Raw genomic sequence first — 144,179 nt, 5'->3', positions numbered from 1 at the left:
CCTCTGCATGAATACAATTATACAAGTTGGTATTTCTAGGCCCAAAAATGTCTTTAATCTACCCCAAGATGCTATCCATATACTCATACACCTCCCCAATTATTGGTCGATTTGAATCTGCAAACTTTATCATGTAATAAATTGGCTTGGTGAATTGCAAAACATATTTAACATGTGCCTAACAGAGGTTGTCAAGAACAATATCCTTCACTACATTACAACCATCTCTCTTAGTTCTCATATCATCCCATGAATCGCATGTCACCATAGTGCTTAAAGCTTGTCTCACCTTCAATAACCGCCTAAAGGTGAGGTATGGCTTGCAAATTTAGTTTTTGCAATATTAAGTAGTTGCAACTTGGAGTAAGTGCCATAGAAGCAATTGACCCTTGTATGACTTGTGACAAATTTAATAGTTGGTTCCCTGTCTTACACAGTTGATTAATCCATACACGTTCTTTATAATTCACAAGATCAGGCATCAAAAGATTCAATGTGTGCAACAAGCACTCGGTCCAAAAGATGTGTGGTTGATGTCACTCAATGAATTTTCCTCCTCCCTTACAATTCGTTGTATTATCGACGATTACTTGAACCACATTATTAGGAACAACATCATTAATTGTTTTCAATAGGAGATATGTAATGTTTTGAGTAGATGTTGTGATGAAGAAGTCATGACTTGCAAGAAACACTGCACTTCTAGCAGAAACACCAAGAAAATGAAAACCAAAAAAGAAATGTTAAGTTAAAAGAACATCATTTTTCTCAAAGCTAGGGTGGCCAATAAAATGAGGAAGAAGAAGGAATGGGAAAGAGTAGGACAAGAGGGAAAAAAAAATAATAATAAATAAAATAAAATGAGGGAGTTGAGGTTTGCACTTACCTCTTCAGCTCTTGACAATATGAGGTAGATGGCAACCCTTTTTATCTCCTCCAAAGTCCTCCTTATTCACTCATCCAGGCGTTGAATTTGTAGCTATGGTCAGTCTTCATAATTAATATTTTAGCCCTTGATATATATAATGAAACTGTAAGACATGTTCTTCATGTCATTTTATTGATTAGCCCATGAAATGATTAATATAAGACATGTTCTTCATGTCGGTTTCAAAAGAGAAAATTTTGAATTTTGAATTTTTTGCTCCAAACTTGTCAAATCGGCCCTCCTTCAAGTCAAGTTGGCCCCAATGAAGAGACATACATTCAAGCTAGGAAAAATATTATATATCAAGCACTTGACCTTCTCCACAAAGCACCATTCAATCTCACACCCAACAAGATGTATTATGGGCATCTATGTGAAGAAGAAGAAGGACAAAGTAGGACGAAGAAAGAAAAAATCATCTCAAGCATCTCTCTCTCCCTTTGACTTCGCACGTGTGAATTTTTGGGCATATTTTGGTCAACAGGGCCAACTTCCGGGTAGTTTCTGGGAGGTTGAATTTCGACTTAGAAAGATCGGGGAAGGCCAAGTTTGTTGCGCAGAAGATTGACTTGAAAAGAGGGTTGTTTAACTAGGTTTGACGATAGCATTATTGGTCAATTTGACCATCATAGTTGACTAGCAGAATTAGGTGTATCTCTTGTTGAACTTAATATTTTCTCTAAGGAAAAGGTTGTTGGTTTTTCCCCCATGTGGTTTTTCCCAAGGTAAATCTTGTGTTGTCTTTGTGCGTTTTGATCACTACTATCCTTGTGCTTTTACAGTTGAATTTCTGAATTGTAATTGCTTAATGATACACTAGAAGTGCTAAAATAATTTCTACATAATTAGAAGTAATTATCGTTTTTTGAAATTAGTGCTTGCATCTATTGCACTTGAAAAATCAACACCAAACTCTTATTTTCTCTCTCTTCCAACCTCTCACAAATATTCTCTCAACATCATGCTCTCTCCTTTGGTATCTCTCCTCTCTTCTCCAAGCTCAAGTTGATGATGCAAGAATTAGGAAAATAGATGAAGAAGAGGCCTTTAACCTCATCCTCCCTCTCTCTAACTCATCCTTAACTCACCCTAGGCCCATCTAGACCTTGGTTGAGGCAAAAAAATAAAACAAAAAAATGGTGGTCCTTGGAACCATGTGTGTTCCTCCAGAACCGCCAAAGAATTGCACTAAAATTGTGGCAAGACCAGGCATAGATTTGTGGTCCCAACCTATGGAACCATGCATGAAATTGTCAAAGTTCCAAAAGACCAGGAAGCATGCAAGAATGTCGAAGCACAGTTCCAAATTTTGAAAGCATGGTTCTATTCGCGGTTTGGGCATGTATTCATACAGTTTGTGGTCCCAAGATCTCAAGTCTACTCCCGAAGCGTGCTCCGCTTAGAAGCGCTAGGGAGCGACCCCAAGAGAACGCTCCCTATTTTCTCACATTTGGGAGCGAATTTTGGGATCGCACTCCCTATTTTCTCTCGTTTGGGAGCGACTTTTGGGAGAGCGCTCCCAGCTAAAAAAATTGCTCCCTGGTTTCCAGGGAGCGATCACTCCTCATCACTCTGGGAGTGATCTTTAAAGGCGAGGAGTGATACGAGAGAAATCGCTCTCGCCTCATGAAAACTTATGCACAACCAAGGGAGAGTGATCCAGGAGGATCCTCAAATGTTGACATTTTCTGGTCAGCCTCAGATACAGCCAACAAAGAACTCACATTGAGTTTTTCTAATGCAAAGGGAATGAAGTTCATATGTCTTCATAAGCATGGAAAATATTCTTGTTGGTATTTGGGAAAAATGGCCATGTAAAATGATTAACATATGAGATAAGATTCTCATAATAATGTATATTTTTTTTAATTAAAAAGGGATTATTGGAGCAAATCCATGTGGGCTTGCAATCCTTAGTCTCAAGGAGAGTCCTATGGAGGAAGTTGAGATCCTTAAGGATGGTTGAGAAATTTGTTCCAACCAATTCCCTTGAGATATGCCAAGGTCCTAATCAAAGGGGATCTTGAGATATATGGTATCCATAAAAATCTTTAGGTGGTTTAGATGCAGAGCCTTTAAAAACCCTTCTTTGGAATCAAGAAGAGAAAAAGAGAGCTTGTAGAGAGTTTCTTCAAGGCTTATTGATTCAGGGATTTTGTAAAGGAGAATTAGATTGTAGGTCTACTTGTTTTTCCCTTTTTTCTTCAAGAATCAATAAAGCAGGTTCATGGGATTCATGAACCCGGAGAGGTAGCGAGGGAGGTTCTGGTGAACTTCGTTATCAAAATGTTTGTGTCATGTCTCTATCTTGATTGCTTATTATAGTTTGCATATGTTTTGTTTGTATGTCTTTAAGCAATGATGAGAATGAATATTGTAAGCCAATTTTACATTATGTTTTTAGTGGAGAATTGAGAGATGAATTGAATTGAAACCTAAATTAGTAGCTAAGGCACTAATTTCATATCAGGTGGTAATAAAGTCTCAAGATCAGAGGTTGTTTCTTTGGATTGTTAAAGGACAACCATGGGCAAAGGTTTGAAGCGGTGAGGTGGACCCAGATTGGTGGATCTGCGGCTAAGCACTTGTGAGGCAATCGTTGTCAGCAGCACCTTTGGTTGGTGGATATGCAGCTCGATTGGTGGATCTGTGTGGTCTTGTTGGATCATTGGTGGAGATTGCATGGTAGATGGTAGTGTTTTTGTGGCATTGTGGAATTTTTTCAATTAAAAAAAAAATCGCCTATGGTGCCTAGTCTGTCTTCGTGGTCTGCACGTTGCGTGGAAGCGTGTCGGTATCGCAAGTTTTATAAGGTGATCAAGGTTGGCTTGATGTATCGTTGTGAAATGCGCGTTGCGTGGAAGAAATGAACTACGTGTTGTGTACTGCCAGAACTGCATGTTGCATGGAAGTTGTTGATATATCCTCCTTCAAAACGTTTGAAGCAATGATCGTATAAAGTATATTGTGGTGATCTGATCCATTCAAGATTCTATTTTGGGTGGCCGAAATCACATCAAGATCGTATTTTGGGTGGCTCCAATCAATGATCTACCTAGATCTGCAATCTATTGTGCTCAGAAGATATTATATGGCTCGCTCTTCGATGCGAAAGAGGTATCGCTCAATTCGGTAAGTGGGTTTTGCGAATGCAGATCAGGCTTATTCCTCTAGAGATGCACCATCAAAAGGTCCATGGCAAGAATTTTCGAAATGGGTGTCTATCCTCCTGTAGAGGAATTATGTTTGGTCGATATGGAAAATCGGGGTTGGTGATGGGCCCCAGTATTGTATCAATAATGCTACAACTCCTGGGGCTTCCTATCTCTAATTTTATCAACCCGGTAGTTCGTACAAACTTGGAAGCGACGGTGCTGTATGCAAAAGTACTAGCTCTTGTCGCAGCTGTCACTTGGTCAGCTGGCACAAGTCCGCTAGGGCTCAAGCCAACTTCTATATGCTCTCAGAAGAAGCTTTCTAAATGATGGACGAAGGCTATCGCAGAGGAAATCAATCTACTTTGCAAAAATGAACTGAAAGCCAACCAAAACATGAAACCCTAGTAAACTCTAATCTGACTAGTTTGATCCCTATGATGCAATAGTGAGAGTGCAAATGTCTAAAAATGATGCCATTACTTCTAATGATGTGAAATGCATGAACTCAAAATACTTTCATTGAAAAGAACATTGTTTTTGTATTTTTGCTTAAGTGGATGGAGTGATGATGAATTTGTTTCTTATTAGGGTTTGGCTGTGCAGAGGTGGTGCGAAGGGAGAGAAAGCTTGGGAAAGGTCAGGAGGGCTAGGAGAGGTCCCAGAGGGTCCCTAGCATCAGTCCACAGAAGTCTACAACGTTCGGATGCTCGGAAACCAAGTTTGCAGGCTCCTACAGGAAGTCTGCAGGGGATCCTACAGGAAACTAAGGAATTCTACAGGAAGTCTGCTACCTTCTACAGGATGTGTTGTAAGTGGAAGTTTTGTGTGATGGTGAAATGATGGAGCGGTATGGGTGGATAGGTAAGGTGGGGATGGAGCTTGTGATGGCTCAGGGATAGAGGAATAAGATGGAGAGAGAGTGCACGGAGTTGGTTGGTGGATAGAAGGATGGCAGCAACGAAAGGTAAAAAAAAATGAAGCTACGTGGCAATGGATGAGTTGGAAGGTAAACGAGCTGAACAGAGGTCGAGTAGGTGGCTTGAGGAGAGGTTAAGAAGAAGAAGAACGAAGTGGAATGATACCGAGCAGTGTAAATAAAACAAATTGCTTATGTCTTGCACCAAAAACGAGAATTCATTAACCAGTGCTACCTGTGCTATTAAACCAATGAACAATGATGTAAATCATGAAGAAAAATCGTGCATGGAATTGTAATGAAGGAGTATGGCTCAAGAGAAAAATGCATGGAAGGATCCACGATTAAAACGACTGTGTTGCAGCTTGCATAAAAGTAGAAAAGACTGTGTTTTTTTTTGTGGTTGGTATAGACTGCACCCCAATCCCTAAACAGAGATGGCAGTGGAGGCACTAACAACCTTTTCTTGGAGCTCCAGTGAATTACAAACCTCCTATTCTGATCTAAGCAACTGAAAGTGATTTAACCATAAGCTAATCCTACTCAATCTTATTAAACAAATCAAATCAGCAGACTGTGTTCTTGAAATGCATATCAAAACAAGGAAACAAAGTGTTGGAAAGAAAGGTAAATAACACTACAAGAAGAGGAGATCTATTGCTCTCAGGTTGGGCCCTAACCTGAGAGCTATAGCTCCCTTAACAGCTCAGAATTAGATCCAAATCTGTTTGCCTTTATTCATAATCAGAAGTCTAATGTCATGCCAAAATTGGCTTACAAAAACAAACACCGAGCTGTGCTCAGAAATTACAAGATCAGTCCAAAAGTTCAAAAAAGCTCCTAACAAAGGCTACGGCCTTCATATTTATACAAAATGAAGATCAAGTTGGCTTCCTCCATTCGTGGAGATTGGTTGTCCAACTGAAAGTCAAACTGCTGTAAAACTGCTGATCCTGTAGAACGTGTTGGCTGCCTTTAAGCTCGGCGGGGAGAGCTGTTAGAGCTCAGAGTTAAGGTTAAAATCACGAGGAGGGTCATCAAGACTGTGGACAACCTCCCTATGAACCCGCAATGTCACCTTTGTTGTCTCCTTGTCTCCTTTTGCGTGGTCTTTTGCTCTCTTTAATGCCAAGAACCTGAAATCATCATGTATTAGCCACATAGATATAATGTCTGCCCCTCTTCCTGCAAACAACACAAATATACTAAGAAATGAATGCATAAGTGATAAAAGATGAATGGTTGAGCAAGGTAAGTAGGCCAATATGAGCCCAAATTGTACCAAAAATTGGGGCTCATCATCACCCACCAACTAAAATATTTGCTCATCCTTGAGCAATTTAGTCCAAATCTTCATCTTTCATTGCTTTTACTGCTTCCCTTACATCCCAAGGCTCTGTGGTAGTGTCCTCTTTGCTGATATGAAACCCTGCTTTCCTGTTCACCTCTTCCCATTGTTCACTGTCATCCTCCTCTGTATTGCCTTCAGTCAACCCTAGCAGTAGTGGTGGGCTGAGTTTAAGGCCAATCCAGCTGGCCTGGAGGCTTTGCATGGATTTCTTGTAAAGGTCTACCCTTGCCAAAGCTTCCCTCATCCGAATTGGGGTATGGTACTCTCGGATTTTCAAGCTGTGTGCCAAGGTATTCCATCTGCGTGTACATGCTTGGGCAGCACTTTCTCCTAACAATCTTTCCATGTCTTCAAAATGAGCTATGGCTTGGGCCTGTTGGTCCATAAATCTCAAGGAAGCTGTGGGATCAATAGCCAACTGTTGGTGGGCTGAGATGAGTGCAACCGGATCCTCTGGTTCTGCTCGAATGAACAGTGGCTCGCTTACTTCTCGGTTCATGACCGATTTTGCTTCAGCTGCTCTTTGATCCTCATGGTTTAACCATGAAGCGAACGCCATCAATTGCATATCACCCAAGGCAATATTGGGATCCCAGGAGACTTCATTAGGCAAAGCCAAATTGTGGAGGTAGAATTCTGCTAATTTGGCTTTGTCTTCTGACGAACTAGTACTGCATAATTCCGAAAATTGTTGTGGGTTTTGGATCTGAGAAATACCTCTTTGTGCCAAGGTATTTATTTGGAACTGCAGCCATTGATCTTTTAAGTACAATCCATAGGATTTTGCAGGTTGTCTGCATTGTATTGCCTCCATGGCCCAGCTGGCCATGCAGGCCAATTGTGCTTCCTTTTGCTGCAGTTGTTCTTTTAGAGCTTGCACTTCAATTTGTGCTTGCTGCTCTGCTTCCTGTAGAAGTGTCATTGGCTCTTCAAGAACGGTGGTCAGCTCCTTTTTGCCTTGTTGTTCTTTTGTGGTGTCTTTGGAGGATGTACCTGCCCCTGCCCTTAGTTCCTGTAGCTGCAATCTCAGCTTCTGATTTTCTTCCTGTAGGAGCACACGTTGGCAATTAGCCACATGTTTAGCCATGGTGAATTCACTCCTAACATCCTTGAGTTTCTCTTGTAAAGGGCCTATGTCCGCCACACCCTTTGACTTGGTGATCTGCATCCATGTGTGGGAACGGACTCTTTCTTCCTCTAATGCAAAAAATAAGGGTACAGTAAATTTCTGCGGTATGATTTTGCCCGCCTCTAAAAAGGTGTAGTAGGAACTCAGACTAGGCTGAGGGATGGGCTCTGGTATATGTACTTCTTCTGCCTCTTTAGGTGGCTCTACCTCACCCTCCCTCGGTGGTGATGAGGGTCCTTCTCCTTCCCTCTTCTCTGTTTCCTGTAGCCGGGCCAGAGTGTCCTGTAGAACATTTTCAGCTTCCTGTAGCCGAGTTTTTTCAGTCAACAGGTCTAACCTTTCTTGCCACGTATTTTTCTTTAGACTCCCTTTCTCGTAGGTGACTGTTATCCTTGAGGGGGACTTTTCCTTGGGAGAAGCAGGGGTATCTTCGATGACAATCGGGCTGCTGGACGGAGGCTGTGGCTTGCCCGTCTTTATCCTAACACTTCTTCGAGCTTTAAAGTATAGAGGGGTCTCCCTCTTCCTCTTTTCTTTTGGCTTAGGTGGCGTGCTGAGGCCAGCTAATACAGTTGTTGCCTCCCTTGCCAGAATATCCACCTTCTTCTCTTTGGGTTTCACCTTTTCGGGGTTTCCTGTAGAAGCCCCTGTTTTGGTAATTTTCGGGCTTCCTGTAGAAGACCCTTTTGCCAATTTCGGGCTTCCTGTAGAAGACCCTTTCTCTATTTTTGGGCTTCCTGTAGAAGCCTGTTTCTGCTTTCCTGTAGACACGGGTGTCACCACCTTTGCTTGCTTTGCTGCATGGGTTTTGCTTTTTGGTTTGGTTGCAGGTGCTGATGAGGTACTTGGGCTGATGTGGACCACCTCAGCTTTGTCCGTTCTGCTCTTCAACCTCTTTTATCTTGCTGACAAGATGGGTGTGCCACCTTTTTCTTTGTCATCCTTTTCCTCATGCTTCTTCTTTTGTTCTTTCTTCTGCACTGTGGTCAGGGTCTTCTGGCCTTTTTCTCTCTTTCCCTCGGCCACTGCTTCTTTTTCCTCACTACTGGAGGAACCCGTTTCTTCAATCAACATTTTTATGTCTCCATCTCTTGTCAAATTCCTGAATGATTCCCAGGAGAGGGGAACCTTATATGAATGAAGCGCATCCTCCACAAGAAGTTTGATAAACCCATGGTGGGCTACCTGATCTGGTATGCCTTCTTTTAACTTTGTGGCACACTCAATTAGGGACTGTAGCAGGAAATAAGGAATGCTCAGTTTCTGTTCTACAGGAAGATCAATCCAGTGCCTCAATTCAGTGAGCAACCGAAAGTGATATGCGTACACGATGCTAAAACGGCCTTCACAGGTTATATACTTCATGATTTGCAGGCTGACTTCATTCCATGGTGGCAGCAAGCTGGTTCTTCGCACCCCATTTTTGTCCTCCGAGAATTCCTCCTCAGGTGGAAAGAATTCTTTCTTGGCCTGCTGGCTCAACTTCCTTTCCTCCTTATCCCATGGCAAACCCATCGGAAGTTCAGTAATTCGACTGATATATTGCGGGGTGAGCTTGAGGCTTAGACCCCTGAAGTTCACTGTGGCCAGTGTCTTGGATTTCGGCTTCAGAGCCTGCAAAAATTCTTCTACCACTTCATCATCGTACCCCTGCAATTTGTCACAAAAAGATATCCATTGAACCCATGTGAAGAGCTCTACCACTTCCTGGTTTTCCCTTAACTTGGTTGAATCAGTGGGTTCTTGTCTTATAAACCCACCCGGCATGATAAAACGGCTTCCTTAACCAGAGGTGGTGATTGTGGAAGAAATTTTTGGTTTACTGAGACAGAGCGTAGAATGTCATGCACATAACCCACAAAACTTATCCCTGAGGAACTTAACACAGTTTAATTACTCGACATCCTGTAGAATGACAGTATAGGCACAGCAGACAACAATTTCACCGTTTTTCTATGACCAGACTGTGGATGACAATCCTGCCACCTTTAATAACCAGTGCATGAAGAGTTCAGGGTTACCTTTTTAATTGGCCACCTTTTTACGTGAGGCACCCGCTTTCCTGTAGAAAACTGCGTTCCTGTAGGATGACAGCGTTCCTGTAGAATGACAGCGTTCCTGTAGAATGCAGCGCGCGATTTTCGGGAGAGACTGCAGTCGGTCTGCGCCTTGGGTGTGCTTCTCAATCGTTCTGATAGCCAAAGGCTCGGCGTATCACACTGCAGAAGGATCAGGATAGCCGCTCGAGTTCAAAACGGTGGTTGATAAATGCATGAGTGCAATCTAGCCGATTAGATTTTGAATTCGGCGGAATCCGTGGCGCGGGGGTGAGCTGTCCCCGCCGGACCGTTGGGTGACGTCATCCCATCATTCAACTGCGCGTTCACTTGCTGCCGCATCAATTCCCGCAGATCTGCCGCCGCCCCTTCGGTTAAACTCGGTTTTTTCAATCGGATTGCTCTCACGTGCGTGCTGCTATTCTTTTTGTCATGGCCGCCACCCACACATCCACTAGACCATTAACTGGCCGACGTGGCCGGCCAAATGGCCATACGGCCGCTCAACCCATTCACCTTTACACTTAGCAATCAATCAAAGTAACATTCATGCAATCTGATGGAAGGAAGGGTCGAGACACTTACCTGCGTGGCTGCACATGACGTTTCGGTTCTTCGGACGCTGATGAGTCGATTTACCTGCTGCTGGCGAACTTACACAGGCCCGGAGGTCCATGTTCACGAGCTGTCGATGATGGATGGGATGCTTTAGTTTCATGCGCCCATGTTTCATTAAATATGGCCTGCGCTGTGAATGGTATCCACTCTAGCAGGCTTAACTGTTATAGGACTCTCGCGGGATGTCTTGGAACAGTTCTTCCTCCTTGGGTGCATGTTGCACGACGATGGATGGCCTCACGATCATGCTCCCGGAGCTTCTGGCTGACTGTGATGAATATGGTGTGAGATCTCTAGCGCTTTTTTCCATTTACAATTTGCTTTTTCTCGAGACTCATCGATCTGCTTTACTGGTGCAGGTAGCTTTGTTGCATGTCGACAAGGGTGGTGGAACAAGACAACAGCAATGTGCAAGGGTGACAACCGTGGCTTGCATGCGTCCAAACCAATCCTTAGCCGTTAGATCTCCTCATGAAATGAATTCTGGCCCGTTCTGAGCTTCTACAGGAATACAGCGCTTCCTGTAGAAAGGATGCGTTCCTGTAGAGAGTCTGCACCTTCCTGTAGAAGATCTGCATCTTCCTGTAGAAACTCTGCATTTTCCTGTAGAAAATCTGCGTCTTCCTGTAGAAGACTCAAGTTGTAATAAAATTGCACATACCTTGGAGAAAATGAGTATTCTTGGAGGAGGTGATGGTGAGGTGTCCTGACTGCATGATGAGGACCCTTGGCTTTGAGTTGAGAGGCTTCCTCTCCTCCATAGAACACCTGCATGCAATTTTACATAATGAATCTGTTGACCTTGTTTTTTTCTTGTGTTTTTTCTTCTTTTTCTTTTTTTTCTCTTTTTTTTTTTGAAAGATAACAGGGGCGCCTCATTAAGGTTTTCACCCTTGCCATCTGCCTTAAGCGCCTCAAAGAGGTTTTCACTCAAGGATCTTTTTCCAATCTCTTTTTTTTTTTTTTTTTTTTGAAAAGACAATAGGGGCGCCTCCATGAGGTTTTCACCCCTACCACCTGCCTTGGGCGCCTCAGAAAGGTTTTCACCCAAGGATCTTTATTATTATTATTTTTTATTTTTTTTAGATTCTTCAGGGTATGCCCAAAGCATAGGCAGAACCCTTCTCTATGACCAACACTGCCTTCTCCATAGTTTTGATGAACTCTTGTCTTGAGGGAGGCTTCCTTTAGATCTTCAATCGATGCCCATTGACAAGCATGGGGATGGCTTCCTCATCAATGGTCCGAATAAGAACAGATCCATTGTCATGACATTTTTCCACTGAATATGGCCCTAGCCATCTGGTTCTCGGCTTTCCCTTGAAATCTTTGTATCTTGAGTCATACAACAAAGCCCAATCTCCCGGCTGAAATTGCTTGTCATGGAGATGTTGGTCATGCCACACCTTTCTCTGAAGTTGAACCACTTCTGAGTGAAGGAGGGCCTGCATTCGGTGCTCATCCAGTGCATTCAGCTGCAATAGCCTTTCTTGTTGTGCATGGCTGAGATCTAGGTCCAGCTGAGCTGCCATCCTCAAAGTGTTGTATTCAAACTCAATGGACAGCAAAGCTTTCTTCCCATAGACCAGCTCATAAGGTGTGAAGCCGGTGGTGGTTTTCCAAGTGGTGTTGTAAGCCCATGTGGCTTCAACCAGGCGATCTGCCCAGTCCTTTCTGCTGCTGCTCACTACCTTAGTCAAGATCCCTTCTAATGCTCTATTGGTGACTTCCACCTGCCCATTTGCTTGAGGGTGATAGAGGGTGGAAGTCCTATGCTTGATCTTGTGATGAGCTAGTAGATCTTCAATCAGGTTGGAGGTGAACTGGCTCCCTTGATCAGTGACCAGCTCTCTTGGATAGCCAAACTTATAGAAGATGTTTTCTCTTAGGAACTCGGCCACCTTTTCTTCTGTTGCTGCTTTGATTGCTTTGGTCTCTGCCCACTTTGTCAGGTAGTCAGTGCACACAATGATGTAAGACCTTTGCCTTGAAGGGGGGTTGATTGGGCCCACAAAGTCCATACCCCACTTCTCAAATGGCTCAAGAGTCACCTGAGGTTGGAGAGGCATCTCATCCCTTTGGGTCGGTTTCCCCATTCTTTGGCATTGGTCACACTGGCTGACATATCTTCTGACATCTTGATGAAGTGTGGGCCAATAGTAGCCTGCTTGCAGGATCTTGAAGGCAGTTCTCTTTGCTGCAAAATGTCCTCCACAAGGCCCATCATGACAAGTGAGGAGGATATCAAAGACTTCCTCCTCCCTTACACAACGCCTTAAGATCTGATCGGGGCCAAGCTTGAACAGATTGCCCCCGATCCAAGTAAATGAGGCACTTTTTCTGATGATTCTGCTCTTCTCTTTTGAAGATAGGTGCGGAGGGAACTGTGCTGAAACAAGGTAGTTTGCTATATCAGGTAGAGGGAAATGGTCTTTCTTGGTAGCTTTGTTCAGTTCTCGGTAGTCCACATAGATTCTCCATTTCCCATTTTTCTTGGGAACCAACACCAGAGGGGACACCCATTCACTATCTGAGATGGGGTAGATGAATCCGGCATCCAACAGTTTTTGCAATTCTTCCTTGACAATGTCCTTAAGAGCTGGATTCATTCTCCTCTAGGGTTGCCTAACCGGCTTACAATCCTCTTTGATGTATATGTGATGGGTACAGACCGAAGGATGGACTCCTTTCATCTCCTTATAGCTCCAAGCAAAAGCATCTAGGTGACTGGCCAACAGGCTACACAGCTCCTTTTCCTGGGAAGGAGATAGGGAGGAGCTGATCTTCAACGTTCTCTCAGGGCCGAACTCCACATTCTTGACTCTGAGAGTGACAGGGTTGGTTGTACAAAGATCCACTAAGGTGCTAGCTTGGGCATCCTCCACCAATTTCTCTAAGGGTATTGCACTGGAAGGTGGATTCTGGATCAAGGTCTCAATCAAGTCATCCTCGGTTGGGGGGTCTCTTCTGGTGGTATCTAGGGTGCACAGAGGTGCTGAGTACACCTCGCCTTCCTCTCCTTCTTCTAACCAGAGTGGTAAGTCATGCTCGAAGGAGGGTTGGGCAGGAGGGTATAGGACTAGCTGTTTGGACATAGGACCATTTTTTATGGTCATATTTCCTGCACGGCAACTTAAGTAAGCATCTGCAGTGGCTAACCAAGGCCTTCCCAAAATGAGAGGATATCCAGTAAGATTTGCCTTGAGTTGCAGAACCAAGAAATCTGCAGGGTATTCCCAAGAGTCGATAGAGACCAGGACATCCTCCACAATCCCTTCGGGAGTCACAGTGGAGTGATCTGCTAATTGCAGTACTGTCGAGGTCTTCCTCAAGGAACCCTGAAGATTGAGTTTGAGCATGGTATCCCTGGTCATCACATTAATGGCAGCCCCCAGATCAATCAAGGTGTGAGGTATGATGGTGCCATTGATGTGGACATCTACTACAGGACTTCCAGGATCTAGGTACTTTGGGCAGATGACTTGTCCTAACATAAGGTCAGACAGTTGTCCTATGACATTGATGGTTGAAGCATCTTTCTTCCGTCTGCCTGGGTGTTTGAAACACTTTTTCTTAACCAGTTTGTTGTATATTGGCACATCCTTGATGGCTTGGAGAGGTGGTATTTTTACACACAACTGCTTGAGCTCACCCAGAAGCTCATCCTCCTCTGGGTTGGGTTGTGTGGTGGTTGTTAGTCTCTCAGGAAAGGGTGGAATAGCCTTTGGTTCACTTTCCTGTTTATCTTCCTCATCCTCTGGGGGAGGAGGTTGGCGATCTGGTAGAGTCTTCCCAGATCGAAGATTGATCTCCTGGATCTCCACTGCATAGGTAGGGCATGAGGTTTCCCAAGTGTACACCTGTTGGGCCTGTCTATTGTTGGGGTTCGGGTTCAGTTGAGCAGGCATTTGAGGTTGCCTTGGAGGAGCAGGAGGTAATGGCTGAGGTTGAACTGGTGGTGGAGGCAAAATGGCGGGAGGAGTATTGTACTGGGGCCTCCACCCCGACTGAGGTGCATTCCACTGAGGCTGTGGCTGGGCATGTGAATGATATGAATGAGAGGTAGGTTGAGTAGGGTACTGAGGTGGATAAGACCATGGAGGAGGCATGGACCAGGAAGGATGAGCAGGGGGACGCCAGGAAGGCATAGGAGTCGATTGGTTGGGGCTGTAATAAGCTTGAGGTGCCCCTTGCATCCCCTGCTGATAAGGTCTAGATCCTTGTGGCCTCCTTTGGTTGAGGTAATAGAGAGGTTCAGTGGGAGCTTCTGTCCCTTGGTACATGGCTTTAAACCCAGGTAAGGTTGGACACTGATTTGTGGGATGGTCCTCCTCACAAACGAAACATACTTCAACCGAATGCAATGGGCATTCGTTCTTAGGGTGTCTCCTTGTGCACCTAGGGCAGAAGACAGCCAAGGCTCTCTCAGCTTCTTCTTTCTTCTGCTGGATCCTGAATGTGTCCAGCTGCATGGCAATGGTCTGTCTCACCTCACTCTTGAGATCTTCTAATTGATTTGCAAGCTCATGTTTGGAGAAAGGGACACTGGTTGAGAGGAGGTTTCCTCTACCTCGTTTCTGAGCTGCCCTGGAGTGGTTTCTAAACACAGTCTTGATGTCCTCATAAGGCAGCTGGTAAATGTCCCCCCCAGCTAACATGTGAATGGTATCTAAGAGGTCTTCAGGGACTCCTCGGAGCAGGACCAACTTGAGGGATTCAGGGTCAAGTGTGCACCTGGCCCGCTTATAGCTAAGTTGGAACCTCTCCTCATAATCCTCTAAGGACTCATCATTTCCCATGGTCATCCGAAAGATTTCTCCCTTGGTTTCCTTAGACCTACAATAATCCATGTACTTGGTATTGAAAGCTTGCTGCATCTGAGCCCAAGTGGTGATACTATTCCCAGGTAAGCCCATGAACCAGCGTAATGCTGCATCCTTAAGAGTTGAAGGGAAGAGTTTCAGCTTTTGCTCATCTTCAGTATAGTCATAGGTTCTACAAAGGACAGCAAACTCAAACAGGAAGGTATCAGGATCTTCAGTAGTCAGTCCATGGAAGTGAGGTAAGGCGGAGGGGCTAATGTTCTTCATTTTCATCTCTCCATTGGTCTCTCGGATGGGGAAGGCACCTTCTATTCTCTCATCTTCTCTTCTATTGTCAGCCATAGCTTCAGATGGAGTGGTCTCTAACTCTTCCTCTACTATAGGATCTTTGTATATCTCGGGATGTTCACCTATAGGTTCTTCTGGGTCACTGTCACCAAAGAAGAGAGAAGGGTGACTCAGTGATGTGGTGGGGGTGTTGGGTAGGAATTTGCCTGATTTATCTCGGTTCCTACGAGGCATGAAATGGAAAAGACTTTCTTTTTTGATTGTTTTTGCTTTTTTCTTTGGTACCTGCAAAACTGAAACAGATTGATCTACAACCAACTATAAAGATGCAGAATTAAACTAAAAGCAGGAAAGAACTAATCTATTTTGCTCAAATGAAATTGCAGGAATGGAAATGCTAGTCTACGCTTGCAGAATTGAAACACTAGTCTACGCTTGCAGAAATGAAATGCTAATCTATGAAAGCAGGAAATGCTAATCTATGAAAGCAGGAAATACTAATCTATGAAAGCAGGAAATGCTAATCTATGAAAGCAGGAAATGCTAATCTATGAAAGCAGGAAAAGTCTATGCTACTTTTGCAGGATGGAAATGAAATAAACTACTTAGCAGAAGGCAAGAGTAAGAAAATAGAAGAAAAGCAACAATTACTAATACTCTGACGCTTCCCCGGCAACGGCGCCAAAAAGATGGTGGGCCCCAGTATTGTAGCAATAATGCTACAACTCCTGGGGCTTCCTATCTCTAATTTTATCAACCCGGTAGTTCGTACAAACTTGGAAGCGACGGTGCTGTATGCACAAGTACTAGCTCTTGTCGCAGCTGTCACTTGGTCAGCTGGCACAAGTCTGCTAGGGCTCAAGCCAACTTCTATATGCTCTCAGAAGAAGCTTTCTAAATGATGGACGAAGGCTATCACAGAGGAAATCAATCTACTTTGCAAAAATGAACTGAAAGCCAACCAAAACATGAAACCCTAGTAAACCCTAATCTCACTAGTTTGATCCCTATGATGCAATAGTGAGAGTGCAAATGTCTAAAAATGATGCCATTACTTCTAATGATGTGAAATGCATGAACTCAAACTACTTTCATTGAAAAGAACATTGTTTTTGTATTTTTGCTTAAGTGGATGGAGTGATGATGAATTTGTTTCTTATTAGGGTTTGGTTGTGCAGAGGTGGTGCGAAGGGAGAGAAAGCTTGGGAAAGGTCAGGAGGGCTAGGAGAGGTCCCAGAGGGTCCCTAGCATCAGTCCACAGAAGTCTACAACGTTCGGATGCTCGGCAACCAAGTTTGCAGGCTCCTACAGGAAGTCTGCAGGGGATCCTACAGGAAACTAAGGAATTCTACAGGAAGTCTGCTACCTTCTACAGGATGTGCTGTAAGTGGAAGTTTTGGGTGATGGTGAAGTGATGGAGCGGTATGGGTGGATAGGTAAGGTGGGGATGGAGCTTGTGATGGCTCAGGGACAGAGGAATAAGATGGAGAGAGAGTGCACGGAGTTGGTTGGTGGATAGAAGGATGGCAGCAACGAAAGGTAAAAAAAAATGAAGCTACGTGGCAATGGATGAGTTGGAAGGTAAACGAGCTGAACAGAGGTCGAGTAGGTGGCTTGAGGAGAGGTTAAGAAGAAGAAGAACGAAGTGGAATGATACTGAGCAGTGTAAATAAAACAAATTTCTTATGTCTTGCACCAAAAACGAGAATTCATTAACCAGTGCTACCTGTGCTATTAAACCAATGAACAACGATGTAAATCATGAAGAAAAATCGTGCATGGAATTGTAATGAAGGAGTATGGCTCAAGAGCAAAATGCATGGAAGGATCCACGATTAAAACGACTGTGTTGCAGCTTGCATAAAAGTAGAAAAGACTGCGTTTTTTTTTGTGGTTGGTATAGACTGCACCCCAATCCCTAAACAGAGATGGCAGTGGAGGCACTAACAACCTTTTCTTGGAGCTCCAGTGAATTACAAACCTCCTATTCTGATCTAAGCAACTGAAAGTGATTTAACCATAAGCTAATCCTACTCAATCTTATTAAAGAAATCAAATCAGCAGACTGTGTTCTTGAAATGCATATCAAAACAAGGAAACAAAGTGCTGGAAAGAAAGGTAAATAACACTACAAGAAGAGGAGATCTATTGCTCTCAGGTTGGGCCCTAACCTGAGAGCTATAGCTCCCTTAACAGCTCAGAATTAGATCCAAATCTGCTTGCCTTTATTCATAATCAGAAGTCTAATGTCATGCCAAAACTGGCTTACAAAAACAAACACCGAGCTGTGCTCAGAAATTACAAGATCAGTCCAAAAGTTCAAAAAAGCTCCTAACAAAGGCTACGGCCTTCATATTTATACAAAATGAAGATCAAACTGGCTTCCTCCATTCGTGGAGATTGGTTGTCCAACTGAAAGTCAAACTGCTGTAAAACTGCTGATCCTGTAGAACGTGTTGGCTGCCTTTAAGCTCGGTGGGGAGAGCTGTTAGAGCTCAGAGTTAAGGTGAAAATCACGAGGAGGGTCATCAAGACTGTGGACAACCTCCCTATGAACCCGCAATGTCACCTTTGTTGTCTCCTTGTCTCCTTTTGTGTGGTCTTTTGCTCTCTTTAATGCCAAGAACCTGAAATCATCATGTATTAGCCACATAGATATAATGTCTGCCCCTCTTCCTACAAACAACACGAATATACTAAGAAATGAATGCATAAGTGATAAAAGATGAATGGTTGAGCAAGGTAAGTAGGCCAATATGAGCCCAAATTGTACCAAAAATTGGGGCTCATAAGTTGGATCTAAGTAGCATGGTTAATTTTCCTACAGATCAGATATTTTTCCCAACAGATCTGAGGGTAACCAAGGATTGAATCCTGCCTATGAAGTTTTGTTGAAGAAATGAAGTTGCAGAAAGAGGGTTTGTTAAAATGGTTTGGTAAGCAATGGATTACATTCCTTCTCAAATGAAATTTTGCCTAGATTTGTTTGTGCAAACAAATTTAGCATACCCATGAAAAGGTAAGGTTCCTAATCTTGTGAATTTGACTCTAGAAAGTTAAACTAATGTATGGAGATTCAGTGAGAAATTTTCGACGTAACAAACCTTCGAGGCGTGATTAGTTGGTTCGACCTCGAAGTTCAATGGCAATGAAAATATTGATGTTCTCTGGCTTCACATTTTTATTGTGTAATTTTGTTGCCACCGTTGTGTCGGGTTCTTTTGCAGTGAAATCTCGATGGATCATGGATGAAGCTGTAGGAACGAGAGTAAATCTTCCCTGCATCAACTGGGTATCGCATTTGGAGCCCATGGTCATGGAGGCGCTGAACAGGCAACCATTGAAAAACATTACCTGAATACAAATTGCCCAAAAATGTCATGGAAACAACAAATGTAAGAGTTTCTTTACAAGTGGCAGTTATCCTTCCTTCAAGAAAATTCGGCATAGCGCAATTTGCATGACAGATATATCTGGGATCTCATTGCTATACTTGGGTGAAAATATGAAAACGTGGAAAGAGAGATCATAGCGTCGACAAGAAAAAGGGAAGGCGACGGTTTTGTCACATTTTTGAAGATTTCAAAGCATGTCAAGCTGGGAGGTTCTCCACGCAGAGGGATTTCACAAGCGTATTGTGTTGCCCAGTCGTTGATTCCGCTTTCCCATATGAAAGTTGTACACAATATGGAATCACTAGTTTTGATGATCGCCTTGTCAAAATATGGTCCACAGAAACTAGATTTTGTTGGTGTATTTGTCGTGGACATGAGGGTGACATTACGGATTTGGCAATGAGTGCAAACAATGCCTTAGTGGAATCAGCTTCAAATGAATGCATCATTTGAGTTTGGCATTTTCCAGATGGACTTCCGATATCTGTGTTGCGAGGCCATACTGGAGCTGTAACTGCCATTGCTTTTTGTTCTTGACCAGGTTGTGAGCACCATCTTTTATCGTCATCTGATGGTGGAACATGTCGGATCTGGGATGCTCGAGACTTCCATATCAATCCACGAGTCTATAATCCAAAGCGGGAAGAAAATATTGCAGGTGAAAACCTAATGGTGTGAAGGTAAATGATCCTGCTTAGTTTTCCTTGTCCCGCTAGGTAGATATGTAGGCATGTCCTTCATCGAGTGCGCGGCAATATCAATCTTACCTCGTGAAGATATTCGAGATGTATTTATTTTCCCAACTGCGGGTTCCTTGGCAAAGCTGCAAGCTGGAAGCATTGTTGGCAGTGCTCCTCTTCGAAGGCAGTTTCAAATACTGTACAGATATCCGTACTTGAAAGTTATCAATTTCGGGAGCAATATTCAAACATGGGGGAGTAAGGGCAACTGCTACTGCTGTGGAGAGCGCGACTCAAACTCATATCTCTCTGGTGCGCATCGGTACTCGCAGAAGCCTAGCATGATTTTGACAAACAAAATGTTGAATGTGTGGGCAGACTTACCACAAGCATGGGTGAAGTGTCCAAGGGTTGTCCATTGTTGAAAGAATGGAATATGGCAGTTGCAAAGAGGACGCTCTTCAAAGGAGATAGATAATGAGTGGAGGCCAACGCATCTTACAAGTCGACTCCATCTTGTATAACAAGAATATGTGCATGAACTGGCAGTGTAGTAATTTGGCCATCGTGTAGGAAATGTTGAAAGAAGTGAGGAACTCTTTCTCTTGTTGCAACGAGAGTAACATTACGATGAACAAATCTTACGTAGACCTCAGAAGACATGAGTGTCATCTTTTCAGAGAATATCATGAGAGTTTGGCAACGGCCATTAATGGTTGCAGGGGAGTGTTTCACTTGGCATGTCCAAATATCATTGATAAAGTTGATGATCCGAAGGCAGCACTCGTCGATCCAGTAGTTGAAGGCACTTTGAACGTGTTGAAGGCATCAAATGTAGCAAAGATGAAACATGTAGTGGTAACATCATCGATCTCCTACACGATTCCAAACCCAAGTCAAGTAGATAAGTTTAATTATGAGAGTCTGCAGTAAGAACCTTAATGAAAGTTTTAGTGTTTTATGGTACTCAGAGCACTAACCCCATTATTTGTACATGATAATATGATGGCAAGAAACAATAAAACATAAATTGTTTTAAATGGCCATCTAGGGGATTTATAGCCACTCTGAGGTGATGAGAGAGTGAGAGACATTATGCCTAAGTTTTTGTAATGGGTTTTGTAACCATCATTATGTAATCAATTTGAAAGAAGCAATTTGCCTAAATGAACTTGGCAATTCCATATAAACTTGTCGAAAGAGGATTTTATAAAATCTTGGCAATAAATTGCTTCATTATAATCTCGATAATTTCATCTACAGATGCAAGTAATGGTTTCATCGTTCAAGCTCCGAAGAACAGAGGTGAAGGAGACAAAGGAGATGTTTCAAAGACATTGCATATAGATGATTTGATGCTTTTGGAGACCAAAAGTTTTCTCCATGGGAGGTGTGATCCAGGAGGATCCTCAAATGTCGACATGTTCCGGCCAGCCACAAATATAGCCAACACAGTCCAGCCAACAAAGAACTCACATGGAGTTTTTCTAATGCAAAGGAAATGAAGTTCATATGTCTTCATAGGCTTGGAAAATATTCTTGTTGGTATTTGGGAAAAATGGCCATGTAAAATGATTAACATATGAGATAAGATTCTCATTATAATGTATTTTTTTAATTAAAAATGGATTATTGGAGCACAGCCATGTGGGCTTGCAATCCCTAGTCTCAAGGAGAGTCCTGTGGAGGAAGTTGAGATCCTTAAGGATGGTTGAGAGATTTGTTCCAACCAATTCCCTTGAGATATGCCAAGGTCCTAATCAAAGGGGATCTTGAGAGATATTGTCTCCATAAAAATATTTAGGTGGTTTAGATGGAGAGCCTTTAAAAACCCTTCTTGGGAATCAAGAAGAGAAAAAGAGAGCTTGTGGAGAGCTTCTTCAAGGCTTATTGATTCATGGATTTTGTAAAGGAGAAGTAGATTGTAGGTCTACTTATTTTTCCCTTTTTCTTCAAGAATCAATAAAGCAGTTTCATGAACCCGGATAGGTAGCCAGGGAGGTTCTGGTGAACTCCATTATCAAATTGTCTATGCCATATCTCTATCTTGATTGTTTATTATAGTTTGCATATGTTTTGTTTGTATGTCTTTAAGCAATAATGAGAATGAATATTGTGAGCCAATTTTCCATTATGTTTTTAGTGTTGAATTGAGAGATAAATTGAATTGAAATCTGAATTAGTAGCTAAGGCACTAATTTCATATCAGAGAGGGGCGACTTTTTGGAGGAAAATGGGAAGGGAAAAACAATAAAAGGCCTCCTCCCCTCCCTCTTTATCACCATTTCATTTGAGAGAAAGAGAGATTGAGATCATATCATGTATGAGAGGGAGATTGAGAGGGTTTGAACTTGAGGAGCTTATGGGAGATTGTTAGGGCTTGCAAGCTTGCGAGATTGAAAAGAGATTATTGGAGAGCCAAAGGGAGATTGTTGGAGCTAGCAAGCTTGGGAGATTGGAAGGAGATTGTTGGAGAGCCAAAGAGGTAGGGTCTAATCCCATTCTTTTTTTTCATGTAACATTTGTGTAAAAATATGTTGAATGTTCAATGAATCTAGAATCTAGATGTTCTTCTTCTCTTGTCCTACTCTTTCCCACTCCTTCCTCATTTTATTGCAAGCAATAATCTCAACCTTCAACAAACATGATGGGTATGTGGCTTAGTCTTATCTTGTTGATTCCATTTTATGATATAATGATGGTGTTGGGAAGTAGAAGAAGAAGTGATGAGGATGATGAAGAAGTGGGTATTAGTGTAGGATACCTTATAGATGTTGAGAAGTACCAAGAGGAAGAGGAGGAGGAGGATAATGGGAGTGAATATTATGGAAAGAAAACCAAGGTAGACCAAACACCCTTATGGAAATATGTCACAAGGCTTAGAGGAGGGAAAAGGGGTGGAACCACTAAATTTGTATGCCTCCATTGCAAATTTACTTATACAGGTTCATATACCCATGTTAGAAAGCATCTATGTGGGAAATGACATGGGATGGGAATAAACAAATAGGAATCAAAACCTATGCAAATGTGTCAACACAATAAAGAACCAAATATATAAGGGAAGAGGAGGAAGCACAATACCAATAAAAAAAATCAAAAGTTGAACATGACACCACTAGCACACATAGAGAAACTACGAGAACTCCATCAGCATCCACCCATGGTAGTGGATTTGCACCCATAGGCACAGACATCCCCTTAAGGTGTAAAACAATATCAAAACTCCTTGACAACAAGATTGTTGGGATGATGTGGATGCATTTGATTTCTCAGTTTCTCTATGCATGTAGCATACCGTTCAATGTTCTTCGCTCACCTTATTGGCACGAAATGATTTTCCCCATCAATGAGGCCCCTAAAGGATACAAGAGCCATGGGTATGACAAAGCTAGAACCATGGGACTTGACTAGGAAAAAGCCAAAATAAAAAATGCTTTGGGTAAATTCACATATTCTTTGAATGAATATGGGGTATCAATTGTATCAAATGGTTTGACAAACGTAAAAGGAAAGCCATTGATAAGTGTCATTGGTGTGTCTACTACTCGTGCAATCTACCTTTCATCTCATGACAACTCAATTCAATATCAGCAGCAACATTTTAAAACCATTAATTCAAACAATTGAAAGTATTGGGCCATACAATGTCATCCAAATCATTATTGATAATCCTTCTAATTGTAAGGTAACGGGAGCAATCATTGAGGATAGATACCCCATCATATTTTGGTCTAAGTATTTGGTTCACACAATGAACCTTTTGATGTATGACATTATTAAGCTAAAGAACCTCAATATAAATGCATTGGTTCATTGTACAAGAAAGGCAAGAAAAAGATGAGATTTATTACCAATCATAGCAATACCCATGGTCTTTTCCTTAGCCACTAAAGGTTGGAGCTATTGAATATTGCAAAGATTAGATTTGCTAGCTATTACAACACCTTCAAGTGCCTTTTGAAGGTAAGAGATGCATTGGCTAGCATGGTATCAAGCGAATCATGGAAGATATTAAAGGACAGGGTTGCAACCGCATATAAGAGGGAAGATTTTCAAGAGGTGGAGGACATCGTTCTTGATGGTCAGTTTTGGACAAGTGTAAAGAATGTTTTACAATTCACCAAGCCCATTTATAACGTGATTCATTTTCATGTCAGATGCGTCGGTGATTTGGAAGGCGTATGAGCAAATGGATAGCATGCTAGGGAAACTAAAAGATATTATTGAGCCAAAAGATCCCATCTTGTATGATCATATTCACAAACATGTGGTCAAAAGGTGGGATAATCTTAATGTTCCACTCCATGCCTTGGCATATGTCCTTACGCCAAAATACTACTCTCCATCTTGGTTGGCCAAACTTGCACCTGGGGTTGGGGTTAGGAGAAAACCCCATACAGATCCAGAGGTACAAAATGGGTATATGGTAGCATTAGACTTTGGAAAAAATGGCATTTAAAGTGCTTTCACAGGTGGTTAATACATCTTATGTAGAGAGGTGTTGGAGAACATATAGCTTCATCCACAATGTCAAAAGAAATTGTTTCAATGAAAAATGAGTAGAAAGTTCGGTTTATTCACACTACAACTTGAAGTTGTGGACACATTATAGTGAGCGAGCTCGATATGATAGAGCATATGTCGCTTGGGACAACAACCTAGAGGACAATTTGGAGAATGGAGCCTTACATTTGGAACAATTAGAAGCAGAACTTTTGAAAGATGAGGATGTAGTAGCAACAACATCAATAGCCATGCCACCCCCACCATCCACTAGCAATGTTCAAGTTGCACCAGCGTTTTCGCCACCTCCATCTGCAGCCTCACGTGGAGGTCATGTGCCTTCTGGTTTTGGACATGACCATCTGACTATGCGGGAGGAGATTCCCAATAAACCACGAGAAGAGAAATTAGGAATTCCTTGTGGCAAGAGGAAAATGTAGTAGATAATAGGTTTACTTGTCTTTTATAGTTTCTAGTACTTTTATAATTATTGATTCTTTCATGTTTTTATGGTATTTTTTGTAAACAATATATGACAATTTAAGTTTGAAGTTTGGAGTTGGCAATTATAACTCATTGGTAATGAATTATGAATATCATGCTTCGTAAAAGTTGAATCGTTTCATTTCATGTTTGATATTCTTTGTCAAAGTTTGATAATGGTTACAAGTACAACTTTAGTGATGACGTGTTATATATTGAATTTTGAAACCTTGAAACTTTAAGATTGATGAATCATGAGAATCGAGATGTTGTAACATGTAATTTGTGGACCTATGATTGATGAAGATTATAACTCCTAGATGATTGATGTTATATGGTTTAATCCATGTTTTTATGTTTTTTTATAACTAATTCATGGAAATGGTCATACGTTTGAATGACTTACTTAACGCAGTTGAATCCCAAAAATGATATCTAATTCATCATTTTACATGTTTTTGTTGACATATATGCATCAAAATATATAAAATTATATATTATATAAAAATTGCCCTAATTCGTTTCTAACCCGAAAGCTTCTAAAAATTGTCGCTCCCTGCTCCCACTTCCAATTCTGCTTCCCATTTCCAAGCATCCTTGGGTCAAATACCACTAAAGAGCAAAAGAAAGATTGTTGAGGTGATTGTGGCAACCCTTTTTCTTGTTGCCATAAGGTCCAATTCTTCCTAATGGGGCTTTGCACCAACCCTACTAGATTTTGCAACAACGGTAACTAAAATTTATTGTGCATATTTTGCATTGAGTGGTTGACATTACAAAATAGAAGGGAATCAAACAAGTTTTAACTTAGTATGGATTGTTGTCCAAGTGATTCAAGTATTCAAGAATTGCATTGATTTGGGAGTTCAAGTACTTGGGAATTTAGAGAATTGTTTTGATTAGAGAATTTAGGAATTCAACAAGTTCATGAATTCAGAATACTCGCCTTAAGAGGGTATGATACAGCTTGATGTAGTACCTATTGATTTTGAACTATGGAATGAAGCTCCTTAAGAATAATTTTTTGACTTTGTGTGTTTTTTGTCCCTTTGCATTGTAGCATTAAGAGGGAGTGTTGGAGTGTAATGCTCCAAAAGTATATATATTCTAATGTAAAAGTCAACATTCAAATAAGTGACTATTAAATGACAATTAGATAATATTAAATAAGGTAGTTACATTGTAATGGTATCACAACTACCTGGTCAATGACATAAAGGGGATTAGCACCATTGTTATGAATTGATTTCATTGTAATAAAAGTATATATTTTAGTGAGTCCATTTATTCATGTGAATCTTAAGTGAGTTTGTGTGACTAAGTTTGAAAAATATGGCCTTCCATAACTAAAAAATGAATGCATTGGTGATGTATGATCACCATCCACTCAAGTTATAAATATTTTGGGCCTTTTTCCTCAAGTAGAGTGTTCCATCAAGCATCCAACTTTATCCATATTAGCAAGGGTTCACCATTTATCCATTACAAATTAGTTAGTCTTCTGGACTACTTGTTATTTTTCGCTAAGCAGGCATTTTACGTAAGATTTATACACAATACGAAGCCAAAGCTATCAGGGAAAAAAAAAAGACACATGTTTATATCAAGAACAACAGTCGCATTTTCATGACCCGAGGATGACATTGTCACTCAAGGAATTATTAAGTACAAAATAATTCCACACATGCCCATCTTCATTGGTTATCATGTATTAGTTATGTGTAGCATTCTCTACGTGGGGACTCTTCCCTCGTAGAAGGAAACTTATGTAGATACATTTACATCAAACCCCAAAACAAAGAGAGTAATCACATTTTTTTTTGTCATCTGGACATTTTCATTTAACTTAAATGGGCAATGCCTCCTTGTGAAGAGCCCTTTCTAGTACATTTTATAACTATTGACTCTTTCATATTTTTTATGGTATTTTGTGTAAACAATATATGACAATTTAAGCTTGAAGTTTAGAGTTGCCAATTATAACTTATTGGCAATGATTTATGAATGTCATGCTTCGTGAAAGTTGAAACGTTTCATTTCATGTTTGATATTCTTTGTTATAGTTTGATAATGGTTACAAGTACGACTTTAGTGATGACATTTTATATAATTGAATTTTGAAACCTTGACACTTTAAGATTGATGAATCATGAGAATCGAGATATTGTAATGTGTAACTTGTGGACCTATGATTGATGAAGATTATAACTACTAGATGATTGATGTTATATGGTTTAATCTATGTTTTTATGCTTTTTATAACTAATTCATCATTCTACATGATTTTGTTGACATATATGCATCAAAATATATAAAATTATATATTATATAAAAATTGCTCATGATTCGCTCCTGACCCGGAAGCTTCTAAAAATTGTCGCTCTCTTCTCCCTCTTCCACTTCTGCCCAAGCATCCTTTGGTCAAATACCACTAAAGAGCAAAAGAAAGGTTGTTGAGGTGACAGTGGCAACCCTTTTTCTTGTCACTATAAGGCCAAATTCTTCCTAGTGGGCCTTTGCACCAACCCTGCTAGATTTTGCAACAACAATAACTAAAATTTATTGTGCATATTTTGCATTGAATGGTTGACATTCCAAAATAGAAGGGAATCAAACAAGGTTTAACTTAGTATGGATTGTTGTCCAAGTGATTCAGGTATTCAAGAATTGCATTAATTTGGGAGTTCAAGTACTTGGGATTTTCGAGAGTTGCTTTGATTTGAAAATTCAAGAATTCGACGAGTTCATGAATTCAGAATACTCGCCTTAAGATGGTACGAGACACCTTGATGTAGTGCCTATTGGTTTTGAAATATGGAGTGAAATTCCTTCATAATAATTTTTTGACTGTGTTTTTTTTGTCACATTGTATTGTAACGTTAAGTGGGAGTGGAGTGTAATGCTCCAATAATATATATATTCTAATGTAAAATTCCACATTTAAATAAGTGACTATTAAAATGACAATTAGATAATATTAAATAAGGTAGTTATATTGTAATGGTAGCACAACTACCCAAAACACAGAGAGTAATCACATTGTTTTCTGCCATCATGACATTTTCATTTAACTTAAATGGGAAATGACTCCCTGTGAAGGGCCCTTTCTAGTACTTTTTATAACTATTGACTCTTTCATATTTTAATGGTATTTTTTATAAACAATATATGACAATTTAATTTTGAAGTTTGGAGTTGGTAATTATTACTCATTGGTAATGAATTATGAATGTCATGCTTCGTGAAAGTTGAAAAGTTTCATTTCATGTTTGATATTCTTTGTTATAGTTTCATTATGGTTACAAGTACGACTTTAGTGATGACCTATTATATATTGAATTTTGAAACCTTGAAACTTTAAGATTGATGAATAATGAGAATCGAGATGTTGAAACGTATAACTTGTGGACTTGTGATTGATGAAGATTATAACTACTAGATGATTGATGTTATATGGTTTAATCCATGTTTTTATGTTTTTTATAACTAATTCATCATTCTACATGTTTTTGTTGACACATATGCATCGAAATATATAAAAATATATATTACATAAAAATTGCTCTTGATTCGCTCCCAACCCGGAAGCTTCTAAAATTGTCACTCCCCACTCCCTCTTCCACTTCCGCCTCCCACTTCCAAGCATCCTTGGGTCAAATACCACTAAAGAGCAAAAGAAAAGTTGTTGGGGTGACAGTGGCAACCCTTTTTCTTGTTGCCATAAGGTCCAATTCTTCCTAGTGGGGCTTTGCACCAACGCTACTAGATTTTGCAACAACGGCAACTAAAATTTATTGTGCATATTTTGCACTGAGTGGTTGACATTCCAGGGGAATCAGACAAGGTTTAACTTAGTATGGATTGTTGTCCAAGCGATTCAGGTATTCAAGAAATGCATTGATTTAAGAGTTCAAGTACTTGGGAATTTAGAGAGTAGCTTTGATTTGAGAATTCAGGGATTTGACAAGTTCATGAATTTAGAATACTCGCGGGTATGAGATAGCTTGATGTAGTGTCTATTGGTTTTGAACTATGGAGTGAAGTTCCTTAAGTGATCCAGGTGGCTCCAGACACGGGCAGAAGTCCTAGAGGACTCAAAAAGGGTCAAAAAAATCAAAGTGTTTGGATTGTATTCGAACTAGGTTCATGTTGAAGATCTCGTCGTCGTGATCGCGATGATGGGCGCAGTTCGTCAAACCGAGCTCGTATGCGAAAAATAGAGCTCTTCAAAGTTTGACATGACAAAGGAAAAGCGAGGCCCACAGTGTGCCACATGGCATCCCAATGAGCAAGTGGGACCCACATAGCAGCCCATCAACCACTGACACATGGCATTCCATCATTCGCCTATTTACTCCTGCAAAAGACAATAAAAAAAAAACACATGATATTAAAATATATCTCATAAAATACAAAAATAAACATATAATAACCAAAATCTCTATATTAACCAAAAAATAAAAGCTAATATATTAAGGTTGTTATAACAAACATATATTATATATTAAAAAAAGTTTTTGAAGTTCAACAAATTGTTTTAAAAAAAGATGGTTGTTGAATTTTTAAAGGGGGGAGATATGGTTATACCATATAAACCATTCCATACAACCCACACCCCAACGACTTTAAACATATCACTATTTGGGCCGGCGGGAATTGAACCCGCCTGGGCACGTGGCCAACCCACACCACGGGCGGCCCAACCAAACACAAAGTCCAACGTTCAATGCAACAAACCAACCTCAAATAACGCGCCTCCCATTACAACGATTAACCAAAAAATGTATTGATATACCAAATTTTGGTTACCAAACGAAACAGCGCGCCCAAAAAAATGTTACACACCGATTTTGTGGGGAGGCGGGATTTGATCCCCCGACCTCCCCTTAACAAATTGACCAATTTTACCAATACACCAAATTGTTTCTTGGTAAACTCCGCCGACTAAATTTTATATAAACCCCTTTACACAATACGTCTAGGTAGGAGGAGCGTGGCACGGATTTCAAGGCAAAGGAGGCAAAACCTTGACATGCATTTTGAGGCAAAATATTCTTTGATGCCCGAAGATTCTCCGGGGAGGTAAAAATTCTTTTTATCAAAATGTAACCAAGTTTATAGTCAATTTTCTCAGATTTTCATAGGGAACGCCAGGGCAACGTCGGATTCGCCTTTTGAGCAACAAATTTGCAGGTTCCCAGCGGATGAGAATCTTCAAGAATCATTAAGGGAATCTTCTAGATCCCTTGGATGTTGAAATTCCCCAGAGTCAGAATGCAGCGAACTTCATACTCATTTTTTCTTGGAATTTCGTAAAGAGCCTAATGGCGCATTTAGAATTTTGATCTGAGCAGCAGATTTTCAAATGCCCTGGAGGAGGGATCTTTGAGGAATCCAAGGGGAATCTAAAATATTCTTGTAGCCCCAGACTCTCACTTTCTCAGAATTTAGAAATTTGACAGTCAATTTTACACTATTCGATGCCACAAATCTGATGGTGCATTCAGATTTTCCATTTGATCATTTCATTTTTCGGCCACTTTTCAAAGTGGAGTGCAAGTGTTAATGTTCAATGTGCGAGCAGTGATTCCATGAGATCCGACGACGCGAGATTGATGGTACGACCAGCTTCAACAGTTTGACATCCTTGTCTTCAGATGGCCCCAGGATGTGAGATATATGCAGTATGTTCATGTACTTCTTTTTGCTATGAGATACATTGTGCTACATAGATCTATGCTCGTTGTTTGATGTGGGATCTTGTTTTCTTTATTGTTTCATGATTCCTGCTTGATGTGACGCGGAATCATCTATGGGATGTACTTGTTGTCATGATTCGTCATGTTTTATTTGAGATCCCTTTGTTGTTATGTTGATGGGATACTCATGTGTCGCCATGTATGTTTGCATTGAAATCCCTTTAATGTGATGTTGGCGGGATGCTCATTATCATCATGCATGAGTTTAGGTCATACTGATAGGAGTCCTTTTTGAATGAGAGTTCCTGCAGCGGAACATCTCTTGGAGCCACCCCTGCGTGATGGCATTTTCCTTGTATGATAGCGACATCACCACCTATGTACATCATCACTATTGACAACACTTAATGCATCAACCTACACCATCTTGACACTGGGGCCCGGAGACGTAGTCCCTCTTGGATGAACTCCATTATCAGCGTCTTGTATTTTTATGTTGTTGATTCTCGTCATGTTCCTTCTTCTTTACAATATGCATTTATGTTCCTTTATGCTATTTTAAATGCAATTCTAATCACATCACGAAAGTAAGAGATCTTGGTTAAATCCGGGAGTTGAGTTAACTCAAATCATTAAGAATAATTTTTTGACTTTGTTTTTTTTTGTCACTTTGTATTGTAGCGTTTAGTGGGAATGTTGGAGTGTAATGCTCCAATAGTATATATATTAATGTAAAAGTCAACATTCAAATAAGTGCCTATTAAAATGACAATTAGATAATATTAAATAAGGTAGTTACATTGTAATGGTAGCACAACTACCTAGCCAATGGCATAAAGGGGATTAACCCCATTGTTATGAATTGACTTCATTGTAATAGTGGGAGTGTTGGAGTGTAATGCTCCAATAGTATATATATTTTAATGTAAAAGTCAACATTCAAATAAGTGACTATTAAAATGACAATTAGATAATATTAAATAAGGTAGTTACATTGTAATGGTAGCACAACTACCTAGCCAATGGCATAAAGGGGATCAATCCCATTGTTATGAATTGACTTCATTGTAATAAAAGTATATATTTTAGTGAGTGCATTTCTTCATGTGAATCTTTCTCGAGTTTGTGCGACTAAGTCTAACAAAGATGGTCTTGCATAACAAAAAAATGAATGCATTGGTGATGTATGATTGTCATCCACACAAGTTATAAATATTTTGGGCCTTTTTCCTTAAGCAGAGTGTTCCATCAAGCATCCAACTTTATCCATATTAGCAAGGGTTCACCATTTATCCATTACAAATTAGTTGGTCTTCTGGACTGCTTGTTATTTTTCGCTGACCGGACATTTTACATAAGATCTATACACAATACGAAGCCAAAGCTATCAGAATACAAAAAACATTTCAAAGATGCATATATCAAGAACAGTCGCATTTTCATGGCCCGGGGATGACATTGTCACTCAAGGCATTATTAAGTACAAAATAATTCCACACATGCCCATCTTCATTGGTTGTCATGTATCAGTTATGTGTAGCATTCTCTAAGTGGGGACTCCTCCCTCGTAGGAGGAAACTTATGTAGACACATTTACATCAAACACCAGAACAGAGAGAGTAATCACATTGTTTCTGCTATCTGGACATTTTCATTTAACTTAAATGGGAAATGCCTCCCTCTGAAGAGCCCTAAGTTGCTCCAAGGGTTGTCAGCCATGTACAAGATTCACTCATTATCAGAAGTACCTAGAAGCTACCTAGAGCGCCAGAAAGACAAAGCATAGGAAGCCTGAGGGATGGACATGGCCCTAGGTCCACGATCTTGAATCGCAGAAGAGTGAGTAGGATATCTAGATTTTAGAGGCAGAGGTAGACATTGATGAATGGATCCTGCCAGGAGAAAATCCATATATATCATCTCATGAAAGACTCCTATCACCAAAAATCCTACAAGGAAACTACGAGCAACTTCATCCCAGCTACAGGTGATTCTACTGCTCTGAACATTCTCTGACAAGTGATGTGTAATTTTAATGTAGATGACAGCTGACTTTGATAATGTTCTCATCATTTCATCTCATCTTTATCCCACTCATGTGGAGCGATTAGGTACTACGTCAAATATAATCGTGCTTTCAGAAAAATACTCCCAAGATCGACTGAGAGCTGCCTTTTGCTGTGATGAGAAATCTTAGCTGGCTTCTTTCTTTCTGTCTGTAACTGTTTTTATCACACAAGGACAGTAATACAACTTCAATTTAATTTTAAATGTGTACTGCATGTATACGCTGGCTTCTTTCTGTCTGTCTGTAACTGTTTTTATCACACAAGGACAGTAATACAACTTCAATTTAATTTTAAATTTGTACTGCATGTATACACTCAGTGTACCTGCTATCTATCTTGTCCTCTTTTGCGCTTTGGTTGCTTCCTTGCCCCATCCTGTTTCTGTACTAGGTATGAAGCCCAAATTTCATCTGCAGGAGGAGGAGGCTGAATCCAGTGGGCAGGAATTCGACTGCAATCAAACCGTGAAATGAATGCATGGACGTAAGATGGATGTCATATAAAAACATTAAACCCCATAATGAAAGCATCCCGAGTGCACGTTAAAATGTAAGGATATACTTGCCTTCCCCCAGGCATAATGAAAGCATCCCAAGTTCTTCTAACCTGCACAACAAAGACATATTAACTTGGAAGCCATGTTCACTACATTGTGTTTATCGAAATGTTAACAATTTGGTAAAGAACAAAAATTTAAATTATCACCAAAATGGTGTCAGAAATTGAAATTGTAAACTCTAGCATAGGCGACACCCCTGCCATCAGGATACATCTATATGTGCATGTGGATAATTATTAAGATTAGATGAAACACAGTTAACAAAATCACCTCAATTAGTGTGCCCATATCTGCATTGCTTCCATGGTAATAATGGTAGAACTCAGCCGGTAAACCACCAAATGCATCGTGCACTGCACTTCTATTTCCTTCAGGTTGAGATTTTTTATCATCTGCATGTGCATCATCTGATTTGTCTGGTGCCACCAGACCTTTATCCATAGTATTTTCGTTGCTTGTTTGACTCTGGATGAGATTGCTTAGTTCCTCTTTGCCAGACCCAGTCCCAATAGTTCCCATGCCTTTTCGAGACTCTGCATTAGCAATAGCATTTGTTGCAGCACTGGTATCAGCCGCAGCTGCAGCTTGCCGTTCCTCCTCTTCTACAGCAGCCCGCACACGTTCTAGAAATTTGTTGTCTTCTTCAGGAAGGAAATGTCCTGTACACAAAACCAATTACCCAACGAATTTCAGATTGGCAAACTCAAACTACTTTCCAAATTATTGTAATGACAAATACTGCAACCAAAATAAGATTAAACCATACATTCAGTCTTGGCACCAGCACTTTCATAAGATTGTCATTACTTGGCCTTCACCTCAAGCTATCCCACATTAGATAATTCACAATTCTCCCATAAGCCTCCTCCCCATTTAATTGCCAGAAACGTTATCAATAAATGGTACCAAAAATCATCTCTTCTCGGACGTATATGGACATTACAGAAATTTCATGCACAAAAGTTTAAAGAACGAGTGCCAAATTACGTTTCCATGCGTTTCAACCTAAGTCACCAGGTTCGAGTTCGAGTTCGAGTTCGAGGACCATGAAATTCGAATAAAGTTCGGCAACTCAAATTTTGTCGATAAAATTCGACATATAGAAATTCGAAAAAAAAAAATGTATATTAAAGATAGAGGGCAGATTTATACACTTAAAAAGACTATCTTATTGTTAGAAATTATATTAACTGAAATATACTTCATATTCAGCTATGAAATACTCATAAATTTGACCAGGAGGGAACCATTATAAGCTGGAAGGTCTGCGTGTTATTGTGTTTAAAGTTCAGGCCAGCATTGACAGATTTATTACAGCAATTGTTGTATTCAAAGGACAGCCTTGCAATTTCACATATATTGACTCAACATACCTGGAAACATATCTATTTAGTGCTGGTATATAAAACCTGAATACCTTTATCACTTCATGTGAATCCTCAAGGCATTATATGATTAGATTTTTTAGTAACAAAAAACTTAGTTTTTTAGTAACCAAAAAATTAATCATATGCTATGAAAAAACAATGTCAAAAACAGAAGGAAAAGCTTGAAATCAGACACTAAATAAAATTCTTTAAAAAGTTGTATAAAGTATAAGAAAAAATAATTAAATAAAGTTTAATTAATTGTTTAAACAAAACACTCCGAAACCATTTAAATTTAAAATAAAAATATGAAAGTGGAAAACCAAACCAAAAGATTAAAAAATAGAGAAAACGCTAAAATTAAAATATAAATTAATACACACTTTTAATTTGTTTTTGTCCTTTTCACGCCATAGGCGTTCCTCTGATCTGCCGGCTTGGCCTGGGCAGATCCGCGAATCCTATTTCCGAGTTCTCGGATATGCGAGTTCTTCTTTGTTATGAGATTTAAATTCGTTTCAGTCGGATATGCGTGTTATATGGGCTGCATAGATATGGAGTTATCACTGCTGAGTATGTGAATTATATCCCTGGGTGTGCGATCTATCTGGCTCGTTATGTGAGTTATATGCGGATGGTCATTGCCAGATACGCGAGTTCCCACAGGCAATTAAGCGGATTACCACTTACTGCGTATGCGAGTTAACTACCCAATATACGAACTACCATTAATGAATATGCGATTGTCTGGTTATACGCGAGTTTATAACGGATATGTGAGTTCCCACAGGTGAATATGCGATTACCACAGCTAGGTATGCGAGTTAACTGCCCACATTATGCGAATTATCATACACGGCTATGCAATTATCTGTGGATAAGAGAGATTTCAATGGATACGCGAGATATCTGAAACGAATTTAATGGCGAATTTATTCGGCTAAAATTCGAATTCGGCATGAAATTCGAGTTCGCCGAATTTAATGGCGAACTCGAACGAACATATTCGTTTGACCTTGAAATGCGGCGAATTTCGAATTTTATGGATAAAAAACGGCGAATCCGGTGACTTAGGTTTCAACTTTCTTTCATAGTTCACTAATACTCAAGGACCCCCTTTCATATATTATTATTCATAAAAAGTTACAAATACAAATTCAAGATCAGGATTACAGATTGGGGTTTACCATAGAGTAACCTTGTAAAATCTCCTGGAAAGACCATCACGGATTGTGAGTTCAGCCTTTTCCTCAACAAAAAATTCAACAAGGAATATAAATCAAGCACATGGTTGTGATTCCCTTTCAGGTATCTTAAGAATAATAAAAGCGATAGATAGGATCAAATACTATGTTGTCAGAGTCCATTAGAGTTAGCATATAATAAAGATGTAATGTACTTTGGGATAGTAATTAACTTATGTCATATGTCATAAAGAGAGTTGTGTTAGATAAATTTAAAGACAGCTAATAAAGTGTTTGTATGGATATTGGTATGGAACATTGTCGTCCTTATATGTATTGACATCCACACTATATTGTAGATGAACCAAGCATACCCTTCTCTATTTTAATGGTTTATATCCTTGGTCCACATTCTTGTGTGTAACATTCACATGGTATCAAAGTGAGGTTAAAAAAAAGCAACTGAGGGGCTTCTTACCTTTCACGTCAATAGGGGTACATATGAAAATTTTGCATCATATTTCACCACCATTATAAGTACAAGGTCACAAGTCAAAAGCATTGTAACAACCATGTGAGACTCTGTATTAGGCATCATAGACATGTGTCTTATTGTTTGTATCTTCTTGTATTGGTCGGACCATGGCTACTCCCTTGGAGTTCATCTCAGATTCCTTTTGTCCTATATAGGATAGGAGGGCCTTAGGTGGGCTTGTTTGAGGACTCATGGTTTTACAAGAGCCTGCTTTTGTAGGGGTGATCACTGGTGCATAAGCTAGCCCAACCTACATCAAGGTGCACCTATGTCTTACCACATGGTTATAGTCTATAGAATCTATAGGTGGCCTTGGCTTTGGTGCAGTAACCCTCAAACAGTTCTCATGCATGGCAATCTCATATTCACAACTTTCATAGTTCCCTAGGCAGTTCACAACATAGTTTTAAAATCGGAACCAAGTTTTGAACCAATCCAACTATCAAACCGGGTTTTGAATCAGAACTAGATCGAACCAGATAACATGAGATCCAATGAATTGGTCTTTAAAACAACATAAAATATTAATTTTTTAATGAAAAAAAATACTCTTAAGACGGAACAAATAAAGTTCGTTCTTCAAGTTAAATACTCCAAAAGACTTGGAATATGTAGATCTCCATTGAGGATACAAGAATATATATAAAATGTATGAATAAGAATGATGTTACAAATGAGAGTGAGGGGCCTACTTATATACTAGGCAGGTGCCTCTTCATGGAAAGTCATGTCCCATTTAGACATGTCTCTTCAACATTAATTACTAATTAACTAATAATTATTACAATTATCATCATTCTTTACATTTAATATATTTTATTCATAACATTGTCTTCCTCTTCGAAAAGCTTTGTCCTCAAAGCTTGCTGATGAAAAGGCTTGTTATCTTTTTCTGTATCCACTGTCTTCTCGTCGAAGAACTGTCATCTTCGTTGATACAAGTTGATATGATCCTTGGAGTGATATATAAAATTGTCACAAGAAGCAAGGATCTGACCATCCTAAATTATCCTTTTGTGGAATCTTTTGATTACTAGAAACTTGTGATGAATCGTTATCACTGCACTGAATTGTGCACACTTCAGTATCCTTCTGAACATAAGTTTGTTGTTTTTGTTTTGAGAGATACAGATACGCAGAGTAATTTGAATGTCTGCTCTTGTCATTCGGATGTAGATAAGGAATTTGTCTTTCCCTTATCATGTGTGTGGAAAGATTTAGACTTACTTCGGGTTCTAATGTCGTTGAGTTCGTTACAAAGTCTTCACCTGGGTTTTTCATCGTTTGAACTGCAACTTCTGAGTATGTCCTTACTTAAGTTGGGTTTGGATTTGTCTGAATTGTAAGATTAATGGGATCTGTGTTTGTTTCTTTTTCTTCGACTTGGAATGTTACATCTAAAGACATTGATATTTCTTTAGTGAGTAATTCTTCTAACTTGTTTTTTAATGATTGTTTATCATCCTTAAGTTTCTTAATTTGAGTGAGTAGACTTTGATTATGGTTTCTCAGACGTAAGAGTTCTTTGGTTTCTGATTCATCAACCTTATTTTCAATGTCTTGACTTTTAAGCTTCTCATCTTTTAGATCTCTGATTTGTTCCAATAACCTTTGGTTCAAGTCTTTTAAGCGCAAATTTTCTTCTTCCTTCTCTGATAGAATCTCGTTGAATTTCTTCTTGACACATCCCTTTTCTTCTTCTAATTTTTTCTTTCTTTCCTTGGACTTCTTGACCTTCACAAGTAATTTTTGGCTATGGTCCCTTAGACGCAAAATTTCCTCATCTTTTTCTGTTAATTTTTGTTCCAATTTTGCAAGTTTTTCCTCTCGTTCTGTCATTTGCATCAGTACATCATCTTGACATTCTTTCGCATTAAATAATTTTCTACATGTTGGACAACATAATTCGCAATTTTTATGAATCCAAGGATATTCAATGTATGTTATACAAAACGGACATTTAGTCCAAAATAATGATTGTTGTGTGGAACTCATCTTGATTGCTTCCTTTTCTTCTTATATGAGCTTTGAGAATATACAAATATATTATCTTTTTACTACCTTTATAATTCTCTTCAAATATCCACTTCTTAATTTATTTATTTATTTATTTTTTATTTTATTTTTATATTAAAGCTTCGAAAGTTATTCCTTCAAACCCCTTTTTAAATATAACTCCTTTAAAATTTTGAATTGGAATTTATGCCCTTTTTTTCCAAGTAATCCCCTTTTACCGTTATAAAAATATGTGGCTCTATTCCTTTTTTAGATCTTTTTTTTTGGCAAAAAAAAATCTAATTTATCTCTTTTTTTTCTAAAGTCTTTTTTTTCCTTTTTAAATATATATTTTCCTTCACGATTTTTTTTCTAATTTATTTATTTATTTTTAATTATATATTGACTTCTTCTTTCTTTTTATTTTTTTCTTTTTTAATAATTTTTGTAAATGGCCAAAGGCCTAAATGGCGATTTGGAGAAACTCCAAATTCTGGTAGTGAAACGCTTCAACGGCAACGATGTTGATGAATTTGATGGTCAAGGACCTGGATCGGAGAATGATGCTCGTGTGCAGCGGTTGAGCGGCCAAAGGATCAAACATCTCTAATACCAAATGAAACGAACAAAGTTCGTTCTTCAAGTTAAATACTCCAAAAGACTTGGAATATGTAGATCTCCATTGAAGATACAAAAATATATATAAAATGTATGAATAAGAATGATGTTACAAATGAGAGTGAGGAGTCTGCCAATATACTAGGCAGGTGCCTCCTCATGAAAAGTCATGTCCCATTTAGACATGTCTCTTGAACACTAATTACTAATTAACTAATCATTATTACAATTATCATCATTATTTGTATTTAATATATTTTATTCATAACATAAGATTTCAAACCATGATTCTAGAGACAAAATATGCAAAGTTTGCTCATCTATATAACTTGTACCAGTTCATATATCAAAATGGCACAGAGTGCAGTACATATCATCAACAAAATACATAATCAACGAGGCTCCATATGGCCTCTAGAGTCCAAAAATAATGCTACTAGGCCACTAACCTACAACAAATCACTAATAAACATGGCCACTCATCAAACTCATCACCACTAGACATGGGATCATCACCAAAAGCTACATAAACATCACCCAGCTCAATGTCTAAGGACTCCTCAGACTCCTTTGTAAACTTAGTAGTAGTAGTAGCAGCAAAACTATGATTAGCAGAAGCACAAGTTCCACTTCCAGATCTGCGTCGAAATCAACCCCCCTCCCAAAAAAAGAACTCCATGTCATCAATATCACAATCAGGATCAAACTCAATTGGTTGAGTATCCTCCACCCATTTTGAGTTGGATCAATATCCTCCAACACAATGGGATCTGTATCAAGTCTTTTGTTCAACAACTAGTTGCACCTTAGTCAAAGGTTGTACTGCATGAAGACAAGACCATTTAATTGTCATTGCTTCAAAAGATTTCCCTTCTTTGTGTGATTCCACTCAAAAACAAACCAATTGTGCTCACACCCAGAAGCACTGCAAGTTTAGCTAAGGACTCTAACTACAAACTTTTCCAATTGAGGGCATTGGCTGCCAAATTACTCCCACCAACGTGTCGCAAAGCCAAAGACTAAATTTAGTTCATTGTTCAACAATTTGGAGTGTAAGTTTGGCTAAAAAACAAGTATTTATAGTATGAATTGTAAACTATTAACCTTTGTTAAAAAAATAATGGAATTGTCCAGCTAGTTGATCCACATATTTTGCAATTTTTGCCAAATTTTTGCCAAAGGTATTTGAGGCCCGAGCGGTGGTACTTGGGAGCGAGAGCGAAAACGGGCGCGGGAGCGACATTTTCAAAAGCTCCCGGTTTGGGAGCGAATCACGGAGCAATTTTAAAATATATATATATTATATTTTGATACATATATGTCAACAAAAACATGTAGAATGATGAATTAGATATAAAAAACATTAAAAAAAAAAAAAAACATAGATTGATCATTGAACCATATCACATCAATCATCTAGAAGTTATAATCTTCATCAACCATGTCCACAAGTTAGTAACATACATATTACAACATATTGGGTCTCGTGAATCATGATTCATCAATCTTAAAGTTTCAACTTCAAGCTTTCAAAATTGAAAATTCAATATACATATTATAACATTTATCATCATTGATCACCAAAGTTGTACTTGTAAGCTAAGTTTAACCATTACAAGAAATAATATCTAACTGTTAACATGAAATGAAATGTTATAAAATTAATTATGAAATAAAATGAAACAACTTTCATGAAGCATCATATTGATAATTCAGAATCATTACCAATGAGTTATAATTGCCAACTTCAAACTTCCATTGCATTTGTCACATGATATATTGTTTACAAAAAATATCATTATGATATGAAAGAGTCAAGATTCAACAATTATGAAAACTAATAGAAACTAGAAAAGACAAGTAAACTGTAAATCTATTATCTACTACTGCATGTGGCCCTTGCCACAAGAGTCTACTGTATGAGCAGGTCGTGGTGGTCTTCTAGGAGTCTCTCGCACAGACCAACGACCAGAACTAGAAGGCACATGCCCTCCACGTGAGGGTGTAGATGGAGGTGGCGACAGCAAAGGAACAAGACTCGGAACTCGAGCACTGCTACTGGATGGTGGAGGTGGCATGGCTGCTGCTTCATCTTCCTCCCTTATAAGTTCCTCTTCCAGTTCTTCAAGATGTATAGTGCCATCCTCCAAATTGTCATCCTCTGGGTGGTTGTCCCAGATTTTATATGTTGGATCCTCATAAGCCCGATCACAGTAATGACTCAACAACCTCAAGTTGTAGTGCACATAAACCAAGCTTTCTGCCCGGTTTTCATTGAGTCTGTTTCTTTTCACATTATGTATGAAGTTGTAGGTGCTCCAACACCTCTTTGCAGAAGAAGTATTTACAACCTGTGATAGAACTTTTTTTTTCCAATTTTGGCAAAAGTCCATGGCTGCCATATGATTCCCACCATGTGAGAGCATGAAATCTATCTCTATCTTCCATTGCATGGAAGGTACCAAACAAACCAGTGCCACTGAAGTATCTGCCTATTTCAAGGCGCACACTAGCACATTCCTCCCTGTCAGGTATCAACTTTTCTAATGCTTCCAAATATCCTTTAGATACCTCTTCATCTATATGGGGTTTGGTCTTAACCCGACCCCCTGGTGCTGGTTGGCCCAACCAAGACGTAGAGTAGTATTTTGGTGTAAGGATATTCGCCAAGCAATGTAGTGGAAGATTAAGTTTATTCCACCGTACACACACACAATCGCGAATCAGTTTGTACAAGTCATAATCACTGTTATGAACAATATCTTTTATTTGCCCCAACATGGTATCCATATGCGCATACACCTCGCCAATCACTGGTTTATCTGTATCTGCAAACTGAATCATGTGATAAATGGGCTTTTGGTGAAATCCAATACTTACCTCACACGTGCCCAAAACATACCCTCAAGAGCGGCCTCCACCAGTTCAAAACCTCGCCTGTCAGCTGCATTTGTAGCCCTTTCCTTTAATACATGCCAGTGTGGACTTGATACCATGCTAGCCAATGACTCTCTTACCTTCAAAAGGCGCCTGAAGGTGAGGTAATAGCTACCAAATCTAGTCCTCGCTATCTTCAACAACTCCAATCTTGAGTGACTACAGAAAAAGGCCATGGGTATTGCTATGATTTGTAATAAATTTTATCACTTGTTTGCCTTTCTTATACAAATCACCAATCCATTTGTATTGTTCACTTTTGTTCTTAACATCATGCATCAAAAGGTTCAATGTGTGAACCAAACACCCAGACCAAAATATGTTGGGGTATTTATCCTCAATAATTGCTCCCGTTGACTTACAATTAGGAGCATTATCGGTGATGACTTGGATGACATTGTATGGCCCAATACGGTCAATTGTTTCAAGTAATGCTTTTGCAATGTCGATGTCGGTCTTGAACTTCTCTGAGTAATCATATGCATTTAGAAAGATGGCACCACTAACACGCACAGCAAGAACACTTATCAATGGCTTGCCTTTTACATTTGTTCATCCATCAAATACAATGGACACCCCATGGTTAGTCCAAGAACTTGTCATTCTATTCAAAGAATGCGATATTTTTGCTTTTTCATGATCATGTCCAACGGTTCTTGCCTTGTCATACCCAGGGCTCTTGTATCCTTTAGGGGCATCATTTATGGCAGAAACCATTTCGTGCCAATAAGGTGAGCAAAGAACATTGAATGGTATCCCACATGCATAGAGAAACCTGTAAACTTTTGAATCCACATCATTCCTACACCCTTCATCAAGGAAATCTAATATGGTTCTACGCCTTAAAGCTGGTGACCCTGTGCCTCCATATCCACTGCCTTGGGAGGATGTTGAAGGAGTTCTTTATGCTTGTGATTGTGAGCTTGGTTCAAAGAAACCCCTTGATTTTTTAAATTTGTATTGGGCTTCCTCTTCTTCCCTTATGTATTTGGCTCTATCTGCTGCTGACACACTGCACAAGTTTTGATTCCTATTTGTTTATCTCCATCCCATGGCATTTTCCCGCAGAGGTGTTTTCTGGCACGGGTGTATGAACCTGTGTAATTATTGTTGCAATGGGGGCAATGAAATTTAGTGGTTCCACCCCCTTTCCCTGCTTCAGGCCTGTTAACATATTTCCACAATGGGGTTTGGTCTTGTTTAGTTTTTTCAGCTGCTGAATCATGTTCACCCTCCTCCAGCTCCTCCTCACCGGGGTTTTCATCAAATCCACTTTGTCCCCCTTCTTCATCCCCTTCTTCATTTTGAACCCTCCTTTTCCTACTCTCCAGCACCATAATAACCAGAAAAGGAACCAAGAAGAAGAAAATGCCAAGAAATATAACCATGATGTTTGAAATTTGTAGTTTTGAATCTGCAAAATTTAATAAAATGGAATGGGAATGGGAATGGGAAAACCGAAATAGAGAAAAATTTATTTATTTATTTAGAAATTAGGAGTAAATTAATAAACATTAAAAAAAATGCTAACCTACCTCAAATGTGCCCAAGACTCCTTGCTCCTTGCTCCTTGCTCCTTGGCACCTTGCTCTCAGTCTCACTCAAGTCACAATGAATTATAAAAGCCCTCCCTCCCTCATTATATATAAAAAAAAAAAAAATCGATTTTTTTAGCCGCGCGGTTTTTTTTTCCCTCTGGATTCGCTCCTGGCCTCCGCGCGCGTCGCTCTGGGAGCGAAATTTAAAGCCCGGGATTGATCGGGGAGCGATCGCTCCCTGACCGCTCTCAGGCTTTAAAATTCGCTCTCGGAGCGACGGGAGCGATGATCGCTCCCTGGCCGCTCCCGGGCTTTAAATTTCACGAGAGCGACACTCTCGAAGTCGCTCCCGGATTTGGCAGGGAGAGCAAATTTTTTTATCAGGAGCGCGCTCCCAGGATTGGGAGCGAGATTGGGGGGGCGCTCCCCCGCAACACTGGGCCCGAGTAATAGTAGAAAAGAAATTGAAAGTGATGCAAGAAAAAAATGTGTGCCTCAAGTGAAATAATTCAAAGCAAGTGCACTTCAATATACCATCACATTGCATAAAAATTCATTCAATGACCTCCAATACATTCAAAGAGTTAGAATGAAATATAATTGAATAAAATCACAAATTACCGAAGAAATTAGTTGTACCATAATCAATATTGAGTGACGGGGTTTCATGAGTTCCTTCGCTTGCGGTGGAGGTAGTGGTTTAAGAGACTAGAACACATAAACTTGAAATCTCCGTTGCTACAAAGCATCTAAGAAAAGTTGTCCAAACCTTGTACTAATGCTCCAATATGCATATATGGAAGAAACATTTCCTCCCTCAAACTAGCTCATCCAATGGCTCAAGGCAAGGAAAGGTTGGAAAGGCCAAAAGCTTTGTAAGTACAGTCAGTCTTTCTTCCTTTTCCACTTTCAATTATTTTGGAAAAAAACACAAAAAAAAAAAATCTTTGCTCCACTTCTTGAGTAGAAACATTAACAAAATCCACTTTCTTTGCTTCATTTCTTGAGTGAAAACATCAACAAAATCTGCATTTTGCATCTCCTCATTGAATTGAAAAAAATCTTGTTTTTCCTCTAGTTTACTCATGAAGACATTTAGTAAAATCTCCTATTTTCTCATTAAAACTATCTGACCCCTTTTCCATGTGATTAAATATTCAAATAAAAATTTAATTATTTAATCATTTCACAACTTACAACTTTGAAGTTGTAATCCTTGAAAATTAATCCGCATGTATGATTCAAATCCATGCCAAGTGTTGGTTTAAGACGGAAGCCAAGGACAAAGATGCTACTCAACTCACTTTTTTGTGCAAAGAAAGCTCAGACAAACCCTCAGTTGCTAGTTAAGAAACATAACCAACACCTACACCTGCCAAATATATACGCTTCCTAATTATATACATGCCTGAAAGGCAGTCTTCCCAAAAAAGAAGAAAGCACAAAAGCACAAGTTTTGGCCAAATTATATATTGGGCCATAATTACAACAACAACAAAAACACAAAAGCAGAGGAAAAAGTGTCATTCCAAATCTGAGTGAAAACAGTTCCATTTGACATGTTTGTTCCCCAGGATCAAGAAGAAGTAGTGAAATCTGATGTGTGTGCCCCCCGATGGTCCAAATTTCGAAAAAGCAGAACTATCCAAAATAGTAGTTTCCCGGAAACTGATGGAACTGAATATATAAGGTCCTCTAATTGACGATTATGTCATGAAGCATCTGGAAATAGACCAATATCACTAAATCCCGTTGAATCTTAACTCGAAAGTAGCAAGAAGCACTACTAGGGTTAACACCAAGCAAAGACAATCATCACTTATTCGAATCTTCAAGTAGCTCCAAGTAAATGTACACAAGCCAATATTGGAGATTATTTCCTTCATATTAGCATCATTAACTTGTGAAATAAAATTTCTGATCAATAGATTGAGATGAGCTGTTCCTTATGTCTTTTAAATAGGAAATGCCTTAGGAACTACCAAGCTACTTCAGACTTGATGTCACATCAAGTCTCGTTCCTTTTTCTTTCTATGATAATGACCAACAAACAATTCCGTGACTACTTAGATGTCCAGTTAATCCACATGGAACGCCAAAGATGATATTTCACTAAAACAGGCTGGAATGCCTCACCGTGAACATAACAAGTGATATGAATCTCAGAGCCCTTCATTCCTCCTCTTTTCTGAGGAAAAGATGGACAGACATTTTGTAAAGAAAATAGTACCCGACAGATTTCAGCACCCACCTAATTCATCAATGTACCATAAACTTGTGCAGCTTCAAGATTGTGGAATTCTGTAAATCTATATTCGCTTTAATATAAAATATAAAAATTACAAAAAAAAAAACTCAGGAAGACTGTCATACCAGTTTCAAGAATTAACAGTGTAAAGCAATATGTCGGCTTCAGCTTTCTTGTCTAGTAACCACCTTCCAACAAGTTATGAGAACACTAAGACAAACTGTAGTTTAAATTTTAGAAAAGTGCTAAACAAAACAGAAAATTTGCAACACCTTGCGAGCAAGAATAATGGAGAGGGACTCTCTTACGATGGCTTTGAGGTCTAAAAGCTAATGAAACAGTATTATAAACCATGATATGCACAATCATAACCTATATTAGGTACAGCCTAAAATTCAGCCTCCATTAGGCTAACAGGAAAGAAAATCTGACAAAGTTGAGAGCAATGAAAATGCTGTCCCTAGTACCTACAATGCTCCAAATTAGCAGATAGGGATGAACAACAGTGTTCTGAAAATGTGATCTCTGTAGTATATACAACTTAAGGAAATGGTGCCAACAATGCTTACTCTGTCCAGTATGTCTTTAAAGAATAACATCTATTTCCAGGTCACAAAACAAGCACACTCCTGCAGTCTTAAGTGCTTAAATCACAAAGGAAGACAATCATCTTTGGTGTAAATGCTTTGTTGCACCATCACATTATGTGAAATTTTAAAAAAAATTGTGTATGATCAGAAAAAAAGGTTAGGAGTAAAAAAGTACTAGTCCTCTCTATGTGTACGCTGCATAAATGGGCTCCTCCTGTATACATCTAAGCATATTGCCAATGACCTCTGTACTTCTAACAAAGGAAGACAATCATTTTGGTATAAATGCTTTGTTGCACCATCATATTATGTGATTTAAAAAAAAAATATGTATATGAACAGAATAAAAGTTAGGAGTAAAAAAGTACTAGTCCTCTCCATGTGTACACTGCATAAATGGGCTCCTCCTGTATACATCTAAGCATATTGCCAATGACCTCTGTACTTCTAACAAAGGAAGACAATCATCTTTGGTATAAATGCTTTGTCGCACCATCATATTATGTGAAATTTTAAAAGAACGTATATAAAGTTAGGAGTAAAAAGTACTAGGCCTCTCCATGTGTACACTGCATAAATGGGCTCCTCCTGTATACATCTAAGCATATTTCCAATGACCTCTGTACTTCTATCTTAAATTTATCCAGTAAGTTTAAAAAATTCTCACCTTGTTTCTTTAACTTCTGAATTCGGATAGAGCGAAGTTCTTGGAGCTTTTCCACAATCAATACAAGTTCCAGCTGCAAGCAGACAAACCTCATTAGGCCAATACTCCCAAACCTACCTATCACATAGAAAACAATAATGAGCCTGGAAATGTTGCATACCAAGCAGCATGTTATTAAAAGCATTCAATTTCTTCATCAACTAGATAACAAAAGGGAACATTAAAACTAGAAATACTAAAATGTCAATGTACCCCAGTTTCCAATTTTATTAAAACAAAGCCAAAACTAATGTTATCGGGACTGAATCAGCTTTACCAGAGGTCCAAAACCGGTTGGTCTGATGAATTCTTAGGCTATACCAGTCCAAATCAAGCCCTCAAACTGGAAATGACTGGTTCCACATGGAACTGGCTTTATTTCATTGAACTAGCCAATTCCATATGACATCACCTGGTCTCATACTGCACCATACAGAGGGTGTGTGAGCCCCTAAAGCCCTCAAAAAAATAAATAAAAATAAGAATAGAATTAAGTGTTCTCATTGCCATTGGCTAAGTTATCATGGAGTGGTGATTGACTCACTGATACTATTAGAATATATCTCTATATCTCTATTTAGTAATGCTCAGTCTTTTAGATGTTTCTATTCTTATTCTTTTAGCAGTTTCTTAGATGAAACTGTTTGTTCGATATTCTACATAGAAACCTGATGTTTCTATTCTTGTAAATATCTTTGTATTATCATTGAGCTGTTTGCTCCATGTGAATTAATTCATTCAACATTCTTTTATGGTATCAGAGCACAGGGATTTTTCGAAATAATTTTTCATAGTTTGAAAAATTCAGGAGTTCATTTCGAAACTGCTCTCAGGGTTTGTAGATTTCTTGATCAGCTATCCTCTTCATTTCTTTCTAAGGTCGAGCCCTCTGTAAGCCAGGTAGCCTTCACTGAGTCTTAGCTTCGGCTTTGCTCATTGTGATAAAAGCTTACAGTCGTCAATCTCGATACAGAAAGGGATTCTGCTTCTACATTATCTTTATTATGAGGAATTAACTTTGTGGCGATACTCGGGATCGTGAAATTCTCTTGAAATTAAATCCGGCATTTTGAATCTGGGGACAGCAGTCGATTTGTAGGTTGAACAGTTTATCTGTGTTGAAGTCTTGTTTATTTTTTTTGGCCCGTGAATTCTCAGTCTCGTACCAGCGTTTTCAGTCAGTGAAGTATTGTGAATCGATAACCACGGGAACATAGCATCTTAGTATTTTTCTGTCACGATATCGCACGCATATCCGGTTATTTTCGTGGGAGCGGGATTCTGTTTTGGCTGGCGAATCCGGTTATTTGCTTTGAAGTTGTGGAACCTATATTCAATCAAGCTCTCGTATATTGATTTCTAAAACCCTCACGGCTTCCAGCGTTTTGGTATCTGCGTTCTCGGCTTCGAGTGCTTCAAATTCTCGCCTCGGTATGCTCAAACCCATCCATTTTTCATGGTCAGCTATCTTAGAAATGCGTGGATGAACATTCAGTTAGTATATACCTCCCATATCTATGCTGTTTGATATTCGATTTAGAAGAAATTGTTTATCGATTTAATATTCCGCGGCACTGTGGACGTGAAGCCGGAACAAATTAAATCAGAGCTGCGACGTGAAGACGTGGGTTCTTTTCTTGTGGTGAGCCGTGAGCAATTAAACCGTGGCTGAAGACGTGGGTCCATTGTGAGCCGTAAAATCTGAAAATCATAACTGCTTTACCTTAGAACTGTGGACGTGAACCGTTGAAGCAGACGTGGGTTCATTTTTTATTTATTTTGTGAGCCGTAAAATCTTAAAATCATAACTGATATATCTTAGATCTGTGGAAGTGAAGCGTTGAAGCAGACGTGGGTCCCTTTCCTTGTCTCAATCTACGTATTTTTCAAACAGTTTTTGTCTGCCGGCAGTTGTTTTCCAGTCAGCAAATTTTTGTCCCATAGTGATCCTGACAGCCTCCAGTACAACTCAGATTTGAAGGAAAATTACCTGCTTATAGCCTGGACATTGCAGCAGTCAGACCTGTGCTTCCCTTAGGAAAAATCTCAGAACTGGACAGAGAAAGGAATCTCGAGCTTTATCTTATGATTTGGACCTGTTACATTCATTAAATTTCTGTCCTGTGGTATTTGCCTAAAGAAGGATACAGCTACAGCCGTATTGCTATTTTTTTAGACAGGGAGAGATATTTTTGCTGGGTAATTTTTTTTCCAGAACAAAATCTGTTTTGATTTACATCAGGATAAAGAGGCAGCTACAATTTTGTGTATCAGACTTGTGTATTTTCTTTAAGAAAATGGCCACGCTCACCAATTTGATGTTAGAAGGAAATCAACGCTTTAATGGCAGCAACTATAACATTTGGAAACAAAGACTGCTGACCATTTTTGAGTACAGGCGTCTTGATCAACTCATTTTGGGCAAAGAGCTTCGTCCAGGTACAGCCGAGACCGATCAAGATAAATTTGATGATAGAAATCGAGAGGCTGTTATGCTTCTCAAGCTCTCTGTCGCTGATGATCAGTTACCACAGATCCCTTCTGGCAAGACAGCTGCTGAAATCTGGCAACAGTTGAAAGAATTGCATGAGACATCTGATAAAAGCAGAGCTTTTTTTCTCAAAAATCAGTTGTTCTCCATCATGATGGATGAACATATGTCTTTACAGGAACATCTCAACAAAATTAAAGACATTCGAGATCAGCTCGACGCCATTGGTCGGACCATGGAGGAAGAAGATATGGTAGTCATTACCCTGAAGAGTCTACCAAAATCTTATGAACACTTCATTGAAACACTCAACATTACAACCACAAATGTTGATCTGAAGTTTTCAGATTTATGTACCAAACTTCTGCAGCAAGATAGGTGGAAACAGCAGTTTGGTAGTGGTACTGCATCAGTGCCCTTGGAGAATGCATTTGCTGCAAAATATCAGTCCTCTCAGTCTTTTCAGCAGAGAGGATCATCTCAGTCTTTTGATCCTAACAGGAAGAAGAGTGTACAGTGTAATTACTGTCACAAGTTCGGTCACATGAAGAAAGACTGCAGGCAGAGGATTGCTGCTGAACAAAAGAAACAGGGAGGGTCACATCAGACAGCAAATGTTGCAGAACATTCCGAGCAGACAGATTCTGCCTTTTACGCCTTTATGGCTAAAAGGTCTTCAGAACATGTTCCTTCCTCTGCATGGTACATTGATTCTGGTGCATCACGCCACTTCTCTCACAGGCGTGACTGGTTTATTGACTTTTCACCTTTCAGTGATTCAGTTGTATTTGGTGGAGGTGAAAAGTACATTGTTGCTGGCAGGGGTACAGTTCAAATTCAGTCTGGTGGACGCACGCTCATATTTCTAAATGTATACTATGTTCCTGGTATGGAGATTAATCTGCTCTCTGTCAGTCAGATTATGAGGAATTCTCCTCAGCTTGATGTTGTGTTCAGTGCACACAAGTGTTCCATCATTGACAGGGAGACCAGTCTGACAGTTGCTACTGGCCTCGAGGACCATGGTCTATACAGGCTACTTGACACCGGTGACTTTCCAGAAGTGGCACTAGCAGCTCGTGTCTCTCCCATCAGTACTCTATGGCATCAGCGATATGGGCATCTCAATATGCAGTATCTCTCTCAGCTCTCTCGGGAGGGACTTGTGTCAAGATTACCTGATATTCAGACTCAGCAGTTGGGGGTATGCAGCGCCTGTCAAGCAGGAAAGCAACATCGGTCGTCATTCAAAAATGGCGAATCTTGGCGCGCATCCCAGGTACTTCAGTTACTTCATGCTGATATTTGTGGTCCTATGAATACAGCTTCTATAACTGCTTGCAAATACTTTTTACTTATTGTAGATGACTTCAGTCGAAAGATGTGGGTGTATTTTTTAAAAAATAAATCTGATGCTCTTAGTACCTCTCAGAAGTTTAAAACTTTAGTTGAAAACGAATCTGGTTGTAATATCATGACCCTTAGGACCGACAATGGGGGGGAATTTTGTTCCTCAGCTTTTGCCAACTTCTGTGATATTCATGGCATCAAACGTCAATTCACCACACCTTACACTCCCCAGCAGAACAGTGTTGTCGAGCGTCGCAATCGCACGGTTGTTGAAATGGCTCGTTCCATGTTACAACACCGGAGTGTTCCAAACAAATTCTGGGCTGAAGCAGTATTTACTGCTGTTTACCTTCTTAACCGATCCCCTACTCAGGCTGTTAAAGGGAAGACTCCTGAAGAAGTGTGGTCTGGTCGTAAGCCTAAAATCAGTCATCTCAAAGTTTTTGGCTCAGTTGCATATGTTTGGATTCCATCTGCTAAGCGATCTAAGTTGGATTCCAAAAGTCAGAAACTCATGATGACAGGTTACAGTGATCATCACAAGGCTTATAGGCTGATAGATATAGCCACTGGTCGACTTAGCTTCAGTCGAGATGTAGTATTTGATGAAGACAGAGGATTCTTTCAGTCTTCTTCTTCTGAGCAGCGTTCTGAGGATCCGCCTCACAGTGTTCTTCTTCCAGTCAGTCCATCTGATGGGAGGGATGATGTAGCATCAAGATTTGATACTACTCTATCTGAGCTTCCTCCAGAAGCTAATCCCCCTCTTGCTGTCCCTATTGCTCTTGAGCCTGCCTCTCTTCCTCCTGATATTGGTCCCTCTAATCCTGATATTGGTTCTTCTTCTCTTCGGCCAAAATGGTGGGCTAAAACCATAGGTGATCTCCGGGATGATGAGCTCCTTGAAGGTAGAACTTCTAGGCATAAGAACAGACAACAGTCTACAGTCAATTTTGCTCTTATGGCTAACCTTCACAGTACTTTTGAGCCTCAAACATATTCAGAAGCTAAGGGTATATCTGAGTGGGAACAGGCTATGGAAGCAGAATTTCAGAGTCTTCAGAAGAATCACACATGGACTCTTTCTGATCTTCCTGCAGACAAAAAACCCATCGGCTGCAAATGGGTGTATAAAGTTAAATACAAAGCTGATGGAACCTTAGACAAGTATAAAGCTAGGCTTGTGGCTCGAGGATTTTCACAGCAGGAAGGCATCGACTATGAGGAGACTTTTGCTCCTACAGCCAAGATGAGTACTATCAGGCTTGTGCTTGCCCTAGCAGCTCAGTTCAATTGGAAAGTTCATCAGATGGATGTAAAAAGTGCTTTCCTAAATGGTGATCTCCAAGAAGAAGTCTACATGACGCAGCCTCCAGGATTCAAGGTTGCTGGTCAAGAACAGAAAGTGTGTCGGTTAGTTAAAGCAGTCTATGGATTGAAACAAGCTCCTCGGGCTTGGTACATAAAAATTGATCAGTATCTGACAGATCAGGGTTTTCAGCGGAGTCCATCTGATGCAAACCTGTATATCAAGCATACTGATGATGATATCTTGTTTGTAGTTGTCTATGTGGATGATCTTATCATTACTGGCAGCTCTGCACATTTGATCCATGGGATCAAACAAGATCTATCCAGAACTTTTGAGATGACAGACTTGGGACTTCTTCATTACTGTCTGGGGGTTGAAGTGTGGCAGACTGAAAATCAGATCTTTCTTTCTCAGTCCAAGTATGCCAAAAATCTTGTGGAAAGGTTCAGAATGCAGGATTGCAAACCGGCCACGACTCCTATGGAACCAGGGCTCAAACTTTCAGCACAGTCATCCTCTCCTCTTGTGGATGAAACTTTATTCAGGCAATTAGTGGGCAGTCTCATCTATCTTACTGCTACCAGACCTGACATCAGTTTTGCAGTAAGCTACATTTCTCGCTTTATGTCAGCTCCTAAAGCTGATCATTGGATAGCAGCAAAGCGGGTGCTACGATATGTGCGTGGTACTTCTGATTATGGCCTCTTATATACTCACAGCTCCACTCCTATTCTCAGTGGCTACACTGACTCTGACTGGGCCGGTTCGGTTGATGACCGTAAATCTACAGCTGGGTATGTGTTTAGTCTAGGATCTGGCGCTGTTACTTGGACTAGTAAGAAGCAACAGGTAGTGGCTCTCTCCTCAACAGAAGCAGAGTATCGGGGAGCAGTTAAGGCCGCCTGTGAGGCAGTTTGGCTTCGTCGTATGCTTGCAGATATGCATGTTTTTCAGACAGGGCCTACTTCTTTGTTTTGTGATAATCAGGGAGTGCTCAAACTTGCCAAGAATCCTGTCTTTCACGAACGAACAAAGCATGTGGAAACTCACTGCCACTACATTCGATAGCTGGTTGAAGACGGCTCAGTTCAGTTGCACTATGTTCCCACCACAGAGCAGCCCGCCGATATTTTTACCAAGCCTCTTGGTCCTGATAAATTTGTAAAATTTCGAGGGTCTATTGGTGTTGTAAATAGATTGAGCATTAAGGGAGGGTATTAGAATATATCTCTATATCTCTATTTAGTAATGCTCAGTCTTTTAGATGTTTCTATTCTTATTCTTTTAGCAGTTTCTTAGATGAAACTGTTTGTTCGATATTCTACATAGAAACCTGATGTTTCTATTCTTGTAAATATCTTTGTATTATCATTGAGCTGTTTGCTCCATGTGAATTAATTCATTCAACATTCTTTTAGATACCATGGAGAGAAAATTCCATAAAATGGGCTTAGAATTTGTAAATAAAAAATAAAAACACTAAGAAAAATCTACAGGAAGATGTCTCCAGAAGCCAAAAACCCACGGAATATCATCTTCGCTTGTGTAGTTTGGTTTAGATATGGATTGGACACACTGTTATTTTGCTATTTTGGTTATGTGCACCCTTTCTATACATGAGAAAACTTTCCATATGTGTCTAACGGCTTGGGTGCACATTGATGCGTGTGTGTGTGTATCAAAATTTGAATATTTTATGTATATTATAGTCAATCAATTTTTATTTCCAATTCCATTCCAGTTCCAGTTTTTCTATTACAATTTTTCCTTTTTAAAAGGCATATTAGTTTCTAAAATGTGTGACAACCAAACCTGGCTCACGAATAGACATCTCCTTCTTATTCATGTTTCTTGTAGGATTTACATCACAAACCCTAGTGTCTTGGTCCCTAGAATACTTCTCCAAGACAATTACAAAGATAGAATAGAGTACAATGATGAAGTTTGTTAATGAAATCTCTATCCTCCCTTTACATATCCAACAAGTGACGGAGACTAACATACAACAAGGACTTATGTCCATACAAGTAACTAACAAGGCAACACCACATGGAGCGTTCAAAAATACAAGGATGTGCAAGTGTCATGCTAGGGTTTATCCAACATCCAAGATGAAACACCCTTCAACCATGATTTCTTGTAGGTCTCAATGCCCCTCCACCCGGATGGTATTTTCTTAACAAGTTATTCGTCCAATGCTTCTCTTCTATGATGGTTTCCAAGCGTCAAGGCGTTCTTCCTCTATGTCCAACATGTGTCTGTAATAGCCAGGTTTGAAAAGAGTGCATGGCAAGATCCATATTTTGGCCATTATCATAATATACTATCAATTTTTGCAACTGAAGGCAATATTGAATGCTATACGACAATGTAACCAATACTTAATAACTCGTCCAAATGAAATAATAAGTTTAAATTGCCAAATTTCACATTACAAAGTAATTCACAACATTTCTATTGCATTAGATATTGTCCCACTGCTTCGAGGTTTGACCCTCAACCAGCCCTTTGCTACCTCCAGGCCTTGCTTTGCAACAATTTGTTGCTGCAGACCAGCACAGAAGTAATCCAACGCCCTAACCCCCAGTCACCAAATATGACACAGGAACCCTCGTTGCTCAAAGGATGCTTGGTTAGTAATTTTTTGCTCAAACAAACACTTGAAACCCTTGTTTCAACCAGCCTTAGACCTCCTCTTCATTGCCAACCAATTAGTCTTCATTGGCCACAATTTGCTGCCACGGGACTCCTTGAATCAGCCTGAATTTGCCCCACAGATTCTCACTGCACAGATCGGCCTCAGGAGACTGCACAATTTCCTTGGCCACAAGAAGATTCCCTATGATCCCTCAGGAATTGCCATCAGGTGGACCGCAGTCTCAAGAAGAAGGTAACAAAAGTATTTTGTTGCCTTAAAAACAATTTGTTGTCTCATATAGGGTTTGGTGCCCTGTTGGTGATCCACTATCACAGAATTTCTCGTTGTCAGCCACTACCTCAAATAGGGCTTCAGGTGTCCATCACTACCTCTATGTCCAACATGTCCTCTCGTGTCTGTAATAGCCAGGTTTGAAAAGAGTGCATGGCAAGATCCATATTTTGGCTATTATCATAATATACTATCAATTTTTGCAACTGAAGGCAATATTGAATGCTATACGACAATGTAACCAATACTTAATAACTCGTCCAAATGAAATTATTATTAATCCAATAGTACATAATAAGTTTAAATTCCCAAATTTCACATTACAGAGTAATTCACAACATTTCTATTGCATTAGATATTGTCCCACTACTTCTAGGTTTGACCCTCAACCAACCCTTTGCTACCTCCAGGCCTTGCTTTGCAACAATTTGTTGCTGCAGACCAGCACAGAAGTAATCCAACGCCCTAACCCCCAGTCACCAAATATGACACAGGAACCCTCGTTGCTCAAAGGACGCCTGGTTAGTAATTTTTTGCTCAAACAAACACTTGAAACCCTTGTTTCAACCAGCCTTAGACCTCCTCTTCATTGCCAACTAATCAGTTTTCGATGGCCACAATTTGTTGCCAGGAGACTCCTTGCATCAGCCTGAATTTGCCCCACAGATTCTCACTGCACCGATCGGTCTCAGGAGACTGCATAGTTGCCTTGGCCACAAGAAGATTCCCTATGCTGCCTCAGGAATTGCCATCAGGTGGACCGCAGTCTCAAGAAGAAGGTAACAAAAGTATTTTGTTGCCTTAAAAACAATTTGTTGTCTCATATAGGGTTTGGTGCCCTGTTGGTGATCCACTATCACAGAATTTCTCGTTGTCAGCCACTACCTCAAATAGGGCTTCAGGTGTCCATCACTACCTCTATGTCCAACATGTCCTCTCGTGTCTGTAATAGCCAGGTTTGAAAAGAGTGCATGGCAAGATCCATATTTTGGCTATTATCATAATATACTATCAATTTTTGCAACTGAAGGCAATATTGAATGCTATACGACAATGTAACCAATACTTAATAACTCGTCCAAATGAAATTATTATTAATCCAATAGTACATAATAAGTTTAAATTCCCAAATTTCACATTACAAAGTAATTCACAACATTTCTATTGCATTAGATATTGTCCCACTGCTTCTAGGTTTGACCCTCAACCAACCCTTTGCTACCTCCAGGCCTTGCTTTGCAACAATTTGTTGCTGCAGACCAGCACAGAAGTAATCCAACGCCCTAACCCCCAGTCACCAAATATGACACAGGAACCCTCGTTGCTCAAAGGACGCCTGGTTAGTAATTTTTTGCTCAAACAAACACTTGAAACCCTTGTTTCAACCAGCCTTAGACCTCCTCTTCATTGCCAACCAATTAGTCTTCATTGGCCACAATTTGCTGCCACGGGACTCCTTGAATCAGCCTGAATTTGCCCCACAGATTCTCACTGCACAGATCGGCCTCAGGAGACTGCACAATTTCCTTGGCCACAAGAAGATTCCCTATGATCCCTCAGGAATTGCCATCAGGTGGACCGCAGTCTCAAGAAGAAGGTAACAAAAGTATTTTGTTGCCTTAAAAACAATTTGTTGTCTCATATAGGGTTTGGTGCCCTGTTGGTGATCCACTATCACAGAATTTCTCATTGTCAGCCACTACCTCAAATAGGGCTTCAGGTGTCCATCACTACCACACAAAGGTACCCCACTACCCAGAACAGCCTCGGATATCCTCGTTGCTTGAAGGAAATGGACTCAGAGGCCCTCATTGTCTAAATAGGGCTTTCGCTGCTACAAAAAGCCCTCCTTTACATTGGCTGCAAGCTTCAAGTTAAGGTTGGTTTGCTTCCTTGTTGTCCTTGAAATTGTTTTGGACAATCTCCGTTGTCAAAGAACGGCTCCTTAGTTGCCCAAACAAGCCAATCCTCAGAAGTTCTCCCTTGATCACCAAAAACAGATGAAAGATGCCTCAGAACCAACCAAAAAGAAAGAGGTCTTAAAACACTCAAGAGCCTTAGCTCACAAATCAGAAAGATCAACAATCCATGATGAGAAAAATGATTCTCCTCTCTCTTATTTATAGATTCCCTTTGGGTTCTCTTCTCATAATTTTAATTTGAGGGGCTAACAATTTTCCCTCCATTTTGCCTGAAATCTGGCTTATTTCACAAGTTTTCCTCCAATTACCCCAATTTACCTAATGTTACCGCAATAACACTGAATAATGGGTTCCTCCCTTTATAATTGACTATAGCCTATGTGGTTGGATAGGCTACTTTGCCCCCCCTTCCCGACATTGCTTGTCCTCAAGAAATTACAATTTCAGGTGCAAACCAGTAATCATGGTTGAGTTCTATCTTATTGCAAACAGAGATTGCAGGTTGCAGCCAATAACAAGTTCCTCATCACAATCCATAATGGAAATTCCCAGGGTAGTAAAAGGACGATCTATTGGGTGGTCTCTGTCTCTCAAAATAGCTTCCAGAGCTCCCACATATATTGTACCCCAATTTATTATCAGGTTAAACCTCTTGCCAATAGTCGATATGTTCTCAAGCTTAACACCACCAGTTATGGCATTGTCCAACAGTGGAGTGGAAAGTCTTGTTGTTGTTTTATTGTGCTTAAAATTACTAAATATAGTTTTTGCTCACAAGGTTTATGCAAGTTCCTTGCCAACGATTTGAATATCTAGCCTTATCAAAGTCATTTTCCCCTCTCCATGTTTCAAATTCCCAACACATTCTATTCGCAGATTAGCCTCCTTTTTGTCCTTTGTAATTTGACCTGAACTGAGACACGAATTTTATTGTGAATCACAAACATATTCTCCATGTTTAATCCCTCACAACCAACATCATGGTCCCCACCATGAGTCTACGGAACAGGTCGCACAAACCATTGACTGGAAGTATCCAGATAGTGAAATCTATGAGTGGAATTATCAGCATCAAAGTGTGGTGGTAAAGCCAATTTTCCTACGTTGCCCATGTTCTACTCTCCATCTTCTAAGCTCATCCTCAAACTCATCTTCTGTCTTGTAAATTTTCACAGGCTTCATCTATATCTTCTTCCTCTTCAGACGACTCACTAACAGTATCTTTTTCATTGTAATTTTGATCTCCATGATTCCCAACTTCTCCAGATAGTATCCAGATAGTGAAATCTATGAGTGGAATTATCAGCATCAAAGTGTGGTGGTAAAGCCATATCAGGCATTGGTATAGGCACAGATGTTGGACCAATATTTCTCTGCTTCCCACCCTACAGCAATTTCAGTAACCTTTCATTTCTCTTCTTCCCTGCCATGATCAAGGCTTACTCTCCTCTAAGCTATCATCTAGATGTTTGTGGTTTTTCGTCCTCAGGTTTCATGAGATCATCATCATAACCAAATCCAAGTCTGAAAAGTGACTTGCTTTAGCACTAGAAGATTACAGCCTTTTGTGCACTTTCCAATCCCAGCAACTGAAAGTTCCCTCTTCTGAATATCATAACCAAAGATTTCAAGGATCTGTATTATTGGTATCACACATAGAAGCAAAGAAATCTTCACAAGTTACTGCTTCACCAATTTTCCTACGTTGCCCATGTTCTACTCTCCATCTTCTAAGCTCATCCTCAAACTCATCTTCTGTATCTTGTAAATTTTCACAGGCTTCATCTATATCTTCTTCCTCTTCAGACGACTCACTAACAGTATCTTTTTCATTGTAATTTTGATCTCCATGATTCCCAACTTCTCCAGATAGTATCCAGATAGTGAAATCTATGAGTGGAATTATCAGCATCAAAGTGTGGTGGTAAAGCCATATCAGGCATTGGTATAGGCACAGATGTTGGACCAATATTTCTCTGCTTCCCACCCTACAGAAATTTCAGTAACCTTTCATTTCTCTTTTTTCCTGCCATGATCAAGGCTTACTCTCCTCTAAGCTATCATCTAGATGTTTGTGGTTTTTCGTCCTCAGGTTTCATGAGATCATCATCATAACCAAATCCAAGTCTGAAAAGTGACTTGCTTTAGCACTAGAAGATTACAGCCTTTTGTGCACTTTCCAATCCCAGCAACTGAAAGTTCCCTCTTCTGAATATCATAACCAAAGATTTCAAGGATCTGTATTATTGGTATCACACATAGAAGCAAAGAAATCTTCACAAGTTACTGCTTCACCAATTTTCCTACGTTGCCCATGTTCTACTCTCCATCTTCTAAGCTCATCCTCAAACTCATCTTCTGTATCTTGTAAATTTTCACAGGCTTCATCTATATCTTCTTCCTCTTCAGACGACTCACTAACAGTATCTTTTTCATTGTAATTTTGATCTCCATGATTCCCAACTTCTCCAGATAGTATCCAGATAGTGAAATCTATGAGTGGAATTATCAGCATCAAAGTGTGGTGGTAAAGCCATATCAGGCATTGGTATAGGCACAGATGTTGGACCAATATTTCTCTGCTTCCCACCCTACAGCAATTTCAGTAACCTTTCATTTCTCTTCTTCCCTGCCATGATCAAGGCTTACTCTCCTCTAAGCTATCATCTAGATGTTTGTGGTTTTTCGTCCTCAGGTTTCATGAGATCATCATCATAACCAAATCCAAGTCTGAAAAGTGACTTGCTTTAGCACTAGAAGATTACAGCCTTTTGTGCACTTTCCAATCCCAGCAACTGAAAGTTCCCTCTTCTGAATATCATAACCAAAGATTTCAAGGATCTGTATTATTGGTATCACACATAGAAGCAAAGAAATCTTCACAAGTTACTGCTTCACCAATTTTCCTACGTTGCCCATGTTCTACTCTCCATCTTCTAAGCTCATCCTCAAACTCATCTTCTGTATCTTGTAAATTTTCACAGGCTTCATCTATATCTTCTTCCTCTTCAGACGACTCACTAACAGTATCTCTTTCATTGTAATTTTGATCTCCATGATTCCCAACTTCTCCAGATAGTATCCAGATAGTGAAATCTATGAGTGGAATTATCAGCATCAAAGTGTGGTGGTAAAGCCATATCAGGCATTGGTATAGGCACAGATGTTGGACCAATATTTCTCTGCTTCCCACCCTACAGCAATTTCAGTAACCTTTCATTTCTCTTCTTCCCTGCCATGATCAAGGCTTACTCTCCTCTAAGCTATCATCTAGATGTTTGTGGTTTTTCGTCCTCAGGTTTCATGAGATCATCATCATAACCAAATCCAAGTCTGAAAAGTGACTTGCTTTAGCACTAGAAGATTACAGCCTTTTGTGCACTTTCCAATCCCAGCAACTGAAAGTTCCCTCTTCTGAATATCATAACCAAAGATTTCAAGGATCTGTATTATTGGTATCACACATAGAAGCAAAGAAATCTTCACAAGTTACTGCTTCACCAATTTTCCTACGTTGCCCATGTTCTACTCTCCATCTTCTAAGCTCATCCTCAAACTCATCTTCTGTATCTTGTAAATTTTCACAGGTTTCATCTATATCTTCTTCCTCTTCAGACGACTCACTAACAGTATCTTTTTCATTGTAATTTTGATCTCCATGATTCCCAACTTCTCCAGATAGTATCCAGATAGTGAAATCTATGAGTGGAATTATCAGCATCAAAGTGTGGTGGTAAAGCCATATCAGGCATTGGTATAGGCACAGATGTTGGACCAATATTTCTCTGCTTCCCACCCTACAGCAATTTCAGTAACCTTTCATTTCTCTTCTTCCCTGCCATGATCAAGGCTTACTCTCCTCTAAGCTATCATCTAGATGTTTGTGGTTTTTCGTCCTCAGGTTTCATGAGATCATCATCATAACCAAATCCAAGTCTGAAAAGTGACTTGCTTTAGCACTAGAAGATTACAGCCTTTTGTGCACTTTCCAATCCCAGCAACTGAAAGTTTCCTTCTCATTTTGTTCTTCCCTTCTGTCGATTGTGCTTCCACTTTTACCTTTTTAACTCCATGCACAAGGAAATCATCAAAATCAAAATGGCCATCATTAAAGCCACAACCCCTGCTCCTCCTCATACTTTTGAGCAAATCATCATCGGACTGCAGAGATTTTCCATTATAGACTAAGATACGAGGCAAATCCTTTCTGTTGGAATCCAGCAACCCAAGGGCCACAGGTATGAACATTGATTCTTCCATTGATTGACTTCTAGTATTAGGAATTTCTTGTCTGAACTTAAGTGTATAAGTGTTTCCCTCAGGGTTGTAGGATGATTGCACCTTTAGAACAGGAGTTCCCTCTTCTGAATATCATAACCAAAGATTTCAAGGATCTGTATTATTGGTATCACACATAGAAGCAAAGAAATCTTCACAAGTTACTGCTTCACCAATTTTCCTACGTTGCCCATGTTCTACTCTCCATCTTCTAAGCTCATCCTCAAACTCATCTTCTGTATCTTGTAAATTTTCACAGGCTTCATCTATATCTTCTTCCTCTTCAGACGACTCACTAACAGTATCTTTTTCATTTTAATTTTGATCTCCATGATTCCCAACTTCTCTAAAACCATCCTGCCCTTCCAATTCCTCTCCTCAAATGCTCTAGGAACACTCACTTAGCTCATCATTCTCACTCATTTCTTAGGGTCTCTTTTGCATGCCCATTCCTATATTTGGCAAATGGTTTGAGTCCTTTTCTTTTTCCCCATTCTATTGCATGCCCAGTTACCTATGTTTGGAATGGTGAGTGGCTCTTCCACGCCTCGTCCATGCGCACACCCTCTTCATGTTCATCCTCTTAGTTTCTTTTGATCTTCATTAGTGGCAAAAGCACCAACTTAAAAAAATTGAAGCTTCTGTTTTGAATCTTTGTTTACACTATATAATCCAGTCTTTGTTTTTGTTGTAATACTTCTTCCATCACAACCACAACCTCGTCCTTAAACTCTTCCTCGACCATGTCAAATGTTTCGTCCATTTCTAGAATCTATCCTAGTATCTTCTCTCTTGTCTTCTTTGATTGGGGATACATTTTCACAAGCCTCCAAATGTTGGACAGTCTTACTAGCAACATTTGACTGCACGTTATTTATATCCTCAAATCATTTACTGTTTGATTTTCTAGTTTTTGGTCCAAGCTATATGCAAGAGAGTAGTCAAACAGCATAAGGCACAAGACCACAGCTAATGTTGTGTGGGGTATCCAAGGAAGTAGAGGAACCTCTCCTGATATAAAATTACTTTCATCAACTCCAGTGTCACGAAAAATAACACCCAACAACTCCTTTGTTGCTCTTTGTAACTGTGTGATTATCTGAAGGAATTTAGTTGGAGATGTTGTTGATCTCAAAGTTAGACCCCAAGACCTCCAATAACCTGTTATGTAAAAAATTAATAATTTTGTAATTATAGATTAATTAGGCAAAAGCACATGATTAGAAGATCATGCCCTTTCACCAAGAGGCACCCGAGGCAGTGTATAAGCCAGGGGCCCTTCTATGTAACAATCATCAATCAATCATTAATAAAAATATATATGTATTTCTGTCAATTACTTAGTTATTCGCACCATCTGGTATCAGAGCCAACATTCCTCTCGTTGGTGTTCCCCTGGCCACTTACGCACACTATGTCAATTGTTCCACTACTCCACTACATTTCCATCTTTCATTGTTACCATATTGCCCTGTTGTTTTCTCGGCCTCAACTGTCATACCGTGATTTCACTCGTTGATCCCCGCATTACTGTCAAAATTTCCCTATCTTCGTTGTTTTCCAGTCTCCATTATTCGTGTTCCTCCCTCCATCGACCATGGCTGATACGTCCTTCGCAACGATTGTGCACTCGTCCACTCGTCACGCCCAACAACACCAACATCTTGTCGTATTACGCACCGCATCTAACCCTTTGATTTGATAGCCTTGTCACTGCGTATACCTTGTGTTGTTGTCACCCGATCAGTCGTTTATTGACCTCGATAGTTGCGTCCCATTCTATCGTTATCGAACATGTTCGAACACATTTCGTTGGTTATTTAATGCTCATATAATTTATATATGTATATAGATTTATATTTATTTGTTATATATTTCTGATATTAATTGTTATATATTTTATAATTATATAACTAATTAGTATTTAATAACTATATAATCTAATTAATATCTGAACACTGTGATTAATATCGAACTTCATATTGAACTTGTTACACAAATTTATCACTGAAGTTGATCCGAAATTTTCTCCTCGTAGTATGTCGAAACCCTGTCATATGATTTCACCGAAACCTTCTATGTATTTTGAGTGAAGTATCATCTCTTCTTGACTGTGATTTTTACCAACCCTCACTCTCTGAATTAGATCCGAACTTGTCACCTTGAGGTATACCGAAATCCTCCTCCTCCTTCAAGATGTCTTTAAAAAACTGAACTGGCTAACAAACTAGAAATCCTACTGCAGTAAACTGATTTGCATTACCTACTTGTGTTCTTCATTTAACAAGTTATTTTCAGAATTATTCAAAAATATTAATGCAAATACACTACAACCTACACCAATATACAAATCAAGTACTGAAAAATAAATGTGACAACCACACAAAGGACACACTTATTTTTGGAATAAACGTCCCCAGAAAAACCCAGGGTAGGAAAACCGATGCAGCAAATATGAGGGTTTTATTATTAAGCAGATTTCTGAATACAACTAGGGTGCCAAATCTGGCTCACCCAACAAAGAATAAACCCGGCAAAAGTACCTCTATCCGGAGACAAATATTTTGGCGAATCCAGCAACTAGATGAACAAACCCCACAGGTGACCGCGTTGTCCCCAATGTTGTGCAGTGATCGCTGCTCCAAGCTCTGCGCTAGAACTGAATCACCTCCTCTAGGAGTTGCGTCGCCCTCCCAGTGAACCTTCCTAGCTCAAAAATCGATCTATTGAACTGCTACTCGATCTGCCTCACAAAAACCCCAACGTTGCCTCTAAGTGACTGCGTCTGCTCCTCTAGCCTCTGTGTCACCCTTCTGGAGTTGTGGTGTCTCTCACTGGTGTTGTGTTGCCTCTCTGCTATGTATTCTTGGCCTTGGACTGAAGTTCCTTTGCCGAACTGCACTAGAAGCTCACTCTAAAATTCTCAGCAAACCATGCCCCAGAATTTCGAATTAGCTCAAGTGTTGCTCTGTGTGTGTGTGTGTGTTCTCCAACTGACCCCAAGCTTTTCTTTATACTTTTCCTCTTGAGAAATCAATAGTCGTGATCTAATCTCTAATCAACAACTAAGATTAAATTAGACTTGATCCTCATCTCTAAGAAGCTTCTCACCCATATTTTCATTAATACCCATTAATATTTTAATTTTCCTAAGTTTAGACTTAGGAACCCCATTAAAAATATTAATTATTTTAATAAAATATAATCCGGGTGGAATTTCACCAAACGATTTCTAAGTCTTGGAGATCTCATGTGTTCTAGCCCCTCCACAAAATTTCGGAGCTAGAGCACATCCGATGCTACCCAAAAATCAACAAACACTTCAAGGAATCCTTACAAGGTTTGTCAAGGAACATCTCCAGGTATGTCTTAGACTATACACCTTATAAAATTCTCTTAAAGGTACGTTCATCTTATTTTTGAAATTTGCATAACATTACTAACATCGTTATGTCTAGCTGTCTTGAATCATAAAGATTCTTGTTTATGGTGATTCATCACTTGATAAATCTACCCTCCTTACATCCTTGATTGTTCTTATAGAACCCTAGACAGGTTCTCTGGAAAACCCTAACTTAAGGGTATGCTAATGTTAATGTCTGAAACCCTAAAATTGCTTAGGGTTATTGGGAAATGCTATTTGAAGTTTTTGTTGATGATGTCATGTTTGGGGTTTCGGTATGGTCATGAAAACCCTAACTTGTTAGGGTTGAATGATTTTGTCTGAATGATGTTAGGGTTTGGTTGGGTCTATAAGCAAAACGCCTATTATGTAAGGTCCTAGGAATGAAACCCTAGGTATGTGTCCATTGGTTGAATCCCTAGCCTGGTCTAGGTTGGTATATGCCTTATGTATTAATTTTGTCTAACATATGATGTGCTTATGCATGATAATGAATTCCTAGGTATGTGTGTTGACCTAATTATTGATGGTCATAAGTCTTAGGGTTTAATCTAAGACCCTGTATCAGTTTGATATTCTAGAATAATGTTGTTTGGGAAATCTAGGGTTTTGCAACTAAACCCTAATAGTAGTTAAATTCTCTAGTATGTGTGATATGACAATCTGGAATCTATGAATCTATAGTGATTGTTGAGATTGTGTAAATGAGAAATCTAGGGTGTACATCAAACCCTAGTAGAAGCTAGTTATGTTGTTGATTAAGTTGTGATCGGTTTTGATTGTTGAAGCTCATGTATGAAATCCTAGTGAGGAGTCTAACATATGAATTCTGATAGTTGTTAGACATATTACTTGTTTGAATTGTTTCTAGGGTTTTCTATATGAAAGAACTGAATATTGAAACCCTAGATGAGTTTAATATTTTGAGTTGTTGATGTGATTTAGGGCAAGAAGTTGAAATATAGTCTCTTGTTGATTATGTTTGTAAAGTCTAATGCTTTCGTTATTATAAGATTTTGATATGGCTAACTTCATGCTTCTATAGTTTTGGTTGTACTTGCTATCTAAGTTGTGCAGGTACATCATCTTCAAGATGGTGAAGATGATCGTAAGTAAAGTTGATGTGATAAGCATGATATATGAATGACTCTGATAAGAAGGATGGAAGCCATGAAAGATTCTCCAATAAGAAGAAGTTGATCTCCCTGGGTTAAGAGGGAGCCCAAATAGAAGAGATCTCCCTGAGATTAAGAGGGAGCCTGGATAGAAGAAATCTCCCTAGTTGAGAGGGAGGGCATAGCATAGTTTTGATTGGAGAATGCATTTTGAAGGATATGTTGTTGCATGTGAAGTAGGAAAGGAAAGTGTATGATTGAGGAATCTTTTGTCAAAGATTCGATTAATAATCCTACTATGATAAGTTGAAAAGCAACATCTAGTTGTCTGGAAGACCCCGAAGGTTTGTATTTGATTATGTACATTTGAAAGTGTACTACTGATTGGGGTTGTGTTTGTACAGGTAAATCTCTCGAAGTTTTGATAGCATGTTGGTTACCAATCAGTTTGATCGAGAGAGATTTGTTGTCCTTGATCTGTTGGATCAAGGATTGTTGAGGCTTTGTGAGTAAAGCATTGCCTAAAAGGACATCTGGTCATCACTTTGTGTTGATGTCTACGTCTCGAAATTGGGAGGGCAGTGTTGGTCATAGATCTTTGACCTCGAATACACACCTAGATCCCTAGGTTGAGTCCATCTTAGTCCATCTTAGTCCCACTCGAATACATTTCCCTAGTCAGGAATCTAGTCTGTGGCATTGAGGTGCCTAAATTGTTGAGAGACCTTGGATAGATTTCCCTGGTCAGGAATCTAGTCCATGGCATTGCGGTGCCTAAACTTCTTCGTAGATGATGGTTTTTGAGATCTTCCATGTACCTCTTTGTTTATATGTAAATATGAATACCTCCCTAGTTAAGAGGGAGTGTTGAAGAATGTAACTAGGTTCGGTCTTCATAAATTGTACTTGAGTCAAAATGTAATATATTTGTCAAAAGAAAGTAAAAAGAATTTTATTATTAAATTGAATTGACTTGTTAAAGCATGGGTTTCATGCTTGGGTCAATTGTCATAGGTCAAGCCTCCATTGTAGGCTTTAGGATTGTTTACTTGAGTCAAAAGTCAAAGTTTGTTTGGTCAAAGACTCCTCCATCAAAGTCTCCTTGTTGTCAAATAAATCATCATCAAGTCAGCCTCCTCAAAGTCTCCTTCAAGTCGGCCTCAAAGGAATTATCATCAAATGAACTCATGTTGGCCTAAAACAGAGACACATCTCTTCATGAATTCATGTCAGCTCATTTATGATGGACAAACCACTATATATACAAGCACAAGGACTTTGCATTCATCATAGTGAACAAGTTCGGATAAATTTCAGAGAAGAGGTTTCAGTGCTATTGCAGAAGAAGAGGTTCGGTACTACTGCAGAGATACAAGCTCAAAACAAGTTAGATGAAATTGTAGAGGAGACAGTTCGGATCATTTCAAAATAGGTTCGTAGAATTTCAGTGAAGGAAGACTACAGTTCAGAGATATAACTTCGCTCCACAGGGCACTGGGCAGTGACATAATACACAGTAAGGGAGCTTGGTACTATCACAGTAAGGTGTTGAAGGAAGTGTAACTAGGTTCAGTGTTCATAAATGTAATTTTGATCTTTGTACTTGTAAAAGAAAAGAAATATTATTTTTGTAAATTGTAAAAATGAGTTTCTTGCTCATTGCATAGGTCTAGCACGTGTTGAAGTGCTATAGGAAAGTCAAAGAGTCAAAGAAAATGTTGAAGAACCCTTCTTGGGCATATATCAAATGTATTTGAGTCACAAACACTGTCAAATAGCCCTCCAACGACAAGCACAATCCTTTTTGTCATGTCGGCCTACAAATCGAATTAAAAGAAGACATGTCGGCTCATATTAGGAGACACATCAGTTCACTCGGTCAAGTCGGCTTATTATGGAGGACAAACTACTATAAATACCCAACTAGGGTCTATGCAAAAGGAAGGTACAGGAACTCGCATTTCTCTGAAATATTCAGATGGGTATATGTAAAGTTTTGTAGATGTTCTATGCTAAGAGCAATTTCACTTTTCTCACAGCAATCATACAAGTAGATAAGCAAAATGCAGATAGAACATATAAGCAGATCTTACAGAAGACAAATCAGAAACGAGAAAAATGTATGTGTTTGTTTCGGCGGTCAACAGGATGCTTCAACCAGCAAAGTCTCCTTTGGTCAGCCAGCCCAGCATGTGTCACAACAACCCTCCAACCAGTAGATGAGTCAACCCAAGTAAGTTCTACAAAAGTCAACGTTGTCCTGAAAAGTCAACGCAGGGGCAGCAAGCTAAAAGTCAACGCATCAGCAAAACGGTCAACCCTTTGACCTCGATTTTTGTGCCAGGTAGTATGGCCTTCAAAAATCGAACCTCCCACAAGTTTTCAGCTTGTTTGGACCAAGCGTTGACCAAAGTCAACGCTGGTCAAACTTCTGCGAAACCCTAGCAGCAGAAACCCTAGCAGCAGAAAAACTAGCAGCAGAAAAATCCTCTTCGTCCTTCCCACGTGTGGCTGAAATTCGTCCTCCAGGTAGCTCGTACTTTTTAGGATGAGAGAGGAAGATGTGAGTTGTGTTGTGTTCAAATTCTCTCCAACTTTCCCTGTATATATATATCCATCAATGAGGGTGTGTGACACATCTGTTGGGCATGTGAGCCTACATTACAAAACTGGCTGACCTTTGCACATATAATTTATTAAGAATAATAAATTCAAAATATAAGTTCTGCTCATCGGATTAAGACTATTTTTATATGGATTTTACACCTCTCAGAAAGAGGAATCCAACAAAAATATTAGCCTCTTAATCTGAGCATCAGAACATGGAGTTTGGACCTAGTTGTCCAAATTTAACACTCCCTCTCAACTAGGGAGAACTCCATCTATTAGTGCAATTAACATCGTGAGTCATCCCGCTGAAACTTGCTTTGCTGGCTTCTTTATTTCAGAACAGAAGTGGGTCAGTCACAAAGACATCATTCCCCGATTGACATAATCAGTCCAGAGGTCCCAGACCTCACAAATCTTGATCCCAGATCAAGTGGTTGGACCATGCCATCCTAGATAGAGTACTTACAGCAATCTCTGATGCGTCCATCAGTCTTTGCTAATAGTCTCTAGCTTTTCCACACCTCATTGGCCAAATGAGAGGTACTTCCCATGAGCCCTGAACTCAATTTGTAGGATGCATATGGGGCACAGATTAAATGAGTGGCGAACCAGCTCAATAATCACAAGGGTGGGGCAGAAGCATTATGAGTGCTTATAGCTCCGAGAAGCTATCCCCAAAGCCCCCCAGAGCTCCCAGAGCTCATTGTCCAACAGGACCCACATCATAGGGTCTTTCCACGACACCAAGACTCTCACGGAAGGTTAGGAACTTGACCTTCCCCAGGGGCTTAGTGAGAATATCCGCGACCTGCTCATCAGTTCCTATATGATCGAGCCTTACGGCGCCTCGCTGTACCATATCCCGGATAAAGTGGTACCTGATATCAATATGCTTGGATCGGTCGTGGAACACAGGATTCTCAGTCATACGAATCCCACTCTGATTATCACAGAGTATTACAGTGGTATCTAGCACATGTTGGAACAGCTCACTAAAGAGCTTCCTCAACCAAACTGCTTCACAACAGGCCATACTAGCAGCAATGTATTCGGCCTCCGCGGTGCTCAAAGCCACCGACTTCTGCTTCCTGCTCATCCATGAGATCGAAGCAGAACCAAGATTGAAACAGCATCCAGATGTGCTCTTACGATCCACCACACTGCCAGCCCAATCGGCATCAGTATATCCCCGGAGTATCACACTCCCGGCAGTGTATCTCAGCCCATGGTTTATCGTGCCCCGAAGATATCTCAAAAGATTCTTGGCACCAACCCAGTGAAAATGATGAGGCTCAACCATCTGTTGACTCAAAGTATTCACTGCAAAACATATGTCCGAACGGGTGTTCACTAAGAACATCAAAGCTCCTATGAGTTGACGATACTCAGTAGGATTGGCCAAGATAGGCCCTGCAGCGCTGCCACTCAACTTCTTAAAGTTGAGTTCCATTGGTGTCGACACGGACTTACAGTCCACCATCCCAAATCTTTCCAGAAGCTTCACAATATACTTTCCTTGAGAAAGGAAAATCTCTCCAGGTCTTTGCCAGACCTCCAGGCCTAGGAAATAGTGCATCAGTCCGAGGTCTTTCATCTCGAACTCAGCAGCAAGCTCCCTCTTACATTGATGAATGAGAGGGTCATCACCTGTCAGGAAGAGGTCGTCCACATACAGCACTAGAATGAGAGGCTTTCCTTCCTCAACCTTAAAGTAAAGGTTTGGATCAGCATTGCTTCGAGTGAAGCCCAGCTTCATCAAGTAACTATCCATCCTCTCATACCAAGCTCTGGGTGCTTGCTTTAACCCATAGAGGGCTTTCTTCAACCTGCAGACATAAGTGTCTCGATCTTGAACTTCAAATCCCAGAGGTTGTTCTACATACACCTCTTCCTTTATTGCACCATGCAGAAAAGCGGTCTTGACATCCATCTGATGAAGACTCCATCCTTGCGTAGCAGCAAGGGCTATGATGGATCGGATGGTGGTATATCGAGCCACAGGTGCAAATATATCGTCATAGTCAATTCCTTCCTTTTGAGAGAAGCCACGGGCAACAAATCTTGCCTTAAACTTTTCAGCACTCCCATCAGATCCATGTTTAATCTTGTAGAGCCATTTAGCGGTGACAACAGATTTGTCCTTCGGTCTCGGGACCACATCCCAGACATCATTCTTCATAATAGCCTCATATTCTTCATGCATAGCATCCTTCCAGACTTGATGCTTGATGGCTTCTTCAAAAGATCCAGGTTCAGATTGTATAATAGTACTCATGGCAGCTAGATACCCTTGGTATCTACACGGCTTCTTGCTTTCTCGGAATGTTCCCCTTGGGGCAGCATGACCCTCAGCATCTTCGAGGGTGTCCCTGAGCCATGATGGCCTCTTTCCTAGAGAAGGGGAAGGATCAATTGGGTCCATTAGCCCTTCAACATCAGGCATAGTCTCATCCTGGGGTTCTTCCAGATTTCCAGGTCTTTCTTCATGGTTTTCTTCAGATCTAGGAAGATCTACTACTTTCTTCAGGGAAGCATCTTCGTCAAAAGTGACATCATGGCTTATCTCTACTTCCCTTTGACCAGGTACATAGACTCTATATGCCTTAGAAGTCTCACTGTAGCCCACAAACATTCCTTTCTTCCCAGTAGCATCCAGCTTACTTCTCTTTTCTTTTGGCACATGAAAATAGACAGGACATCCAAAAATTCTAAAATGTGAGACATCAGGTTTCTTACCAGAGAAAACCTCTTTGGGAGTTTTGGAGTCCAAAGCGGAATGAGGGCATCGGTTTTGAATGTACACAGCAGTATTTGCAGCTTCTCCCCACAGAAACTTTGGAAGACCCTGGTCACATAGCATGGCACGGGCAGCGTCCACAATAGTCCTATTCTTGCGTTCAGCAACACCATTCTGCTCAGGAGTATATGCAGTGGTAGTCTCCCTCTTAATGCCAGCTTCTCTGCAAAAGTCTTTGAACTCATTTGACTCATATTCAGTGCCATTGTCAGTCCTCAAAATCTTGATCTTCTTTCCGGTCATATTTTCCACCAAGGCTTTGAAGGTACGGAACCACATGAAAGCCTCATCCGTCTTCTTCAAGAAGTATATCCAAGTTTTGCGAGAGAAGTCATCAGTAAATGTCATATAGTAAGAACATCCCCCCAGGGATGTTACAGGCAACATACCGAAAAGATCAGAATGGACCAGTTGCAATATCTCAGATGTCTTTGTGACACTTGAGGGGAAAGGTCCCCTTGTATGTTTTCCTTTAGCACAGCCCTTACATACACCTTTATGATTATTTCCAAAATCAGGCATCCCTGTCACCACCTTCCTTGCTTCGGGAAGAGCCTTGTAATGAAGGTGTCCAAATCTTCGGTGACATAGTTTGGTTTGACGGATAGTATCACAAGTCATAGCTCCCAACGGACTCCCTCCAACCTGGTAGAGTGTACCAACTCTAAAACCAATTGAGATAGCTTCCTTGAAGCTCTTCTTCCACATGAGTACCTTTCCATCAGAGAAAGTTACATTGAATCCTTTGTCTTCCATGGCATATACAGACACAAGGTTCTTCTTCAATTTGGGTACATAGAGTACATCTTGTAGATGGAGGACTTGTCCTTGAGACAAGTGGAGGGTCACAGTCCCGGTCCCTTTCACAGGATAAGTGGCATTATCCCCAAGGATAATTTCTAGATTAGTATCCCTTTCAACCATGTCAGAAAGTGCTTCCTTGAATCCGGTGATGTGTCTTGAGGCACCACTATTGATTAGCCAGACATCCATAGTGTCGGGCGGAGATGCAGCTGAGAGAGCAGATATTAGAATATACTCATTTCTTTTATCAACAACATTAGACTCCTCATACCTGGTATTTTTGGTCCTTTTAGAAGGTGGATGGTTTCCTTCAAAGTGAGCCTTCCTCTTTCCTTTGGATTTGTCATTTCTTTGATTCCCATTCCTTCGGTTGTTGTTGTTGTCGTCACTATCGGGAGAATTCTTCTGGAAGGGGCATTCTCTAGCATAGTGTCCAGTCCTATGGCAGGTGAAACATTTACCCTTCTTCTTTTGAGTCTTAGTCCTTCCTTTGTCCTTGGAACCACCAAAGTTCTTCTTTCGGGAATGAGCAACATAGGCAGCATTTCTTTCATTATCAAATTCCTTCATCCTTGTTTCTTCTTGCATACATCTAGACAGAAGCTCATCAAAGTTAGGGATGGTATTATTGTTGAGAATGGTAGTTGTGAATACTTGCCATTCATATGGAAGTCCTCCAAGTGCGGTGAGAACCATCTCACGATCAGCTATTGTCTCCCCAATAGCTAGCAGATTGTTCCTGGTTTCGGTCAACTTCATAAAGAAAGTTTGAATAGACTCGTCTCGGCCCTTCTTCATATTCTTCAACTTGTTCTTGAGGAATAGCACTTGGTTCACATTGTTTACTCGGAACATAAGTATCAGTTTGTCATACATCTCCTTGGATGTGCCTAGTTCAGATATGTAGGCAACCAGACTCTTATTTATGGATTCCCTGATCAGCAGTTTTGCTCTGATTTCTCCCTTCTTATACTTGTGTTTAACAGCAGCAGAGGCATTTGATGGAGGTTCTTGAATCTTCCCTGTCACATGATCTAGGAGATCATGATCTTCTAATTTGAGATCTAATAACATCTTCCAGGCATGGAAGTCATCACTTCCAGTCAGCTTGTCATTCTCCCTGAATTCAAGCTTAGAGGAATCCATTTCCTTCGATGATGATTGCTATAGATAGAGTTTGTCTTCACCTCAGCTCTGATACCATGTAAAGTTTTGTAGATGTTCTATGCTAAGAGCAATTTCACTTTTCTCACAGCAATCATACAAGTAGATAAGCAAAATGCAGATAGAACATATAAGCAGATCTTACAGAAGACAAATCAGAAACAAGAAAAATGTATGTGTTTGTTTCGGCGGTCAACAGGATGCTTCAACCAGCAAAGTCTCCTTTGGTCAGCCAGCCCAGCATGTGTCACAACAACCCTCCAACCAGTAGATGAGTCAACCCAAGTCAGTTCTACAAAAGTCAACGTTGTCCTGAAAAGTCAACGCAGGGGCAGCAAGCTAAAAGTCAACGCAGCAGCAAAACGGTCAACCCTTTGACCTCGATTTTTGTGCCAGGTAGTATGGCCTTCAAAAATCGAACCTCCCACAAGTTTTCAGCTTGTTTGGACCAAGCGTTGACCAAAGTCAACGCTGGTCAAACTTCTGCGAAACCCTAGCAGCAGAAACCCTAGCAGCAGAAAACCTAGCAGCAGAAAAATCCTCTTCGTCCTTCCCACGTGTGGCTGAAATTCGTCCTCCAGGTAGCTCGTACTTTTTAGGATGAGAGAGGAAGATGTGAGTTGTGTTGTGTTCAAATTCTCTCCAACTTTTCCTGTATATATATATCCATCAATGAGGGTGTGTGACACATCTGTTGGGCATGTGAGCCTACATTACAAAACTGGCTGACCTTTGCACATATAATTTATTAAGAATAATAAATTCAAAATATAAGTTCTGCTCATCGGATTAAGACTATTTTTATATGGATTTTACACCTCTCAGAAAGAGGAATCCAACCAAAATATTAGCCTCTTAATCTGAACATCAGAACATGGAGTTTGGACCTAGTTGTCCAAATTTAACAGTATAGGGTCTGAGATCCGCATTACAAGAAGGCAGAACAATCTCAGATAAACTCTGAAATTTTCGGTGGTGATTGCAATGAGTAATCACAGTCTCAAGACCTCGCAAATCTCTGAGATCTATGCTCTTTTGGATGAGTACCACAGAGGTATGGTCTCTGCATAATTGTGACAAGGAAGATCTCAGTGTAAGGAGAACACAGTCATAGTCTCGGTGAAGATCTCAGTGCAGAAAGAAAACACAGTCATGATCTCGGTGACCTCACAACAGCACACACAATCTCGGCATACATAGAGATGCATTCATGGTCTCAGCATATGTGTAGATCTCATAGTGTCACACTCGGTCTTGACATACATCAAGGTACAATCATGATCTTAATCTTGATGAAAACACAGTCATGATCTCGGTGAAGGTACAACTATGGTGAGATAGCCATGATCTCGGTAGATCTAAGTGCGACTCTTATTCATATATATACATATCTCAATATGGAGATCTCGTTGATGAAGACCTCGGTGAAGGTGCAACAATGGTGTTGCAGTAGTAATAAAGATCTCGGTGGTGCAATAGTGATGACCTCAGTGTTGCAGCAATGATGATGATCTCAGCAGTGACAAAGAAGAGGATTGATGTCTTGGTCTTGGAGTGGCCTGATAGGTCAAGAGTCATGGTCTTGTGTTAAGTTATGGTATGTTCTATGCTTATAATAGTTTACTTCTTTTTCTTATTATATTCCACCGATTAGCAATCACATGTACATAAAGTAAAGTGCAGATAGAACATTAAACGATCGACAGAAAACAAGCCAAGACAAGAGACACAAGATGTGGCGGCTAGCCAGGGACAAACCCCACAATGTGTGGGGAAACCCTTTGATCAAATCTTCTTTTATCTTCAATAATTCAGCAGAGAGAAATGGTACAATAAATCTTATTCATATCAGCAGTAGCAAACCCTAGATCAGTAGCATCAGCGTTAGCGGCTTCATTATCAAACTAGGGCAGACCATATCTCACAAACCAATAGTCGGATTGACTTCATTCCACCACCAAAAGTTTCGGCTTCCAGAGGAGGTTCAGAGGAACCTACAGCGCAGTTCAGATAAGGAGATCTTCTAGGCCACGCAAGTCAATCTTTACTTCTGCAGTTGCAGCTTTAGTTTCAGCAGTTTCCGGCTTCAAACTAGGGCAGTCGATATCTTGCAAACCGTTCGTCGGATTGACTTCATTCCACCACCAAAAGTTGCGGCTTTCAAAGGAGGTTCAGATGAACCTACAGTGCAGTTCCAAAGAGGAGATCTTCTAGTCCACGCAAGTCAATCTTTACTTCTGCAGTTGCAGCGTCAGATTCAACAGTTTTCGGCTTCAAACTAGGGCAGTCGATATCTTGCAAACCGTTCGTCGGATTGACTTCATTCCACCACCAAAAGTTGCGGCTTTCAAAGGAGGTTTAGATGAACCTACAACGTAGTTCCAAAGAGGAGATCTTCTAGGCCACGCAAGTCAATCTTTACTTCTGCAGTTGCAGCTTCAGATTCAACAACTTCCGGCTTCACATGTGTGAGAGAGAGAGACCCATTTCAGCGCAGTAGAGAAGAGACTCATATCTGCGCAGTAGAGAGAGAGATGTGATGAGATGAGTGAATCTAAATGAGGAAAAGTCCTCTTATATTTATACACAACGTTGGTTGGTGAATAGATGCGACTGTTGGGCTTCTGAACCTACATGAGTTGTAGGTCGGCTTGATAATAATTCCATAATCAAAATAAATTCATATCTCCATGAATACTTATCAGAATTGGATGATCTTTATATCAATCCTACACCTCTCGACGAGAGGAATCTAATAAAAATATTATTAGCCATGAATAAGATGACCCACATGAAGTTTTGCCCTGGTTGCTCATATTCGGAGACACATCAGTTCACTCGGTCAAGTCGGCTTATTATGGAGGACAAACTACTATAAATACCCAACTAGGGTCTATGCAAAAGGAAGGTACAGGAACTCGCATTTCTCTGAAATATTCAGATGGGTATAGGGTCTGAGATCCGCATTACAAGAAGGCAGAACAATCTCAGATAAACTCTGAAATTTTCGGTGGTGATTACAATGAGTAATCACAGTCTCAAGACCTCGCAAATCTCTGAGATCTATGCTCTTTTGGATGGGTACCACAGAGGTATAGTCTCGGCATAATTGTGACAAGGAAGATCTCAGTGCAAGGAGAACACAGTCATAGTCTCGGTGAAGATCTCAGTGCAGAAAGAAAACACAGTCATGATCTCGGTGATCTCACAACAGCACACAAAATCTCGGCATACATAGAGATGCAATCATGGTCTTAGCATATGTGTAGATCTCATAGTGTCACACTCGGTCTTGACATACCTCAAGGTACAATCATGATCTTAATCTTGATGAAAACACAGTCATGATCTCGGTGAAGGTACAACTATGGTGAGATAGCCATGATCTCGGTAGATCTAAGTGCGACTCTTATTCATATATATACATATCTCAATATGGAGATCTCGTTGATGAAGACCTCGGTGAAGGTGCAACAATGGTGTTGCAGTAGTAATAAAGATCTCGGTGGTGCAGTAGTGATGACCTCAGTGTTGCAGCAATGATGATGATCTCAGCAGTGACAAAGAAGAGGATTGATGTCTTGGTCTTGGAGTGGCCTGATAGGTCAAGGGTCATGGTCTTGGTATTCATTAATTGGAATCTCTATAAGAAGAATTTCATGCGGGTTTCCTCTCAAACAATGAGAGATTTTGGCCCTGGTAGAAAGCCAACATCATGTGTTCTTGTCTCTTTTGTTTTTGGTAACTAATTGATGAACTAAGCAGACACACTATAATAATAAGGAAAGATTGTACTAATAAGAAAAGTTAAAAGAACCTCACAAATAGTTATCATTGCGAGAAGAATCTCATTAACTTCATTTGCCCTCGATTCTTCAACATAAGGGAGCTTGGTACTATTACAAGCAGGGAGCTCAATGCTATTGCAGTAAGGGAGCTCGGTACTATTGCAGTGAAGGGAACTCGGTACTATTGCAGTAAGGAGCTCAGTACTATTGTAGTAAAGGTTGCATCAGAACTGAAAGGGAACCAAACTATATTGTTGACTATGTGCCACCATGACATTAAGCATCGAAACATGATATTGTTGCAACACTGTAGCATGACATCAATATACGCCAAAGAGATTGAATGAATAACGAAACACTGAGCATACAAGGATGACTTGATGGAGGATGTCTTAGGTCTAGATTGTAAGGGTCTTGGTTGTATCATCTTTTGAATCTACTGAAAGAAGAAATTTGAATGGGTTTTCCCCTAGAGTGGGGTTTTGCCCTGGCTGCATGCCTACATCTTGTGTTCTCTTCTATTTGTTCCTTGGCATTAGTCTTGATGACAATAAAGGATAATTCGAAAGAACGAATAATAATAATGAAAACATCACAAGATAATGGCATAATAAGATAAATCATTTAACTACCACCCTTTGGATTAGTCAACAATTCCAAGCTGTCAAAGAAGAAGAGTTCTTCATATCACTCACCAAACTGCAACAAAAAAGGAGATGTGGACAAATACAGTAGAAAATGGGAAACTCTAGCTACACGAGTACCTGGGTTATCAGAGACTTTGTCTTATTCAATTATACATCACGGAATTTAAACCACATCTCCAAGTTGAGCTTAGGCTTCATGACATCACTTCTATAAAAGAAGCAAGACAGAAAGCAAAAGCTGCAGAAAAGAAGCTCAAAGGGGCACAGTGGCCAAAGTTGAAAGAGTATATTCGAGACGACGATTTTCCAAAACTGCTAACACGAATAATACAAAATATGTTCCATCATAGCTACGTGACGGAGGAAAAACTGATTTGGAAATGCAAAGAATGAAAGAAGGTAAGTGCAAACGTTGTGGCGAAAAATGGGATTCTAAACATAAATGTGCTAAGGGAAAAGAGACCAAGAACCTGTATACATGTGAAGCAACCAATGATTCAGATAGTGAAGAATCAGACGTAGAAGAAGTTGAAGATTCTCCACAATTTTCTCCAGAATCAGATAGCGAGAATATTCCACAAGTGTCATTATCAACCATGACAGGTATATCTCAGCCCTAGACATTAAAGTTAAAAGGACATATCAAAAAGAGCAATGTAATGGTTCTAATAGATACTGGTAGCACCCACAACTTTTTGGACTCAAATATGGCAAAAAGGCTCAACATTTTCACATATCCCATGCCCAACATGAAAGTGATGGTAGCTGACGGAAAGAAAATTGAAAAAGTAGGGAAATGCCATAAAGTCAAATTGCAGATTCAGGACTACAATCTAGAATCTTCGTTCTACACTGTACCATTAGGAGGAGTGGATGTGGTCCTAGGTATCCAATGGCTACAAACCCTAGGCACTTACTCTACCAACCATCAAAAGCAATTTATAAAGTTTAGATGGGAGGGGCAAAAATACAAGTTATATGGGTTCCAACCCCCTCATAATCAAATTGTATCATCATACCAAATGATGAAGTTGATTCGAAAGGGAGCACCAGCATATGTAGTGCAGTGTCATCAAATGGAGATGTTGGCTTCAAGATTGGTTAGCGAAGAACCATCTAAAGTTCAAGAACTACCACCTGAAGTTCAAAAACTAATTCAAAAACACAAAAAGGTGTTCCAAGATCTTCCTATGAAGATGTCGCCTGAAAGAGAAATCAAGCACATAATTGAAGTCAAATTGGGGTCAAACCCTGTCAATATCAAGCTGTATAGATATCCACATCATCAAAAAACTGAAATCGAAAGATTAGTCCAAGACCTTTTGAAGTGTGGAATCATCTCAAAGAGTAGAAGCCCTTATGTTGCTCCAGTGGTTCTAATCCAAAAGAAGGACGGGTCCTTTAGACTGTGTAGATTATCGAAGACTGAACAAGGTAACGATTAAGAACAAGTTTTTCAAAATGCTAGATGAACTTCATGGAGCCCAATATTTTTCAAAATTGGACTTGAGATTGGGATACTAGCAAATCAAACTAAGGCTAGAGGACATAGCAAACCCTACTTTTCAAACACATGAAGGCCATTATGAATTTAAGGTAATGCCCTTCGGATTAACTAATGCCCCAGTGACCTTCCAAGCCACCATGAATGAGGTATTTTGTCTGTATCTAAGGAAGTTTGTGCTAGTGTTCTTTGACGATATTCTAATCTATAGTAAAACCTGAAAGGAGCATCTACAACATCTGGAGCAAGATCTCACTATATTAGAAGAACATCAATAATATGCAAAGATGTCCAAGTGTGCCTTTGGAAAAGAAGAGGTAGAGTACTTTGAACACATAATATCCAAGGAGGGAGTAAAAGTAGATCCTAATAAGATCAAGGCTATAAAAGAATGACCCAAACAAGTTAACATTTCCAAATTATGAGGATTCTTAGGGTTGACTGGGTACTATCGAAGGTTTATTAAGAACTATGCACATGTAACCGCACCCCTAACAAACTTTCTAAAGAAGAACTCATTTCGATGGGATGATGAAGCAGAAAAGTGGTTTTAAGACTTGAAGGAAATTATGTCTAATGCACATGTATTGGCAACTCCAAACTTTTCAAAGTCGTTTGTAATTGAATGTGATGCTTCAAGATTTGGCATTGGAGCAGTATTAATGCAGGATGGTCACCCAATAGCATTTGAAAACAGGAAGCTCAACAAGCGAGAATATCTCAAGTCTTCATACAATAAGGAAATGCCCCCCACTATGCATGCATTGGCTAAGTGGAGGCAATATCTCTTGGAAAGTAAGTTCTTAATACGAACAGATCATAATAGTCTTCAGCACCTCCTCCAACAGAAAACACTATCTACAGAACAACAAAAGTGGATTGAAAAAATTGTCGCCTTCGACATGGATATATTACATAAGAAAGGGAAAGACAATGTAGTAGCAGATGCTTTGTCCAAGAAAGAAAGAATCATCATTACTTGCAATTTCGGTTGCTATCCTAGAATGGCTTAATGAAATTCGAAGTGAGCATGAAAAAGATCCAGAAACAAGTGTTATAATCAATAACCCTCCTCAGAATAAAAAATTTGAATGGAAAAACGATATTCTATGGTACAAGGGAAGAATTTACCTAAGTCCAAATTCCAAATTTAAAGTCAAAGTTCTCAAAGAGTCCCATGATTCATTGTCAGTTGGACATGTAGGTTTCTTTAAAACCTACTATAATGCACGCCAATCATTCTTTTGGAAAGGAATGAATAATGATATTCAAAAATATGTAGCAAAATGTGATAAATGCCAAAGAAATAAAAATGAGAACATTATGACCCCTGGACTGCACCATCCCTTAAAAATTCCAAATCAAAAGTGGGAGGAAATATCAATGGAATTTATCGAAGGATTACCTATGTCTAATGGCAAGGACAAAATTCTCATAGTAGTCGACAAACTCACCAAGTATGCACACTTCATAGGAATGAGGAAATCAAACTCAGCAAAACAAATCACCGAGATATTTTGCAAGAATGTCTACAAATTACATGGGTTTCCCAAGGTCATTGTTAGCGATAAAGATGCCAAATTCAAAGGTAATTTTTGGAAGGAATTTTTCAAACATATAGGAACCTACCTCAACATGAGTTCAGCATACCATCCTCAAACAGATGGTCAAACAAAAGTTGTCAATAAATGTTTAGAAGTCTACCTACGTTGTTATGCAACAGAAAAACAAAATAAGTGGGCTTAATGGTTACATCTTGTCGAATGGTGGTACAATTCCACTTACCACACTTCTGCAAAAATGATTCCATTTCAAGCTTTGTACAGTTACGAACCTCCTAAATGGAAGGACCTTGCCATTATTGAGACAAAACTTCCAACAATTAAAGATCAGTTAGAAGAAAAACAAAAAGTCTTTCAAGCACTAAAAGAAAATCTAAATATTGCAAGAAATTGTATGAAGCAACACACTGACCGAAATAGAACCAAAGGAGAATTTGAAGTTGGAGAATGGGTGTTTGTTAAACTCCAGTAGTTGTCCTTAAAACAAAAAGGAAGGAACAAATTGGCACCAAAGTTCTATGGATTGTACCTAATTAATAAAAAGATCAACCAATTAGCATACATTTTTAGTCTCCCTAATAAAAGTCGTGTTCACAACATCTTCCATGTATCTTGCCTTAAAAAAACACTTGGCAAACACCAAGTGGCACAAACGGCACTTCCGACATTAGATGACGAAGGGAAAGATCATTTTATAACCAGAAGGTAACATCTCCATCAAGGAAAAGAAGTTGCGATCACAAGTACTCAAAGAATACCTAATTAAATGGAAAGACCTACCAAAAGAAGAAGCTTCTTGGGAGACAGAAGTGTTTTGTCAACAACATCCGTCGTTATGTATGCTTTGAGGACAAAGCATCTTTTCGAGAGGAAGGCAATGTTATGTAAGAAATTAATAACTCTGTAATTATAGATTAATTAGGCAAAAGGGCACGATCAAAAGATCATGACCTTTCACCAAGAGGCACCTGAGGCGGTATATAAGCCAGGGACCCTTCTATGGAACAATCATCATTCAATCATTAATAAAAATATATATGTATTCTTGTCAATTACTAAGTTATTTGCACCATAACCCTCTGTCCAAAAAGGTTTAACCGCTTCTAAAGGGATAGAAACCTCAACTATAGCTATCACATCTTTGAGACACTGAATTCGTGATGGGAATGACCAAGTTGGACCTTGCAACCTCCAACTTGTATCATTTCTCTTTTCTTCACACTCATAGACATGTTGAGAAAATTTTAAATCCAGCCTAGAACTTTGAAAAGTTCCATGGCAACAAGAACAATGTTTGTCTCTTGACCAATATACCTCACGACAAGCTTCACAAGTACGTAACAACTCTATACCTCTTTTCTTTCTCAACTTACTAGCACATAGGGAAGATGATTTTAGGCATTTTGTCCAAAGCCACTTTTCAAAACCTTTGTACCTCTCTAGCACATACACCTTTTCAGCATTGTTTCTTCCAAATTCAATTATAATGATCTAGAAAGTTCTGAGGAATCTGAAAAATCATGATCAATGGCACTTAGATTCCCATCCTCCATTACATAGCCAGGACAAGATAGCTTGTCAATAATTTTTGTTTTTACCCCCAATCCATTAATAACATCATTGTTCTTTCCTAAAGTTGAAGTTCTCACTGTTTGTTTAAATGAGCTCTCCAATTTATGCAAGATAGCATGTAAATGGGCCTCCCTCAAACCCCATATATCTAAAGATGTTAACAAAGGATCAAATGCAAGTCCTTCCATTTTAAAATCAGACAGTGATGATTCACTACCTAAGTTACTGGGTCGAGGGTCCAAGATCCACAGATCCGTGTATCTGATCCGGCTAGAACCGGCAAAAATACGCCTTAGTGGAGGATCCATGAGATTTGGAAACGTACCTCGATGCCCAGAAACGATTCCCAATGATAGAACCGGATCCTTCACAAAAAATCGATGGATTTCAAAAATTAAAAGCCAAGTTTTATAGTTTAGGTTTTGCATTGCCTTAATTTGTGTCTTGTCTTTATGCTTTGTCTGGTCGGCCACAATAGTGAAGCAGTGAAGCAACAGTGAAGAGGTAGCGGAGGAGGCAACGACAATTTGTTAGTTGGCCGCAATGGTGAAGGCACAAGTTTGTAGAGCTTTGAGAGCAAGTGAGCTTTGTAACCTGTTGCGGAGGAGGAAACAACAGTGAAGAGGTAGCGGAGGAGTCAGCGACGATTTGTTAGTTGGACGCAATGGTGAAGGCACAAGTTTGTAGAGCTTTAAGAGCAGGTGAGCTTTGTAACTTGGCGACAAATGTACATGGACAAAATGTCAACTTCTTTCTCATCATTGTTGATAGTAAAGAAAATTCGGCAATATTATATTCAATGCATGAGAGTATTGTAATTATGCTATATTGTAATTATATTCAATGCTTGCAATATTACAGAATGGTGTTCCTACTAAGACTCGAATATTATGCTATATTTCTAATTAACTCGAGTATTGTAATTAAATTATAATGTTATTATGTGTAATTATAGAAATATAACATAATGTGTAAATATTTTTAACTTAGAATGAGACTCGAGAGTATTGTAATTAAATTATAATGTTACTTAGACTAGCTTTGGATTGATGTTTGTATTAAATATTATAATGTTACATTTTCTACCAGTTACATTAAAAAATTATAATAATTAAAATATTAAAATTATATATTAAATTTATTAACACTAACATTAAAATATTTTTTTGTATGTTATATTTTTTTTAATTTAAAAATATTATTATACATTTTTGTACTTGGCATATCCTTGGCATATCCGGATCTTGGACTTTCAAAAATCTAGCAAATCTGGATCCATATCTGAATCCGCATCCAAATCCTGGTAACTTAGTTCACTAGGCATTTTAGTGTTTGCATTCCTCTCATCCTTACCTCCATTCTGTTGTTTATCCATGTGCTTATAGGTCTTTGAATCTTCAAAATTAGTGGCAACCATATCTGTAATGTCATGGTTGATAGTTTCAATTCCATCAGATAAATTACGGATAGAACCAGTGTACAAATTCTGAGATCCACTGATCATTACCTCCTTCAAACACACATCTTCAAACTCTTTACTTGCAATTGATGGCAATATAGAACTTGTTTTTGATATTTCCAAGGTATTCCCTTCTGATTATGAAGGAACATCAGGCACCAATGGCAACCCAATGTCTACTTCCTTTCTATTGCTTTCTTGAGAAGGTACAACAATATCCCTTGTTTGATTTATGCAGGGACCTATTCGATCCTCGCTAGAAGGCGCTAGTGTTAAATTATGGTATGTTCTATGCTTAGAGCAATTTACTTATTTTCTTTAATATTATCCACAGATTAGCAATCACATGTGCATAAAGTAAAGTGCAGATAGAACATTAAACAATCAACAGAAAACAAGCCAACACAAGAGACACAAGATGTGGTGGCTAGCCAAGGACAAACCCCAATATGGGGAACCCTTTGATCAAATCTTCTTTTATCTTCAATAGTTCAACAGAGAGGAATAGTACAAAATCTGATTTCTAAAATTTTATATCAGCATCAGCAAACCCTAGATCAGCAAAGTCAAACTTAGTCAAATGAGTGAAAATTGACCTCCAATATGCTTGGTCAATTTCCAGTCAACTTGCCCTTGAACAGCCAGAAGAAGCAGCCCTAGAACAGCCCCAAAAATTCAAAGTGCAGATTTTTGAAGTTGACTGCAGCCCTACACTAGGGCAGTCAATACTGGTCAAACTGGAGGTCAGATCACCTTGATTTTTGTGCCAAATATTGCGGCCTGCCTAGGAGAGGCAACCACACCCAATCCGCACTTCTTGGAAGGTCAGCGCTGGTCAACACTAGTCAAAGATGACTTGTTGTCCTGTTCCTACGTCCTCTTTGCCCTAGGATGTCTTCCTTCCGGCCACACGTGCGAGAAAGAGAGACTCTTTTTTCCAAGAGAGAGAAAGAGATGTGTGTGAGGATGTATCCAAATGAGGAGAATGCTCCTTGTATTTATATGCAAAACGTTGAGATTGAATAGACATGACTGTTGGGCTTCTGAGCCTACATAAGTTGTTGGCTGACTTCAATTATTTTTCCATAATCAAAATAAATTCATATCTCCATAAATACTTATCGGAATCGGATGATCTTTAGATCAATCCTACACCTCTCGATGAGAGGAATCTAGGAAAAATATCAGTAGTCACAAATAAGGTGATCCACATGGAGTTTGGCCCTAGTTGCCAATTTTAACACTCCCTCTCAACTAGGGAGAACTCCATCAACAATCCATCTGATTGTCGCTACTATTCATCCATCAAATGCACAACCCTGTACAGCTTGTCCCCTGCTCTGCCCTGTTCTGCTTTGCTCTGCTCTGCTTTGCTCTGCTCTGCTTTGCTATGCTCGTCTCTTGCTCGAACTATGAAGAAGAAGAAATGACCGAGGATGTATCATACCATCCTCCACTGACCCAAAGTCAGTCTCAGAGTGTGTACCACTCTCACTGATCCCAGATCAATGGAGGTCATCCTAGCATAGGGAGTACGGTAGATACAGCGATGCGTCCATCAATAGTACTACTATGGTCCCTATCCTCATTTCCCTGCTCATTGATCAGATGAGAGGTACTTCCCATGAGTCCCAAACTGCATGGGTAGGATGCCTCGACAGGAGAACGAATCATCCTATCCACAGGAGAACGAATCATCCTGTCAATGGATGCCACGGAGAACGAATCATCCTGGCCCACAGGAGAACGAATCATCCTGTTCCACAGTCGCCACGGAGAACGAATCATCCTAGCCCACAGTAGAACGAATCATCTTGTCCACAGTGGCCACGGAGAACGAATCATCCTAGCCCACAGGAGAACGAATCATCCTAGCCCACAGGAGAACGAATCATCCTGTCCACAATCGCCACGGAGAACGAATCATCCTGGCCCACAGGAGAACAAATCATCCTGTCCATAGTCGCCACGGAGAACGAATCATCCTGGCCCACAGGAGAACGAATCATCCTGCTCACAGTCGCCACGGAGAACGAATCATCCTATCCATAGTCGCCACAGGGTATCGCAGGGAAAAGGTTGAACCTCTTTAACTTGTACATAGTGTACCACCAAGAGATGGTGAGTCGCCATGTGGCCACATGTCGCTCCAAGAAGTACCCTGTGTCCCCCTGGAGCTCCCAGAGCTCAATACATCATACTTGACCCTCATAAGAGGGTCTCTGAACGACACCAAGTGTTCTCAGAAAGTCAAGAATTTGACCTTTCCCAGGGGCTTTGTCAAAATGTCAGCGATCTGTTCATCTGTACCGATATGTTGAAGCCTTATAGCTCCCCGCTACACCATATCTCGAATATAGTGGTACCTGATATTGATATGCTTGGAGCAATCATGGAATACGGGATTCTCTGATAAACGAATCTCGCTCTGGTTGTCACACAGGATCACGGTGGTATCCAATGTAAATCCAAACAGCTCACAGAAGAGCTTTCGCAACCAGACTGCCTCGCAGGAGGCCATACTAGCAACAATGTACTCTGCCTCGGCGATGCTCAAAGCTACCAACTTCTGCTTCTTGCTCATCCAGGATATCGAGGCAGATCCCAAAGGGAAACAGCACCCGAAGGTGCTCTTACGGTCCACCACACTGCCTGCCTAATCAACATCAGTATATTGAAGTAGTCTCACATCTCCAGCAGTGTATCTTAACCAATGTTGCAGGAAATGTCCCCCCCAAGATCTAATGCCCGAAGCGTGGTCCGTACGGATGCGTCTAGGAAGCGCCTCCCGAAACGCAATTCCGAAATTTCGAAATGCATTTCGGACTGATAATGACGCTTCCTGGAAATTCTAGAAGCGTCCCTCCGAAACGTGTTTCGGAATCTCCGAAGCGCATTTCGTACGGCGCTTTGGCCGGACAAAGCGCAGCGCTTCGGAGGCCAAATCGCACAGTTCACATACGGTTCAGTACGCGCTTCGAAAAAGTACGTCGCGCTGCTAAAAAATCAAATTTCTTTTTATTATATTTTTGGTGAGTTTGCATATTGGGGGTGGGTCCACCTTGGGTTAGAATGACGTTAGGGTGAGGAATGAAGGGAATAAAGCCCCCATTCATTCCTCATTTACTCACTTTGATTTTATGAGTTGGAGAAGAGAAGAGAGGAGAGGAGAGGAGAAGAGAGGAGAGGAGAGGAGAGGAGAGGAGAGCTTGGAGGAGTGAAGGAGGAGGAGCTTGGAGGACTTCATCTACAAGAGCTAAAAAGGTAAGTGCAAACCCCAAACTCCCTTAATTTTTTGAAATTTTTTTTGTATTTTTCTCCTCCCTCTCCTACTCTTTCCCATTATTTCTACTTGCTCCTTTACTTGCAGGTTGTCCACCACCTATATCCATATTTCAAGATGGTGTTCTTTTGGCTTCTATGTATCATATTCATTCCACTTTTGGTTTTAATGATGGCAAGGGGGAGTAGGAATAGAAGGGAAGAAGCACAAGAGGACAGTGGTCCCAATATGAGTGACCCAATGTATGATGAGGAGGAAGGGGATGAAGTTGAACCTGAAGGGGACACTGAAACACTAGAGGGGAAAGCTGCATTAACACCCTTGTGGAACTATGTGACCAAATTTGAAGGGCTAAAGGGTGGTGGAAGCTACAAATTTTTGTGCCCTCACGGTTGTCATGGAGGAAAACCATTTAGTGGTTCGTATACCTGTGTGAGGAGGCATCTTTGTGGGGTGCTAGACAGTGATTATAAAAAGGGTCCTGTGGGGATACAAATTTGCCCAAACATTTCATCTGAACAAAAAAGAAAATACATCCAAATAGAGGAGGCTGCACAACAAAAAAACAAGAAACAAAAAACTCATTCCGAATCAAGTGCAACCTCTAGATTTGGTAGCTCATCTCCTCATGGTACTTCTGGAAGCTCTGAAGGTAAAAGAAAAATAGGAGATTTCCTTAATGTTGCTGAGAGGGATGATGTGGATGGAAAGACAGTCCATTTTGTTTGTGCTTGCAGTGTACCATTCAATGTGCTTTGCTCTCCCTATTGGCATGAAATGGTAAAGGCCATCAATGAAGCCCCAAAAGGATACAAGGCCCCCAACTATGAGAAAGCTAGAACAGTGTTATTAGAAAGAGAAAAAGCTAAGGTTCAAAGAGCTTTGACACGTTTTACAAATGAGTGGGTAGATTCTGGGGTATCCATTGTATCAGATGGGTGGACAAATATTAGAAACCAACATTTGATAAATGTTCTTGGTGTTTCTGCTAATGGTGCAGTATTTATTACATATCATGACTCCTCCTCCATCAATGCATCTTCACAAAACATTGCAAATCTCCTATTGCATTCAATCAAAGATGTTGGTCCGAATAATGTGGTTCAAGTGATCACAGATAATGCAGCAAATTGTAAGGCAGCAGGAAAAATTATTGAGCGTGCTCATCCACACATCTTTTGGTCTGGGTGCTTGGTTCACACGTTGAACCTTTTGATGCATGATATTGTGAAGCATAAAGAATGTGGGTGGATTACTGAGCTTTATAGGAGAGGGAAGCAACTCATTAAATTCATCACAGGGCATACAAGGGTAAACTACTTCTATGGCACTTACTCCAAGTTGCAGTTGCTTAAACTTGCAAAGACAAGATTTGCCAGTTATTACCTCACCTTTAGGCGGCTAGTGAAGGTGAGACAAGCTTTAACTAATTTGGTGTGTGCTGAAACATGAGATGAAATTAACACTGACAGAGATGGTGCTAATGCAGTCAAGGACATTGTTTTTGACATTTACTTTTGGTCACAGGTTAAATATGTTTTGCAATTCACCAAACCAATTTATTACGTGATCAAGTTTGGAGATTCAGATCGGCCAATAATCGGGGAAGTGTATGAGCAAATGGATAGCATGTTGGGGCAGATTAAAGACATTGTTGAGCCTAGAGATATCACCTTGTACAATTATATTTGTGCAGAGGTGGAAAACCGATGGGAAATGCTAAATGTTCCATTGCATGCATTAGCATATGTTTTGACACCTAACTACTATCATCCATCATGGCTTTCAACACCAGCACATGGGGGGGGAAGCAGGAGAAAACCACACCAAGATCAAGAGATTCACAAAAAATATATGGTTTCATTGAGTAAATTAATCCCTGATGAGGAGGATGCCGCCATGGTACAGAGACAGTTGAGCAACTATACGCTTAACACTGGTCCATTTGGGAGCATGCATGAAATTAGAGATCGAGAGACTTTTTCTTCTCTTGAGTGGTGGAACATGCATGAAGGGGCTGCTCCACTTCTACAGACTTTGGCATTGCGGGTGCTATCACAGGTGGTAAACACTTCTTCTGCAGAGAGGTGTTGGAGCTCTTATTCTTTCATCCACAGTGTTAAAAGGAACAGGTTGAGTTTAGACCGGGCAGAGAGCTTGGTTTATGTTCATTACAACTTGCAATTGTTGTCCCATTACTGTGAAGATGCAAAGACTCATAAAGACCTGTTGATTTGGGACAAGAATCCAGAGGAGCCCAATTTGGAGGATGGAGTGTTGCGATTAGAGCAATTAGAGAATGCCCTTAACCAGGTACGTCCATTGTGGTATGAATTTTCCTTATAAAGCATTTCTCTAATTCATGTTTTTTATTTTTTTGTTAACTAGTGTTTTTTTTGCATGAATTTTTTGAGTGATTCCGGGATGATGATGATCGTTTAGATATGCCACCCCCACCCCCATCTGGTCCCTTGGTTCCTAGGTTCCATGGTTCAATACCAACAGCAGGGGGTCCGTCTTCATCAGTTTCAGTGCCACTGCCACAACTTCCACAGGCAGCATCTTCTTCATTGTCACCACATGGAGGCCCGCCGCCACGTTCTTTTCGTGGTGCAAGGAGGAGAGATTAGTAGATATATTCACAATTTACTACTTTTGTCATAGATTAATCATTAGACTTGTAGGCTTGTGAATTTGAACCTTTTTTGTCTTGGCGGTGACCAAGTGACATATTTTGTAAACATTATTATTTGAATTTTGGACATGACAAATGTTGACAGTTGCTCACTTGCTAGATAAATCATAATATGCTCTATGTTTTATGTTTTATAATATGCTTAAAAATTTGATGTATGTTTGTAATTGCTAGAATATAGATGGTTGATGTACATACTAGTAACTACAATGGAATCATGGATGCCATATCTATCTTGATTTATGCAAAAATATGCATGTTTTCATGTCTTCTACAACTAATTTGGTATTTGGGATGTTTGTTTCGAGTATAAATGCAAAAAAATATAATATATATATATATAGCAGACGCGTCGCTTCCTAGATTTTTGGAAAATGACGTTTCTGCATCCCCGCTTCGTGCAACATTGATCTTAACCCATGAGTAATTGTGCCATGAAGATATCTCAACAGATTCTTGGCACCAATCCAATGTGTGGTGAGATTCAACGATATGTTGACTCAATGTGTTGATTGCAAAGCATATATCTGGACGGGAGTTCACCAAGAACATCAATGCTCCGATGAGTTGACGATACTCGGTAGCATTTCATAACACAGGTCCAGCAGCACTACCGCTTAACTTCTTGAAGTCAAGTTCCATCGGGGTAGTTACGGGCTTGCAGTCCACCATATCAAATCTTTCCAATATCTTCACCACATATTTTCCTTGAGATAGGAAAATCTCCCCTGGCTTCTGCCAGACTTCCAGTCCTAGGAAGTAGTGCATAAGTCCTAGGTCTTTCATCTCGAACTCAGAAGCCAGCGCCCTCTTACATTTGTGAATGAAAGGGTCTGCACCTGTTAGAAAGAGGTCGTCAACATACAGCACTAGTATGAGAGGTTTGTCGTCTTCAACCTTAAAGTAAAGGTTAGGATTGGCTTCACTCCTAGTGAATCCCAGCTTTATCAAGCAGCTATTGATCCTTTCATACCATGCTCGAGATGCTTGCTTCAACCCATAGAGGGCCTTCTTCAACCTGCACACATGAGATTTTCGATCATAAATCTCAAATCCTTCGGGTTGTTCCATGTAGACCTCCTCTTTGATCGAACCATGTAAGAACGCAGTCTTGACATCCATCTGATGTAGGTTCCATCCTTGTGAAGCAGCAAGGGCTATGATTGAGTGGATGGTGGTGTATCGGGCAACAGGTGCAAATATCTCGTCATAGTCTATACCTTCCTTCTGAGAGAAGCCACGAGCCTTATATTTTTCTGCACTTCCATCAACTGCATGCTTTATCTTGTAAAGCCATTTTGAGGTGACAACAGCTTTGTCCAGAGGTCGGGGGACCACATCCCAAACATCGTTTTTCATGATGGACTCATATTCCTCGGTCATAGCATCCTTCCATACTTGATGCTTGACGGCATCTGTGAATGATGAAGGCTCATTTTGGATGATCGTGCTCATGATGGTCAGGTATCCCTGATACCTATTCGGCTTCTTACTTTCACAGAAGGTTCCTCGAGGTGCAATGTGTCCTTCAGCATCATCAAGTGTCCCCCTAAGCCATGAAGGCCTCTTCCTAGAAGAGGAAGGCTCAGGCGGAGGGGGATCAATAGGATCCATAGGTTCTTCCACATCGGGCATCGTCTCTTCTTCCTTTTCCTTTGGTTCCCTGGTGTCAGCTTCTTTAGATCCTCTTTGAGTAGGAAGATTGTCTACTTTGCTAAGAGCCATATCTTCATCAAAGGTGACGTCATGGCTAATTTCAACTTCCCTTTGACCAGCCACATAGATTCTGTAGCCCTTAGTATTTTCTCTATAGCCCACGAAGATTCCTTTCTTTCCAAATGCACCCAATTTATTTCTTTTCTCCTTCGGTACATGAAAATATACAGGGCTTCCAAAAATTCTAAAATGAGATATGTCAGGTTTCTTACCAGTGAACATTTCTTCGGGAGTCTTGGAACCCAATGCTTGATGAGGGCATCAGTTTTGTACATATACGGCGGTGTTTGCAGTTTCGGCCCATAGAAACTTCAGAAGTCTTTGATCATGGAGCATAGCACGAACAGCTTCCACAATTGTGCGATTCTTCCTTTCCACCACACCATTTTTCTCAAGAGTATATGGTGTAGTAGTCTCCCTCTTAATGCCAGCCTCTTTACAAAAGTCATGAAACTCATTGGATTCATATTCAGTGCCATTATCAATTCTTAAGATCTTGATCTTCTTCTCGGTTTGATTTTTGATCAAGGCTTTGAAGTGTCGAAACCAGGAGAACACTTCATCCTTCTTTTTCAAGAAGTATATCCAAGACTTGCGAGAATAATCATCTGTAAAAGTGAGATAATATGAATATCCTCCCAAGGAGTTCACAGGCATCATACCTGATATGTCTGAGTGAACCAACTGCAATATATCGGAGGTCTTGCTTTGGCTTGAGGGGAATGGTTCCCTTTTGGGCTTTCCTTCGGCACATCCCGGAAATACACCTTCTTGCTCTACTTGGAATTCGGGCATCCCTGTCACCATCTTTCTTACATCGGGTAGAGCTTTATAATGAAGGTGAGCAAACCTCCGATGCCATAGTTCGGACTGAAGAGTTGTGTCACAAGACATGACACCTAGCGGACTTCCTCCGACCTGATATAATGAATCAACTCGAAACCCAAGAGTGAAAGCATCTTTAATATTCTTTTTCCATACACGTACCTTACCATCGCTGAAGGTCACCTTGTAGCCTTTGTCTTCCATTGCCGAAATGGACACCAGGTTCTTTTTGAGATCAGGTACATATAACACATCTTGTAGATGAATTGTATTTCCCTGATTCAATTGAAGAGTGACATTTCCAACGCCTTTCACGGGATATTTTGTATTATCTCCAAGAACAATTTCTAGGTTGGTTTCCTTCTCTATCAGATCATAGAGAGCTTCTTTGTAACCAGTGAAGTGCCTTGAGGCACCACTATCAATAAGCCAATTTCCCAGCGAGTCCAGGGGAGCAATAGTAGATAGAGCTGCTGGTAGATAATATTCATCTTGCTTATTGTTCACGGTGTTAGATTCATACTTGGAATTTCTTGCCTTCTTGAATGGTTGTCCTCTTCCTTGATTTCTGGCGTTTCTTTTACCTCTTTCTTTTGTCCTGTCATTCCTTTGATTGCCTTAAGAGGGATTTTGATCATCGTCCTGGTGAGAGTCCCTTTTATCAGGGCACTCCCTTGAATAGTGACCTATTTTATTGCAATTATAACATCATCCTTTTCTTCCACCCTTTGGTCCAGCCTTTCCTTTGAATTTAGCCCCATAATTGTTTCTTCTTTTAGTATGAGAAGAAAAGGCAGAGGGATGACCCTTAAGTATGGGCATTTCTTGTTCTTCCATCCTTGTTTCTTCTTGAATGCATCTGGCCATTAATTCCTCGAATCCAAGAATTACGTTATTGTTGAGAAGAGTAGTCCTGAATACATACCATTCGGATGGTAGTCCTCCAAGAGTTGTGAGTGTCATTTCCCTATCAGGAATTACTTCCCCAATAGATAGGAGATCGTTCTTGATCTCGGTGATCCTTAAGAAGTATGTTTGCATACTCTCATCTTTGCCCTTCTTAATTTCCTTCAGCTTATGTCTAAGAAACAAGACTTGATTTGCATAATTAACTTTAAATAAACTCACTAGTCTATCGTAGATTTCCTTGGAGGTGTTCAGGTTGGAAACGTAGGCCACCAAGCGCTTGTCAATAGAGTCCCAGATGATCTTACTTGCTTTGAATTCTCCCTTGGTCCATTTGTTCCTAGCAGCAACAGATGCATTTGATGAAGGCTCAACAATTCTGCCTCTCACATGGTCCAACGCTTCCTGTTCTTCTAATGTTAGATCGAGAGACATCTTCCATCTGTGGTAGTCAGACTTCTCACGGAGTTTGTCTTCAGCAGGGAAGTGTGTTGAGGACCCCATGGTTTGTTTTAGATAGCCTTGCCAACCTTCTCTTTAGTGATTGCTCTTGCTCTTGCTTGGTTTTGTCTTCACCTTAGCTCTGATACCATGTTAAATTATGGTATGTTATATGCTTAGAGCAGTTTACTTATTTTCTTTAATATTATCCACAGATTAGCAATCACATGTGCATAAAGTAAAGTGCAGATAGAACATTAAACGATCAACAAAAAACAAGCCAAGACAAGAAACACAAGATGTGGCGGCTAGCCAGGGACAAACACCAATATGGGGAAACCCTTTGATCAAATCTTCTTTTATCTTCAATAGTTCAGCAGAGAGAAATAGTACAAAATCTGATTTCTGAAATTTTATATCAGCAGCAGCAAACCCTAGATCAGCAAAGTCAAACTTAGTCAAATGAGTGAAAATTGACCTCCAATATGCTTGGTCAATTTCCAATCAACTTGCCCTTGAACAGCCTGAAGAAGCAGCCCTAGAACAGCCCCAAAAATTCAGTCAAAGTGCAGATTTCTGAAGTTGACTGCAGCCCTAAACTAGGGCAATCAATACTGGTCAAACCTGAGGTCAGATCACCTCGATTTTTGTGCCAAAAATTGCGGCCTGCCTAGGAGAGGCAACCACACCCAATCCGCACTTCTTGGAAGGTCAACGTTGGTTAACGATGGTCAAAGATGTCTTGTTGTCCTGTTTCTGCGTCCTCTTTGCCCTAGGACGTCTTCCTTTCGGCCACACGTGTGAGAAAGAAAGAGAGATTCTTTTTGCGTAGGAGAGAGAGAGATGTGTGTGATGATGAAGTGTCCAAATGAGGAGAATGCTCCTTGTATTTATATGCAAAACGTTGAGGTTGAATAGACATAACTGTTGGGCTTCTGAGCCTACATAAGTTGTTGGCCGACTTTGATAATTTTTCCATAATCAAAATAAATTCATATCTACATAAATACTTATCGGAATCGGATGATCTTTAGATCAATCCTACACCTCTCAATGAGAGGAATCTAGGAAAAATATCAGTAGTCACAAATAAGGTGATCCACATGGAGTTTGGCCCTAGTTGCCAATTTTAACAGCTAGCCATGTAAAATAACATGGGTGTGCCTTCTCCCAAACTCTAATCTGTTCTACCCTTTTTGCTTGGTCCTTGATACGATCTTTGAAATTTTTCAAAATTCGGTGTGTTTTCCTTGGTCCTTGATACGATCTTCGAATTTTTTCAAAATTCGGTGTGTTTTCCTTCCCCAAGGGGAAACCTAATTCTTGCTACCACATTTTTCACATAAACCCTCTAGGCAAGCAGGCCAGCCAACTCTGATACCATTGTAATATCCCTTAGGGGAAATTTACCCTTTGGGATTGAAAAGAGTGCATGACAAGATTTGTATTCTAGCTATTATCAATGATCACAATATACTTTCAATTTTTGTAATAATAGACAATCTTGAATGTTATAAGATAATGTAACCAATAATTAACAACTCATCCAAATGAAGTTAATCCAACAATAATAAGTTTAAATACACAGTCCTCCCAAATTTCACATTATAGAGTATGACACAACATTTCTATTGCATTAGCTATTGTCCTACTACTTCTAGGTTTGAACTTCACCCAGCGCTTTGCTACCTCCATACCTCGTTTGCCATAATTTGTTGCTGCAAACAAGCATAGAAGCAATCCAACGCCCTAACACCCAATCACCAAATATGACACAAGAACCCTCGTTGCTCAAAGGATGTCTGGCTGGTAATTCTTTGTTCAAACAGATGCCTGAAACCCTTATTTCAACCAGTCGTGGATCTCCTTTTCACTACCAACCAATCTTCTTGGTTGGCCATCAAGGCTCCTTGAATCAACCCGAACTTGCCCCATGGATTCTCGCTGCACATATCAGCCTTGGGAGACTGCATAGTTGCCTTGGCCACAAGAAGATGCCCTATGTTGCCATAGGAATTGCCATTAGGTGGGCCGCAATCTCAGGGAGAAGAGATGAGAAGTATTTTGTTCCCTTTAAAACACTGTTATTTCAGATAGGGTTCGGTGCCCTATTGGTGACCACTATCACAGAAATTTCTCCTTTAAGTCGATCGTTGCCTCAGTTAGGGCTTCAGGTGTCCAACGCCGCCATAAAAGGGTCCCTCGTTGCCTAAAATAGCCTCAGATATCCCCACTTCTTCATGGAAATGGACTTAGAGGTCCTCATTGTCCAAATAGGGCTTCCGTTGCTACAAAGAAACCTGCTTTAAGATGGTTGCAAGCTTCAAAATAAGGTTCGTTTGCTACCTCGTTGTCCTTGAAATTGTTTTTAACAGTCTTGGTTGTCACATAAATGCTCCTTAGCTGCCCAAACAAACCAATCCTCAAAAGTTCTCCCTTGATTGCCAAAATTAGATGAAAGATGTCTCAGAAAACTATGCCAAACAAAATAGAGATAAGGGGATTGGCTAGGGTGGAATCTTTCACCACCAAAACCAATCAGAAAGAAAGGGGTTTTAAATCCCTTAAAGCCTCAGCTCACAAATCAAAAAGATCAACAATCCATGATAAAAAAAATGATTCTCCTCTCTCTTATTTATAGATTCTCTTTGGGGTCTCTTCTCCTAATTTTAATTTGAGGGGCTAACAAGTTTCCCTCCATTTTGCCCCAAATTTGGCTTCTTTCATAATTTTTCCTCCAATTACCCCAATTTACCCAATGTTACCCCAATAACATTGAATAATGGGTTTCCCCCTTTATAACTGACTATAACCTACGAAGTTGGATAGCCTACTTCATCCTCCCTTGGGAAATATAATTAGAAGAGGACATTACAATGTCCAATGCTCCTCTCATGTGTGCCAATGTGATTATGTTAATTTTAGGCAACAATGGTATGTTGTATGCTTAAGAGCAATTTTACTTCAATTTCTTTATTAGTCCAATATCAATATCCAGTTTAGCAATCACATCAACATGATGTAGATAGAACATAAACATAAACAGTAGAAGACAAGCCAAGACAAGAAGACACAAGATGTGGCACTAGCCAGGGACAAACCCCAAAGTGGGGAAACCCTTGATCAATTCTTCTTATATTCTTCAATAGTTCTGCAGAGAGAGATGGTACAAATTACAAATCTGATAATTTATGACAGCAGCAAAAGAGCCCTAACCAGAAAAGTCAACGCTGGTCAACAGGGCATAATAGACCTTCAATTCAGCTTGGTCAAACCCAGTCAACTTCAGCCTCCACCAGCAAGTCTGATCAGCCCAAAACAGTCCGAAAAAGTCCAATCTATTGACACCTAATCCTCATGATTGGGTGAATATAATATAAATAAACAAGTAATATGAACAGTGATCGGGAGATGAAGTGAACAGTCTGTCCCTCATGTATATAATGAAGACCTACCTGAAGGAATAAACACAAATCAATTTTTGGTAGAGGAGTTACTGCCTAGTCTGACATGGTATCAGAGCCAGCACCATTTTTTAGTCTCCCTCTGCTTTGTAACTCCCTCCTGCATATTCTGCTTATATTCTACCCATGTTCTGCAAGCTGACATCTCTGTCAAATCCCTGCAAAATCTCATTCATTATTTAATGTATTCGTTGAAGTGCATTACCTCTTGAAGGAGTCGATTCATTGCATTGGAGCTGGTTGTTGCATCGAACGCACTGAAGCCGTAGGTGCTGCGGTGTATGGTACTGCTTCCTAAAGACAGCAGGCCGACGGACAATTTAAGCCTAGAGGTGCTATTTCTTCCTGAGTGAACGGTATTGAGTTGCACATATATCTTGATTGTATTATGCAGTGGTATAAACCCTTTTGTTGTGTGTTCCATTTACTGTGAGTTCCATTCGTTGTGAGTTATACGCATGAGTTACCAGCTGCAACCACTTAGTTTGAGCCATAAAATCTTGGCAAATCAGTTATCACCCACTCCCTATCTGGCGCCAGTCACCATGCCCCAATGATGAGTTGAGTTCTGAATTTTCTATTTAAAATAGTGCTCTTTATAGAAAAAGAAACGGTTAATTGCATTATGTTTGCCATGTCGTCGTGGTTGGATTCTTTATAAATCTAGCATGTGAATATGATTACTTATTGCTTGGAGGTGCGAGGTCTCTGAATTGGGGATCTCTGCTCACCTTACCAAAGTACCACACGATTAATAACAGAACCCTTTGTGTTCCATTTCTCGGACAGAGAAGCAGTTTATGCTGGCCAGATGATGCTAAAACAGCGTGTATTGACATATACACGTGAAGAACTCGTTCGATCGTTCAATTAATATGTTCAGTGTGTTGTATAGGTTGTGTACCTCCTAATTTGGAAATGTTGTCCTGGTATTTGTGACCAACCTGTGCGGTGCCTATACATGACCGTGGATTGTATTGCCTGTCTTCGACCTCGGATGTATGCCAACACGATTTCTTTATTGACATATACAGCGTGGAGAACTAGTTCTAGCGCTAATTTGGAAGAGAGTTTTTGTCAGTGCATCGCTGATCTAAATGTTTCTTTAGGAAATTTTTTATAAATCAATTTTCATTTAAAATGTTTTGAAGACTCTGCCATAGGAAAGTGTTTTGAAAACTACAGTGCATTTTTTCCCTTTTACACAACAAGTGCAAATTGTTTTATCACTCTAAGAGCGATTTTTTTCCAATGTACACAGATTTTACAATGCATTCAATCATATCCATGGTGGGAATAGTTCTCACTGGCAAGGGGAACTATCCTGAATGGTCCTGGATGATAAAACACACCCTCATTTTCAATGAGTTGTGGAAAGGAGTGTGTGTCGAAGACGGAGATAATGAACCAGAACAGCCTACCTCAGACAAAGAGCTCGTCATTTGGGAAAACAAGACAACAAAGCTTATGCATTAATCGCAGCATCTGTAAATGAAGAGGTGAGTCGCCATATTTCGTCATTTTCAACTGCCTTTGAAGCCTTACAAAAGCTGAAAGAACTCTATGACTCACATTCTGCACTTGAAGTTGTTCAACTCATAATTGAACTCTTCACTCTTGAACTGCAAAATAATGATCCTCTTGCTCTTGCATCTGAAGTAAAGTCTATAATGCATGATATCAAATCCACTAAGGTTGAATTGGATATTCCTCTTATCACTTTTCTCAAGACACTTTATCCTACTTACTCCAATTATCTTCAGTCATTGCAAGCAAATGGAAATCTCAAAGATATCACCTTTGACTCTCTTGTGAAAAAGTTTACTGAAAGAGAGAAAGCTTTTGGAAAGAAGACAACCCCTGAATCTTCTGAAGAGGTTGTTTGCCTTGCTCATAAAGAAAAGCATCCTGCTCAAGATTTTTCAAGAGGAAGAGGAAGATATTTCAGAGGCAGGGGGCCAAACATTCTCAAGGAGAAAAGGCAAATTTGCACTGCATTCGCTGCAAAAGAAATGGATCACATGATGCCTCTACATGCAAGCTACCATGGGACAAAATTGAGCAGAAAAGAAAGCAACAAAAAGGTAAAACTGATGATAAAAACAAAGGTAAAGCACCTGAATCCGCCCACTATGTTGTGGCACAATGTAATATTGGAGTAAATGAAGATTTATATAATGCTTCACTTGCTTCTTGGAAAAATGATTGGTTGCTTGATTCAGGAGCAACCTGCCACATGACTCATAGAAAAGATTTTTTTGAAGAATTTACTAACAATGTCGATGGAGCAGTATACTTTGCAGACCAATCAAAAATCAAGCCATCAGGGCTTGGCACAATCAAGCTTAAAATGCCTGGTCTTCCAGACTTTATTCTGCATCATGTTCTATATCTCCCACAGCTCAAGAGAAACTTGTTGTCCTTGGTCCACATCCGCCAGCAAGGTCACTCCATTCATATGTTTGATGGCAAGCTTGAGGTAAGAAAAGCATCTGACCACTCACTTGTCATCAGGGGAATAGAAGAAGAAAGACTTCTCAAGCTGCAAGGAACCTCTGCTCGTGCAGATGCTTTTCTCATACAATTCTCATCATGAAGAAGGTACACTTCCATCAAGTTTATTATAGCATGCTAGATTTGGACATTTGAACTATGACAGCCTCCGCTTGTTGAAGAAAAATGGTGTTGCTGGTTTGCCTACAATTCCTAGGAAATTTAAGCAATGTGATGCTTGTATTCTAGGAAAGCATAGCAAACAGTGTTTTCATGATCCACATTCAAGAGCACATAGAAAACTTGAACTCATTCATTCAGATTTATGTGGTCCAATGCCTGTTCCTTCTGCAAATGGAAATAAATATATGATGACATTTATTGATGACTACACCAGAAAGTGTTGGGTTTATTTATTGAAGAACAAATCTGATGCTTTTCAAACATTCAATAATTTTCATAAATGGATTGAAAATGATGCACAATCTCATATTGGGTCTATTCGCACTGATAATGGAAAAGAATACACATCAAATGAATTTGAAAACTATCTTCGCCAACATGGGATCAAACATCAAACAACTGTACCTTATAATCCACAACAGAATGGTGTAGCTAAAAGAATGAATAGGACAATCTTAAATATGGTACGATCCATGCTCTTCTTCAAAAATGTAAAGATACTGTTTTGGGCTGATGTTGTTCTATGTGCTGCATATATAAAGAATAGATGTCCATCTAATGCTATTAGAAACAAGACTCCTTATGAAATGTGGTATGGATATGTTCCTTCGATAAAGCATCTTAGGGTCTTTGGTTCCACCTGTTATGCCTTGATACCAAAGGTACATAGAAACAAACTTGGTGCTAGAAGTCGTAAGTGTATCTTCCTGGGGTATTCAAACACCTCCAAAGCATATCGTCTCTATGATGAAGTAAATAAAAAGTTTGTTGTATCTAGAGATGTAATCTTTCTTGAATCATCCAAAACTAACAATGTTGTTGAGCGGCAACTTGATCGCTTGGATAGATTCGCAAAAGCAAAATCATTTCAAGAATTTGATAATCAGATTCCACATCCTAAAGGGGGGATTCCTATACTAGATCAACATGTGGAATCTTCTTCTGAAGAACACTCTCCCCCGCATGAAACTCCAACAACAGATGATGCTTTAAGTGATGTGATTGATAGAATTGGGAGACTCAATCTTGATTCAGTCCCAATTGAATCAACGAAGCAGCCTGCATCATCTGGGAAAGGTCCCCAAAGTGGCTAACAAAGACACTTGAAAGTGTTCATCCTGATGAGGTTGGAAAGACAGGAACTAGAAATTCAAACTGGCAAAATAGAGGTGATGTGGATGCCTCTAATTCACCTATTGATATGGATGTTTCTTATGATTGTGAATTGAACTTGTCTACAGATTTTGAACCAACATCCTTCAAAGAAGTTGCTTCTCATGATGAATGGAAAGAAGTGATGCAAAAGGAGTATGATGCCCTCATAAAGAACAGCACTTGGAAGCTAGTTGATCCTCCATTAGGAACCAAACCAATTGGCTGCAAGTGGGTCTACAAGAACAAGTATAACGCTGATGGCTCACTTGACAAGCACAAAGCTAGGCTTGTGGCAAAAGGTTTTGCACAAAGAATGTTTTTATGTCTCAGCCTGAAGGACTTGCTGTGAAAGGGCATGAACATAAAGTATGCAAACTTGTGAAGTCATTGTATGGCCTCAAACAAGCACTGCGAGCCTGGTATGAAAAACTAACTGAGCATCTTCTGAAACTCAATTTCAAACATTATGATCTTGATGATGCAATTTCATTTGTCAAGAAAGTTGGCAAAACAGTTGTATATCTTGTGGTATATGTAGATGATCTTTTGATGACAGGGAACAATGAAAGCTACATTAAATCCATAAAGAAGAAATTGGGGAAAAGTTTTGAAATGAATGATTTGGGCTATGTTCATTACTATCTTGGCATTGAAGTAACCCAACATCCGAAGTCCATATTTTTTTCTCAAAAGAAATACATTGGAGATCTATTGAACAGGTTTGGCATGACATAATGAAATCCTCTTACTACTCCAATGGAACAAAACTTAAAGCTCACATCTATTGAAGGAAAAGAATTTGAGGATGCAACAAAGTATAGACAGCTTGTAGGAAGTCTCAACTACCTAACTACTACCAGACCAAACATTTCGTTTGCTGTTGGAATCCTCTCCAGGTTTATGCAAAAGCTTTGTGAGAGACATTGGTCTGCTGCAAAAAGAGTTCTAATGTACTTGAAGGGAACTCAAGACTTTGGAATCAAGTATACACAGGTGGACGACTTCAGCTTGATTGGATACTCTGATTCAGACTTCGACTTCAATGGAGACAAAGAAACTGGGGTATTTACTTCACGATATGCTATGAGTCTTGGATCAGGAGCTGTCTCCTAGAGATCACGCAAACAATCAGTTCCAGCAGATTCCACAACAGAAGCAGAATACGTGGCAGCAGCTGAAGCAACAAAATAAATTGTGGCTCGGGAAAATTCTTGAAGATTTGCAGGTAAAACAAGTACAATCAACTCCACTCATGATTGACAATACCTTTGCAATAAAGTTGGCCAAGAACCCAAAGTTCCATGATCGAACGAAGCACATCAATACTAAATATCATCTGATTCGACATCATGTTGAGGCCAAAACAATCCATCTCCGTCATTGTTCCACTAATGAGCAAATTGCAGACATCTTCACCAAAGCGCTTGGAAGAGAAAAGCTTGAACGATTCAGAATGATGCTTGGACTCACCAACATCCTTTCAGATTAAGGGGGGGAATCTTGACACCTAATCCTCATGATTGGGTGAATATAATGTAAATAGATAAATAAGTAATATGAACAGTCATCAGGAGATGAAGTGAATAATCTCTCCCTCATGTATATAATGAAGACCTGCCTGAAGGAATAAACACGAATCAATTTTTGGTAGAGGAGTTACTGCCTGGCCTGACACAATCAAAATTGGTCAACGAAAGTCAACCTTGCGGCCAGCGCTAGTACAGTCAACGCTGGTCAAAACAGAGGTCAAACAGCCTCGGTTTTTGTGCCCAAAATTGCGGCCTGCCCAAACAGAAATTCCTCACCCAAATCCACAGTAAAGGAAGGTCAACGCTGGTCAACGCAGCCCAAGAAAACAGCCTCTGAAATTTGGTCAAACTGGTCAACACAGCCCAAGGAAACAGCCTCTGAAATTTGGTCAAACTGGTCAACGCCCAAAACAGAAAATCGTCCTCCTTTCCTTCGCATGTGTGAGAGAGAAATCTGCCCAGAAAATGCGTACCCAATCAACTGAGGAGGGGGAGAGATGTAAGTGAATGAGTGTGTCCAAATGAGGCTCAGGCATCATGAATTTATAGCAAACATTGAGGATGAATAGATGTGACTGTTGGGCTTCTGCACCTACATAAGTCTGTTAGTTGACTTTCACAATTTATCCATAATCAAAAAAAATTCATAACTTCATTTGTACATGTCGGAATCAGATGATCTTTAGATCAATCCTACACCTCTCGAAGAGAGGAATCCAACAAAAATATCAGCTGTCATAAATACGATGATCCATGTGGAGTTTGGCCCTAGTTGCCAATTTTAACAGATTACCATACTCCAATGCTTCTCCTCAACATGTATCCACATCCATAACCAACCTCCATGAAGTATGCTCCTTAACCCAAGCATCCCAAAGTCAAGATTCCAACCTCTAAGATGTATGTCACATGGTTCCATGCTCAAGGGTTACATGACCTCTTCCAAGTGCCTAGCACTCCTCCTAGGTAGGTACATCCCCTAGAGCAACCAATTCCCGCATTATGTGCACCCAATGATCTGGTTATCATGTCAAGTAAGGAAACAATTTCCTAGGTATGGGTGCCATGCTAAAACTATAACCAAGGTAAATCACCACCCAAACTAAGCCAGCCATATGTCCATGAAGCATCACATAGGGGCTAGGAGACCTAGCACTCTCCTGGCAAGGTGAAAACACTTTCGGCATAACCCTAAAAGGTAACACTATTAAGCCTTTCTGCTGTTGGTAAGGAAGATTTTATCCTCTCATGCAATTCTTTTGTCTCGTGAGTTATAACAACTGAGGGGCTTGTCATGAATCCCTCTTCGATACTTTCAAACAGGACTTTCCACTTCCAGGTGTAGTTTAATAAGATTATCCAGCATGACTTTGAAACTTAAAATTTGTAGTTTTCTTCGCAGATACTAGTTGCTGAGAGCAATTGATCTCTACCTTAATTTTGAAGGTTAATGGAACAAATATTTAATTAACACATATTAAAAATTTAAATATCAGTCATAAAGACCAAGCAATATGTAAGCCAACAAAGAAAGGTCACAGATGTGCAACTAATCTAGTTTATGAACTTTATTTAAAATTAATGAATTATAGCCATTACAAGGACAAGAGAATACCAATAAATGTTCTTATTATGTTAAAAGGTGGCCATTTGAGAGAGTGGATGACTTACCTCTGATTCCAGTCTTCGTTTTTCCTCATTGGCTTTGATCTTTGCTATCTCTTTCATCTTCTCCACCTATAGATATAATCCAAACCAACCATACTAAGATTCATAACCTGGTAGACATATGGAGAGAAGTTCTGAAAATATAGGAACAAATGAACAGCATTCATATCAACTTCTGCAGCATACCCTAAGATATTTGACTACAAAAGTACCTCGAAAAAACTTACAAATATTACACTGAATGTTTTGCATCAGATTGTTTACAGCGATATATTGTGGCCTTTTAAGTGTGCAATCATCCATCTTTGCTTTCATTTCAGTGTGATATCATTAAAAAGCAATTAAAAATTAAAATCATTTGACATATCATGTATGCATGTTCAAACAGAGGACCTTTCACGCTGAAGTCAAAAATGCAGAAAAAAGACAAACGAAATTTTAAAACAGAATTATTGTACATATCTAAAATTAAATTGCATAAAATAAATAAATCAAACTGAGATCACACTGACAATCATCTTCACAACAAATATTAAGTATAGGCTCAACATGAGCCATCAAAAACAAGAATCTGATAGAACTCCAATAACACTAGCAATGGCTAGAATGACAGAAAAACATCGTCTTTACAAAAAGACATCATCTTATATATGTGGATACAAACAAAAATGAAAATAGTAAGTTTGCCTTCAAAAGTACATTCACAACACTAAGATGAAAAATTCAAAGTTCAATTCTTTATTGTTTTTGATAAAATGCTTATTTTGACAATCAGAATTTAATATAAACAAATCGAGTTCCACATTTATTTTGATAAAATATGAAGACATTTGATCTTCTCAGCATATAGAACAATTAGCCTGAAAACTATTATTTTCAAGTCCAAAAATCAACCATAGTTTATAACCAACCATTTACTAAGCACTAGAATGCTCCATACAAAATCCATGTTAAACCATTTGAGGCTTCCTACTTAAGAAGGTATTGAAGACTATGCAAACAACCTTCATCAAAAGAGATTAGACCTTTCAATATACTACTGGAACGGGATGCATCAGACAGTAGGTAAAGTCTGACATGATTAAATATCATAGCATAAAACCCATTCAGAAGTGTATGATTTGGGATTGAAGGATTCATTAGTCAAGAAATCATATGCTCTCATATTAGGTGTCAGTCTTCAGAAACTGGCTAACAACTTTATAATCGTCGTGATCTATCTAGGCATCAATGGCACATTAGTTAAAGCATGTAGATTCAATTTCCATCCCATAACAATATATACTAGCACAGATGCTATGTCCTAATGAATGATATACTAAATTATCCATTTTTTAAAAGAAAATGGAAATTATGTTACACCAAATTTTCGTAGAGTACATTAAGAGTTAGTTACATGAGGAGCAGGCTACAGGCCTGCTAATGAAAGAGCCTTGCCCAACAAAGGCAAGGAGGGCCTTCATATCATCCCTAGCACTAATCACTCAAAATTCCACATCTTCCGAAAGGTACTCAGTCTACTGCGGATCTGACCAGCCAAGTCAGTATGTAAAGCTGAAAGTTCCACTAGACAAATATGAGCAGAGATATCCTTGAACAACTTTTCCACAAAACACATATAACTCACTAAAATATCCTATAAATATGATCATTCAAATAAATGTTATCAAAGGGGGATGGTTCAAAGTTCAAACCAAGCTTGCCGTTTCTTAGCTGTTTTGGTCCTAAAACAGCCCAGACCAGTGGTATCAACCGGTTTTACACCTATTCTGTCCTGGACAGGCCAGTGCAGGACAGAACCAGCCAACCATCCATTTTAGGGACCAAGAAGGCCAGTCCCATGATGCTGGCTGGTTTTTGACGTCAACCAGTTTAGCATGGCCCAGTAAGCCTCAAAAAACAAAGAAAGAAACAAAAAAAAAAACTTTTGAGTTTCCTAAAACCAGGAATTCAAGCATATGAAGAACTTGGAATTGTAGCATTCACAAGTTCCTGGAGTAAATTTGAAGCTGATTCAACGCTAAGTTGGGGCAACTTTCAGTAGGGATTTGGTATGCATCTAAAGAAATTTGTTGGAAAATTCTTGTGCCCATTTGAAGGTATGTTCACACATTCCAAACATTCATTCCAGTATAATTTAATTTGGAATTTTCTTTACAAATTAAGACAGCATTTTATTTTATTTCCAGATTTGTTTTAGGCATTTTCATGGCTCCGAAAAGCGAGAGGGAACCATTGCAAAGGTATTGATGGAGGGAAGTTAAAACACAAGAATCGTGGGAAGGAAATTAAAAGTGGGTATACACAGGATCAAATGCCACTTAGGGCATATTCAATTTCAAAGACAAATCCCAAGTGTGAGCAGAGGAGGATAAGTTATGAGTTCCTGTTCACCATAGTGGACCTGGAAACCCTAGATTTGAAGCATCCTCCACTCAGCCTGCTCACAATCCTTCTGGACTTATCTCTTCAAAAGACAAAGATCAGAATGCCACACACAATCCAAAGAGAAAGATGATTGACTCATTTTTTGTGCCATGCCCAAGACTTGGTTCTTGGCCAGCCATTGATAATCAATGGAAGGATTGTAGGTAAGTTTCTTTTTGATACATTGGCCAATTTCTGGTATGATGCAACCATAGCTTGCAATGTTGCCTGCTCCCTTTATTATCATCATATACTAGATGCTATAGTTACATGTGATCAAGCCTTCAAAAACCCTTCTTATCATGATTTGAGTGGATCAATTTTACAAGAGTTAAAAAATAAATGACTGAAGAAATTAAAAAAATCTTGGACAGAACAGGTTGTAGTAATGATAAGATTGCCCTATAGGGCTAAAACTTCAAGTCAGATTGGCATCTTTTTCCTTGGAATTCCTAGAAGTTTGGGTCATTAAGAATTGAATATTGTTCAATTTCAATTGTTTTATTCTATATTTCACAACAGCCCTCAGGCCGAAAATCACAGGGTAAGATTCAGGAAACCTTTTGTCAAAGAGGTGACATTTATGTTTTGAGTTAAGCTTGCATACATGCACAAATTTATACAATTCTTCCCAGATGGGCTATAACCTTGTATTGGATAGCTGGGACACCCTCCCTTTGTTTGTCAAGTTTTATCCTAGGATCTTTTATTTTAAGCCCTTCATATTTTAAAAGTGACATATTTATCAAAAGGCTCACATTACTTTATTTGATTATTTTATAAAATAAGTTCAAAATGGTAGTTCCTAACTATCAACTAACTAGGCCAAGTTATAAAAGAAAGCTGAGGACGAGGAAAAATGTTCAAGAGCCAATTATTAATTTTATTCTTTAGCTTTTATATTCCATCTGATTTCTTTCTAATCAGACCTAACGGACCTCTGTTGACATTTTTCTGTTCAGACCTAACAAACATGCACTGATATTGTTGAAATTCCAATCCATTGATATTGTTGAAATTCCAAGTGCAATATAGACTAGCACTAATTTCTGAAAAGTGCTAATTACTTCTGATGATTTATATATTCCTTTAGCATTTACAACTTCTTCATCAAGCAATTACACTTCAGAAATTCAACCATAAAAGTAGAAGGAATAATAGAAATCACAATGCACAAAGTCGACACAAAATTTACCCTGGGAAAACCCAATTGGGGTAAAGACCCAGCAATCCTTTCCTTACAGAATCAATTCAACAAGAAAGACATCAAAATCAAGACCATAGACAAACTGTCCACCAAGAATCCAAGTCAAAGCCCTCCTCAATCTGCTCCTTGTCAACTCGGTCAAGGTCTGCAACAAAGGTCCAAAATTTGGCCTCTCTTCCACAGAAATTCGGACTAACCACAGAAAATTTCAGCCCAGAACAGTCCACACATGCGAGCACCAGAAGGTCAAATATCCACGTGTGCAAGGTCTTCTCTCTTTCCTTTGACTTCGGACTTCTCCTTGTCTTGGCCTTCTTCTTCCTTGCTTAGAGGAGTGATCCAAATTGCCACTTTGGAGGGAGAACAAATGCTTATTTATAGCCTTTTGGAGAGGGTCAAATAGGTGCAACTTAGGGGCCCTGCCGACTTGATCACTCTTGTGGAGCCAAAAACAAAAATTTCAAAATTCAAATTTTCTTTTGAGAAGGTCATGAAGAACATGCCTTATATTTTTCTTTTGACAAGTACATGAAGAACATGACTTTAACATGATTTTATTTTAAGCATGATCAACATGCTTTACATAAATATTTAATGTTACAAGTACATCAATGATAACAATATTAATTAGACTGATCATAGCTACACAATTCAACGCTCCCTCTTAGATAGGGAGGTATTCATAATGATTGTCTAGATGTTCTCAAGTTGACAAATTCTTTAAGGATCAAGATGAAGATAGGCATCATCATCATAATCATTATTACTAGCATCAATCAAGTAGTCAATACCCCAGACTTATAGTCATGGTACTCCTAACATACATGCATCAACTAGTCCCCATACATAGTCTTGGTTCACCATCAAACAACTGTCCCCATACATAGTCTAGGTGAAACTCCAAAGGCCTCATCTTAGGCCCAATGCCAAATAAACTCACTCTAGAAAGAGAGTTGAGCATGATGCTAGGCCAGTGTTGCACGAAGCGCCCCCCCCCCCCCACGGTTCCAAGCCCCGAAGCGCGTCCCGTACGGAAGCGCCTAGGAAGCTTGGCCGGAAGCGGCGCTTCCGAATTCGGAAGCGGCGCTTCGGCTTTTTTAGCCGCTTCCTGGAAATTTGGAAGCGTTTTACGGAAGCGCCGAAGCGCGCTTCGTACGGCGCTTCGGGCGTCGGAAGCGTGGCGCTTCGGAGGAGGAAGCGTGGAGCTTCGGAGGAGGAAGCGTACGCTTCCGTACGCTTCCAGAAAAGCTTCCGGAAAAGCGTTTAGAAAATCATTTTTTTTCAATTTTTTTTTTAATTTTAGGTGAGTTTGCTTGTTGGGGGTGGGTCTACCTTGGGTTAGGGTGACGAATGAAGGCAAAAAAAAATATAAATATAGCAGATGCTCCCTCATGGTAATGTTAAATTCTTAAAGTAAAAGTGACATTCTCCTTTATTTTTCATTTTCATCCTTTTACTTAAATTTTTAACATTACCATGAAATGACTCAGGATGTTTGAGAGTGGTTCCAGCCTCATTGGACTTCATATGGAGAAAATAGAATTTCATATCCTATTCAAAATTCAGCAGACTTAACAGTTTTCAGGAATTCAGGATCAATGGGATTGTGGCATTTCATTAGATTATATCAAGTATGAAGGTATGCGATTAGCATTTAATAAAGAGCACCAAGCCCTATATGTACCCTAGTGTTGGTGGTGTTAATTGTTGAACTCCTTTGTCACGCGGCACGCCCTTAGCAAAAAATTACCTTTCAATCAAGTCAAAATCATCGATCAAACATGTTAAGCTTTTTCTACCATATTTTAAGTCTTGAATTATGTAGTTTGATCAAAATTGGGCAATGTTGACTAATATCCCTAGACAATCAAGGTAGAGGCAAAGGCTAGACAAGAGGAGAAGAATCTAGATTCTAGATAATTAATGTACAATGGATATTATATCTATCTTGATTTATGCAAAAATATGCATGTTTTCATGTCTTCTACAATTAATTTGGTATTTGGGATGTTTGTTTTGAGTATAAATGCAAAAAAATATAAAAATATATATATATATATAGCAGACGCTTCCGCGGACGCTTCGCTTCCTAGATTTTTGGAAAATGATACTTCGGCGTCCCCGCTTCCAAAAAACGCTTCTGCTTCGTGCAACATTGTGCTAGGCGTCTCTTGCTCATCTAAGCGGCCTCTAGGACTATTCTTCTTATAGAAGAATATTGTCCTCTGTCGGACCATTCTCCAACCAAGGTCATAGAGACACAAGGAGAATGTTTGTCCATCGGACCATTCTCCAACCAAGGTCATAATGACACAGGGAGAATGTTTGTCCATGATGCTATCTAATCTGTCAAACCATTCTCCAACCAAGGTCATAATGACACAAGGATAATGTTGGACCATTCTCCAACCAAGGTCATAATGACACAGGGAGAATGTCAATCCATGATGCTATCTCATCAACACTCCCTCTCAATGAGAGAGGCATTCTCCACAAGTCCAAGCTTGTCCTTGAAGTACACAAACTTCGCCCTGGACAGAGGCTTCATAAGAATATCAGCTATTTGCTCATCAGTGGAGATGTATTGGAGCTTCACTGCTCCCTTCTGCACCATGTCTCGAATGAAGTGGTACTTGATCCCAATGTGCTTCGACCTATCATCATGGTCATTACCTACACTTTTTCAAGATAATCCAGCGAGTAGCCTCTAAAGCCACACTGCTTCTCAACTTGCCAATTTGGCTACAATATATGTGGCCTCTGCAATACTAAGTGTGATAGATATATGCTTCATGGTCATTCAAGAAATTATAACGGAGCCCAAACTGAAGCAATATCTTGATGAACTCTTTTTGTCTTCAGCACTCTCTGCCAAATCTAAATCTACAGTTGTACTTTACTGTTTGAGATAAATCTCAAATCATAAATGTATTTGCCATGATCAACCGTACCATGTCAGTACTCCAATTGATCAACTTTCTTTCACTGGGTCCATCATCACAGTTGCTTTCCTGTCACCCTGACTAGGTGCTCCCTCTCATACTAAAACATATCCTACTATGGTAATTCTGGTTGCTCCCTCTACCACTATTGTCTTTCAGCATATCAGCTATCTAGTCTAACAATGTCAATGACAGTCCATCATCTCGAACTCAGAGGTCAACTCCCTTTGATGCTAAAATAGGGGTCTTGACTACTCCTTTTGTTCTAAAAGCAATTCTTTTTGCCACAACTGCTCCCTTTGACACATGAGTCTTTCTGCTTTTGTCATGACACATAATATAGAATCATCCTTGATCCATCAACACAAAAATTCCAAGCCCAACGTATCTGCTTGCAATCGTACAAAGTTTTCTTCAATCATCAGACTTCTTCTCATGTACTTTAAAAACATGAGGTAGCTCTATGTACACTTCTTCCTCTTCAATTACTATAGGGAGAGAAACGATCTTTGCATCCACTAGGTGCAAAAATCAAAGATACTAATTCTAATAGAAGCGTACCTCTCAACTTAGAGCAATCGTCTTGCCATGATCCTCTACCTCTTTGTAGAGAACCTTCTAGTCAACTCTCACTTTGTACTTGTCTATGTTGCCATCTGTTGTACACTATATCTTGTAGATCCATTTGAAAGTCATCTTCTACACAATCAAGGCATACTCCAAACTTGTGACCTTCGGCCTTCTTGCAACAAAAACTGAGGTATCATTTTCGGTCTTATTATAAGACTGAGGTATAGGGTTTCTGCCTTCTTCATAATCTTGATCAAAAGGCAGACATATCTCAGGTATATCTTTGGTATATCTCTGGCCTTACTGCAACATATCCTGAGATTATTTCAGCCTACTGAGACAGTTGTCTGAGGCTTCACAATTTTCAATAAGTCTTGAGGCCTTCTCAGCCCTTTGTCGCAAGTTATGAGGCTTTAAAGCTTGCATCCCTCTCCTGTACATAGAATGAACAAGGACAGAGTTTTCTGCTCCCTTTTATTACATGAACAGAACCTTGTTAGGGCACGGGTTACACTACTTCGGTGGCATCTCTTCCTAAACTTGGTTTAGCTTCATTTTGATCATACACCTTGTTGTTGCACAGACTAGCAGGCCCAGTAAATAGGCTAAAGCTAGAGGGCACAACAACAATTTAGGAGAAAGGTCCACTGTCACCACAGCCTATGTCCCTTTCTCTTCTCAGATTTTCACAGAAGGGAGGAGTCCCAATGAGGAGGAAATCACTAAGGAGGATAAGGTTAGTGATAGGATATTTCATGAATCCTAAAGCCCATTCACAGGAGGCTTGGATAATAGGTTAAGCTGCTTCAAAAGCAAGGTGAAGGGTGCCCCTAGAAAAGCTTATTGATAGGATGCTAAGACCTAGGTAAGAAGATGGATCAATATGATAGATGTGCCTAGATCAAGGCTTCCTAAGGAAGGAAAAGGACCGCTCTTGGGGTTTTGTGAGAGGGTTATCACATGATAATTGGGAACACAAGAGGGACCTAAGGGATCCAGGCAAGGCCTAGGGTTTAGGATGATCACCAAACGTATGGCTAGGTCAAGCAAGAATGAGAGGAAGGGTCCTTTGAGAGATGAACTTCCTTTGAGTTTTTGAGTGAAAAGGACCCTTTGAAAGCCACTAACCAAAGCCACCTGGGAATGAAAATGATGTTGGAGCTAGTGCTTGGGTTTTCTCCAAATCGAACCGCGATAAATGCTTGAAATTTTGTGGACACCTGGAGGACACCCTGGCATGGCTCTAGACCAACTCGCTCTTGATTTGGGCCAGCCTAATGTATTTCGCACTAGGCCCTAGGAGACTATTAAGGTTAGGGCAAAAAAAATGAAAGAAAAGGATTTTTAAAGGTGATCAACTAGGATTAGGATCCAGTGCCTACTCCTTGGGAAAAATGGAGTCAAAATGATTTTGATGAGGCAACTTCGATGTTTCAAGGAGGCCTAGAGGGACTTCGCTATCCTTTTGAAAGACAACAACCAAGAACCCTCAAGAACTTTATACTTCAAAGCAAGACAAGGTGGAGTTTCAAGGAATTAATTGCACATTATTTCCCCTAGGAACATTCATTCTTCAATGCCTTTAAATGAGTAACACATGCAAAATTTCACCAAATTTTCAATGCTCCAAGAAAATTCGCATATATTAGTGCATCTCCATTTTTTTTACAAGAAAAATTCCATGCATTAGACATACATTATAACAGAAAATAGCATTAGAATCTACTTACAAGACAAAGAGTATATCCATCCACCATGGAAATGACATAGAAGCTCCAAGAAAGAAGTGTTAAATTTGTCCAAACATCAAAATGCATTTAAAAGCTTCAACTTTCATCCAAGATTTCAGGTCCAAATTCTTTTTCACAAAAGAAATCCAATCCAAATGATGATGAATGTTATAATGAGGCTCTCATGTATTTATATGAGCCTTTTAGGTATTCGAAGGGCCTAATTTTGGCCTAATAATGCCCCTAGGATAAAATAATGTGCAAAAATAACACTACTTTCATGATAAGCCCACCAAATATCTTGACAAGATGAATAATAAGCCTCCCAAGAGGGCCAAAATGATAGAACAATAGCTAATATGGCCATTGGGAGGCTAAATCAAGTCCCTCATGCGCCAAAATGAATAGGAGGGCTCCAACAACAATGATAAATGGGGTGGCCCCTTAATCTCCAAGCAAATAACCTGTGGTGCTCCCAAGTGGATGTGGAGGCATAAAGAACAGCCTCATGGATCTCCAACTAAATCGGACAAGCATGTGCTCCATCTATAAGGGTTGTAATGATGATGCAAACCCTCCCTTGTCTCCCTAGGTGAGACACAACCCCATCTAGGCCATGGATCAACTACCAAGAGTGTGGTGCAAGGGTGTAGTTGACTGGGCAATGTGGTCCAAGTGCATCATCATGATCAGATAACTGGGACACGAGCAAGCAATAGGTGGTGTTGAAGGATCCCATGGTGTGGCTATCTACTCTATGTCGTGGTGGAGGCCTATGGCTCTCAACGTTCACCCTACAAGTGCCATTAAGACCCTCTGGAGGGATTGGATCCCATATAGGGAGGCCAAACCCCAAGATGAAGACCCACCTGTAATCCTCTATAAGATCCAATGCATCTCCACACCTTTCAGTACAACAATTCATTAGTGCAATTGAGCAAATGAGCTCACAAATCATGGAACCAAGTGGGCACTTTGTAGTGGCATGCCCTTCCATAATGGGCTTTAGAATGTACAAGTGTCTCTGGGCTCATGAAGGAGGTTAATCAAGGACCCTATTAGGTGGTTTCAACCTCTAAGGGAGTGACAGGTCCATGGTACATCCGTCAAATAGCAGGTGTCATGTGAAATAGTGATGGAATGGAATGGGGTAACAGGGGGAGAGGCTCCAAGCCACATGCCATGATACAAGGGTAGTTATAACCAGTGTTTTAAAAACCGACCGTTTCGAAACTGAAACGGCCGAGTTGAACCGAGTTATTGCTGAGGGAATTGACCCGGCCTTTGAAACGGTCCGGTTGACCGAGTCATGTGTGACTCGGTCAACCCGGCCGGTTCCGATATGACTCGGCCGAGTCACAAGGGAACGGCCAGGCACGCGTAAACCACAATAAAATATTCATTTTTTTGGTATTTTTGAATTGTTTAATGAAGTTTATGGATCCCAAACTGTTATAATAATATGCTAAATGTTTTTGGGGTCCATTTCCCCCTCCCAAACCCTATTTAAGACACCAAATGCTCTCATTCACTCACAGCAGTCTTATGCATTTGAGTGAGAGTCTTCTTTGAGAATTAGTGAGCAGTTCTTGAGCTTGTTTTGGAGCAGCAGTGAGGAGTCTTGGAGGAGCATTGTAGCTGGAGTGAGGAGCTTCTTGGGCAGCCATTTGGAGCAGCATTGAGGAGCTGATTCTTGGAGCAAGCTTGAGGAGGCAGTTTGTGCTTGGAGGTATTTTTTTCCACCTCTATAAATCTGTTTTTGCTTAGTAAATTTTAGGTGCATATCAAGAAAACTTAGAGAGTGTTTTTTGTCAAATAAATGAACATTGAATCAATGTTTTTTTTTTTCATTTTCAGATTGTTTTCTTAGTCAAAAAATGGCACCTAGAGCAAGAGATCCTGCTTGGGCATATGTTGAAATGGTTGATAGTCAAATGCATTGCAAATTTTGCCATAGGAAAATTAAGGAAGGTCCTGGGGGCATTAATAGGCTGAAACAACACTTGGCAGGGATTAGAGGCCAAATTACCCCATGTACCTCACCAGAAATTGGGGAGATTAGAACGAATTTGTTGGCCAGCTTTAAGAAATTTAAAGAAGATAAGGCTAGGCAAAAAGAGATATAGGCTGAAATTGGGAGGAAGAGGGAGATACAAAAAATGATGGCTACCAACCCCCACTATGATTTTGAGGGTTCTTCCTCTATCCCTCAAACTGAGGCATCCAACCCTTTCCGTTATGTTCCTCCCTCTTTTGGTTCTGTTCAAGATAAGGGAAAGGGTAGAATGAATTTGAAAAAGGGTGATGTGACTATCAAAAGTTATTTCACTCCCTCCTCTCCATCAGATGCACATGGTCCTGAAGTTAGTAAAGGTCAAATTCAGCCCACTTTAGATGACCATTGGAAGAAAGAATTGAGGGAGACTGCTTGTGAGTACATAGCTAGATGGTGGTATGATGCTGATATCCCCTTTAATGCTGCTCGTTCACCATATTATGAGCCTATGTTTGATGCCATACATGCTGCTGGAAAAGGCTTCAAAGGCCCTACTATGCATGAGCTAAGGGGGTTTCGTTTGCAGAAAGAAATTCAATCCATTAATGAGTATTTGCAAGAGTTCAGGGACTCATGGGCAAGAACAGGGTGTACCATCATGTCAGATGGATGGACTGATCAAAGAAACCGTACCATCATAAACTTTCTTGTCTTCTGCCCACAGGGAACCATGTTTTTAAAATCAGTTGATGCATCTGATAAGGTAAAAGATGGCCACTTGTTGTTTCAGCTATTGGATCAGGTTGTTCAGGAGGTGGGGGTGGCTAATGTTGTTCAAATCATCACAGATAATGCCTCTAACTATGTTCTTGCTGGTAAACTGTTAGAGGAGAAACACAAGACCATCTTTTGGACCCCACGCGCTGCACATTGCATAGACCTCATGCTTGAGGATATTGGAAAATTAGATTGGGTCAAAAACACTGTAGATCATGCCAAAAGCATAACAAAATTTATCTACAATCATACATTGGTTTTGAGTCTCATGAGGAAACACACTGGAGGCAAGGATATTATTAGGCCTGCCATCACTAGATTTGCTACACATTTTTTGACATTGCAATCTATGCTTTCCCAACATAGAAACTTGCAAAAGATGTTTTCCAGTGATGAATGGAATCAAAGCAATTGGTCTAACAAACCAGAAGGCAAAGAATTGAAAAGGAAAGTCCATGAAGAAACTTTTTGGAGAAAGGCAGCAGAGATTGTGAAGCTTGCTGAGCCACTAGTTAAGGTGTTGCGGTTGGTGGATGGGGAAAGGTTGGCTATGGGCTTCATTTATGAGGCTATGGATCAAGCAAAGGAGCAAATAAAGACAGCATACAAGGATAGAGTGGCAAAGTATGGGCCCATTTGGGCAATCATTGATGAAAGATGGAACAATCAACTCCATCGCCCTATACATGCAGCTGGGTATTTTTTGAACCCACGGTATCATTATAAAGCTAAGGAGTCAGGAGCTTTGAGGGGAGAGGTCAGAGATGGACTGGTTGATTGCATTGAACGCATGATCCCATCGGAGTCTGATCAACTGGAGATACATCGACAGGTCACATCCTTCAACAATGCATCAGGTACCTTTGGGAAGAACCTAGCAAAGATTGCAAGAGAAGCAGATGAGCCAGGTAAACAAAAATTTCAATTTTCAATTTCTTAATGGTTTTACTTTTTTTATTAAAGTTTGTTAAATCATTTATAATTTGAAAGTTAGATATAATTTGTAATTTTGTTGAGCTTCAGCCTTCATCTAACTCATAATTCATTACACTCCTATGTTTTTTGCAGCACAATGGTGGGAGGCCTTTGGTGGCCAGTGCCCTGAATTGCAAAGGTTTGCAATTCGTATTTTGAGTCAAACTTGCAGTGCATCTGGGTGTGAGCGCAATTGGTCTGTCTTTGAGAGGATTCACACAAAGAAGAGAAACCGTTTGGATCAAAAACGGTTGAATGATCTAGTTTATGTCCAATACAACCTTCGGCTCAAACGAAACCAATTGCTGAACAAAAGACCTGATTCAGATCCCATTGTGTTGGAAGACATTGATCCAACATCAGATTGGGTAGTGGAGAGTCGTCCACTAGAGTTTGATCCTGATGAGGATCTTGATGTAGATATAGATATGGAGACATCAGTTGAACTTGAACCTGTTGTTCAACTTCAGCCTGTTCAGTTGAATGCAGATCCCAATCCACCAGCCTCAGTCTCACAGCCAGCAAGGACTCCAGTTGTAGGTGCTTCCTCTGCTCAGCCACGACAGAAGCGCAGCCGCATATCTACTCTATCTCAGCTTACATCTGTTGCACAGCCTGCTAGTGGTACTAGTACCACTTCTACAGTTGCAGTTGGAGACGATGATGATGAGGAGGAGCCATGGGGCCCCCTGTCTGACTCTGATGATGATGATCCAGAGATTGGTCGAGATGATCTTGGCTCCTCTAGCAGTAGCTACTAGCCAGTAGTACTAGTATTGCAGTCTGGTCACCATCACAGTTTACTTTTGTTGTAGAGGCCATTTCTAGCCTCCTTGGTTATTTGTATTTTGTTTTGAGTCTTTGATCATGTATGACAGTTGACTATGTATTGCCATTGGGTACCATTTTGATATAGTGGATTGGTTCATGAGCCTACTTTGATCATATGTTGTCTTCCATCTATATTATAATGCTGTGTGTTTGGAAACATGAATGAAAATCTTTAAAATTATGTTTAAAATATTTAAAATTATGTTTTTTAATAAAAAAATAAATATTTAATGTATTTTTTACAACGACCGAGTCATTGAAATCGAGCCGGCCGAGTCATTACCGTTTCGGAGTCGGAGTCGGAGTCGATCCTCGGCCGAGTCAGAGTCGGAGTTTTAAAACATTGGTTATAACAAGGGAAGCCCAAACATGGGTGTATAGATGTAGGAGGGAGCAATCGTGGTACAGGAGTTACCCCGACCGTTATTTTTCCACCCTTCTTCATACGCCTTTTGCCTCTTATTGATTTTTCTTTTTTTCAATTGCTCGAGGCTTCAGAGAATGAGAGCGTGGTGTGAATGTAGTGGATACCACCTTAGGGTAGGGCAGTTCACCGCCCACTAGGGGTTGGGACAATAATGGGTTCCTTAATGATGCAGGGGGCTCATATAGGGCCATAGGAACCAAAGTGGTGGCCATAATGATAAGGGGTAGAGCTCATGTTTGCCTTTTTCCCACGTGCTAAACTTGTATGGCCTAGGCATCTTTTGCATTTTATGGTACATTTCCTGTTGAGAGTGGCCAAATTATGCTTTTAACTTTCTTTTTAGTTGCATCAACCTTTGGGGCATCGTTCCAGGCTCGACCCAAAGTGTGGACAAGGGGAGGGGGAGGATAACTCCTTGTGGACTCAATGGACAAATGTGGACCTAGATGGGAAATATCTTAAAAGGGGTTAAAATGAGAAGAGGGGAGTTATATATGTGGCGTCATAAAGCAGGACCACGCAGCCAAAGTTGGGGTTTGCCATGTAGTGCCACTCCTAAAGCTAGTATCCAGTAGAGAAGATCCCACAGGACTAGGATACAATACTAACCACCAAATTGGATAAGGGGACAAGAATACAGACCAAGCCCATACTTTCTGTCGAATCCCCCCACTAATCCATGCCCATATGTGTCCATGATAAGTAAGCAAAAATAGCCAACTAAATAATGAAAGTCATACCTTTCGTGTTGGAAGGCCCACATTCAAACATACGATCATAACAAATGGGCGAGGGCACATAACAACTATCTCAGGTGGCAGAGATGGTGGCACATCGAGCTATCTGGCGGCTGCAAGGGGTTGCTGGCTACCAACTGAAGACAATCTAGGAGAAAAAATTTCTGCTACGGGTGTCACCCACTAGTGGTGGGTAACACACCTTCAAGGCTGGTTTCCAACCATAGCTCTGATACCATTTTGAAATTTCACGTGCAATATAGACTAGCACTAATTTCTGAACACTAATAATTACTTCTAATGATTTATATATTCTTTTAGCATTTACAACTTCTTCATCAAGCAATTACACTTTAGAAATTCAACCATAAAAGTAGAAGGAATAGTAGAGATCACAATGCACAAAGTCAACACAAAGTTTAACCTAGGAAAACCCACTTGGGGTAAAAACCCAGCAATCCTTTCCTTAGAGAATCAATTCAACAAGAGAGACATCAAAGTCAAGACCATAGACAAACTGACCAGCAAACTGTCCACCAAGAATCCAAGTCAAAGCCCTCCTCAATCTGATCCTTGTCAACTCGGTCAAGGTCTGCAATAGAGGTCCAAAATTTGGCCTCTCTATTCCACAGAAATTCAGACTAACCACAGAAAGATACCACAGAAAATTTCGGCCCAGAACAGTCCACATGTTCGAGCAGCAGAAGGTCAAATATCCACACATGCGATGTCTTCTCTCTCCTTTGACTTCAGACTTCTTCTCCTTGTCTTGGCCTTCTTCTTCTTCACTTAGAGGAGCGGAACTATGCTTGAGATGAGTGATCTAAATTGCCACTTTGGAGGGAGAACGAATGCTTATTTATAGTCTTCTGGAGAGGAACGAATAGGTGCCACTTAGGAGCCAGGCCGACTTGGACTTTTTGTGGAGCCAAAAACAAAAAATTCAAAATTCAATTTTTCTTTTGAGAAGGCCTTGAAGAACATGCCTTAAATTTTTCTTTTGACGAGTACATGAAGAACATGACTTTAACATAATTTTATTTTGAGCATGATGAACATGATTTACATAAATATTTCATGTTACAAGTACATCAATGATAAAAATATTAATTAAGAAGACCGACCATAGCTACACAATTCGGCCTGAAAAAAGTTTCCCATCAAATGAAATGTATCTATATTGACGTTATTAGAACTTAATTTCAAGCCGGAACTTGATCGCGGAAGAAGGGTAAGTAATGATTCGGTGTGCGACTTGTTCAAATCGATCTATCTTTATAGTACGGAAGACCAGTCCGAAACGATAGCAGGGTAATTTTTGAAAATGATAGAATAGGAAGGGTTTGAGACCAAAACATGCATTTTTTCTCTAAAGGTAGAGATTGTTTCCTATACTTTTGCAGTGTTAGCTGACCTGTTTGTACTCGCACTAATCCGTAAATTTGTGTGCTGAGACCAACATCGATATTTGAAGCCAATAATTAATTTGCATTGGAGTCCAAGTCTTCCTCTTTCATCTTGCTTTTCGTTGATTTAGCCTATCCCAGTAAGGTTACAAAAACGTCAGGATTTTACTTAAGTACTCCTGGTATTGGCCTTCACAAGGGATTGAAGGAGGCTGTTGGCCAACAGAATCTTATTGTATGCAACAATTTGATTAATAAAAGTAGATTGCTGGCCTATTTAATTCTTCATCTAGCTTTTATTGTATTTAATTTCAGCTCTTTCTATTGTTCTATAATGCAAAAAAATTATACAACACACAGAGAAACAAAACATCTGGTTCTACATTTTCTGTTCATTCTTGCATAACAATTTCAGCAGATAGCTACCTAATGTATTGTAGTCTTGCTTTATTTATTTCTGATTATTTGATTCGGCACTTTAGCTCACAGTGTACTTTTATTTTTTGTGCTAGCTGGTTTTGTTTATTTTCTTTGCAGAGTTTATGACTTCCAATAGCACATAAAAAGACAAATGACAATAAAATACCAACAACCACAAAAATCTAATAACAAAAGAAAAATCAAAATGTGAAATGGTTAATCTGTGCTAACTTGCATTCAGTAGCAACAACCCTTCTTTCTTTGACCCTTTACCAAATACAACAACAAGATAAGAGGTTCATTGAGATTTAATTCAGGGTTTTAAAACGAGAGAAATCATTCCCACTTATTCCCAACCTAGCCTCACATAAGGTTGAGATGTTGATTGCATTCAACACGGGAAATAGCCTAGCATTGAGCAACGAACTTGTGGTGATCATAGTACACCACTTAATTCTCCAAGAATGATCAACAGATGCATACACAATTGTGAGCACAAGAATGAAAGGAAGATTTCATTAGAACAATGGATGCATACACAATGGTGAGCACAATAATGAAAGGTAGACTTCATTAGAACTCGCCCTATTTAAGAGAGGTTAACTCTCCAATAGCACTTCACATAGCACATAAAAAGACAAATAACAATAAAATATCAACAACAACAAAAATCTAATAACAAAAGAAAAATCAAAATGTGAAAGGGTTAATCTGTGCTAACTTGCATTTGATAGCAACAACCCTCCTTTCTTTGACCCTTTACCGAATACAACAAGAAGATAAGAGGTTCATTGAGATTTAATTCAGGGTTTTAAAACAAGAGCAATCATTCCCACTTATTCCCAACTGGCAACCTAGCCTCATGGAAGGTTGAGATGTTGACTGCATTCAACACGGGAAATAGCCTAGCATTGAGCAACGAACTTGTGGTGATCATAGTTCACCACTTAATTCTCCAAGAATGATCAACAGATGCATACACAATCGTGAGCACAAGAATGAAAGGAAGATTTCATTAGAACAATGGATGCATAATGGCGAGCACAATAATGAAAGGTAGACTTCATTAGAACTTGCACTATTTAAGAGAGGTTAACTCTCCAATATCAATTCAAGCATATGAGATGCAAGATTGAATCCTCAGTGACAATTTTGCCTTCTTATTTACAGGCCTTTGAAGACCAACCTAATCCACCATTGTGGGCCTTATTTAAAGACTAGCATAAAATCCCTTTGTCATTGACAGCCACATTAAATTAATTAGCCACCACACACTGCTAAGCATATCATAGACACAGCAATGGAGGTACATAATATGTTCCCCCTTCAAAAATCTTTGCCCTGAAAGTTTACCATGAAGAAGTAGCAAACGCACATACATATGCTTGAAGAGCCCATAGACAGTGCGAGAGTGTGCCAAATTCCAAGGCTGGACACTAGCTTGGACCTGGAAATTTGGACTTGGAAACAACATTATGTATGTAAGTTGATGAAAGCACAAAAATCTTGCCAAATGGGCTATGGTTATTGTTACCACCAAAACCCTTGTTTCTCACGATAAAAGTCCTAAAGCTGAAGTAAGACCTTAAGGTACTAAATAAGGGCTACCAAATGTCACCACAGTAGCTCCTTCACAGACTTCTAGCAAGCTCTCCTCCAACACAAGGGAGTATCCCTAAGAAACCCTAAGCCAAGCAAATAATAGTCACAAGGAACAGAATGCTTTCAACCTCTTCCCATGTTACTAACAAATCTGAAACTAATCAAACTCTAAATCAGAATTCAATTTTGTACTTCTAAGCCTTCTTTTCCATTCCTTATGACTATTATTTGGTTCACTTTGGGTTTTCTAATCAAACTCTAAACCAGAATTCAAATTTGTACATGTAAGCCTTCTTTTCCATTCCTTATACCCCCCTTGTGTCAGAGGAGAGTGACCAAAAGTGTGTGAAGGAGCTACCTTGGTGACATTAGGAAGCCCATAGGGTCTTACTTGAGCTTTAGGTTTCTCATCTCAATAAGTAAAGGTTTGGGTGGTAATAATTTGGCATCAATGTAGGGACAGCCAACATGTCAAATTTGGCAACTAGGGCCAAACTCCACTTTGGACAGCTCATATGATGCAGCTGATATTTTTATTGGATTCCTCTTTCCGAGAGGTGTAGGATTGATCTAAAGATCATCTCATTCTGACATGTATAAATGGAATTATGAATTTATTTCTTCTATGGACAAATTGTCAAGGTCGGCCAACAATCTAAGGTAGGCTCAAAAGTTCAAAAGACGTGTCTCTTCACTCTCAACGTTTCATATTAATAGAAGGAGCATCTACCTCATTTGGACATCATTCATTCTCACACATATCTCTCTCTCCTCATCTGATTGGGTTGTACAACTTCAGGGCAGCCTCCTTTTCCTCCACACGTGCAAAGTTTGACTGCGATTTTCTGTTTTATGGGTTGACCGAATTGCCAAAGGGTTGACCAGTGTTGACCGGGCAGCAGTTGACATTGTTTGACTGCGTTTTTCCTTGGAGAAATTCTGTTTGGGCAGGCCGCATTTCTGGGCACAGAAATCAAGGCAATCTGAGTTGTTTGACCAGCGTTGACCGCAGGTTTGACTCTGCATTGACCAAATTTGAATGATATTTTTGGGACTGTTTTGCACTGATTTAGACTGCTGTTGGAGGCTGAGTTGACTGGGTTTGACTAGCTGATTTGGAGGTGTAATTCTGCTGACTTGACCAGCGTTGACTTTCTAGTTAGGGCATCCTGTTGACTGCAGTTTGACTGGACAGATTTGACTGTGATTGGGCAAGTGAATTTTGTATAGGGTACTCTCTCTCTCTCTACTGAACTTTTGAAGAATAATAAGAAGACTTGATCAAAGGGTTTCCCCACATTGGGGTTTGTCCCTGGCATGCGCCACATCTTGTGTCCTCTTGTCTTGGCTTGTCTTCTACTGTTTTTATTTATGTTCTATTTGCATTTACTGTCATATTAATGTGATTGCTAATCTGGAAATTGATATTGGACTAATAAGAAAAATTGAAGTAAATTGCTCTTCAACATAGAACATACCATTGTTATCTAAAATTAGCACAACATAAAGCGAGAGTGGGAGCTATTGTGGTAACAACGGGCAGCCCCTCTTAGTTCCTATAAAGTCCTAATTGTGCTTTAGGATTTCATTGCATAAAGTGAGCGTTTGGATGGTAACAATTGTCTTCCATAATTTCCCTATGTGAAGAACTTGGTTGGTGATACCCATCAGTAGCTCAAGCTCTTTCATTCCTCAATCTGTCATTGAATCCCCTGTCTCTGATTTAGTAATTTTCCTTGACTTCTTGCCTCAAAAAACGTGTACATGATTGAATTACATGAATAAACTCCCTACGTTGATTGCATTGAGCATGTGGAATTGGTGATAAAAAATCAATTTCCCTACTTCAATCATGGTTGGCACTTTAATTGAAATTGAAGACTTCTTGGTGGCAATGTTTTAAAACTCCGACTCCGACACCGACTTAGCCGAGGGTTGACTCCGACTCCGACTCTGACTAGGTATTGACTCGGCCGGCTCGATTTCAATGACTCGGTCGTTGTAAAAAATACATTAAATATTTATTTTTTTTAAAAAAAAAAAAAAAACATAATTTTAAATATTTTCATTCATGTTTCCAAACACACAGCATTAGAATATAGATGGAAGACAACATATGATCAAAGTAGGCTCATGAATATATCCATTATATCAAAATGGCACCTAGTGCACTGTCTAATACATACATGATCATGAATCATGATATAGAGATCAAAACAAAAACACATAACCAAGGAGGCTAGAAATGGCCTCTACAACAAAAGTAAACTGTGACCAGTACTACTGGCTAGTAGCTATTGCCAGAGGAGCCAAGATCATGTGGATCAATCTCTGAATCATCATCAGAGTCAGACACAGGGGCCCCATGGCTCTTCATCATCATCATCTCCAACTGCAACTGTAGAAGTGGTAGCACTAGTAGGCTGTGCAGCAGATGCAAGCTGAGATAGACGAGATATGCGCTTCTGTCGTGGCTGAGCAGAGGAAGCGCCTACAACTGGAGGACTTGCTGGCTGTGAGGCTGAGGCTGGTATAAGTGGATCAGGATCTGCATTCAACTAAACATTATGTTCGAGTGATGCTATCGTCTATAATTCAAAAACCATATCCTCATCAGAAGCAAACTCTGTTAGATGACTCTCCACTACCCAATCTGATGTTGGATCAATGTCTTCCAACACAATGGGATCTGAATCAGGTCTTTTGTTCAGCAATTGGTTGTGTCTAAGTTGGAGGTTGTATTGGACATAGACTAGATCATTTAACCGTTTTTTATCCAAACGGTTTCTCTTCTTTGTGTGAATCCTCTCAAAGACGGACCAATTGCGCTCACACCCAGTAGCACTGCAAGTTTGACTCAAAATACGAATTGCAAACTTCTGCAATTTAGGACAATGGCTACCAAAAGCCTCCCACCATTATGCTACAAAAAACGTAGGAGTGTAATGAGTTAGCTCAACAAAATTACAAATTATATCCAACTTTCAAATTATAAACAATTTAACAAAAAAACTATAAGAATTTGAATATTGAAATTTTTGTTTACTTGGCTCATCTGCTTCTCTTGCAATCTTTGCTAGGTTCTTCCCAAAGGTACCTGAGGCATTGGTGAAGGTCGTAACCTGTCGGTGTATCTCCAACTGATCACACTGCTATCAATGTAGTCAATCAGTCCATCTCTAACCTCCCCCTTCAAAGCTCCTGTCTCCTTAGCTTTATAATGATACCGTGGGTTCAAAAAATACCCAGTTGCACGTATAGGGCGATGGAGTTGATTATTCCATCTTTCATCAATGATTGCCCAAATGGGCCCATACATAGCCACTTTATCCTTGTATGCCCTCTTTTTTATATATGTCTTGTGTATATTCACATACCAAGTGACAAAAGAAAGAAGTTGGATCCTTCCAGTGTGAAGGGCATATTTGTTGGGTATAGTAACTCATCAAAAGATAAAGTCAATGGAAGAGCTTCTAGAATAATAATAAAATAAGATGCTTCTAGAGGCTTGGAAATCTATTCACCAAATATATAAAAAAGGAGGAGGGCGTCATTTGGAAACATCTTGGATTTGTGTATTGTCTTTGTGGTGAGGTTTTGCGAATCCGGTTCTCTACTTCAAAAGTAGCCCCAGGACGGAAACCCTTGGGTGATTCAATGAGAGTGGGCGAGCACCCATCTCTTTCCTTGGTGGATCCATTCAGGGTTCACAGGTTGTCGTTTATTGATTTTCAATTTGTTTTGGGAGGCCAATTGCGGCATTATTGTAGATTTATTTGGGGCCATCATCCCAACGATATTCCTGCTCTTGTACTAGTTTATTTACATATTAATAAAATAAGGCTGAGATCTTCTGCATGTTTATATTGTCTATTATTCAGTTGCAGATTCTATTTCCCGGTTTCCCCGTAAACTTTGTGGCTTAATTTGTGCAAATTGTTTATGGTATTGACAGCTTAAATTTATGAGTTGGAATTTCAACAAAACGCCAAATTGTTCTATTTGGGACATTACAAATTTCATATCACACCCATATTCCATCATTTACACACTCTTAGAGGGCACATAATCCATTTTCATATAGCTTTCCATCATAGCTTAACTCCCATTTGGCATATTTCATTAAATCACCTTTTTCATGTGTCAATGTGCCAAAGTGATTTTGGTACCTTCCACAGCTCAGGCTTCAGCCACAAAACCTTACACAACTTGGGCTTCTTCCTTAGGCGTATGTAGCAAGAGATTGAGTTTGGGAGGCCATACACAAGAAATTGAGCTTGTAAGGTCATACGCAGCAATTGGGGGCAAGTTGGAGGCTGTGTGTGGGTAATACAAAGCATACACCTCCCAGTAGACTATGCCCATCTCCAAGAGGTTGTGCCACTGATGTTGGGCTTTTGCATAATAGTTTGGACACCTGCTGAGTGGTGAACTATGATAAAGATTGTCAAGTGTGACGCACAACACATGAATCTCTCCTTCCTCCCATTTGTCGGCAACATATGGTGAAATTCTTTGGTTCATAATTTTTTTTAGGTTTTGGCATGTGAAGGATTATTGTACTCATATGCTTTACATGTTTGCCATTGCTTATATGCTTTAGAAAATTGTCCTCTCATTTATTTTCAATTAATGAATGGTACATAAGCTAAATTGGAGCATGGCTGTATGCAAATGAGACTCCAAAGGTCGAGCATTTAAGGAGGCATACCATTCATGTGAATGCATTGAGAACCATATGACATTTACTGTTAAGTAAATTGCAGAGTAAGGGTTGAACCGAAGGAGAGAGCTCTCTACAATCTTGTTGGCTGGTTGCATAGAATATATAATTATTCCCTGATTGGAGTCACCAAAATGGAAGTGTTGAGAATGCATTATGATTAGACACAGAACATTTCCATTGGGTGATACATCGATGTCCTTTAGTAATGTTGAAGCAATTGATTCATCAATTTCTGCAAGTTGTTTGATCATACTAGAAAGCAATTGGATCCATGAATCCAGGTCTTTAATAGAGTGGGCCATTTCTAAACAAAAGCAAAAGTACAGGCTTGACATGTTCAACAAGTAGAGTTCAGATTAATTGTTTCTTCTTATAATAGCATTTGTCATGCACCAAACCCAATAGCACTGGAATAGCTCACCAGAGGGTGTTGAATCACAACAGGTTCATCAAAAGCTGGAACCATTGGTTGGGTGGTCTTGCCCCAAGCATTGGACATTTGGGAGAGGTTCACTATTCACCAATCAAGCCACCGCATTCAGGATTGAATACACACACAGAAATGATGATTACAACAAAGAACAGGCCATCTCACCAATCCTAAATAGTATCACAGAGTAGTTTGCACTCATAACTACATTGAGAACGAGGGACTCATAATCAATTTTGAAGGCAAAGAACTAGGCACCAGACTCATAACAGAGACCAGATATTTAATTATGCATAATATTCCTCGTTTACAGATCATAAAGTATCAGAGCAATTGAATCCTTGATTGTGACGTGGCTGCCAGAACTTTGAAGAGATAGTAGACTCAGGAAGGAAAAGCGAACAAAGAAAGGTTGCAATACTATAAGCCATCATTGCTCAACTTCAAGAAGAAAGCAGGCACTTGAAGGAGAACGTCTAGATGCATGCCCAGAGGATGGCAACGAGGGAGAAGAACCTTGAGACCTCAACAAGACTACTGTCATTGATTGATGTGTTACCCACCAATTTTGCCTGAAACAAAAAGGTGAGGCATTTGGAAGTGTTATTTAGAAAGAAACATTTATTGTGGAAATAACAGTGAGGGTGATCATGTTAGTCTTTCCAATATTTGAGAAAGGTCCATTGACAGTCATGAGCGCTGTAGTCAAAAAGATGACATTCCAAGTAAAGATGGATGCAATGAGATCACACATGATTGACATCAATGATGGAGGAGAAAAGTATTCAGAAGATTATGATAAAACTGTGGTTTGATTTTTTAAATATTGTAGCTTTTGTCATCTGCAAGGTGTGGTTCATCATAGAATTCAAGGCAGAGTATTTCCTGTTCACTAGCAAGGATGAACATGGGGAGTTGAAGGATATAGATTTTGGATTCTCAAACTTTGTTAAATGCAGATGAAAGATATTGTAGGTAGTGCATAATATGTTGCACCAAAAGTCCTTCACAGGTCTTATTGTACAAAGGCAGATGTGTGGAGCATCAGTGTTATTATATACATCCTTATTTGTGGTACCTGACCTTCATGAGCTCGAATTGAATCTGGTATATTTAGAACTGTTTTGAGGGCTGATCCAAGTTTTGAGGAAGCTCCTCAGCCTGCTGTGCCTTCTGGAGCAAAGGATTTTATCAAATGTTTGCTTAAAATCCATAACAAGTTAGATTGCAAGAAGATTAAGTCTTTCCCCTGTGGTGAAACCCGGCTGCAAAATGACTTGGAGAGAGTTGCAGGGATCCTCTACAAACCTGCTCAAAGATATGTGAAGGGGCTCTTCTTGATAGGAGACATTTGTTGAAATACTTGCCATCATGGAGAGTGTGCTCCTTACTCTGTTTTGTCAGTCAGAGATGCTGATCTTGGTCATCATCCCGAATAATCCACAAAGGAGAATGTGAAGTTAGCCATGATTTGTCCCATCTCTCCAGCAAGCAGTTGCAGGAACAAAACTTTAAGCACATGCATACAAATCAAAGTAGTTGCGATGAGGACAAGGAGATGACGAGTGTTTTGGACAGGTAATGCTTATGATAGAATTTCTGAAGTTGAAATATTGGCAGATATTGCAACACTAGATACTCACCCTGAAGCCCAAAAGAATGAACAGGTTTTTCAAAGGGTGATCAACAAATTGCTGTTGATATAGAATCAGAAGGACAGCCTTCGGTCTCAAAGAATTTCATAATCAGGGGGGCTTGTAATATGATGTGTACTTGTGCTTCATCTTTCATATATATATATTCCAGCTGTCCAAACTTTGTGTATTTGCAAATTTGAATTTCAACTTATGTTATCTTCAAGATTGAGTAGATTCTAGCACGTTATGCATGCCCAATTTGACATAACATTGAACAGAATTTGTTAAGTGATTTAACACCAATTTAGAAGGTAAAGTTTTACTACTGTAATAAGTCAATTTCAGACCTGTAATTTGCTTGGGAAACTTGTTGCATAGCTGCCAGGTGATCTAGGTTGAAGTAAAGTGAAGTATTTGTTTCTGTAATTGAATAGTTCAGATCAGACCTATGACTAAGAGTTCACAGGGAATAGATCCAGGAAACCTCATGTTTGAGGTGAAATTTCTGAATTTGCATTAAAACTCAAATTCATGGAAATTTCTACAAATGTAACAATATAAACAAAACTTGTCCATACAATATAGAACTCTCTTATGAGACACGAATCTACTTGTACCAGGATGTACAGTGGCCTTTTTAAAGAGAAGAGCATCCCTGATAAAATGGACACTTCGATGTCTTCTAAAGTACAAATTCAAACTGCTCATCTAATTGTATCTACTCTTACAGGGATTACCATATCAAAAGTCAGACTATTTTAAGTGGGAATAAAACACATAGCTACAAGCTATTGATAAGACTTATTGTTAAATTTGGCAACTAGGGCCAAACTCCACCTTGGACAGCGCATATGATGCAGCTGATATTTTTATTGGATTCCTCTACCGAGAGGTGTGGGATTGATCTAAAGATCATCTCAATCTGACATGTACAAATGAAATTATGAATTTATTTTGTTTATGGATAAATTGTCGAGGTCGACGAGCAAACTAATGTAGGCTCAGAAGCCCAATAGTCACGTCTATTCATCCTCAATGTTTGCATATAAATAGAAGGTGCCTTTACCTCATTTGGACATCACTCAACTTCACACAGCTATCTCTCCTCACATGATTGGGTACGGATTTCTGGGCAGCCTCTCCACATGTGCGAAGAAAAAGATAGTCATTTTCTGTTTTGGGTGTTGACCGAATTTCAGGAAGGGTTTTGACCAGCGTTGACCTGTTTGACTGTGTTTTTGTGAGGGAAATTTCTGTTTGGGCAGGCCACATTTCTGGGCACAGAAATCGAGGCATTCCATACTGTTTGACCAGTGTTGACTGCAGAGAATTGACCACAGGTTTGACTTCTGCGTTGACCAAGTTTGACTGATTTTCGGGACTGTTTTGGGCTGATTCAGAGGACTGTTGGAGGCTGAGTTGACTGGGTTTGACCGACCTATTTTGGAGGTCATATTCTGCCCTGTTGACCAGTGTTGACTTTCTGGTTAGGGCTTCCTGTGGCTGCTGTTTGACTGGACAGATTTCACTTTGATTGGGCAAGTGAATATTACATATTGTACTCATTCTCTGCTGAACTTTTGAAGAATAATAAGAAGAATAGATCAAAGTGTTTCCCCGCAATGGGGTTTGTCCCTGGCTGGTGCCATATCTTATGTCCTCTTGTCTTGGCTTGTCTTCTACTGTTTTATTTATGTTTTATCTGCATTTACTGTCATGTTAATGTGATTGCTAATCTGGAAATTGATATTGGGCTAGTAGGAAAATTGAAGTAAATTGCTCTCAAGCATAGAAAATACCATTGTTATCTAAAATTAACACTTATCCTTAAGTACCTAAAATATCGAATCATGAACATCCAGGACATGCCCTTCAATTTGTTCCTACTTAGGAAATAATTGTCGCAGTTCTATCGTAAATGTAAAAGTTATCATATTACTTAGAAGTTAAATGGAAAACCCACTTTGCAAGGGAAAGTTGTTGTTGCTGAGCAATTAATGGTCTCCTTCTGTCTGATAAGGCAAGCCTAGCTGTCACAAAGAGTATCTTTTAGAAGTAGGCGTTGAAGATATGGTATCGTTTTATGCAGATATACAGTGGTCAATTCCTAGAGTTGAAGATTGTTGTCACGGACTGACTTGGACTTTTAGTGGTTCTGTTTTTTCAACCTTTATCTATCTCAATGTAGCCAAAATTTTCCTCCCATATATTTGTGATTTTAGAGCATGTGGGTATCCAGTGGAATTGTAATTTATGCGCTGAGAAGTATGTCTCTCATTTAAAATGTGAGATAAGTGCTCAATAAAGGCAATCGTTTTTCCTTTTGTTTCTACTTATGATATCCTTGAGGACGAAAAAAAACTAGAAGTTCATGTGACACAACTAGCTAGGAGCCAAAGAAGGTCCAACTAAAGTTTCTAAGCAATATGGCAATCAGCGTCATCCATGATTTAGAATGGCCTTTAAGGCATCAATTTCAATCTCGAAGAGTTGATCATTTATCAAAAGTATAGGCACAGAGCATTTTGAATCCTTAAGCGCTAAAATTTTGAAAGGCAGTTAAATGCAAGTTAAATGACCTCAATGTGATAGGAGCACACAATCAGAAAGAGCAGTGAACAAAGAGATAAAGAGAGCAACACAATAAAACGCAAGATATGTCAGAACCATACTTGCAACATACAGTAATATTTCCACTTGAAATACATGACTCGTATACGGATACAATCATATTTGGCCATGCATACAGTGCCATACTCCGGTCATATCTCAACCATATTTTAGGAATATTTCTGCCATATTTTGTTCATATTTGACCATATTCGACCATATTGCAATCATACGTTAATTGTGTTTGGCCACATTTTGGATATATATTCTCCAGTTAATTATTGGAACATGGTCATCATATTGTGCAGCACCTTGGCTTAGAACTCACTCTGTTGTCGTTGATCACAAATCTCTTCCATCAAGACTTTAGCTGGAACTAGATTCTAATTGGGTTCAGTCTCGGGCTCACCATGTCCTCAACATCAAACGACCAAGATAATTTTGACAAAAATGGGATCTTCTTCAACTTGCCTCGAGTTAAAGGACTGACACCGAAACAGAGACTCCCAAATTGACCCTTGAAAATAAATTCTCCCTTGAGAAAAATAGATAGACTTGAATGTTTGCAAGTCAAGACCCTTATTACCTTTCACATATGATTAAACCATGTCGGAGTAAAAAAGATTCTTCAGGGAAAAAAACACTTTTGTCAAGACAACAAAGCAAGAACAATAGCCCCATACAACGAAATAAGAATGCTTCTTTGATGACCATAATAATAAGGCAAACAATTCCTTTTATAATAAGGATAAATATAGAAGTGTGCTTGGAATGAAAAGATAAACACAAGTTTAGGGTAAAAAATCAATTTGGGGATTGTCTCTTTTAGGCTAACAACATATCTTTACATTTCGGCCTTTGGCAACAAACTTTAAAACAATTTTTGTATGATAAAATCCATATTGTTATGCAATGCAAATTTAGGGAATTAATTGGAAATTCCTCTCTTTTTCTAGCTTGTGCTTGTGTGTGTGAAATCTGACACAATCTCCCCATTTTTCTTAAGCTAATACCAAGTTAATAGACTAGATATATTGCTGAGCAAGGTAGAGCTCATCTCATGTCACATGAAATGTGGCAATTCAACTCAAAAATAATAAATATTCATTTGTGTCCCTTCAAAGCTGTGCATATCAATAAGACTGGCATCCTAACATCAACATGCACAACATCCGCATGGCAGCAGAATAATGCCATCAGAGGTGTGCAGACAAGTTCTATTGCATAAAATATGCAAAGCAGGGGCCAGTTCGTCCGTACAGCTGATTCAGAAGCATGATAAAGTTAGCAGTAGAATTGGAGCATCTGAGGACACTAGTTGGCCACAAGGCAATTGTTCTATGTAGATTTATATAGTCACCAAGGTCCAACTGAATTAAATACCATCACCGGGAAATCATGTGTATCCAATTTAGGATGTAGGAAGCAAGGAGAGTGAGGTGTAAGGGGCACCACAGACAAGAGTATTCACGACCATTAAAGAGAGATGCTACCAGTTGTGAAACAACTTTCAATATGGGAAGGTAAAGATAAGGGGCATGCATAGAAGCTACCCATAAATCAGAGCCCCAACCCAACACCAAATGGGGTTTCAAGGAGAAACAATATCCCCTACAAGGCAATCAGTTTGCTGCTGAATATGATTAGGCCTATGCTGGTTCTCATTTTGCTTATGTTGGTTACACTTGCCGGTCTTCCATGTGGGCATTTATACTAAAAATTTAACTTTTGTTGTGTTCCCCCTGGCATGCAATGCAACTTGTTATGAGACCAAGGGTGTCACCATGCCACTCACGTTTGCCATAAAATGATTGTAATTTTTCTACTCAATGAAAGCACACTGACAACTGAGGAAAGAAGAGACTTGATCACTTTATCCAGAATTAGACTTATGTAAAAAATTAGTAAGTTAAGCATGGAAGTTGTCCTGTGTAACTAGATTGAACATTAAAGACTAGTTGTCATCTTACCAAATCAATTCATTCAAAAGCTGTTCCGGTAATGCTTAAGCAAGGTGCATTTAGCCATCTCTCCCACAAAAATAAAAGGGATAATAATAGTAGTAAAACCAAGTGACAATTCCCGTGAAAACTCCAAACAGCTCTAGCCACTCCAACTGAAGCTTTGGGCATTTGGGAAACCACTTAATGAACTTTTTTAATGCTTTTTTTCTCTGAACTGATGTTCAACATTTCCTAACAATGCTGCTGGTTATATTTTAGTCTACAAAAACACATGTATAGATGTAAAAAGTGTCCTAAAAGTGCTTCAGTGTTGGAAACTTGGAAGCTGAAAGAAGGAGGACCAGCTTACTCAAAGCACCTGCTAAAATGACATGTTCTAAGAAAGGTAAATGAGGTAAACGAGATGATTTTACCTAATAAAAATTCTAGTAATCTAGTTTCTATTATGCTTCATCTTGTATACTAAAAAGCTAAAGCTTCAAAAAGATAGCAACTTATGGACGTCAAAACTAGACTGTTCTGACAGCCCCTTAACAAATATTCATTAGCTTTACTCTGTTATTTGGGGACCCGAAGTAGTGGCAGGTGCGGGAAGGTTCTCTTTGGCCCGGAAGGACAAATAACACAGGAATACTCATGGAGCCCAGGAATAGCCTCTAACAACCAAGCTGACATGTATGCTCTCTTCCAAGGCATCGCTCTGGCTCGATCTTTACCAATTAGATCTCTAATTACGATAGGTGACTCTAATAACTCCATCTGTCATCTTCCTTTGGGAACCTTTCATTTGACTCCACACTTTGCCATCTTTACACGAGAATTTTGAGATCACTCACTTGGATTCCTCACAGTCAAATCAAACATGTTTTAAGAGACCTGAACACAGTGGCAGACAAGTTGGCAAATCAATCCTTCTAACTCCATCCTGGAACTTTGAGGGTCAATGGAACCCTGCAGGAAGCAATGCTACCTTAAAAATATGACGATGAATTTCAATTTAAAAAAAATTATTATGAGACTGTTTGCATGCCGTGAACATGGCACTTCAAAAGCACAAAGGATGCATGTGGAGGTCGTTATAACAAACATTCTGTCTGCACAGAGAGTGCAAATGCAAAATATGAGTATTGACATGCAGCGTCTCCAGTCTCGAGCGCAGCAGCTCCAAGCAGTGCATCAGGGAGACACGCAAGGCAGCCAGCACAAAATATATTCTGCAAACTTGGCCCAATCTGCCTCAGCTGAAATGCCTGATCTTAATCAGGTAGCTGTTGATGAGAATTTGATCATTATAGAAGGCTAGGAGTCAGTGCTTGTTATATTTTGATGCCAGCTAAATGGTACTGTGTTAATGGCATTTTCTATAAATTGTATTCATATAGAAATTTGAGAAATAAATAAATCAAAAAACAAAATTGGGACCAAATCTTCTCTTAATGATATCCACACCTCAAACCTAACAAGAATTATCTATATATCATTACATGAAATAAACTTTCACAGCAAAAATTTTGTCATTAAAGTTTGACCATGACTTCATGCCTATGTCAATTGAGTGTAACTTAATTAGTTGGGTGCAACTCAATTAGCTGAGAGAAAAGTTAAGGGGTAAGTTGTTGTCCTGCCCCGCCCAGGTTCAAAACTCACTTCATGACATGCTTGCTCTCTTCATGAGCCAATTGCTGACTGTTGACTTGACCTTGAGCCCTAAAGAATCTAGTTTACCCCTAATACCATCTTCAAAATAAGGGAAAGCATCGACTGGGTTTCCCCTTGGCCAGATTTTTTAATAAAGAAGCAGGGACTTCATCCTTAAACAGTGACTCTTACCTTTCGCCTTGCTATATCTTTTGCAATCTCTCTTGCCCTCCACTCATCAGCCTCCCGATCAGCTAGTTCATACATTTCCTGTTCCTGTAAAGTAAACAAAAGAGAAAAATATCACAATTCACAAACAAATAATAAGCATACAACATCGCCGGAAATTGGGATTCTAAACTTTAAAACATTGACTCCTGTATCTAAATTTAATTGTTAAATAGCCAAAGAGCATATCCACATTGCATTTTCACTGCAGGTTGTCAAATTCAGATGACATTACCTTGCGACGTGTTTCAGCAGCAAGTTGTCGTCGTTTCTTCCTCCAGCGTCGGTTGCGCTTAACCTTGAGTCGTTTGTCTGCTATGCGTGCCACTGCTGCTCTCTCTTCCCATCGACTTGTTTGATGGATCAAAGTATCAAATGGAGCCAGTAGATTCTGTAAAGTTGATTGCACAGTCTTTCCAGCCTCCAAGGCCATAGACTGGTGTGTGTTCAAATCTATATTTTTCGTTCCAATCAGTTCAACTAGGCCCTGCAACACAGATTTCTGATCTTTTCCCAAGTTCGCTGTAATTTTTTTGTTGTCAGGTAAGACCCCATCGAGAACTGAAGTTGATTCTGAGACAGATTCTGGATTCTCTGAGTTATGCCTGACAACCTCTCCTGGTCCTTTGACTAAAGCAATCGCATTCAATTCATTTGTTCTATAAAGAGAAAATGTAAATATCGGTGAGTTTAACTCAATTGTAAGATCAAATTATATAATATAAACCTGAAGAACAGAAGATGTTAAAATATACATCAAAGCCCGATGAAGCAGACAAAACCTGATTTTCAATTTCACAAACAAACAGAATATATTTACTGTTGCCCTTAGACTCCTGAAAAAAAGGGCCATGACATGCATACCAGAACATTATAGTCCCTGACCAAATCATGAAGAAAAGAAAGCATGTAGAAAGGAAAATCAAGAGAACTTACAAGGCCTTCAACAATTCAATATTTTCTTGAAGGCTCTTCAAATGTTGTTGCAGTTGTGTCCCTTGCCAAAGGGGACTAACTGGGGGCATGTTCGGGGAAAATAACTGTGTTGGATGGGGGTTTGCTCCAGCAGGTCTTGTTATAGGAATCCTCCCTTCCATTGCAAATAGTTCTGCAGCAAGAAAAAGACAAGACTTCAATCATCATATCAGCTGAAACCGCCATACGTTCAATCCCACAAATAAGGTTTCTGGTTATATACGACTACAAACCATTCACATAAAAAAGCTTGTGATCTCTTTGGCATTACTAAACGAAGCGATAGGCAAACCTTATAACTACGAAATGTTTTATAAACTCAGAATTCACGAGGCCTCTGACACACCACAAGCCAGTAGCCTTAAGGATTGCTTACCTGATCTCGTCCTAAGCGCTTCGCAACGCGATCAGGTTCTCACTTTCCTGACATAAGCTTACCAGGCATCCTGTCTTTTCCGAGCTCGAGTTACCAATATTAGAGAGAGAAAGCCCGGGCTCGGGCAAAGGCCAAGGAAACCGTATTGTTTGCCCTGATACAACAAGTATAAAAATGTAAAATTTAGCAACAGCATTCAGTAGATAGGGCACTTCTACATTTCCTTGCGTTGTCGAGTTTGTGACTGGTTCTTTGCTGATGAACATTTTTTTCCTTGTTTGGCTTTTCCCTCTTCTTTCTTGAAATGAATTTAACGGCAACAAACATATTTATTATAAAATAAAATAAGTTTATTAATGTTCAAACAAATGGTTTTTATATAAGAATGGAATTATTTAAAAATATATATATTTTGTTAATTTATCAGATTTGAATTTTAAGAATAAAAAATAAGGTGAAATACATTTATCTAAAATAAGGTGAAGAAAAAGACCTAAGAGCTTTAGGGCTTTCCATCATGGAGGAAAGGTTGTCTTTATGGGTCCATGATGGAAAGCCCTAAAGCTCTTAGGTCTTTTTCTTCACCTTATTTTAGATAAATGTATTTCACCTTATTTTTTATTCTTAAAATTCAAATCTGATAAATTAACAAATTAAAGATGAAGAGGAAAGGTTGTCTTTATTTAAAGTATCTATTAATAAATGTGCAATTTTCATATTCTTTAAGGTTAAAGAGAAGAAGCCTAAGATAAGGAATAGGTTGAAGTGGTTGGAAGTATTGTATTTGGCTTAGTGAATATTTTAGACAGTAGCTCACCATTGAGATTTGAAGGACGAAGAAACTTTGTTGATCTAGCATAATCTATCTCAAGATTCAAGTCGACAACGCCAGAAGGATCTCATTCATAGAGGCTAGATAGTACCTAGGTCTAATTAATCTAAGATTGAAATGGTAATGCTCTTTATATGCCTCATGGTGCTCCTTTCCACTAGAGCATTAAAAAGAAAGATGTCATCCTCTTAGCAGTCTCTAATTGGCACAATGGCCAAAAGATGTACATGTATAATTTGAATAAAAAATGGACCATGTAATACTCAATGATCACTAGGTAGATTTAGTCTACACCTTTAGAGGAAGTGGTAAAAATAAATTTAGACACAGTAGTGAGGGCTAGTCCAATGAATGCCCCAAGGGGGTAGCTCAACTAGTGATGGTCATGATATGAAGTCTTTGTGAAATATGTGGTTCGAGGTTCAAATCCCACCCTAATTAACCTTGTGGGTTGTGTGTGGGGGTGTGTATGGGTTCACCTAGAGTTATAATGGTAGTAATCATAATTAAGCCCCTATCACGTGAGTAGAAGCCTTGCCCAGTTGTTAATTCCTCTAAGTAAATAAATAAAAAGGTAATTCAGTGAAGGCAAAGCAAGTGAAGTAACATAAATCAAATAGGGATTATTTTACTAGTCTATACACAAATTTAGGGTAAAAGAACAAACAAATGTGTAGAAATAACAATCTTACTAGGAGGAATCAAATAGTGTGTGTCACTAAACCTCAATAATGTTTTCAAGGAAGGAAACTCCAAGTTAATCACTAACTTGTAAAAGGATCTAGAATTTCATCCTATGAGCTAGTCATCCTTGTCAATGGAATTGAGTTGACGGCAATAACCCACTTAAAATAACTAAACTTTATTTGTATCAAAACAATGAATAGGATTGCAAATTTCTTCAAAAAAATTATCTAAAGTAAATCTTTGAGCCAAAATAATTTTGTTCTCAAAGCTTCATGAAAGGACACTAGTAATTAAGTCTTGAATGGCTAGTCTTAACAAATTTCTAAGATTTGTTTGGACGATTAAGGTCAATTACGTTATGGAAACCAATCCTTTTCATATTTTTGGTCATTTTCCTTGTCATCACCATCAAGGTGATCCAAATGGAAATTGGTGTCTATCCACGTTTACCATTGAACCAACACACAATTAATCTTTAATTTTTACTAGATTTCACAACTATGAGATTTTTTGCCTAATGTTTAACCCTTTAACATGGTTTGAGTGGGAATTAGTGATTGTCCACCTTTTCCATCGAATCAATACGGTTAATCTTAGCTTTTTCCCATTCATGGGTTACAAGCCCATGGTTATTCCCCATGGTATTCATCGATTGCATTCACTATAATATTTACCCATGGTATCCACACATGGTATTTAATAATAAAACAAATAATGCAAGTGATGAGCCCCAAAAATGGACAATTATTTGGGCTCATTCAACCTCCTAATTTGACTTAATCCACCATTCTCATTAGTTTATTGCATGTTTCTGATTATTTTTATGTTAATAGAGTGAATTTGGTTAGTCATTATGCCAACAAGTCTAATGGGTGCTTTGTGTAGCCTTTTTGGTCAACTTGGAGACAAAATTGAAGGTCTTAATGAGCACTTGGCAGCGAAATTTGTGGGAGAACAAGCTAGAGGATTTGTAGGAAGGTGTCCCCCTCATTTATGGGCCCTTACCTCGAATTCTCCACCATCAGCTCGGAGTTCAAAGGCCACCAAATCAATGAGCATAAGGGCAGCCAAGCAAGTCAAGTAGGATTGCTGTTAACTACAAGTCTTGGGCAGCCAAGTCCCTAAATTTTAGGAGGACTGTTGGGTCCTCGAATTGTATAAATAAGAAGGCTTAGGGCCTCATTTTGGTTAACTAGTGAGTAGTCATTTTGTTAGCCAGTTAGTCATTTTGTTTTAGCCATTAGTTAGCTAGTTTGTAGTTCGATTTTTATGCAGAAGATTAGCTTTGCTTTCAGCTCATGCTCAAGTTCTTCTTGTGGACAGTTTTGATGTAACTTTTCATTTATTGATTAATAAAGATGGATCCAGCTTTGCACCATCTCTAAATCGCTCTTGGGAGGCTGTAGTTCTTGGGGTTGGGCCCATCTCAAGCGCCCAGTACCTCCCTTGTTTATATTTATGTGTTTGCTGCGTTCTTGAAATAAAATCTGCTCTTTAGATCTTGCTTTGTTATTGTAGTTGGTTTTGATGGGTAACGTATCTTTTTATGCTTAGAATCGATTGGTAGGAGTTTGTATACATTTAGATCTTTTGGCATGTTCTTGCTCACGTGATGTATATGGTTCTCTTTTCAAACAAGGCTGTTGTTTATTCATTCATTAACAGTTGGATTGAGTTAGCTAGGACTTGGTTTGTTTGCAAGAATTCATTGATTTGTTTGAATAAGCATTGTGCAGGGCATCTCTATCACCTTCATCACCTCCTCATTCATCTGAGCCTCGTTCACGCCAGCTCCTCCATCACCAAGTCTGTTTCTTCATCTCCCATCTGCTCTTTTGCCACGTAACCCTACCTTCTTGCTTTTCCATTGCCTCAACCTTCGTTGATGCAAGTCAGACTTCCACATCATCTCACCACTCCATCCATCAGTTCCTAGGTCACTTCAGACCCCCATCCTACCTCCATAACCATCCATGCATCTTCCATCAACCATCCATCCTCAAAAATCCAATTCGTAAACATCCTGTAGAAGAATTACAAAACATCCTGTAGAAACTTCCTGTAGAAGCCCCTGCAGACTTCCTGTAGAAGTTCATGAACACGGTTGCATGTCATCCAGACTTTGTGAAACTCTCGAAAAGAAGACTGGGGATCCCTTAGACCCTCTCTGTACCATCCCAGCCTTTCCCAAAGCATTTCATCCCTTGATCCATCCCTGCACAGTGGAAAACTAGTTAGAAGCACATGCATGATAATTTCAACAACTTAATCAAAAATACAAAAAGATGTTTTCTTCAGATAGTGATAACTTAGACACATGCATTTTACCTTCCTAGAAGTGATGGCATCTCTTTTCGTTGTTTGCATTCTTTCCTTTGCATCAGTAGGACTAGCTGGTAGAATTAGGGTTTGCTAGGGTTTGCTAGGGTTTGTGTTTCCTTTTGGCTTTCAATTTCTTTTCGCAAGTAGATTAACTTCCTTTGAGTTAGCTTTCGTCCATCAGTTAAAAAGCTTCTTCTAAGAGCATATAGAAGTTGGCTTGAGCCCTAGCGGACTTGTGCCAGCTGACCAAGTGACAGCTGCGACAAGAGCTAGTACTTGTGCATACAACATCGTCGCTTCCAAGTTTGTACGAACTATCGGGTTGATAAAATTAGAGATAGGGAGCTCCAGGAGTTGTAGCATTATTGCTACAATACTGGAGCCCACCATCTTTTTGGCGCCGTTGTCGGGGAAGCGGCAGAGTATTGGTGATTGTTGCTATTCTTCTATTTTCTACTACAACTTTCTGCTAAGTAGTTTATTTCATTTCCATTATGCAAAAGTAGCATAGACATTTCCTGCTTTCATAGATTAGCATTTCCTGCTTTCATAGATTAGCATTTCAATTCCGCAATTTCATTTCTGCAAGCGTAGATTAGCATTTCAATTTCACAAGCATAGCCTAGCATTTCATTCCTGCAATTTCATTTGAGCAAAATAGATTAGTCCTTTCCTGCTTTCATTTCAATTCCGCATTTTCATTTCAGCAAGATAGTTAGTTGCAGTTCAATCTATTTTAGTTTTGCAGGTAGAAGTAGAAAAAACAAAAAAATCAACCAAAAAGATTTCATTTCATGCTTTGTAGGAGTAGAGATAAGTTAGAAAAATGATTGCACAACACCCCCACTGCTTCACACAGCCAACGTTCTTCTTCGATGGCTGTGATGAAAGAACCCCTGGGTGGACATCAAGACATATCTGAAGAACCTCTAGGGGAGAAGAAGAAGAAACATTCCTCTGAAGCAAATGGCTACAAGCAAAAATGTTGGGAGCAGTCCCTTGTCCAAAGATGAATTTGCAAATCAGATCGAAGATTTCAAGAGTGATATGAGGCAGTTTCTTGCCATGCAACTGGATACCTTGCGGATCCAAAAGAAGCAAGAAGAAGCCAAGAGGGCTTTGGCCATTTTTTGTCCTAGGTGCAGTAGAAAGCATCCTAGGAACGAATGTCCAATGCACCCTCTAGAAGTGTGTTTCATCTGTGAAGAATACCATCCTACAGATCAGTGCCCTTCCTTGCCCAGAATCAAAGCTACATATCAAAGAGCCAAGGGAGCCACTGAATCACTCTGTTATATGAACCAAAGGAGACCACATGGACCCGTACCCTACCAGCAAGAACTACAAGGGACACCCGAGACCTATTATGACCCTTACCAAGCCACCTTCATGCCTTCTTGGGGTCCCTCTTCTCATCCTTCCTGGTTCACACCTCCTCCTTGTTCCTTCACAGATCCATATTATACCCAACCAGTTGCTCATTCATTTCACTCTTATGCTCAACCACAGCCTCAGTGGAATGCACCTTATCAGGAGTGGAGGCCCCAATACAACACTCCTCCCGCTTATTTTCCTCCACCACCTGCTCATCCACAACCATCGCCTCCTCCTCCACCAAGGCAACCTCAAATGCCTACCCAACCACAATGCCATCCATCTCCATCTCAATTTCACACCTCCACTCAACTACCCGTACCATTTCCAAAGCCATACAATGGAGCAGCTCAACCCCATTGCAAATCTGAGGCACAACATGTGCAAATGACTCCTTTTGAGCTCAATGATGTTCACCAAAGCTCAGGAAGAGTGTTGCAAAAGAGAGAATCTATTGACAACATTGAAGGACCAAAAGCAAAAGAAGATTCCAAAGAGGAGATCAAAGAACCATGGGCTGCACTTAATGAAGAGACGAGATCAGAATCAGAGATCGAGAGAGTTCCTTCATGGTTACCATCAAATCTTCCATGTATTCAAGAGAAAGATCAACAAAAAGAGGAAGATCAGAAGGTCATGATAGAAGGTGACATGAAGAATGATCCAAATCAGCGAGATGACCAAGGATATCAAAGCTATATTGAGATATGGTTTCAGAAGGTCACTAAGTTGCAGCAGTACTCTCCTCCTCAGCTATGTTTTGTATGTTCAAAGTCAGATCATTTTGTCTCTGAAAGTTGGATAGTTGTCAAAGCATGCATTCCGAGCCTTTACATCATCTTGTCTCTAATCTCGATGTGCACATGGCTCCATTGGAAGTATTCTTATACTTGAAAATGACTTTGTTTTTCAAGTAGGGTAGGGTAGAGAAAAAAAGAAAAATGAAAATAAGAGAAAAATAAAAATCTAAGGTGAAAACCTCCTTGGAGGCGCCTTAGATTGGCTCATTGGTTGAAAACCTCCATGAGGCGGTCAATGGGTTGGAAAAAAGAGAAAATAAAAATGGAATAAGATCTTTGGGTGAAAACCTCCCTTGGAGGCGCCCAAGGCAGGCAATTAGGGTGAAAACCTCCATGAGGCGCCCTAGTTGTTTTTCAAAAAAAAAGAGAGAAAAAGAAAAATAAAAATAAAGCTAATTTCCATTGAATAATTTCATGTTGCAGCAATGACATTGCAGGTCAGGAGGAGCACTCAAATCAAGGTCAAAGTAATTGTTCTTGTGCCTTCTACAGGAAGCTCTGTATTTCTACAGGAAACATCCTGTAGAACCTTTGGACGAGCCAAATCCAATTTCAAAAGTGAATCTGATGGTGGGAATCTGTTGATTAGGCCTACAAGCACTTGTGTGTCCATCCCTTGCCTTTCTCCATCATTTTTTCACCTCCTTGTGCTTCTCGTTGTGCTTCTACAGGAACTTCCTGTAGAAATTGTGGGAAACTAGGCATGCATTTCAAAAAGTGGTTTGGCAAGCATGGTAGCTTCCTCAAAGGTTCAGAAGTCCTCCTGCAATCTTCCAACTCCTCCTCCATCATCTCCATACCTGCATCACAGCCAAAATTCATTTTGTCATACCATGCAACCAAAATGCAAAGTGCCTTGAAGCAAAAACACATAGAGCAGAATTTGTTTATGCCATAACTTGAAAACCATGCTTCCATTTGGCAAACCGTTTTATGGGGAATTGTACAAGGTTGATGACAACATGCCTGAGCAATTTCATGCAATTCCGGTGCATGGTTTCCAAGAAATCAGCGTCCATTACCATCAGCCATTTTTGCATTTTCTCCATATCCGTGCATCCGTTTTAAAACCTGTTTCATGGGGAGATGCACATGGGTGATATTAGCCTACCCAAGCAGTTTCAGCCGATTCCGATGCACGGTTTCCGAGAAATCGAGCTCTGAAATCTTCAGCCATTTTCCATTTTTCTCGAAATCCGTGCATCCATTGATCACGATTTTGCTATGGGAGATGCATAATGATGATAGGAACATGCTCACCGAGTTTCAGATCAATCCGCTTCACCGTTTGGGAGAAATGGCGAAAACAAGTTCTGGTCCTGTGAAAATTCAATGGCAGCAGTTTGAGGGTGCAGATCTGAATGTGGAAATGAACTCTTGTTGCATGCATCTGGCCAGAGGACACCTGCACAAGGAAACCAGCCATGAATCAGCAACCAAGCCATCATGCAACCATAAAATCAAATGCATGTAGCAATGACAGCTCACAGCAGCTCACGGCAGCCATTCAACTTCGAGGTATGTGACTGATCTCATTCTTCTATTGCATAAGTTTAATTTGAAAACTGCATGAATTGATGGAATGGTGGAATTAAGCCACGGATTAGCGAGGCTCAACCGATTGTCTTCTCTAGCGCTCAAGGAAAAATCACGCAGCATACGTGTATGGTCATTCATGGAAAATTTGAAAAACACAGTTAGTGGTAGGTTTGTTGAACTTCAGTGAACAGGGCATCAATTGATTAACAAATAGAAGACATGCAGTTCATAACATCACTTCAGTTCGAAAAAGCCAGCGTGCATGTTTTTTTGCCACCTCACCACAAATCACGCTCGGTTGAAACTCTCACCACTCTTTGTTCAACTGCGGTCAACTGAAGCGCATGTCCACCATTTCCAAATCAGTTAAACAATGGTGCTCTACAGATTTCTGCCTGTTTTTCTCGAGATCTCTACAGTCCCTTCAAAGATTCCCGCCTGTTGCACTCTACAAGCGTTTCTACAAGATGTCGTCTACAGGAAAGGCAGAAAACAGCTCTGCAGAAGGAAAACTCGAGATTTTTGTCAAAATTCAAGCTTGAAATGAGAAAA

The 144,179-nt window shown here is 39.7% G+C and overlaps 1 protein-coding gene across 3 annotated transcripts; it reads right to left on the bottom strand.

Annotated features, from left to right (window-relative positions):
• Positions 1-28,035: 28,035 nt before the first annotated feature.
• Positions 28,036-136,372, bottom strand: LOC149160131 (U11/U12 small nuclear ribonucleoprotein 59 kDa protein-like). 3 transcript variants are annotated; one of them, XM_089436631.1, is made up of 10 exons: positions 136,074-136,372; positions 135,659-135,830; positions 134,958-135,381; positions 134,687-134,770; positions 103,446-103,511; positions 46,339-46,411; positions 32,930-33,318; positions 32,666-32,706; positions 32,425-32,551; positions 28,036-28,689 (listed from the first exon to the last, which is right to left on the bottom strand). In XM_089436631.1, exons 2-9 carry the CDS (start codon positions 135,817-135,819, stop codon positions 32,428-32,430), a joined length of 1,362 nt encoding a protein of 453 aa, XP_089292757.1. In that variant the 5' UTR covers positions 135,820-135,830; positions 136,074-136,372; the 3' UTR covers positions 28,036-28,689; positions 32,425-32,427. The 3 variants fall into 3 exon arrangements, with proteins under 3 accessions (XP_089292757.1, XP_089292756.1, XP_089292755.1); XM_089436630.1 differs by lacking the exon at positions 28,036-28,689 and adding an exon at positions 31,660-32,253 and having other exon boundaries at positions 136,074-136,371; XM_089436629.1 differs by lacking the exon at positions 28,036-28,689 and having other exon boundaries at positions 31,660-32,551; positions 136,074-136,371.
• Positions 136,373-144,179: the final 7,807 nt, after the last annotated feature.

Source organism: Pinus tabuliformis, chromosome 5_2 (assembly GCF_031772625.1).
Source record: "Pinus tabuliformis cultivar Carrire ecotype Pingquan chromosome 5_2, CPIR1, whole genome shotgun sequence".
Taxonomy (NCBI): Eukaryota; Viridiplantae; Streptophyta; class Pinopsida; order Pinales; family Pinaceae; genus Pinus; species Pinus tabuliformis.
The sequence above is the reverse complement of the archived record's forward strand: the minus strand, read 5'-3'. Positions and strand labels throughout refer to the sequence as shown.

Coding starts and splice junctions, on each gene's coding strand:
- LOC149160131 (XM_089436631.1), bottom strand. CDS start 135,819: ATGGAAGGGAGGATTCCTATAACAAGACCTGCTGGAGCAAACCCCCAT. Junction 134,771..134,957: donor CTGCTGAAACACGTCGCAAG/GTAATGTCATCT, acceptor TTTACTTTACAG/GAACAGGAAATGTATGAACT. Junction 32,707..32,929: donor ATATGGGCACACTAATTGAG/GTGATTTTGTTA, acceptor TTTGTTGTGCAG/GTTAGAAGAACTTGGGATGC.